Here is a 123544-nt window from a genome sequence, read left to right as displayed (position 1 = left end):
AAATATAAGATACCAACAGGTGCCCCAGATATCGCAACATGAGCTTCCCTGTATAATTTTTTTTTACCATTTAATATGTGTTTAGGGAATCTACAGTATTTTGTCGATACCCCAAGATGTCGCCTACCCTTTCTTGTGATTCAGGTATAGCGAGACCACCACATGCCCCAAATTTTTGATCAAAATTTAAGTTGTTCCGTTCACCTCATGCCTCATCAAAAATTGAGCCACCTTTTTCAGGTTTTCAACTCAAATCCCCTTTGGTCTCAAGGCGCCTTTTTACGGGTTTTCACCTTGGCCTCTCCTTTTTTTCCTTTTTTTTTCAAGTGAAATATTTCTTGACTGAGTCTGAGTTCACAAGATTTGGCAGGCTTTTACCATCCATCTCGCTCAAGATTAAAGCTCCTCCTAAAAAGGCCTTTTTTACCAGATATGGACCTTTCCAATTTGACATCCATTTTCCTCTAAAATCCTTTTGTAGAGGAAGAATCTTTTTCAACTCCAAGTCCCTCTCGTAAAATTCTCTGGGACGAACTTTTTTATTATAGGCTCGCATCATTCGTTTCTGATACATCTGACCATGACGAATAGCTTTTAACCTCTTTTCTTCTACCAAGTTCAGCTAGTCATATCGAGATTGAATCCATTTAGCCTTCCAACTTTAGTTCAGCTAATACTCGAAGAGAAGGAATTTCAACTTCTATGGGTAAAACTGCCTCCATCCCATAGACTAAAGAAAACGGCGTTGCCCCTGTAGAGGTCCTAACAGAGGTACGATATGCCAGAAGGGCAAAAGGTAATTTCTCGTGCCAATCTTTGTAGGTTTCAGTCATTTTCCCTACAATTTTCTTGATATTTTTGTTAGCTGCTTCTACGGCACCATTCATTTTTGGACGGTACAGTGACGAATTGTGGTGTCTGATCTTGAAATGACTACAAACTTTCGCTATTGAGTTGTTGTTCAAGTTCAGTGCATTATCGGATATGATCTTTTCAGGCATCCCGTATCGACATATGATCTCTTTCTTCAGAAACTTGGTAATTGCTGACTTCGTGACATTTGCATACGAAGCAGCCTCCACCCATTTAGTGAAGTAATCAATAACCACAAAGATAAAGCGATGCCCATTAGAAGCTTTCGGAGATATGGGCCCGATAACATCCATTCCCCACATAGAGAAAGGCTATGGAGAAACCATAACATGAAGAGGTGATGGTGGTGCGTGCATTTTGTCACCATAGATTTGACATTTATGGCACTTTTTGGCATAATTAATGTAATCCCCTTCCATGGTGGACCAATAGTACCCAAACCTCATAATTTGTCTGGCCATCGTGAAGCCATTGGCATGCGTTCCACAGATACCTTCATGCACTTCTTCCAAAATTTTCTTAGCTTCGACAGCGTCCACACATCTCAACAATACTTGATCTTTTCCTCTTTTATACAGGATATCCCCATCTAGGACATAATCAATGGCTAATCTCCTCAATGTCTTCTTATTATTTTCTGTCGCCTAATCAGGGTACTCACGACTCTTCACATATCGCAATATGTCATGGTACCAAGGGTGATCATCCTTTTCTCCTTTATTGTCAATGTTGCAACAATGGGCTGGAGCCTCATAAATGCTGATCTGGATAGGCTTCATATCCTCTAGCCTGTTTACTTTGAACATAGAAGCCAGGGTAGCCAAAGCATCTGCCATCTGATTCTCATCTCGTGGGAGATAATTAAAGGTGACACTATGAAATTCCTCAATCAATTCCATAACCAATTTTCGATAGCGGACTAACTTGGGGTCTCTTGTTTCCCATTCCCCTTTGAGCTGGTAAATTACTAATGCAGAGTCCCCGTAAATCTCTAGCACCTTAATTTTTCGCTCTATGGCTGCTCGGATGCCCATAATGCAAGCTTCATACTCAGCCATGTTATTTGTACAATCAAAATCCAATTTGCTAGTAAAAGGGTAATAATCTCCGCTAGGGGACACGAGTACTGCCCCGATTCCGTTGCCTATAGCATTTGAAGCTCCATCAAAATTTAACTTCCAATGACCACCTTCTTGGAAATCTTTTTCTGTGGTTGCAACATACATCAAATCTTCATTTGGGAAATCAAAGTTCAAGGGTTCATAATCCTCCAGCGCTCTACTTGCCAGGAAGTCCGCTATCGCACTCCTTTTTACAGCCTTCTGGTTCACATAGACTATGTCAAATACAGATAGGAGAATTTGCCATCGGGCCATTCTTCCGTTCAAAGCGATTGATTCCATCAAGTATTTTAGAGGGTCCAATTTAGAAATTAACCAGGTTGTATGGTATAACATGTACTGTCTCAGTCTCCAAGTTGTCCAGATCAGGGCACAACATAACTTCTCGATTGGCGAATATCATGTTTCGCATTCGGTGAACTTCTTACTGAGATAGTAGATTGCTCTTTCTTTTCGTCCTGTCTCATCATGTTGACCAAGCACGCATCCCATAGAATTTTCAAATACTGCCAAATATAGTATGAGCGGTTTGTTTGGGCAAGGTGGCATCAGCACTGGGGCGTTGGATATGTAATGTTTAACTTTTTCAAAAGTTTTTTTGGCACTCCTCATCCCATACACCTGGATTATGTTTCTTAAGGAGACGGAATATGGGGTCACATTTCTCGGTTAATTGTGAAATAAACCGAGTGATGTAGTTCAGTCTTTCTAGAAAACCTCGAACCTCTTTTTGAGTACGCGGCGGAAGTAATTCTTGTATTGCTCTTACTTTGTCAGGATCAATCTTGATTCCTCTCTCACTGACTACGAATCCCAGTAATTTTCCTGATCTGACCCCAAATGTGCATTTCACTGGATTTAGCTTTAGCTGAAACTTTCTCAACCTCACAAATAATTTCTTAAGGACCTACACATGTTCCTCTTCTGTTTTAGATTTCGCAATCATGTCATCAACATAGACTTCTAACTCCTTATGCATCATATCATGAAACAGTGTTACCATGGCCCTCTGATACGTTGCCCCTATATTTTTCAACGCAAATGGCATCACTTTATAGCAAAAGGTTCCCCATAGGGTTATGAATGTAGTTTTCTTCATATCCTTAGGATGCATCTTAATTTGGTTATATCCATAGAAACCATCCATGAAAGAAAACAGTGAATGCCCCGCTGTGCTGTCTACCAAGGTGTCGATGTGCGGCAAGGGAAAGTTATCTTTTGGGCTACCCTTATTTAAATCTCTATAATCCACACACATTCGTACCTTCGCATCTTTCTTAGGGGCAGGAACGATATTGGCCACCCACTCGGAGTATTTGACCACTTGCAGGAATCCTGCGTCAAATTGCTTTTGCACCTCCTCTTTTATTTTTAATACAACATCTGGCCTCATTCTTCGAAGTTTTTGCTGAACTGGTTTGCAATTTTCCTTTATAGGAAGTCGGTGAACTACAATGTCAGTACTTAGCCCCGGCATATCTTGATATGACCATGTGAAGACATCTTTGAATTCTCGAAGCAACTCAATGAGGTCTTGTTTTACTTCTTTAGCTATGCATGTGCCAATCTTCACCACCTTTCCCTCTTCCAGAGTCACTGTCTCTACTGTCTCCTTGTGAGGTAGGATTTGTTTCTCTTCTTGCTCTACCATCCTCAACAAGTTCGGAGATAGGTTGCAATCTATGTTATCTTCAAAATCTTGAGATTCCTCTAAACACATACCTCGTTCGAAAGGATTTTCTAAGTCCATAGTAGGGTCACTCATGTTATTGATGTCTTGGGACCTGTTATAAATACCGAAAAATGTACAGGGAATGTATGAATTTAAGGATTCTTATTTAATATGGTCATGAATGAATGAAAGAATGATCTGGAATGAAGGCATCCAAGATGACTATTCATGTGAAAGAATGAAAAGAATTTTAAAAGAATATATACTCAAAATGCAAAAATATATTTCATTGAAATCACAATGTTCAAATATAAGCCCATTTCATTTCACAAAAAGTTTCATTTTCTCTAGGCTTAGAACAATTAGCATGTTTTGAATATTACTCTGAAAAAGCTCTAAAAACTTCAGGCATTTCTTCTGCAGTCCAATTGTTTAAAACACTCCCAGGTTCAACGAGATAGATGTCTGATGTACTTCCTTCTTCAGATTTTTCTTACGATATGGAATTGATGTTCAAGTTTCCTAGCATTTCCTCTGTGATCTCCCTTCTTGGAGTCCTCAGTCCAGAATACATGATTCCTCCCGATACAAAGGTCTTGGATATGTGGGGGAAAGCCATCGGTTCCCAATCAACTTCTTTTCCGTTCACACGCGCCTTCCTCTTCTCTTGTCTTTTCTCCAACTCTTTTCTTCTTTGCTTAGCATTTGGTTTAAATCCTAAACCAAAACGGTCTTGCTTGTCCTTCAGCACTGGTGCTTCTATCCTTCCTTGAAGGCATCTTCCCAGTCCTCTTCCGAGCGTAGCTCCTTTCCCAACTGTCATTTGTAGTCCCATCCTCGTGGCTCTAGATATGCTGGGCATCGGGATCTTCTTTCCCTCAATGACAGAGGTTGCATTTACGAACTCTAAGGATCGAAAGGAACATTCAACCGTCTCATCATCTATTCCCAAATATGGTGCGTCACTGGTTACCGATGCAATGATATTTTCCTCAGCGTCAATCGTAATTAACCGGCCTTCTGTTACCAATTTCAACTTCTGGTGTAATGATGAAGGCACCGCTCCTGCTGAATGAATCCAGGGTCTTCCCAACAAGCAATTATACGAAGGCTTGATATCCATCACTAAAAAAATCCACCTCGTATATATTCGGGCCAATTAAGAGGGGTATTTCTATTCTTCCCATCACCTTCCTTTCAGTACCATCAAATGCTCTCACTATATTCTGGCATGATTTCATGTGAGAGCTATCCATCGGTAACCTATTTAAGGTGGATAGGGGTAAAATATTCAAGGCTGACCCATTATCAATTAGCACTCCTGCTAACGCATACTCCCCGTAACGAGCAGTGATATGTAATGCTTTGGTGGCTCCTCTTTCCCCCGGCGGTATTTCATCATCATTAAAGAAAATGAAATTGTCGGCACTGATATTGTTAACCAAGCGGTCCAACTTATTCACTGAGATATCGTGAGCGACATAAGTTTCATTTAGCACCTTAATCAACGCATTACGATGTATCTCTGAACTTATAAGCAATTCAAGCACCGAGATACGAGCTGGTTGTTTATGCAATTGCTCTACCACGCTGTACTCGCTATGTTTCAAGAATTTTAGAAATTCTCTAGCCTCATTTTCAGTTACCGGCTGATTGACACGCGGTTCAATTTTGTTTGTTTTTGCTTTTCCCAACTCAACTGCTAAGGCTTTTCCTTTTCCAGATTCCACTCTCGCGTTTGCTGGATCATAGCATTTTCCACTTCGTGTATAGAATCCTTCGTCCTCTCTTGAAGCGTTTACCAAGCTCTCTTTCCCTGGAATTGTCACATTGCAGTCGTAATTCCAAGGAACTTTTTTGCTATCCTCGTAAGGAAAGGATACAGGTTTTTGAATTATGACCTTTAGCGTTATTTGAATTCCAGATTCTCTGCTCATTGGTTTTGAAATAATTACCACTAGGTGACTAGCCTTTTGGGCTTTCCCCATGGATCCTTCTTCTGTAGCATAAACTTCTCCTTCTTCTAGTCCATTAATCTCTTCATAAAATTCCAACTCTTTGTTATCCATTACGTTTTACACCATGGTTCTGAATTCGGTACATTTTTGGATGTCGTGGCCTTCTTCTGCGTGGAACTCACAAAACTTACTTGCTCCTTCAGGCCTTTCTATTGAATCTTGCTTGATGCGTCCTCCTTTCACCATTTGTTTCCAAACCCATTCAAGGGGGGTCCTTATCTCTGCCACATTGGCTTTGACTCTCCTTCCTCCATTCTCAATTATCGCGTTCACCCCTTCATCATGATTGGGCAATGGACTTTCCGTGTTGGGTGAGTCACCAAATTTGACAACGCCCAATTTGATAAGTTCTTCCACTACCTTCTTGAAAGCAGTACAATTTTCTATCGAGTGTCCTGAAATTTCGGTATGATAATCACACTGAGCGTTTGTGTCATACCATTTTGGATATGGGGGTTGTAGAGGACTCAAGTAACGAGGAGCGACAACATACGCATTAAATAAATTCTGGTACAGCTCCTTATATGTCATTGGAATGGGAGTGAACTGGGGCTTCTCAGTATTTTGCCTCATTCCCGACTCTTGTTTCGATGAGCCCTGTTGATTAATGACCGCTTTCCTTGGTTGACTCACAGTAATTGATTTACTGTAGGCACTCACATTATTCACTTCATTTTCTCTTTTCCTCGGGGCTGTCCTTTTATTGTTCTCCCCTCCGTCTATTCTTCCACTTTTAATAACATGCTCGATCATTTCGCTGTTCATGATTATATCCGAGAAATTCTTTGAAGCACTTCCCAACATGTGAGTGATGAATGGGGATTTCAATGTGTTAATAAAAAGCGTCGTCATTTCTTTTTCCAAAAGAAGTGGTTGCATCTGCACTGCCACTTCTCTCCACCTCTGTGCATATTGTCTGAAGCTTTCGTTCCATTTCTTCTCCAAATTCTGCAGAGTTATCCTGTCAGGCATCATTTCTGAGACATGATTATATTGTCTCATGAATGCCTGTGCCAAATCTCTCCAAGTAGCAATTTTGGTTCGGCTTAGCTGATTGTACCATTTTAACGCCGCACCTGTAAGACTATCCTAGAAGCAGTGTATTAATAATTGATCATTATTAATATACCCCGTCATTCTCCTGCAGAACATAGTGATATGGGCTTCTGGGCAACTAGTCCCATTATATTTCTCAAATTCCGGCATCTTAAATTTGTAAGAAAGCACCAAATCCAGAACTAAGCTCAGATCTTTCGCATCTATTCCACGATAGCTGTCGCTACTTTCTATCGCCCTAAACTTCTCTTCAATCCATTTCTATTTCTCCTCAAACTGCTTTGGTAACTCTTCCTTTACCTTGTCTTTCTCAGCTACTTCATCGAAATCCAGGACAACAAAATTAACCAGATTATCGCCAGGACTAGAACCAGATCCGACCTGAAAGTTCTTTGGTATTGAAGCATCACCTTGAAGATGCTGGGGCCTAATCAATACAGAAGGTCTTCGTGGATGTGGTTCAGTCTGAACTTGCGCATGCAGAGGTGTAAATCCTGGAGGAAAAAATGGTTCATCATTGTTTTTTTCTTCATCGCAAATCACAGGACCTTTCCCTGTATCCACTCCCTTGGTTATTAATTGCGTCAATTTAGTCATTAGGTCATCCTGAGACTCCTTCATCTTTTGTACCATGTCTTTTTGGATCTTTTCCACATGTTCTTTCATTTGCACCTGCCACTGGTCTTGCATTTCCTTTTGAAGTCGTTCTAGTTTTTCCAACCTTTGTTCCATAATTTTTGACTTAGCCTGAGTGCCGTAACAGTGTCGATTTTCTAGGTTAGCTGAAATAATTTTATTCAATCAGGGTCCTTTAATGGTTGTTAATGCATATAATGTGATGCAGTGCATGAAATGAATGCAAAAAGGGACGTTGATTCTAATTCAATTTCATTCTAAAAACTTTACTAGAAAACAAACTTCTTTACATAAGGTGGATTACAGATACGACTTAGCCCTAATACTCAAAACTCTAATTTTCTTAAGTAACGAGGCTAACTCTTGTCCTCGACTTGACTCTAATTCGTACTTTTCGCTTAACACATCAGCTTGTATTGCTAACGTCTGCAAATGGTCAGCCACCTCTCGGATTTGAAGCACGACTTCTCCCATAATGTGATCCCTATCTCTTACTTGGTTCTGAAAGTAGTGCAACTGCTCGGCTTGACGATCTTCATTAGATTCCAAGTACTTAATCCGAATCTCACAATTTCGTAATGCTGCTTCTAACTCTTCAATTCTTTCTTTCATTTCTTCAATTCTATTTAAGCTTGCCCTTAATTCCATCACAGAATTTCGATTTCGATGCCGATGAAGAGATCCTTCTAATTCAGTTACTCTGTTCTCCAGCTCCCCTTTCTCTTTCTGATTCTCCGATAAACTCCTCTTTAAAGTCTCGTTCTGTGCTTGAATTTCTTGGAACCTCCTCTCCCATTCATCAGCCCTATTCTTTTCTTCTTGAATCTCCTTGCGCCACTGTTCAGAAGACTTTCCCAACCCGGCAGTCCTCATTGATAATCGCAGCTTCTTGTAATCTGTTTTTAAACTATCAAGCTCTTCTTCAGCCCTAGCTTTCCCTTTTCTTAGTCGCTCCGCCTCAAGCTTCTGAACATCTGCATCCAGTCTTAAATTCATTTTTTCTTCCTCTATTCGCTCTATCTGCTTTTCCAACTCTGCATTTCTTGTTTCAAAATCCTATTTTAAAATTTCCAGTTCAGAAGGGACGACCCTTAAATGCTCTTCTAATGACTGGCTGCCTTCATAACTCGATTTGGGAATATTGTCATTGATTCTTCTGGCCCTCCATTCGTCGTACTCAGGAGTCGTCATTGGTCCTACAGCCAATCTCTTCATTCGTCGAGTTTGGTTCCACGCATTGGATATCTCTCGAATCCTCTTTTTGTAACCATCACTCCCGTATGCGAATTCACACCCGGCTAGTCCCTGGGTTGCGGGTATAAACTATCTTAACCTGTATTGTCTGAGCACTAACAACGGGGCATATCCAATAGCTCCCCAGATTCCAAGTAGAGGGACCCAATCAAAATCACCACACCGATACAAAATTTCGTCTGGAAGTCACCACGGAGCTCTCCATTCAATGTCCTCTTCTTGAAGGCTCTGAAGAATTGCCATCCATTTTTCCATCGAAATGTCATCTCTTCTCGATGTACCTACTATCTCCTTTAGTGGCGAATAGTTTTCAGAGAAGACCCGATATGACACCTTATCCACTTTCCAAAAATGACTGTGGAACCACGCAAGTAATAACTGAACACATCCGACGAATCTGCCTTCACCCGCTCGTCGACAGGTATTCAATGATCTGAATGTTTCCGCTAGAATTGTTGGAACTGGAGTAACTCCCTTGTCGAGACGGTCGAATAGATCAGTGACTGCCTCATCAATATGCCCCAAAGCTCTGGGAAAGATAACTAAGCCGTATAGGCACAAAGCGAAGACATCTACCCTCTTTTTTACATCTGGATGCACTAGGACCACATCTTTCAAATTCCTCCAAGAAATGCACTTGTTATCCCCTTTTTGTTTGATTCGGGCTGTAACCCACTGCTCACTCATACCTGTTATGTTCATCAATCTTCTCAAAAAAGGTGCATTTGCAGCTCTTGAGTAGATTCTATCGACTTGACTCTTTGAACACCGAAGTAAAGCCGTATATTCTTCTATCGTAGGTACCAAGTCGACTTTTCCGAATGTAAAACAACTGTAGGCGGGGTTTCAAAATTGTGCGAGAGCCCGAAACAGGTGCTTGTCTACCTTCATATCTAGCAGGTACGGCAAATCCCCATAATCGGAATAGAACAATCGTCTGTCCTCCTCGTTCAACTGGCTCCAAATTTCTTTCAATTCTTGCAAATTGTTCTGGGTTACTCTAATACGGGTGAAGTCTCACAACTCAGATTCATATCCTTCAGCCAAACTATCCCCTTTCTCTCGTTGTGTCGTTTCTGACCAAATTCGCACCGCCGCATAATCTTCCACCTTATCAAGAAATCCCCTTTCCATGATAAGCTTTCTTTCTAGAAACCGAATATGAACCAACGCCTTTTATAGTGAAATGCCATGCTGTTGAAATGTCATGCATCCAAAATAAAACAACAAACGTTAGTATCAGGTATAAACATACAATCCACGACAATTCAGAAAGAATAAAAGCATATATCAGGGTATCTACTAGGGTTTGGAGTGGCTCTATCTAGGCTAAGTTCCTAAGTCCACTATATGAGGTTTGGCTCTAAAGATAAGGTACCCGAACCAGCAGATTCCTCGATCTTCACCCATTATAGGCTCATACAGACCGAGTTCGGTTCAGAGGGATACATTTCCCTATGTCTACACGGAGATGAAAATCTCACGAAGACATAGGTACGGATGTATCCCGAAAGCGATCCACTATCCTGCACGGAGGTGAAAACCTCACGAAGGAGTAGCTTCTCACTCCCACTTAAAAGGGTGTGACCAAAGGTCATGCAATGCAATGCAAAAGATACCAAAATTTAGACAAACAGAGCCATTATAAATCACAATGATGAAAATTATAATGAAGAATGAAATGCCATGAAAGGATCGTAAATTTAAACCAAATTTTCAATTTTCGACAAAAAGACAAAAAGTAATCAACTCGTGGCTCGACTCACTTATTTTGAAAAATTCCCCAGTGGAGTCGCCAAGCTGTTGACACCATTTTTTGGATTGAAAACGGGGTCGACTTGGGTTTTGAAAAAATGAAACGGGAGTCGCCACCAATCCTTTTTTATGAGGTGTGATTGGATCACTTCGAAAAGTGGGGGGACTACTCTGAAAATTCATAAAACATGGAGGGACCAGTAAAGGAAATTTCCCTTCCATTAAAATGACGTAGTTCGGGTAAGGATTAAATTGAAAACGCAAAAAATTTCCGGGTAAAATTCAAAAGATTAAAAGAACCTAATTTTAAAAGCATTAAAAAGAGGAAGGGCTAAACGTGCAATTAGTCCTTCCGTCAAAAACACGCGGATCCCCCTGGAGCGGGTCGGGTCGGTCAACGGGTCAGGTCAAAACGGCGCCGTTTTGGTGCCTAAGAAGGCTGCCCAAAACGACGTCGTTTTAGAAGCCTATTTAAACTAATTTTTTTTCAAAATTTTCATTCTTCCCTTCTTCTCGAAAAAAAAACAAAAAATTTCTCTCAAGTCTCTCTCCCTTCCTCCGACCAGAGCCCAGAAACCGGCGAACAGGGCTGACACCATTTTTTGGATTGAAAACGGGGTCGACTTGGGTTTTGAAATAATGAAACGGGAGTCGCCACCAATCCTTTTTTTTATGAGGTGTGATTGGATCACCTCGAAAAGTGGTTGTTTTTAATAAAGGGTTTGATTTTATTAAAACAACAAGTTTGGTCCATGAAATTCAGAAAAAAAGGTTCGGGAGTCGGTTACGCACGAGGAAGGATTAACACCCTCGATACGCCCAAAATTGGCACCTAGTTGATTACTTAATGTCTTAATGTCGAAAATTGAGAACTTTGGAGAATTTTAAAAATATGATCATTTTATTAAAACGTTGAAAATTTTCAAGAAAAAGGGGATATTTCACGTTATTCGAGAAAGAAAATCATATCTTGTAAGTTAAGACACAATGTCTCGAATTCCCGATACGCGAATGAAAAATGTTTATTTTAAAAAAAATTAGCCCTCTCGGATTTAAAAACGAGATCACGACCAGTAAGTTAGGACGCTATTTTTTAATCCCGAGATCATTTAAAAATTGAGTTTAAAAAGATTCATGCATTTAGATTTATCGTGAAAATCGAAACCCAGTAAGTTAGGGTACGATCCTCTCGAATCTAAACACGAAATATTATTTATTCAAAACAAATTTTGTTAAATCGAGTATAATAAAAACACGAAAACCATAACAAAAATACGAAAGCTAATTACATTTTTTATGCATGGTAAAACCATAATGGATATGAAAGTATAAAAACGATATGAAATGCGATAACGACATAAAATAAATAAAAGTCGGCCTTACAACATACAAACAATAAAATATACAAACAAACAAAATTAAATCTATCATTTAAAATACTAATGAAAATGAAATAAATAAATATTGAATATAATTGCAAATGTAAAGAGATGTATATGGACATGAATTTAAAATATGTGTGTATGCATAAATTATAAAATATATATATAAAGTATATTAAAAAAAGGAAAAAAATTATATATATATAAATATGTACATATATATACGTAGGTGTATAAAATTATAGAATATGAAAATAATGAAATACATATGAAAAATAGGTGCATACATACATTGTAAAATGAAAGAAAATATGTATATACAACTTATAAAATATAGAAAAATGATTTTAAGATATATACAAAAAAGATATAAATATATGTATGTTCATGAAAATAAAATGTGTAATCAAATATATATACATATATAATATGCAAGTATATATGTATATGCAGGTTAAGAAATACGCATGAATGTATATATACAAATACGTATTCTAGAAACATAGGCATATAGATATATAAAAAAAACTAAGGTAAATGTAAACACATACACATATATATTAAAAAGATAATAAAATGATATATATATTATTAAATATCATCATGCATATACATACATATATATATAGCAAGATTTGAAAAATAAAAAAAAAGCATGAAAAGCACAGTATCGCATTTTAAATGATAAAATAACAAGATAATAAAAAGGGATTAAAATACAATTTAAACTAAATAGGCGGGATAAATTTTTTAAAAAAAGGAAAACAACGTAAGGACTAATTTCAAAAGCGAAAAAGGAAAGGGGGATCAGTAGGGAAAATATCCCACACCAGCTAAACGACGCCGTTCAAGTGCAATCCCAACCCATAGCTATGGACCAAATTGAAACAAAAGAGAAATTTATGGTCGAAATCGCAAGTATGCGGAAAACTGCCCTGAAAGCGCTACAAAATCAAAGGGACCAATGGCGCAATTAGTCTATTTAGCGAAAACGCGCGGATCCTCCCCCAGGGTCGGGTCACCACGCGGGTCAGAGAAGGCTTAAACGGCGTCGTTTTATACTGCTATTTAAACAGAAAGTTTTTTACAAAAATTCATTTTTTACAGTTAAAATAAAAAAAAACTCAAAATCATTCTCTTTTCTCTTTGTTTCTTAAACAAACGATTCCCCTCCCCTTTGAATCCGACCACACCGTCGAGGAGCTCGCGCAAAGGCTTCGCCGTGGCCTCATCGCGGCTTCGCCTTGCCGAAAAATGAAAGGAAAAGGGGAGGGGCTGCTCCTTTTTGCTCGTCTCTCCTCTGGCGCGGCCTAAACGAAACCCCAGAGGATTTCTACGGCTCCGGCGCAGAAGGGATCACCGACGGGGGCGTGCCGCAAGTGAAAGGTATCGCCTTTCACCCTTTTCTTGACCTTTTTAGAGAGATAAATTCAAATAAAACTTAATATAAAAGAAGACAGAGGATTCAAGAGGCTTAGATCACCTTGAAACTGTTTATTGTTGTTTTTTTCTTTTTTGGTTACTCTCTGTTTTTGCGTTACATAGATCGCTAGAAAAAAAACAAAGTTACATTTTGCTGGCTTTTATAGCCGATCTTCTATTGCCTGCGTTCTTTGTTTGCTTGTTCTCTTTTTTGCAGGCGACGGCGCAAGTGGGGCGGCGACGTAACCAGGGCGGTGGCGACGTGACGTTGGCGGCGGCGGCAGCAGACCAAAGGTCAATAGGTGCGGCGCTAGGGTTTCAGAAAATCTGAAACCCTAGTCTGACTTTGACACTTGGGCTTGGGTCTGTTGGGCTAAATTGGGTTGCTGATTTGGGCTTTGGTAGGTTTAGGGTTAATTGGGCTTTAATTTAGGTCTGTTTAATTTTGGGTCATTAGGTTTGAATTGGGCCCGGGTTTGTATTGGGCCATTCGAGTTTGGGTTGATGGGTAAGGTCTAGGTGGTTTTGGGTATTGGGTAATGGCCTCGGTTAAGTTTAGGAGAGTTAATTGATTTTGGGTTCTTGGGCCCAGGTCTGGGCAAAATTGGGTTGTACAATGGGTGTTAGAAAGTTTATTTTTGGGGCTCCGTTTTCGTAAATTAGACTCGTAAATATTTGTTAGAAATATTTACGAAGTTAGTTGTGTAGTTAATTAGGTTTTGGTTAAGTGAATTTGCATGAATTAAAAGTAATTAGGTAAAAGGACTAAATTGCATAAAGTGTGAAAGTTGGATTATAAATTAAAAAAAAATTAAAGGGACTAAAGAAGAAATTATGCCAATTTTTTAAATGAGGGGGCATAAGGAGAAATTATTATAAAATTTAAAGTTAAAATATATATTCTAATATATTTACCTTAATGTTTAAGTACATATATTATATTATAATAAAATGAGTAATAAAAAAATAAAGATAGAAAGATAGAAACGAAACAGAAAGAAGAAAGAAAGAAAAAGAAAAAGGGAAAGAAAGAAAGAAAGAAAGGAGAAACACAAGGCTAGGGGTTTCAAAGTTTCTAAGTTTAATTGGTTAGTCAATTTAGTCATTTTTCTTGTATTTTTTATGTTTTTGGAATCTCGATTTTAAATACTACCCGACCCATACCGAAATTTTAGAAATTATAAAGTTTTTAAGTGTTGTTAATGTTGAATAATTTTAGTATTAGAGATTAAATTGATAGATTTTTAAGTTAGAAATAAAAAAGGATTGAATTGTAGAATAAATTGTAAATTTTGAATAAAATGGACTAAATTGTGAAAAATTTGAAATTTATGAATTTAAGTGAAAATAGGGAGTTAAATTTAGTTTAAAGTGAAATTTTTATGAAAATATAAGATTAATTGTGAAGAAATAAAATGAGTCTCGGTTTAGGGACTAAATTTGAATTTAGGCAAATATTGAGTAAAAATTAAAATTTTCAATATGAAATTAAATTGTGTTGTATTGATGAATTTTAATTGTTTTAATTCCGTAGCTAACGTCGTACCGGGATCCTCGACTAAAAAGGGGAAATATAAAGTTGGCGAGGAATAGCTTAGAATTTTTGGTTTGTATTTCTATAATCCGAACTTAGTTACTAATTGTTGTATTTTTGATTTAATGTATATGGTAAGTGTTGAGGTGAGTATTTGACACTTTGTCATTGAATTGAATTTAAGTTGATTGAATGGATTGAATTGGTATATATATTGAATATATTAATTATTTGAATTGAAATGAATATTGGTTCTATTTGAAAAGTGAATAGAAACCCTATTAACTGTATCGGGCTGAGTCAGATATAGATGGCATGCCATAGGATTGGAAGAGTTCAGGGATTTCTTCGACTTCGAGTTGATGAGACACTGGGTGCCAAATTACTTCGGTTTAACCGATGAGACACTTGGTGTCAATTTACTATTTCGAATTATCCGATGAGGCACTGGGTGCCAAACTGGTGTGTTTGGTTGGATTCATGTATCTGTCTGAGTCGTGTTAATAGGGGTAATTAATTGAAATGACACTATGATTGATATTAGATGATATTGTATGTGAAATGAAAATGGGACAGTGAATTGAAATATGGATTGAGACACATGGATTGTGTATTCATGAATTGGATGTGGAATGAACAATATTGTTGTTTAAATGATATGTGTATCATATTGTGAAAAGCTATTATATAGCAAATGATGAGAATTGAGTATGGTTTGAATGATGTATTTATGAATTGAATATTGAATGACTAATGTCATTGTATGAATAAACGTGGTTTTTAATATTCAATTGTGATTATAATTAAAATGTGCATATTATATTATCTTGTCTTTAAATATTCAAATTATAGAAATACCACTGAGTTTTACTCAGCGTACGGTTTTGTTTTCCGTACGCAGGTTAGGTACTTAATTTTGATCGCACATTCAGCATCCAACAACGATCCCGAACTCAAATATGGTGATGTTTATCCTTTTGTGTCGGCATGTACCTAGGATGTCCAATTAATAGTTATTTTGTGAATTGTTTGTAAATGAGGTTATAAATATAATGTTAGTTTGGTATATATATATAAACATGTGAAATTAAGTTAATGTTTAAGTGTTCATGAATTAGACAAAATAAATTGAATTAAGCATGATTTAAAATGATGATATAATTGTGGTACCTATGAGGGTACATTGGTTAGGCACCTAGGATGTTTGTTTGATATGATTTGGATGTGTTTGATTGTGTTTTGAATTGGTTAAATGAATGATTTTTGAGTTGCTTATTGTCCGAGCTTGCAGGGAATGGTAAACTTGTTGTTTAAGGTACATTTTGAGTCCACACGGCCAGACACACGAGCGTGTGACTGGGCCGTGTGAGACACACAGCTAGCACACGAGCGTGCAAGGCCATTTCGAAAGGGCACACAGTTTGACACACAGTTTGGCACACGGGCGTGTGGCTCGGTCGTGTGACCCAAGTCAGAGAGTTACACAGATACAGACAAGGGTTGGGACACGACCGTGTGTCCCTACTTTGGATGCCCATACGGTCTAAGACACGGGCATGTTCTGCCTGACCACACAGCCGTGTGAACTCTACAGCTTCGAAAATTTTTAATATTTTTTGAAAAATTCTCTGAGTTTCCGAATTAGTCCCAATTTGTTTATAACGTGTATTTTGGGCCTCGAGGACTTGAACAAAGGGCAATATGTATGAGTTTAATTGGCTTTTGACCTGAATATAATATGATAAGAAATGTTTGTAATTTATGTCTGTTTGATCAATAAGCTTCGGTAATGCTTCGAAACCTTATTCTGGCGACGGATGTGGGTTAGGGGTGTTACAAAATCCTAATAATACATAAAGACAATAGGTTAAACTATGCTTAATGACTCTATATTATTTGCATATTTAGAATTTAATATTTTTATTTTTATTTTAAAGAATTTAATTTATTTATATTTTAAATTTAAAATTGCAAGTATAAGAGAGTGACCTGTGACCGCATGGAGGAAAAGAGGAAGACGACAGTCTATAACGATGCATGAGGCGTTTGGCAGGACTAGAAGTGGGATGAGACTTTTATTGTTTTTAGTTCCTCAATTTATTTGCCTTTTTCCCCACATCTGTTACTTTGAAATTATTTGCAATTAAAAAAAGAAAATCTTAGAACTGAATTTTTTATTTTTATTTTTTCCTTTTGATATCTTGTGATTTAGATTGTAATTTTGAATATGGGGGTCGGTTTCGTACCATGACCATTGTGCATTGCCTTTTTTATATTAGTGAAAATTTTGATTTGCAGTATCAACTTCTTCTATCTAATTCCATTTAGAAATATGTACATAAATAATATCAAAAATATAAAAATTCATACTTTTTACTATTATGATAATAAATAATAAAATTTTAGCTTTAAGAGTTAAAAGCTTAAAGTTAATTGTAACAAATGTAACTTTAAAGTTAGTCTATTTTTCAACATTCTTTAAATTTAAAATATATAAACTAAAAAGATAATAGAAGTAACCTTTTCAAAACATTTGATATGTATGTATGTATGTTTTTTTTTTCATTTTTTTAGGTGGTGGGGATAATAAGATAAAAAATCATATGTAGTTTCGTTTAAATAACAAGGCATAAAAAAATAAATTATTTTACTTCTACATTTAATTTTTCATCTCTTTTAGTTTTAAAATTTGTACTGTTTGTCAAATTATCACAAAATGGATGAAAAAGTTAACGTCTGCTAGCTTTGCTGATATGGTATCCATGTGACAGTCTACGTTTATGCCATGTTAGCAATTAATTAATTTTTATATATATATTTCTAATAATTTTTATATTGATATTTTTATTTTTAATAAATTTTTGAATTTGTTAAATTTTTAAAAAATAATTTACTGCTGATGTGGCTGCCACATGGTAATCCATGTGTATATCACATCAACAAAGTTAACATACGTTAACTTCTTTTATCAATTTTTGGGTGATTTGACAAACAACGTAAGTTTAAAGGCTAAAAAAGACGAAAAATTAAATAAATGACTGTTGAGTATGACTCCTATTTCAGTCAACTTTGAAAAATGAACTCTGTTTATTTGTTTCAATCAAATTCTGATTAGTCTAGATTATTTTATTATTATTTGACCAATGAATTTAGCCTATAAATAGACTCTTTTACAACCTTAGAAAATATACCAATTAGAGATTAGAACTCATAACGCTTTTGGAGAATTTTTGTGTTTACGTTTTGAGGGTTCTTTGTTTTCAGGTTTTTGGGGTTTAGTTTTTTTATCTCGATCTTTTGTACTCTTCGTTCTTTTGCCATTATAGTAAAATTATCTTTACCCGTGGTTTTTTATCCTCTTTGGAGGAGTTTTTCCACGTTAAATTTATGTGTTCAATTTTTTAATTTCTTCTGCTATTTTTACTTGTTCGTTATTTAATCGAGTCGATCCCCAACAAGTGGTATCAGAGCTAGTTTAATTTTGTAGATCAGCCCGTCCAGAGATGGTAGCAATAAGGTTTGAAATTGAGAAGTTCGATGGTGTCACAAATTTCAATATGTGACAAGTTTGGATGATGGCAATTCTAGTTCAAACCGGTCTGAAAAAAAGTTATTACTAGGAAAAAGGCTGAGAATTTAAATCAAATAGAATGAGAAGAGCTTGATGAAAAGGCCTTATCTGCAATCCGATTGTGCCTCACGAATATAGTATTGTAGGAGGTATTGATAGAGAAGACCTTATCCGCTTTGTGAAATATATTAGAAACTCTTTATGCGACTAAGTCTCTGGCTAACCGTTTAGTGTTGAAACAACGTCTATTTATGTTTCACATGAATGAAGATGAGCTTATTAGAGATCACATCAATCAATTCATAACTCTTTTAAATGTTTTAAAGAACGTTGAAGTTCAGATTGAAGATGAAGATCAGACTATGCTATTATTGTGCTCTTTAACCCATTCATACAAGTCTTTTTGGGAGACCGTGATTTATGGCAGAGATAAACTCTCGTTTAAAAATGTGGAGGGTCATTTGTTGAGTAGAGAAAAACTCAACAACGAGTTTGGTTCGGATAGCAAGGCAGATAGGCAAGCTTTTGTTTTGGTAGCATCAAAGAAGCAAGACAAAAGGTGTCGCTATTGTAAAAGGTTAGGTCACGTCAAAGCAGATTGTCATAACCTACAAAATAAAAGAGTTGCTGAGAGTAACGAGGAAGATGTAGCTGGTGCTAATTTGGCTGATGAAAGCGGTGATGGTTTCTTGTTAGTGTCAACAAGCGATAACTCCAAGCTCACGTCCGAGTGGATCCTAGATTCGAGATGTTCTTTCCACATGTGTTCCAATAGAGAATTGTACCACCCCTAACCCGTATCTGTCGCTAGAACAGGTTATAGAATATTACCGAAGATTACAAATCAAATGGACAGAAATTACAAACATTTCATAACATATTAACAATCACATTAGAACCAATCAAAATTATATATATTGTCCCTTATACGAGCCCTTGAGGCCCTAAATACACATTAGAAACAAGTCAGGACTAAATAAAAAACTCAGAGAATTTTTGGAAAAACATTGAAAAATTTCAAAGCTGCAGGGGTCACATGGCCAATGACACGTTTGTGTCTCAGGCCGTGTGGACATTCGAAATAAGGACACACAGTTGTGTCCCAGCCCGTGTCTGTGCCCGTGCCACTCACTGACTTGGGCCACACGGCCAAGCCACATGCTCGTGTGCTAGGCCGTGTACCCTTTGAAGTAATCTTACACGTTCGTGCGCCAGGCTGTGTGCTAGGCCGTGTAACAGCCTGACTTGAAACCCTTTGATAAGTATAGGGGACATACAGCCGTGTGTGACACACGGTTGAGACACACGCCCGTGTCTCTGCCCGTGTGGACGAAAATAGGCCATTTTACAAGCCATATTTCTCACCCAATTTGGTTTAAACCTACACCAAAAAATGCACATATACACAAGTTATAATAAGGCATCCAAAACAAGCATAATCAAACCTTATACAAATAGTATGATCACATACAACCAATATGCCCTTAGGCACCTCAAATGACAACTTATAAACATGACTAATCATGTGTTCAATATAACCAATTGTTCAACTAACATACATAAATATTTACACCAAAACTTATCATGTAGACCATTTAACAAAACATACCATTTGGTACCAAAACTCCATTCTAAAACTAGCATCAAATGACCATATAAATCATTTCCACCAAAACACCAATTTACCACAATTACATCCTATCACAAAGCACATATTCAATATGTATATTCATACCACAATTTTCATCTTCCATAATTCAACCATACCAAGTTATCCATCAACCTTTAAAGAGCAATTATTTACATACCATATACTAGACTTATACTATCCTCAAAGTGCCAAAACACTAGCCAAACAAATGGGTAAATTATCATCCATTTCATGTTTCAATATATCATGTAACATCATTTCCATATCTCATGTATATACCTATAATAATTTGTATCGAACTCAATCATCTCGTAACAGAACATTTCCCGTTGAACCATTTAGAATATCGTTGGATACTCGAGATAGCTCACACATAGTGTGCTAAACTATAATCTGTCAATTCTTGTACATGTATGCTTATACAAGCTATGAATTAGTATGCTCTCACGAGCTGTAAAATGGTAAGCTCATATGAGCTGAGAATCGATAAGCTCTTACGAGTTGCAATCGGTAAGCTCATACGAGCTGAGAATAGGTAATCCTTAATGACATGTCATTTGTATCCTACGAATTTCTAAGGTTTAAACGGGACTCGGTAATCGTCGCACGTCGTCGAATATGCAATCGGTATTTATACATGGCAATTATACAGATAACATACATATAATTCAATTAAAACATATAAATACACAATTTAATTTCACGTGCTTACCTCGACAAGTATATGTAGATACGGAGGCGATTAATCTGAGACTTTCTTTTTGCCCCGATCTAATTCTGTACGAGGTCTAACTGGATCTATGTGGATAAATTTAACTTAATTTAATATATTTCTCATTCAAACTAGTCCAAAATGTATTTTTGGCAAAATTACCATTTTACCCCAATACTTTTAATTTCTTTACAATTTAGTCCCTAGGCTCGAAAAGTAAAATTCATGCAATTTAACCTTTACCCAAGCCTAGCTGATTTTTATACATATTAGTAGCAGCCCATATATTTCATAAATTCACAATTTCACCACACAATATTTTCTATTTTTCAATTTAGCCCATAATTGATAATTTCATCTAAAATTCCTTTACAAAAGTTGTTTATCTAACAACAACCATTCATTTTCTATAATCAAACTTCAAAACTCATATATATTCATCAATGGTAAAACCCTAATAGTTAAAAAGTTTCACAAATTAATCCCCGAGATAGCTAGATTAAGCTACAACGATCCCAAAAACATAGAAATAGTTAAAAACATATTAAAAATACATACCTAATTGAAGAAATTAGGGTTGGCGAAAGTTAAGCTTTAAAAATGGCTTCTCGCCTTCTAAATTCGGTTGAAAAAAATTAAAAGATGATGGATTTTTCATTTGTTTTATTTATTATAACATATAATTACTAATTTCCAAAATTAACCTTATTAATTAAACCAAATTTCAAAATTGTCAAGCCAACATCTTCCACTAACTTATAAATGGTCTAATTACCATATAAGGACTTCCACTTAAAATATCTATAGCTATTTAATACCTTTAACTATAAGAACTCAACTTTTGTACTTTACGCGATTTAGTTCTTTTTATCAAATTAAGCATGTAAATAGTAAAATTTCTTAACAAAATTTTTATTCGGTATTTCTATCATGTTGTAGATCATAAAATAATAATAAAATAAAATTTTTGACTTCAAATTTGTGGTCTCGTAACTACTATTCTGATTTCACTGAAAATGGGCTATTACAAGAGTGATTCTCCACATACAGTTCGATTGAAGGTGGAGTTGTGCACATGGGAAATGATTCATCTAGTACAGTAATTGGTATTGGTACTGTTAAAATTAAGATGCACGATGGGATGATTAGGACACTCTCAGATGTTAGGTATGCACCTGATTTACGAAAGAACCTCATCTTCTTGAGTATTTTAGACTTGAAAGGATGTAGAATCAACATCGAGTCGAGTGACATTAATGTATCTCGTGGAGCTCTTGTTTTGTTAAAAGGTAAAAGGACCGACAATCTTTATATTCTGGAAGGCTCTACAGTGACCACGAAATCGGACGTCTCTCATCCATTATGGAGTCGAAGTCAACTCGTTTGGAGCGGAGGCAACTTGGTCATAAGAGGGAAAAATGTACGACTATTTCGTTGAAGAGAGGTTCTCTTTTGGTTGCATGTTTTGAAAAGTTAAGGCACTGTGTTCATGAAAATCAGGCTCGAGTTAGTATTGATTTGGCAGTGTATAAGTTGAAGGCTAGAAGTCTTTCAGTTTCTAACCACAGATTCGACTTAGTTAATTCCCTGCATAGTTCAAGATAGACCTATGGCGGGCTTTGGCAAAAATTGTGTTGTGGAAATATGAGTCAAGGTGGAGATTTATTGAGTATGACTCCTATTTCAGTCAAATTTGAGAAATAATCTTCTAGTTAAACTCTGTTTATTTGTTTCAATCAAACTCTGGTTAGTCTAGATTATTTTATTATTATTTGACCTATGAATTTAGCCGATAAATAGGCTCTTTTACAACCTTAGAAAATACACCCAATAGAGATTAGAACTCATAACGCTTTTGGAGAATTTTTGTGTTTACGTTTTGAGAGTTCTTTGTTTTCGGGTTTTAGTTTTTTTTATCTCCATCTTTTATACTATTTGTTCTTTTTCCATTATAGTAAAATTATCTTTACCCGTAGTTTTTTATCCTCTTTGGAGGAGTTTTTTCACGTTAAATTTGTGTGTTCAATTTCTCAAATTTTTCTGCTATTTTTACTTGTTCATTGTTTAATCAGGTCGATTCTTAACGATTACTAAAATGTTTTTTTTGTAAAGTCAGAGGGTCAAATAAATCATTATGCCTAGTAAAAGAGGATTTAAAACTTTGATAGCGTATTACATCATATGAGATACGACTCCATATACTAGGGAGAGACTGCTGAAACACTCGAAGTTGAGAAGGTCCACCATTGACATGCTTTGCAACGAGATCAGAAATACCATTACATTCTCTAGGTACATAGTCAACCTGGATTTTCCATCACTTTTGTAACATCTTTCCAATGTTTCAGAGTGTTGAGCATGCTTGGCTGTTCCTCTTCTCTGTTTGTACCAGTTGAACCGCCTATTTACTATCCGACTCTAATACTACTTGAGATAATTGGAAGCCTAGTTCTAACAACATTGAATCTGCTGCGAAGAGTTGCAATCGATTGACTGGAAGATGCTAAGATTGCGTTGCTTCCAAATCTGAACAGTGTATCCCATACAATTTTGTTGGCCCCTAGAGCCACTCAATTCTCCAATAATCAAGTTTGGAGAGACGTTGAGAAGAACTGAGATTGAGGCTGTTCTTCAACCAAGCACACCACACTAATCTTGGGAGAAGACACTCTTAGAGAATGCAGCACTGAAACAACCGGGTTTCCACAGAGACAACATGATGGCAGCTCCGACATGCCTTGGCTATACCTACGCTCATTCTCCACATCACCAGTCGTAGAAAATGTCTCACTCGGTTAGGCACATTCGAACTCCAAATAACCTTCCATATTGGTCCCGTGGATTCTAGCTGATTTGATAAAACAATTTGTACTAGTTGGATATTTGAATGATACATGAATGACTCCCTTTCCAGCTAATAGCGTCCCCCTGTAAGTGAGCGTTAGAGGGGATCGCTTGGTTAATGTTGGACAGTATTTCATGATCAAAAAGCCCTTCAAGTTTGTATAGCTTCCACTCCCCATGTGGCGTTGCCATGGCTGAAATTGGCACAACTTCAGCATTATTAACAGGCCTTTGGAGATAGTGCTCCAGCGGCTCCAATTCCGGGATCCAGTTTTCTTCCCAAAAGCTGAGTAATGATGAATTTTTATTTATGAATGTTTTATATAATTGATAATTTTTTTCTATATATTTTAAATATTTGTTAAAAAAATATCAAAAAATTTGAAATGACACATTGAAACATATTAATATCGATTTGTATAAATTTTAATTGAAAAATAATGCGCCACCAGATCAATATTAACTACGTGATATATATTATTATTTTGAAATATTCATACTTAATATATGTTCAACTCATTATATTAAAATGGGATTTTGAAGTTTTGTCTTTCATCCTTTACAAGAATTCTTTAATGTTGCCCCTTGTGTTTGACTTGAAAGATTAACAAGGCAATGGTACAATAATTTTTTGGGCAAGGTAAAAATATTATGGAGACTTTTGTATTAAGAATTAGTTTGTAATTTTATTTTTTTATTAAAAAGATAAATAAATTAGTTTTTGTACGTTAGATTAAAGACAAGTTAGTCATACTGTTAAAAATTTTATCCACTTTTATTATTAAAAATTCATTCTTGTATATCAACATAAGATGCAGGTAATTATCTAGTTATTCCGTTTATCACACCAGTTTTTACTAATAGAAATAGATGGAAATTTTCATAAAAATGATCAATTTATTTTTTAATTTAATATATAAAATTTAATTTATCTATATTTTTAATAAATAAAATAAAATACAATATTTCTAATACATAATTTTCATCATACTTTTACCTTTAATAAAATAAAAAACTAAAAAAACCGAATGTAGGCAAAGACTCTTGATTGATTTGATGGGATGAACCCCCCAAATTCCCAATATTAATCTAAATGGAAAATGATTAATTGTTAGTGGAATGGCTACAGGGGTTTTCTTATACCTTTTAGGCAGTTGATTTCGGCAACCCATTGATGATTTGAGGGTCCAAGGCATCAAGTTCAGTAACTGAATAGTCGATTATGTGATCGCCTCTGGGTTCCAGGCTCTTGTTTGCTAGATGATGGAGTATGTTGAAAGTTCATCACTCTTTCTTTCTTTATTATAATGTGCCAACTTTCTAGATTCATTCAACAATGGCAGCTGCGTCTTGGAATTCAATCCCAATGCAAACGCCAATCTTACCAAGTTAACCTTCATTTTTTGGGGTTCATTAGCTGGTTTTTTCTTTATTAGTGTCAATATGGACTTTTTTATGTTGAAATGTCCAACAATTTTATAAATTCTGTAGATTGATCTGTTACTTTGGTTTAAGTCTCAATATCTAGAAATCTTTTTCACTTGAAAAGTCCAATCGTAATTCAATATAAAAAACAAAAAGCATTAGATTCTTCCAACAAGTTTCAAAATTTTAACTTGTATGAATACGTTAGCCATTTTGAATTTTTATCAAAATATTCACTTCTCCAATCATACAAGCTTTTGTAATTAGTGATTTTTTTTTAGTAAAATCAAATATACACTTGAAAAGAATTTAATTAATCAACAAGGAAAGTCCTATGTTTGAAAATCTTACAACAAGACTTACAAGGTTTTATTAATATAACATATCAATCTTGTATTGTCATTGTTGGTACCACATATTTCTTTCCCCTCTTTTATCTGAGTTTTTTGGAAATCTCTTAATAGGAATTTGTTTAAGCTCAATATTGATGGGTTGTCTCTTAGTAATTCGGGGAAGGCGAGAGCCCATGCTCTCATTTGGGACCATCAAGGGAATTGGGTAACTGGCTCCTATAGACATATCCCTTGTGTTAGTAGTATCCAAATTTAATCATGGGCACTAAGAAATGGGCTCCAACTAGCTAGATTAATTTCAATGACCTAAAGATTGAAGTTGATGCCTCCATTGTTATTTTTCTAATGACTAATAATAATTTTACTAATTTGATTCTCTTCCGATTGGTTGATGAGTACAGGATGCTCCAACAATCTTTGACTATTAAACCTCTGCGGCATGTCTTTCGAGAAGGGAAAATGTGCATCGATGCTCTTGCTCGTTTAGTGAGTAACTTACAATGTAATTCTCCTTCAAATAGTGTCTTGTCTTCTGCTTTCTTTACCGTTTGTAATGATCCTCCTAAATGTTTGGAGAATCGACTACTTGTTGAGAAGAATGGTTGTTTTATGTATCAAGCTTGACTCTTTTAATATTTTATTAATTAATTTCCCTTTTCGAAAAAAAAAATTGTATTGAGAATTTGTTGGAGTTGATTATGATATATATACATATATATGGTATATATGGTGATATATGTATAGATATATCGATATTTGTGAGGTATCCATTTAATAGGAAATTTAGAAAATTTTTGAACAAAACATATAACAGCAAATCTAATCATTTCTCTATTGACTAAATTGGTTCTTCTCTATTTCGAACTATTTTATGCAGTCAACTTTGGTACCTGATGTTTGTAAAGAGTTTAAAAAATAGCATAAAATTTTACTTGCAGTTCTAGAAATGATTTCGGAAAAACATCTCTGATTAATTGGAATTCTTTTTCCTAACCAATGGAGAAAGGAGGTATAGGGTTACAAATTTTAAGTATGCATAATAAAAATTTTTGGTTTGCAATTTAATTGCTAATGAAAAGGCTCTTAGGATTAAAGTCTTGAAGAGTAAATACAAAATACGGTTAAAGTCTTATTCCTATGTTTGGTGATTTTTATTTAAAGAAATAAGCTATTATAATAATGAACTCAAAAAATACAACACTTAATTTGACCTCAAAAAATAATTTTGACTTCACCCCTGATTGAGTGACCAGAACATGTTAATTTTTATGAATCCTAATAAAAGATGGGTATCTCACTAGAGAGAAGTCATAGAGAGGTGGGGCATATGGTTGCTATCAAAAGATGAATTTGCACACTATAAGGGATTGTTAAGCCAAACTTATTTCGGAGGAAGTGTAAGATAAGTTCTTTTCAGCAACTCTAAGTTGTTGATTAATTGATGATTTTGATAACTTATTACAGTTTAATTATGATGATATAAAATGGACTACAAATTTTGATATTGCTTGAATGTGATAACGTTGTTGTAGTTGGATTGTTAAATTCTAGAAGAGCATGTGATAGCAACATAAGCCTTGTTAAAAGCATTAGAGACTTATGTAATACACATTGCTGAGTTTGAAGTGAAGATGGAACCAATCATGCATTTGTTCGACAAGCCACACCAACAAGGATTTGAAATTTGCTTTCAAGTGATGTATTAGGTATTAATTACCTAGGGAGGCAATTGTAACACATTATACCTGGTTCGGTCACTTGACCTGAGCTATAAGGTATTACAACTATTAAACATTAATATCATTCAATATTTCAACATAAATAATAAACTAATCCATAATACAATATAAATGCAATTATTCAATGATATTTAATCAAAACCAAACCTTAATGAGCTTACGAAGCTCTTAAAATAACCCGGGAACAAATCAGGACTAATCTGATACTTTTATGAAAAGATAGGTAAAAAGTGAAAATATGGGTCACACGACCATATGACAAGGCTGAGGTTGTGTGGTTCTATAACATGGTCATGTTGCCTAATGTGTCACAGACTGATGCTGTGTAGGCTAGAGTCATACAATCATATCGCCAGGTCGTGTAACAGACTGTGGCCATGTGGTTCAACAGGCCTGCACCTAAATTTAATAGACTACATGGCCATGCCCTGCACCTGTGTGTGACACACAACCGTGTGGAAAACTATGTTACAGGCCATGTGCACCTAAGCATACCTTCTAAACCAAGCAATTTCACCTATAATCACTTATGCTACGAGTCATGTAATACCATCCATTAAATGTGGCACCCCAAACCTAGTTTGGATAGTTCGACCCGAATTTTAAACGTCACATTAGCCACCAAAGAGACTCTCCATTAAAACCACCACAAAGCACACCAACCACCAACCACACCTCACACAATTATTCACGGAATATTTGATAACTTAAAGTCATGTTTCCATTGCGCAACTCTAGTCATCAAGTCATTAGCATAATTCGTAAATTGAATTTTAACAAGCAAATATCTAAAAGCTTCAATTGAACATTCATGCAGGTGATAGGGTATTTAAAAGGTTATATATGAAAGGATTTTAGAAACTATTTATTTAAAAACAAATGATTAAATCTAAATTGTAATGTAGTAAAATGTTGGAAAATACCATTTTATAAGGTTGAAAATAGTATAGTAGAGTAATATGTATAAATCTTGTTTAGGAAGATTCATTAAAACATCATGCATCTCTACATAAAAATCATCATCATTTATTTACTTTACAAGCCATCTACTATTTACGTAATTTGTCCAATTATATATTTCATGCATACTAAACTCATGATTAATTTCCAAATCACACATAAAACATATAAGACTTACCTTAATAACCAACAGCTCTTCAGCCTGCACTTACAAGTTAATCGAGCAATTACTCATACCATTCATCAAGCATTCATAATCTACCATTAAATCATCTATCTGAAGTAGTAGTAAAAGCTCCAAATCAAACCAATTAAAGAGTCCACAATGTCCAATAACAAACCATTAACAGTTCAAAGTCTAAAACCCTCTAGATTAGTCCCACATTGCCTTCTTTATTACGTTGGAAACACATCAAACATACTCAAGGTAATTGCCTTGCTTTGGATCACTTGGTAGCTCACTTCTCCTCCTCGTTTAAGATATATCATTGTATTGTTAAACATAAAAGAATGTGAGATTTTTCAAGCTCAGTGAGTGCTCAAAGATTACCAGAAGTAGTCACAGTATCTAAAGTTAAAAGAAAGCATACTATCACAATTAATCATGGTAAGCAATCAAGCATAACTCATGACATTCACATTGATATGGTTGCACAATGTGATCACAAAGCATATATACAAAATATATTACATTGGATAATTGAATTTCCAAATACGACCAATATAATGTGTAGCATAAAGCTATCACCCACCAAACACAACCAATCTACCCTCCAAACACAACCATAATCACCCTCCGAACACAACCATATATATAACCTCCGAACACAACCAAGAATACCCTCCAAACACAACCAATATACCTTTCAACATATCCACTTAAACATGTATACTTACTATTTTATACACATTTTCACATGTCACACAACTCATGTTCATATCACATATTCTAGTCTCATACCATGCACTTACAAGTGCTCACATTATGCTCAAATAGCCACAACATATAGATCTCATATAGTGTACATAAAATCAACAAGACTCATATCATATTTAGTCATAAACACATAACATTTTCATTATCATCTTAATGTACATCACATAACATACCACATTTAAGCATCATTTGCATATCATCATTAGTTTACGTAGAAACACTTACTCATGGAACTTAATGTAGGTGATTAGGCTACCTAAACTCCCCTTTAACACTTTGATTTGTGCATAATTGTAGCACACCAAACCATTCACCTTGCAACCTTGACTTTAATGGAAAAAGCTCAAATAAGCTTTTGTTTACCTTTGTCCTTACTTGTAGAGCCTCCAAACGAGTCTGACACTTTTCATTCACATTAAATACATTACAAATACGTTATAAAAAACCTTAAACACATTTAAATCATATAAAAAAATGCAGACCACAACTCATATATCTTACTTATCAAAAACTAGCTAGTTTTGCTGACAATGCGATTTTACCACTCAAATCTAGCTTCTAAACCTTAATTTCGATTCCAAACATCCTAAATATCATCCAATTACATATTTAAATCATCAATTTTACCCAATTACACCGATCTAATTTTTTTTCCAAAAAATCAAGCTTATGTGATCTTTAAAAAGGAGAAAACATTCAATTTGCTTAAATTCATTAAGGATTTGTTAAATTAAGATCAAATACCTTTTAATTATATCAAAATGAGTTAGAAATCACTTTAAAACCAAAGCTTAGATAAGATATACGAGATCTACCATTTTCAAGCCAAAAATCAACTTAAAATCAAATGATATATTGAGATATTGATTAAATCATTTAAATCTCGAATTAAAATAACAAATCACTTAGTTTAATTATAAAAAGTTAGAATCTCACCTCAATTTTGCAAAATCGATGAGCTATGGAGCTAATTCGAGCTAAAACATGTGAAGATCTAATTTTAAGGATGAAAACATGAGTGTTCTTCAAAATTGAAAAGAGATTTTGTGTTTAGAGAGCTTAGGAATAAAAAAAGATGAACTAATTTCGGAAGAAAAACTTTGATTTGGTGTTTGACAAATTTTTGAAGAAGATAAAGAATTAGAGGGAAAGAGACATTGGTGTTCTTAAAGAGGCAACCCATTTTTAAAAATTGGGTCATTGCCTATTTAACCACCTCCAATTTCTCCCATTTTTCAAATAGTTCATTTTTAAATTAAAACCAATTTCAAAATTATTTTCAAATCCAATCTCATTTTTAAAATCTATTTTAACCAAATTAATTCCCAGACACCTAATTTTAATTTCTTAACCTAATTTTTTTAATTCTAATTTTTTAATATTTTATTTAATTAATTCTTAATTATTTTAATCATCTAACCCAATTATGATTTTCAATTCACTAACCTCCGATTTACTATCCCGATTCTACTAGCCCAATTTTTGGAATGTGACATTAAACCTATACAAAGAGCATCAATTACCAACCAAAATTTACCATATAACATCTTACCTAAGTGTCAAACCAATATGCCACAATTAGCACCATAATTTAAACATTAACCATTAGCATTTAATACCATTCATACCATAAAATCAATACCCAATCAATCACATAGCATCATTGGTTCCATTGTTAACTTAATACAAAACAAATTTCACCAAGTTACCTAAAACATATATATCAATTCAACAATAAAAAATGCATTAGATACCAAAACATGCCTATACCATTACACACCACAAACAACCAAAATAACCATAAAAGATTTACATCGAAATACATGTTTCATATCCTAAATGGTACAAAACATAACCAAAGTGCTTATAAACATACATAGCCAAAACTCTATTTACATGCCACTTATAACTGAGCCAAAATAAATAAATAGCTGCCAAAAGAGTTGACGAATAGTGTGATCTCCAAAAATGATCTAATCGGTAGCTCGAATTCGATAATCTATAAGAAAGAAAGTGAAACAGGATAAGCTTACTTAAATCTTAGTAAGTTCGTAGAAATTAAACATCATATACCTGTCATTTTAAGCATACAATTTGAATTTAACATAAACTAGAATTCCATGCCTTGTTTCACATTTCCTAACATACCAAATGGTTAGACATATACATATAGCATTAACAAGATCTCAAAGATACATATTTCACATACCAATTCACAACCAATAAGTATATAACCATTCATGCCATGAATTCTATTTCTAGACATTTTATTAACCGTTTTTCCCGAAGAACTATAGTAAATTAACTTTGGATACGTGGGGAAATAATGCTCACACAAGCTGACAATTGGGACATTAACCATTACACGATGCTGCTCACACAAGCTAACGAGAATCTACAACAAATGTTAGATTCCAACCATCAGTATGGTATCCACCACCAGTACATGGTACCTAAAAATATATCACTTGCACAGAATGCCTGAAAACTGTAACACTGGTACATAATACTTGAAAACTGTAATCACCAGCACCTAGTGCTTGGAACACCCTAATGACATGTCATTTGTAAACTAATCATTCATTAACTCACATGGGCCTTAACTCGTATTCCATAAAATTTTCATGTTTATAACCTTATACCATGATCAACTTGATTACATACATTCCATAGAATAACACAAATCGGTTTAAACATGTACAATTGCCATACATTACATAAGTCCCATATTTTCCACTTTCAATACTTACCTTAATTAATCATGCTAACTATACACATATGAAATTTGAATTCAAATCATTAATAAGCATAATAAGTTTAATACAAACTTACCTAAACGAATCAACTACCAACACCACAATGAGGACTACTCGATAACTTTTCTTTTCCCGCGGGTTTTGACTAGTTAATTAGTTTCTTGATCTATATATAATAATTTAGCTCAATTAACCAATTCGACACCTTAAAATATCTAAATTCATGTATTTGACCCTTTAATGACATTTTACATTATTACCCTAAACTTTTACCTCTTATTTAATTTAATCACTAAAAATGAAACTTTCATATTTATCACAATTAAACCAAAACCATGCTAGCCGAATTCTCTCCTACACATATATAGCCCATAATTATTGAAATTTTTCAAGAATCTCATGCTAAATTTATGAATTCTCATTTTTGAGCTTCCATATACTATTTGTCCATAAATTTTTTCTTGAATGTTTCTAGGAAGAAATCCCAAGTCATCCGGTTTATAGTGGTCCCTTGCTTCATAGTGTTCCACCAGCGATGGGCTTCGCCAATGAGTAAGGACACAATGCATCCCAAATTTTTCTCTTCAGTACAAGCCATCTACTCAAGGATTTTCTCAACACCCTCGAGTTGATAATCAATCTTGGTAGGATCAATTCCTTTAACTCCACTAAATCTTTACCACCTAATTCTAGTAGTGCGTACTAATTACTCGATGGAGAGGTTAGCTGAGTTGTATGTGGTGAATATAGTTTGACTTCATGGTGTACCAATTTTGGTCATTTCTGATAGAGATCCGTGATTTACCTTGAGATTTTAGAAGAGTCTTTAGGGAGTTTTGGTTATGACTTATCATCCCCAGATAGATGGTTAGTTAGAACGGGTAATTAGATACTCAAGGACATGTTGCACAGTTATGTCATCGATTTTGGTGGTAGTTGGGAGTGATATCTGCCTTTAGTGGAATTTGCTTACAACAACAGCTGCTAGTCAAGTATTCAGGTGGCACTGTTCAATGCACTATATGGTAGGAGGTGTAGGACTCCTCTGTGTTGGTCTGAGCTAGATAAAGGACGTGTTGTGGGTCTGGATTGGATTCGGGAGACTAAAGTGAAGGTGAAATTGATTAGTGATAGACTGAAAGCAGCTTCTGATAGGTAAAAGTCTTACGTAGATTTGAAATGTTGTGATATCGAGTTTCAGGTTGGTGATCAAGTGTTCCTTAAGGTTTCACCTTGGAAGAAGGTTTTAAGATTCAAACGAAAAGGAAAGTTGAGTCTGAGATTTATTAGACCCTATAAGGTTATTGAGAAGATTGGACCGGTAGTGTATCGACTCAGGTTACCGACTGAACTTGAGCGTATACACGATGTGTTCCACGTGTCCATGTTGCAGAAGTACCAATCCGACTTGTCGCATATTGTTTCGAAAGAGGAGACTTAGGTTCGACCTGATCTTACCTATAAAGAGGAACTGATCGAGATCCTAGCTTGTGAGGTTAATGTGTTGCATAAAAAGACCATACCTTTAGTAAAGTTTTTATGGCACAATCACAAGACTGAAGAGGCTACTTGAGAAATCGAGGATGTGATAAGATGTCGATATACTTATTTATTTGATTTAGGTAAATTTCGAGGATAAAATTCTTGTTAGAAGGGGAGAGTTGTCACATCCCGAAAATCGGGTTGGTAGAATTGGTATTATGTTGTGGGCTCGAGAGAAAAATCGGGTTTAATATCATAGAAATTAAAATAGGATAAAATAAGTAATTAAATAATAATTGTAATAATAAAATATTAAAATAATTATTGGGTCTAAAATTAGGTGGTGAAAATTAGGATTAGGTGATCGGTTATTAAATAACTTAAAACGAACTTTAAAAATAAAATCGAGTTTGAAAATAATTAAGGAAAAATGTGTTTTAATTAAATTAAGGATTTATTTGAAAAATAAGGGAAAATTGAGAGTTTTTAAAAGGTAATTTTTCCTTTTTAAAAAAAAAACTGCTCATCTTCTTCCTTTAAAAACCCCTACGTCCCTTCCCTCCTATTTAGCTTCTCATTCAAAAAACTTTCTCAAATTCAAGTATGATATTTTTTCTCAAAATTAACTAATCTTTGGTGATTTCTTAGCTATCCAAACACCTCAACACCTTCCAATTTTAAAGAAAAATCATTAATCCTCATCAAATTCGTCATTATTCTTCTCACGTTCAACTTCAAATCAGCTCAAAAAATTTTTTGTTTTATTCAAATTGCAATAGTGTCTTGACTTATTATGATTAGATTAAGGTTTTTGTTTTTCTAATTTGGAATTTAACCGTGTGTTGAGAGTTTTTAAGATTTAAAGCTTTTTAATCAAATTTCAGTTCAACAATGATGAAATCCAAAATAATGAGTAAACATACTATTTTTGATTGATTTCTAATCTATTTTTAACTAAATAGAATGTATTTGAACTCAATTTGATAGTTCAATATCCAATTTTAATGAATTTTGAATTTCCCCCTTTTGCATGTTCATACAAGTTTGATTTTCCAGAAATTTTAAATTCATGAAATTAGGTAAAATTAAAGGTTTATATTAGTAATAATAGGTTAAATAAGATATTTGGAAACTTAATTAAGGTTTAACAACAAAAATCGAGTGAGGGAACCTCATATTTCGGCAAAATGAGTCAATTTTCGGTATGAGAAAAGTGAGCTTAGAGTGGTGATTTTGCTTCTATTTTTTTTAGTTTAAGGCTGTTAATAATGTGTTTTTAATGTATTTAATGTGAATGAAAAGTGTCAGACTCGTCAGGAGCTTGTACGAGTAAGGCGAATGAGAAAGAAAAGCTTGTTTGAGATTGTTGTGCGCAAGGCATCGACTAGGTGAGTGATCGGAATTGTGGCTCTTAGGCACGATTCCTAAGTTTGAATAGGAGCTTAGGTTTGTTTAAAAACCTAATCTAAGCTTCGAGAGTAAGTATTCTTACTTGATTTACGTACTATTAAATTCGATGCTTGTTTATCATGATATGTGAATCATGTGAAATATTAAGCAAGTGTTATGTGTAAATGACAACGATTGATAAGTGCTTTTTGTTTTTATGTGCACCTAAATAATTTAATATAATTATGGCTCTTTTGAGCAATTGTGTTAGCATTTGAGAGTGCATTAAAAATGTTAAGAAAGTGATTGAGAAAGTAACGTTATCAAGTGAAAGTTTATATAAAACGGTGAGTGAATATGTGTATAAGTAGATATTCTGGAACCATTGGATATCATTGGCATGTCATAGGATTGTGAGTACTTACCATTTTTATTATGTGTTAGGGCATTACGGCCCGGAGATAGTGTTGGAGAGATAAAAGAATGTCGAGCATAGCTCCATTCACCGTAGATAGCGTGGTGTGTTTGGAGAGTGTGAGGATTCGTGCTACACTTACATGGAGATAACTTATGACTTTATGAGTCATGAGGAGTGTTTGGAGAACTGCTTATCTAATGCACTACCGATTATATATATGTTCTATGCCACATTATGCCAATATATCATTGTGTTTGCTTTGTGCTATGTTTGATGCTATGCTATGGTTGCATGATTTAGCATGTTTTCTTTCAACTACAGATTTTATGTCTAAGTGTGGCAATTCTTTGTGCACTCACTGAGCTTTACCAAGCTCACACTCCTTACTTTACCTTACAGATAAATAGTTTGCGGGCTAGCGAGGAGGGTGGTAAATCAGTGATCCATCGCAAGGTATTTTTTTTAGTGTATGTGTGTTGAGCTTTTAAACTCCAAAGTGAAGGGAATGTGGGTCGTTCCAAGGGTTTAGTACTAGAATTAGACTTAGACTTTTTAAATAAAATTTTCAATGGGTTGTAAATGAACATTTCAAACTATTTAGCTTTTTTGGGGGATTTTGAACGTTTTAATTGTTTGTTTGATTGTTTGTCTGGATGGATGGTTTTATTACTAGTTTAATGTGATGATAATCAAATGAACTAACGATTTTTTTTTTAGTCAAGGGAGACCGTCAAGTATTAAGGTACGCCCTATACCTTCTAATTGTGTGAATGAAAAAATTAATTTAGAAAAGCACTTAAGACTAATTCCTATATGAAATATTATGCAAATGTGTGGCATGTATGGTTGGTTGGTGTGGTTGATAAAGTTTTGATCAATCCTGAATAAAATGACAACGTTTAAGTACATTAACTAAAATAATAATAAAAAATTAAGAGTATTATATAAAAAAATAAATTCACATAATATTACATATTTGTCCCATTAAAATGATTGATTACCATCATTGGGGTGTATTAATTATATTTGTACTCATAATTTCATTTTTTATGGGAAATTCAAAATGTCATTTCATATGGTCTTGGGTTGAGAAAACATGTGGAGATTAGGTTGCAAAATCTTGAGTACATAGTCCCAATTCCATTGGTTTGGAAACGTATATGGCATTTGGTGGAGAATCATATTATATACATATGCAGGCACGTCAATTGAGATTTGCCATTAATCTATGTCCACCACTACTAATATTTATATGTCAAAAAAACATTATTTTCTTACATTCTATTAATTAATTATAAATGATCATAATTAGAAATTTAAAGCTGAAATATATCCATATAGAAATAAAAGCTATATTGGTATTAATTTGATGAAATTTCCAGGAAACCGAGGAGGAGGCGCAGTCACACATTCACCCACCCATTTCCTTTACGAAAACCACTAAATCTTTGAAAATTCTTTTATAGTAATTCTATTTAATTTAAATAATATATATAACTTTTAAATTTTATTTTTATTTCACTACACTAAAAATATATATTATATATGAAATTTAGTTGAGTGATGTGTTTCATTTCCCCCCTATGATGATGACGGAGCCGCCCCAGTTTTTCCACCTTACTTTCTACTAATCAATTAGCTAATGGACTTGTAATTTTCCTTTACTTTTGAAAAATAAAATTAATTATGAATTTCATAATTTAGTTAATCTTTTGAAATTTAAAAAAAATGACTTTTTTTTCACTTTAATTTATCATAATTTTGTTCTCATATTTTATAAAAATTGATAATATAGCCTAATTTATAAATGCAAAAATTTAAACTATTGATTTTTACTATTTTTACTAATTTATTACATAGAAATCGATAATTTCCTTATTTTTGTTAATTTCATACTTATAATTTGTCAAGCTGCTAATTTTCGGACAATAATTTTATAAAAATATCAAAAATTTAAATGTGTGAACCAACCGATTAAACTTTGTTAATTTTTGTAAAGTAAAAAATAGAGTGTAATTTAAAATGGGAATAAGTTATATTAAAATCATCCTAAAAATTTTAATCAAATAACAAAGTTTGATAATTCAAAATTTTAATTAAAATTAAATTAATATAGAGGATATATTATTTGTATTTGTATGTTTAGGGTTAAAATTAAATATTTTAGAATATTGTAATTTAAGAAATTGAAATTAGAGAAGAATAAAAGAAAAGCAATCGTAGCGTCCACGAAACCTTTAACCCTATAAATATGCCCTTGGATTACTTTCAGCTTCTTTTACTGAGCTTTCTGAGTTTTATGAATTTGTACATATCTATTTAGCCTTCCAGTCCGCCGCCTCTTTTTTTGCATTAAACTTTCTTTGATCTTCTTCTTCTTCTTCTTTAATTATATATGGAGAACTATCAAATGTTTCTTCCCGTCTCTTTACCATCGAACATGGCGCTTAATTCTCAAGTTTTTGACAATTTTCATGGGGACACCTCAAATGGGATGTTGTCGTCGGATATGAAGACAGACAAGTTGATCCAAGCAGCACAAGTTAAAGAGGTAGTTGAAAATGGGGGATTTGTTGGTTCTGAAACAGAGATAAAATCAGGTGGTGATTGTAATAAAAAGAAGGAAAAGAAGACAAGGAAGCCTAGGTATGCTTTTCAAACAAGGAGTCAGGTTGATATACTTGATGATGGATATCGTTGGAGGAAATATGGGCAAAAAGCTGTTAAGAACAACAAATTCCCAAGGTTTGGTTTGCTTTCCTTTTTGTTTCTTAATTTCTTCCATTGCATCTGCATGGCATGCGTTTCCCCACTATTCTAATGGATTAGTGATAAATGATCATTTTTTACTCTCTTGGTGCCGCCTTTGTTAAAAATCTTATGCCCACAAAAGCACGATTTTGACCATAATGTTGCATGCACAGAAGCTACTATCGATGCACACATCAAGGATGCAATGTAAAGAAGCAAGTCCAACGTCTAACCAAAGATGAAACTCTGGTCCTTACCACTTACGAGGGGGTTCACACTCATCCCATCGACAACCCAACTGACAATTTTCATCATATCTTGAGTCAAATGCAAATTTACACACCCTTTTAATATATATGAAACGATGGATTCATGCCTTGGTAAAGCTAGCCATACCAATCTTCACTTTCATCCTTACATGTGAAATATTATACTAAAGTACTTTGTAATCTTTGGAAATTTTTTTTTAAATTTGTTAGGAGATGGGGTATATGAAAATGCAAAGCACTTTTGGAGTTATTTAGAGGTAAGTCAATGTGTTAAAAAAGAATTAATTATCTTCAATACGTTTACCATTTAGTTTATTGCATCTCAAACTTAAATACTATGTTTGATGTAAAAGTTTAAGATATTATATTTTGTAAACTAAAATTTAATATTGAATAATATAATTTATCAGATCATTAGAATATAATTTTCATAACAATAAACTCAGTACTTGATGCGGAATTAAAATTAATTATTAAAATCATCATCTCGGTAAATTAATTTTTTTCCTCACAATTTTTCTTTTGAGACAACCTTTAATTAATAATGGGTTATAATTTTCTATTTTATTTTTAATGTATGTAACCTTGGTATAAGTGTCAATTTGTTACAAGTTCAGGTAACCATGGTTGGTTGTGACGGTAAAAGAATAATGAAATGGAGAAAGAAAACCAATGAAAAGTTGTTACTTATTATTATTATTATTATTATTATTATTATAGCTCTTCTTTACATGAGGGAAATTTTTTTTTTCCTTTAGAGGTTACAAAATTATTAGATGAAAATATAAATATTTGGGTAGTAATTTTTTTTATAAAGAATTTTAATTTCTTAAATATATTTGACTAGTAAAATGTAATTACATTATAATTTTTTATGTCATGTTTAGTGGTATAAATTGGAATTATACAACTACATAATTTTAAATTCTTAACAAATTATTAAATATTATAAAAACCGTCAATAGTGCTTAACAAAAAAAATCTATAAATAAATAACAAAATCTAAAATCAAATCACTATATATTTAATATGTTAGTCCAAGAAAATGTTCAAGATTACTAATAAAATTAACAAGAAAAATAAACATTCAAACAATTTTATTAAATTACTTAGTATTTCATAGTTGTTGAGTTATTTTCTCTCTAACATTAAACATATACCTCTTGTTACCATTGAATGGTTATTAACCAAGTAAAAAATTAAATAAAAAATATAATGTAATTTAATTTAATTTAGTATAAGTTATTTAAAATAAATACTATATAATTTAATTAATTATTTAGTAATAAATTATCTTTCATCAATAAAATATTTAATATATTTAAAGGAAATTAGTAAACTAAATATAATTCAAAATAAATTATATGTACTGAAATTAAAATATATATTTTTTAAATATCAACATGTTTATAAACTGTAATTGAATGTAATTATTTGTAATCCTAAGTAATTACTCCGATCCACATCTCTTCCCTGTAATTGGAGTGCTTCAGTTACTTACAATTTAGTAGACTCATTAATTAAAGTAATTATTCAAACATGCCACGTATGTTTAATTAAACAGTTAGAAAACACATCCTAAGCAACTAATCTCGGATAGAACCCCGACGGCATTGGCCATCAATAGGTCAATGACCCCTATAGGCAATCGTTATAAATGCATAATTCTCCATTAAAAAAACAAAAAACTCCTCTTTGCAAATTGATGCCACTAGAGAGATAATTGGTCTCAACCAACTAGTAACTAATTAACAATAACTATCTTGTTATACAATTATAATAAAATATGTAATAATTTGATTTGGGATCCAACTCAACATACTTGTAATTTAAATAATCTCAGGCACTTTGTTTGAGGGGGACTCTCACTCTATTTTTTGAAGGAGAAGACCATCCCTTCCATCTTGACCTCTATTGATACTGTGTATCAACATAACTCTAACAAATTCTAAATAATTCAGTTGAATTATATTTCTATCATTCACCTACTTCTTTTCTCTACCCTTCCATTTTTGTGTTCTTTTCTACTTCTTTTATCTTTTGTTTCTCTTCCAATTTCTTTCGTACGTAGAAAGCTAGGTATTAAGCTACTAGCTTTCCCTCTTCTATTCAACATATACCTTTTGTCATGGTTTCTTTTTTCTTTCATCTATCTTTCTCTTTTCCTTTCAGTTTCTTTTCTTGAAAGCTAGGCTGTTAAGCTATAAGCTTTTCATAGCTAATCTATTAAGCAATTAACTTTTCACCAACATAACTAAGTTCGTTAGAGTTAGAACAAAAAACATGGAAGCTAGACTGTTAGAATACTAGCTTTTCACACACAACAATACCAACTAACTCTAGTAAAGACCTCTCGATAACATTAGCAATTTTGCTTTCACCTTACATAACTAAGTTCATTGACCAATATACCATATATAAGATGATCCAGAAATTGATCCACCTTACATATTCGAACTTGTGACATTAATTAGATGATGAAACATGATCGTGCAATGTAGCACCACATGAAGTATGAAGTAGTGGATCCTAATGAACACATTCTCCTTGAAGATCATCCATTGAGATCTCAAATACACAGTGCGTGTGAATCCTTCTAAAGAAATCTTGGTACCTTGAATTACAATAAGCTCCAAAGAAACAAACTATCAAGCAGATAGAGAGCAATAGAAAATAATTCAAGAGCTACTCTGATCCAAGACAGTAGATTCCACAGCAGATCGAATCCATTTACCAAACTGAATTTACTCAAGAGCATCAATAATTAACAGATCAAGCTATTTTACCAATCCACGAGCAACAAAGAAATAACTAACCACTTTCACATCACCTCAAACTAAGATTAACAGAGTTAATGTATTGAAACTAGTAGCAAAAAAGAACAGATTGAAATTCATTCATCAGACTAGATCATCAAAGTGCACCAACTAGACCCAATAACGGTCAAGAATAATAGAAATAGATGAAAATCCTCCAAACAGAGCATAAAAAGCACAGAAAATTATCAACTACAGATGTCACTAGATTTAGCAAAAACCTTCAAATGAAGATAGACAGACCTGCACCAAGAAGAGATGACAAGTACAGCTAGTGACAAGAGAAGAAAAAATCAAAACTAGAAGTTGAATTAACAGTGCACACCTCGTGACTGATCTCCTCAGGAGCTAGTGATCATTCAACAAGAAACAACCTTATCCCCAGTGACCAACAACTTTGACTGGTACCATTTTAGAAATTCAAGTAATGAGATGGAGAAAGAAAACTAGAGAAAAGTTTTTATTATTTCAGCACTTCTTTTAAACGAATACAAGAAATGTATTTATAGCTAAACATTGGAGAGATAACTGCTCTTAACAACCCTGTAACAAATAATAACCAACTGCAACAAATTCCAATGGTAAAATTAATTATTTCTATCTCAAATTTTAATCATTTTGCACATGTAACTTTTTTGCTGTTAATCTCTGTTTAAAGAAAGTGATTGAAATTATCAATTTCACACGTGAAATTAGGTTCCTAGGTTGTCCAAAACGCATGAAATGCCATGCACGCATGCATGCACGGCCATTCATCTTTCCACTGTTTTCTCTTCTATTCGGGCAATCATCCGTATTAATTTGCTTTCGAAGAAGCTTCCCAAACATAACAGCTCCGTCAAATCAGTAGCTCATCATGTCAGATTTCTTACAATTTTTTATTAATATAATTTTTTTTCATTAGTACACTTAATTTATTTTCCAGGTCAACCATTTATTTCCTTAAAGTTATTATTACATATTACATGCGCATAATTTATTTTTTGGCGAATTATAATAATAGGGTAAAGCTTGAACAAGAAAAATAACTACTCAAATCCCTTAACCATCAAACCATTACATGAGATTCTCATATGTGCATAATTTAATATATCAAAGAACCAATTTATACATTTTCTTGCACTACACCAAAACAGGTTTTTAGCGGTGTTTATTTAGGCCTTTAGCGGCGCTTTTTAGCACCACTAACGGTATTTGCGGCGCTGCCGCTATCGACAACGTCGCTAACGTTTGCAGCATTTACAGAAATAAACGCCGCTAAAGGTCATGTTCTTTAGTAGCGCTTCAAAATAAACGTCGCTAAAGGTCATGTTCTTTAGTGGCGCTTCAAAAAAAACGCCGCTAAAGGTCATGTTCTTTAGCAGCGCTTTCTCAGAAATGCCGCTAAAGGTAATGTTCTTTAGCGGCGATTCTATGACAAACGCCGCTAAAGAACATGACCTCTATCGACGCATACCAACAAACGCCGCTAAAGCTCATGTTCTTTTAGCGGCGCCTTTTCCACAAACGCCGCTACAAGTAATGTTCTTTAGCGGCGTTTTTTTCAACAAACGCCGCTATGGTCATGCTCTTTAGCTTTTAATTATATATACTCTATTTTTAAGTGAATATATAAATGATTAATATATATATGTAAATAACACAATTAAGTAATTTGTTTCATCATATATAACATATAAATATGCCATTCGTCAATTAGTAAACTAATCATTTGTGTCACTTAGAACTCTAGTATCATAATAATAATTAAAAAACAATACGTATTTGTCATTTTTTTGAATTTGGTACCAAAAAAGTCCCTAAACCCTAAAACTCATAACAATAAACCCTAAATCGCACAAACCCTAAATCGCACAAACCCTAAAACCATACATTGTAAACCTTAAATTATAAACTGCAAACCGTTAACCACAAGCATCAAGCCCTAAAACACTAATTAACCTCTTAACATGACTAAAGCGACCTAAACCCCAAACCCTAAACCCCAAACCTTAAACCCCAAACTCTAAAACCTTAAACCCTAAACCTAAACCTACATCATAAACCCTAAACTCAAAACTCTAATATTCACAAAATAATAAACATTATATAATGATTAACCCTAAAACCCTAAACTATATACGATAAACTTTTTAACTTATAATAATCACTGAACCTTAATCACCAAACTCTCAACCTTAAACCGAAAACACTAAACCTACATCGTAAACCCTAAACTCTAAACTCTAATCCAAAAATAATAAACATTATATAATGAACCCTAATACCCTAAACCTAAACCATATATGATAAACTAAATATATAATAACCTACATTATATAATGCATCTATAGGTCAAGCCGGAACGATGCGTTTTGGTCAAAATTTCAATAAAAGCTGATATATAGCGGCGTTTTCTGGTAGCCACCGCTAATCGCTCTATAGCTCAAGACGAAACGCTGCGTTTCGGTTTAAAATTTTTCGGCATTTTTTAGTTAAGCGCTGCTAATTGCGGGAAATAGCAGCGTTTTCTACAACCGCCGCTATTGGCTCTATAAATCAAGACCAAACACTTTGTTTTGGTTAAGATATTTTGCGACATTTTTCACAAAGCGCCGCTAATACTGTGATTTAGCGGCGTTTTTCATAAGCGCCACTAATTCTAATATACCTCAAGACCAAACACTGTGTTTTGGTTAAGATATTTTACGGTGTTTTGTATAATGCGCTGCTAATACTGTGCTTTAGCGGTGTTTTTCCATAAGCGCCACTAATTCTAATATACCTCAAGACCAAACGCTGCGTTTTGATTAAGATATTTTGCGGCGCTTTTTATAATACACCGCTAATACTGTGCTTTAGCGGCGTTTTTGCATAAGCGCCACTAATTCTAATATACCTCAAGACCAAATGTTGCGTTTTGGTTAAGATATTTTGCGGCGTTTTTTACAATGTGCCCCTAATGCTGTGCTTTAGCGGCATTTTTGCATAAGCGCCACTTAGGGGTGTTCATTCGGTTAACTGACCGGTTAACCGACCCGAAATTACTATAACCGAATTAACCGACCTTCCAAAAATTTTAACCGTTAACCGAACCGATTTTTTTTTTAAAAATTTAACCGAACCGAAATTTTTTCGGTTAATAAGGTCGGTTAACCGAATTAACCGAAAATTATGTATTTTTTATTTTTGGTTAAAAATTACCCGAATTACCCGAATTACCCGAATTACCCGAATTAACCGAATTAACCGAATTAACCGAATTACCGAAAAATACCCGAATTTTTTTTTATTTTTTATTTTTAAAATTTAAAAAATTTATAAATTATTAAAGTAAATTGGGTTTTAGACTTTAGTAAATTGGGTTGTCTTTTAGTTTTAGTTTTATTGGATTGGGTAATTGGGTAAACTTTAGTTTTAGTTTTATTGGGTTGGGTAATTGAGTTTGGGTTGGGTTGGATAATTTTATTTATTAATTTTTTCGGTTAACCGACCGGTTTCGAACCGAATTAACCGTTAACCGAAAAATCATAAAAAAATTAATCGACCCCCGACCGAAAAAATTTGGTTAACCGACCGATTAACCGAATTCGATCGGTTAACCGAATTTTTTCGGTTTTACCCGAATTATGCACACCCCTAGCGCCACTAATTCTAATATACCTCAAGACCTAACGCTGCGTTTTGGTTAAGATATTTTGCAGCGCTTGCAAATAAATGCCACTAATTGTGCTATATAATGGCGTTTTTATAGTGCGCCGCTACTGCCGCTATTTCTGAAGATTAAACGATGCGTTTTGTCAGCATTTTTATGGCGTTTTTGTTTTAAAACACCACTAATGATGTTCTTTTACGGCGTTTGTTCAGAAAACGCCACTGAAGGTCTGACTTTTTACGACTTTTTATAGAGAGCGCCGCTAATGCTAGATATTTAGCGGTGTTTTATGCTTTGCACCGCTAATGCTCGATTTTTAGCGGTGTTTGTTGTCCAAACGCCACAAAAGATGCCGCTAAAAGCCTGTTTTGGTGTAGTGTTAATAAAAAAATATACTTATTTAAATTAAAAGTGATACCAAATAACTGGATAACAGGATAAGGTAAGAAGGGAAAAGAGGATTAAAAGTAACACAATACTTAGCTGTAGATGAGAAGTATTTAAGATCCTTTGAGGAATATATATACACTATACCAAAACAGGTTTTTAGCGGTGTTTTTTTAAGCCTTTAGTGGCGCCTTTTAACACCACTAAAGTACTTGCAGCGCTTTTGGAAGTGCCGCAAAAAATGCCGCTATTGACAACACCGCTAACATTTGTGGCGTTTATAGAAATAAACGCCGCTAAAGGTCATGTTCTTTAGTTTTTCTTAATAAATAAATCACATAGTTAGGAACGCCATATATATTAAAAAAATGCAATATAAGTTACAAGCAATGAATTAAACCATTAGAAAATAAACACTATAAATAACAAAAACAAGTTATATCGTATTAAGTAAACGTACCATAATTTCTGCAGCTTCAGGAGTCATAGAAGATCCATCTTTCTTCCTATGTGTAATCTCAAAAAGTTGAATGTGTCTAATTTTTTGACTGGACGACAGTTCCTACAATATAGTCGTAAAAATATTATTTAATGGAAAGTAATACATATTTGACAGTATTAAAAAATTAAAAATACCTCGGCCTCAGCTACACATGCAAAACTTTTCGACCCGGCTGTGTGAGTGAATTTTTGTTTCTGCCTGCTGTTTTTTCCAACTCTTTCACGATCCTACGTTATGAAATTATTAGTATGTAAATAGTAAAATCTATAAACCAAAATAATTACAAGAGTTTGGAAGTACATCATACCTCGCCTTTCTTCGAATGCCAAAATCTAACCGCATCTTCCCATTGGTACCTCAGCATACCCGGCGGGACATTTTGCAATTTCTCATCGAGGGTTGTTTTTGTCTTATAATAATCTTTCTTTAAAGTACTTTTATGGTCTCTCCATCCTTTTCCCAATGCCTTCTTTACATAAGTATCTGAGACCTCTAAAGCAAACATCGCCTATAAAAAACACAAGTTAAGAAAGTAAATATAAATAAAACTAATTCCCAAGTATTACAGATGACATTAACATTTTGTTACCTTAATATTATCGAGGGCTTGGTTTTTGTTACTATCGGGCATTTGATGCCATGACTCGTAGTTGATAGGCAACATATTCGCATTTCGTGCTAAAATGCCCAAGTATCCTGCTAAAAGTCGAGTTTCTGTTCCAACAGACTGACCAAAACTGTTTCTGCATACTTTTACACGCTCGACTGGATCTAACTTGTATAAATCTCTGAGTAGCGTACATCCTCGACCTCTGCGCGTCCCACCATTTTCAGCTGAAAAATAGTATATTATAATATAAGAATTTGAAAAATAAATCAATTAGAAGTCAACACGCATGTAAATTAAATATAAAATTACTTTGAACTTCTGTAGGATCCTCAGGTGCAATCGCTGTATGTTGTTCACTATTTGTTTCTGTCGAGTTTGGAGCATTTTGAACAATGCTTACATTTTGCATTTTTCTTCTAGGCATTTTATCTGCAATACACATAAAAATTGAAAACTTAGTAACTACTTACAATAATAACAACACATATAAAATAGTTGAAATATATAATAAGACCAAGATTTAAATTATGATATTACATATAATTAAACAATCGTAAAATCTTACTAAATCATAATTCGTAAATATCTTCATCCGTATCATGGCGAACCCATTGAAATTGTGTACTAGTACTAGGGATATTTTCGTTTAAGTTTTGTTCTGGAAAGGGCAAAGTTTCTAATCTGTCGTCGATGTTATCTCTACTTCCATTGCCCATGTCAAACAAGTCTCTAGGGATGTTACGAAGTACAACGTACCAACCCTCATCAGTTGGATCTTTTGAGTAAAAAACTTGTTTGACTTGAGATGAGAATACATACGGCTCATCTATCAGTTGTTGTCCTGTGCGAATCAATCGAGCGAAGTTCACCATTATAAAACCAAATTGATCTTGCTTAATTCCACGAGTAGTATTAACATCGGCCCAATCTCCTCGAAATAAGACAACTTTCCATTTTCCGTAGTAATCCAACTCAATTATTTCAGTAAGAAATCTGAAATATTCCACATTTCCCTCAACAGGATTATTGTCCCTAGCACTAGCATAACTTGTAATGGAGGAATTAACAACTATTCCACAATTTTGTGTTCTCCTCAATCTCTCGCGATATTTTGTATGAAATCTGAATCCGTTGATGAGGAATACACTATATCTTTTAACCACTCGATTTGGACCTTGGGAAAGCCATTTAACTTCGTCATTGACGTTCTTCCCACTCCAAACCTATTGAATGGAAAGTAAACTGAGTAATTAAAAATGTTATGAGAAAACATTATTATTTGTCAATGAAAGCTCCAATTGCATACCGTTTGGCTTAACCATTCATGAAAAGATTCTGTGAACAACTTATTGATATCTCGATGTTGTGTTCTTCAGGAGCGTGAACGAGATCTCAGTATTTGTTTGTACTCACTATGTTAAAAAAATGTTCACTTTGTTAGAAGATAAACAATTTTGGATTAATGAATATTTATCAAATTTCTACAACTTACTTCCGTAATGGTTCCATTGATTCGTGGTGAAACTATTCATATCGATGTGCTTGTACCCACGATAAATCATCTAATTCTGCAATATCAACTTTGTCGATTGGTTCTCCAAAACTTTGGAACAAATAAGTATCAGCAAAGTTATGATCCGTGAGTCCAGCATTTCTACTTGGTCTGTTCAACCTTGTTTCAACACCCTCCAAATATCTTGAATAGAAGGTCATACATTCCTCTGCCAAGTAGCCTTCAGCAATCGATCCTTCTGGATAACACTTGTTGCATCAATAAGACTTTAATTTGGATAGGAACCTAAAAACGATATATAAATTATCAAAAGTTGTAACTAAAACAACAATAGGTGAATGAAGAAAAATTTTAAAAATAAATTAACACCTTTTTATGGGATACATCCATCGATAGAAAACGGGTCCATCGGGAATTACTTCATGCGGGAGATAGATTATCAAGTGAACCATAATAGTGAAGAAGGAAGGTGGGAAGATTTTCTCCAAGTTGCATAAAGTCAAAGCAGCTCGATCTTGTACCTTCTGAAGTTCTTGAACATCCAAAACTTTGCCACAAATGGCTTTCATTATATTAGATAGTTCAATTATACAAGAGGTTACCTTCTTTAACATACAACATCGTAGAACAACTGGCGGTAAATCTTGCATCAAGATGTGATAGTCATGTGATTTTAGCGAATATAGTCTTCGATCTTTAACACTAACACATCAAGATATATTTGATGCATGCGCATCTGGAACCTTTATATCCTTCAACACCATGCAGAACACTTCTTTCTCCATCTTCGACATTGAAAAAATAGAAGGCGGCAACTGATATTTCCTATTCGGAAATGGATTGGGATGAAGATCAGACCGAATTCCCATGTGGACTAAATCAAGTTGACTCTAAAGATTGTCTTTTGATTTTCAGTCGACATTCAAAATTATATCGACAATGTTCTCGCAGACATTTTTCTCAATGTGCATAACATCGAGATTGTGTCGTAAAAGGTGATGCTCCCAATAAGACAACTCAAAAAAAATACTTCTTTTTTTCCACAAGTCCGCCTCATTAGGATCATCCTCTTCATCAGAGTCATCTTCAGCTTCATCATTTGATCTTCTATTTCTTTGCGTGTTTGGCGGTTGGTTCATATTCCCATAACTAAAATTCATATCTTCCAACATGAACAAGATTTCAGATCCATTGGTCTGCAAAGGAACTTCTTTGAACTCTTCGATACCATCAAATACAGAACTCTGAAATCTAAATCTATGATTTTTCGGTAACCACCGACGATGCCCCATGTAAGAGAACTTCTACCCATTGTATAACTATTGCGAACATGTTTGTGCAGCACAACAAAGGTACGCATAACGACCCTTGGTACTCCAACCGGATAAATTGGCATAAGCGGGGAAGTTATTAATGGTCCACATCAAAGCTGCACATAAATTAAAATTCTCTTTTCTGAGCACATCGTATGTCTCAACACCAGCCCATAATTGTTTTAACTCTTCAATAAGTGGCTGTAAATAAATGTCGATATAATTCCCGGGCCCTTTCTCTCCAAGGATAATCATAGATAAGATAAGGGAAGATTGCTTCATGCAAATCCACAGAGGCAGATTGTAAGGAACAAGCACTACTGGCCAAGTACTGTACGCAGTGCTCATGATCTTGTAAGGATTAAATCCATCAGATGCTAGCCCAAGCCTCACACTCCTAAGATCGCTTGCAAAGCTTGGAAATTTATTGTCAAATGATTTCCAAGCTAAAGAATCTACCGGATGCTTTAGTAATCCATCATCGGTTCGTCCATCATGGTGCCACGTCATAGACTCCGCTGTCTTCGACGACATAAAAGCCTTTGAAGCCTTGGTATCAGCGGAAAATACCGTAAAATCTTGACTGGATTCTTTCTTGACTGTGTATCATTTTCATCGTCATTCCCATCTTCTGTGTTTCTATTTATCCAACGGGATTGGCCGCATACATGACAGCACTGTTGGTTTCTCCGATCGCCCCAATACAACATGCAGTCATTCGGGCAACTATGGATTTTGGTGTACCCAAGACCTAAAAATTTTATCATTTTCTTCATATATTTGCATGATTGAGGGATTTTTGCAAACAGAAACATCTCGCTCAAAAACTCTAACAGCATTGTCAAAGAATTCTCGGTCCACCCTCCCAAACATTTTAACTGAAAAAGACGAATACAGAAAGACAATTTTGAGAATTTTGATCCCTCATACAGTTCCTCATTAATGTCATTAAGTAGCGCGTAGAACTTCGCCGCTTCTCTATTCGGCTCTTCATGATGTACACTTCTTCCCGGTTCGGTAAAAGCATCTCTACCGAGATTACAATCATTAGATGCCACAAAGTCGGCTGGGAACAACTGCAAACCATGATTGTGCATATTAAATGCATCCTGCAACATCCCTTCCATGTCATCCCCTCTAACAGACTGATGGTAAGCAGTACTATCATAAGATACATCCATCCTTGAAGAGGAAGTACTAGGCGGGAATTCTCCATGAAAAAGCCATTATTTATAACCCCGAACAAACCCATCAACAATTAGATGCTCGTATACAACTTCACGATAATGTTAGTTTATGTTGACACACTTCTTACACGGGTAAAGAATCATGTTCTCTTTGCTTGCATATTGAAATGCAAAATTTAGAAAAGTCTGTACTCCATTTCGATAACCGTCGCTTACCCTTGACAAATTCATCCAAGACTGGTCCATTTCTTATTTCTTGAAGTCTGATTTTCACCAGAAATTACAAGGGTAAGTTGTTCAGTGATAAGTATAAATGAGTTATGTAAGTATATCATATGATATATATTTATGTATTAAGTAAATTATGTAAGTTATGTACGTTTATAAGTTATGTAAGTTATGTATTAAGTAAGCTATGTAAGTTGTGTATTATGTAAGTTATGTAAGTTATCAAAGTAATGTATGTTATGTAAGTTGTGTAGAATGTAAGCTGTGTAAGTTATGTAAGTTATGTAAAGGGTGCATAATGTAATTAAGTTATGTAAGTTATGAGTTATGTAAGTTATGTATAATGTATGTTATGTATAATATTAAAAAAATTATGTAAGTTATGTATAATGTAAGTTATGTAAGTAATGTCTTATGTAAGTTGTGTATATGTTAGTTATCAGAGTTATGTATTATGTAAGTTATGTAAGTAATGTAATATATACTTAAATTTTAGTAAGTAATGTATTTAAGTAATAAATTTAACCAAATTTTAGTAAGTGATGTATTTAAGTAATTTATTTAAGTAATATATTCAAGTAATATATTAAAGTAAATTTTAGTAAAAAATATGTTTTAGTAAGTAATGTAAGATATAAATTTTAAAAAATTATATATTAACAATATATATTAGTAATAAGTTAAATTAAATTTTAAAAATATATTAAAAATATAATAAATATTGAAAATATATATTAACTTTAATATATATATTAATAAGTTATTTATGTTAAACATGCAATCAATTAATAATTCATTGACAATTCATTATATAATCAATTTATTAAACATTCAATCAATTAACTTACAAAAATTGATAATTCATTGACATTCAATCAATTAATCGATCAATTTATTGAATAATCATAGATTATGAAACATTAACATTCAATCAATTACATGAGAACTAACGTCGATAATTTATTCATTGACATAAAATTGAAAATCGATAATTTGTTCACTTTAAACCGAATCAACTATTCGCCCATAATTTATTCAATTACTCAAATATATAAAGTGATTTAAAAATTTTAATCATTTGCGCAATTGTTTTTGCTTGGGTAAAAAATACGTACAAGAATTACAATCATAATTTATACCTTGCAATTATGGAAAATTTTTGCAAAGTAACATGCAAATTGAGCTAGCAACATATAAATAAAAAATGATGATTATTTATACGTTACCCACAGCTTAAAAAAAATCTTAATTAAAACTCCCTTTTAAAACTCAAAAATAATAATTAAAGTATAAAGCTAAAATATAACAAAATCCAAAATTTAAACATTTGGAGGTGTTTTTTTAAGAAAACTAAGGTGGGAAACATAGGAATAAATACCTCAATTTCCTCGACTTCGAAGCAAACTACTGCAAAAAAAAAAGGAAAACATAAGTAAATTAGTACCAAATAAACAGGAAAAAAATAAAACAAGGAAATAAAAGAGTATTTAACTAAATTACAATTTCTTAAAACAACTCTAAATTCATCTCCCTCAACTTAATTATTCGCTATGGATTCATTTCATTCAACCCCAACACCTTCAACCCTTGTGATAATTGTTTCTCCATTACTGCTAATCTTTCTTTTCTTTTTCCTATGGATATCAAAATCTAACCCGCTAAATATAAACAATGGGAATCTAGCAGCAGAAGCGGGTGGAGCATGGCCTATTATTGGCCATCTCCACCTCCTAAGAGGGCCACAACCATCTCACATAATGTTCGGGTATTGACAAAAAACAAAGAGCAAATAAGCGAAGAAATGTAGAGAAGATAAGCAAAGAAATGCAAGCAAAAAAATGAAGATGAAACTAAAAAATGAATATTCTGATCATTATTTCAAATTTTCATTAACTTAAAAACATATAGGTTACAAAGTTGTTACCTAATATCTATTCCCACTAATTACTGCAGTAAAAGAAAGGTAAAAATGCAAAACAAATGTAGTTGACAGAACAAATGCAACATCACATTCAAAATCAGTCAAATCCTAAACTAATCTTAGTAACTTTAAATACAAATTAAAAAACAGAAGTTTATATTCATAAACAGTGGCAACCAAACAAAGTAGAAAACAGAACAGCATTTACTATATTCATTAAGAAAATTCATTCAAAAAATTCATTTAGAAAATCTCACAAAATCCCTCATACAAAAATCTATTCACAAAATTCATTCGGGCAACTGCTAAATAAACAATTTATACCTAAATCCCTCATACACTGTAACCAAAATTCAGGGCAACTGCTAAATAAACAAATTATACCTAAATCCCTCACACACTGTAACCAAAATTCACAAAATTCACTGTAACCAAACAAAATCCCTCATACAATATTAACAAGTTTAACATTGCAGGGTTAGCATTCGGGCAACTGCAAAATAAACAATTTATACCTAAATAAACAATTCTATTTAAACTGCTAAATAAACAATTCCCAAGTTCCCCAAATTCCCAAACAAGATTGGTGATTTAACCTATACCAAAACCCCAAAATCCCAAATTTGTTTTCTAAACCCCAAATTCGTAAAACACAATACAGCCAAAACTTTAAATCAAGACGATGTGCTTCGAAAGGATTAAACGCTTACCTTTTAACCATAAATTCCGCAGCTACTCTAAATCCCGTCAAGATTGACGCAATCGTTGCTTCCTCTTTGATGATTTCTGAGTTCTCCTCCCCCTTCTTGCTTAGATTTTTTTCTTAGGTTTTTTTCCCTTCCGATTCGGCCTCTGCAATTGCTTATGTTTCTGTTTTTGTCGAGTGAGTAAATGATAAGTTAAAAAACGTCCGGAGAAACGGCGTCGTTCAGCAAAAATTCTAATACACATTTGCGGTGATTCTCGAACAAACGCCATACTTATTCCACATTTCTGGCGTTTTCAGACAAAACGCCACAATAGATTAAACTTGTAAACAGAAACGGCGCTTTTCTGTTAGTCTAAAATTACATTTTTTGTGGCGTTTAATGTAAAAACGCCACTAACACTTAATTTACTTTAAGTCAAACGGTGACGTTTTAAATAAATAATTCTAAAATTTTTCTAAGTTAAAAATCGTTTACGGAAACGGCGTCGTTTAGGCATTACTTTAATACCCTTTTGCTGCATTTTCAGTACAAACGCCGTTATTGCTTACACATTTCTGGCGTTTTCCTAAAAACGCCACTATATATTAAAGTTGTAAAGAGGAACGACGCCGTTTTGTCAGTCTCTAATTGCATTTTTTCTGGCGTTTTACGTAAAAACGCCACTAATACTTGATTTCTAAAATTTTTCTAAGTTAAAAATCGTACACAGAAACGGCACCGTTTACCCATTACTCTAATACCCTTTTGCGGCATTTACTATAAAAACGCCACTATTGATTCCACATTTTCGGCGTTTTCCTAAAAATGCCACTAAATATTAAAGTTGTAAAGGGAAACGGCGCCGTTTTGTTAGTCTCAAATTGCATTATTTCTAGTGTTTTATGTAAAAACGTCATTAATACTTAATTTACTTTAACCCAAACGGTGATGTTTTAAATAAATAATTCTAAAATTTCTTTAAGTTAAAAATCGTGTACAGAAACGGTGCCGTTTAGACATTATTTTAATACCCTTTTGCGGCGTTTACTGTACAAACGCCGCTATTGCTTCCAAGCACAAATATTTAAAGTCGTAAACAGAAACGGCGCCGTTTTGTTACTCTCAAATTGCATTGTTTCTGGCGTTTTATGTTAAAACGCCACTAATACTTAACGTACTTTAAGCCAAACGGTGACGTTTTAAGTAAATAATTCTAAACTTTTTATAAGTTAAAAATCGTGGAGAGAAACGGCGTCGTTTACTCAAAATTTTAAGACACTTTTGCGGCGTTTCTTGTAAAAACGCCACTAATGCATCCAATATTTGCGGCGATTTCAAAAAAAACGCCACTAAAAGTTTAACTATTCATTCAGAAACGGCGCCGTTTGTAACAATTATATTAATTTTGTAAATTTTAGGTTTTTTTTTCTTTTTTGTTTGTTTTTTTTATTTCATTTCTTATGTATTTGGTCCTATATATATATTTCCAAAATAAATAATTATACCTAAATATATATCCATCCATATAATATATATCAATAATTTTTTTAACTTATTTATTAATTCTATTTAAACTAATATTTAAATATATCAATTGGTACTTTAGATTAAATTTTTAAAATATTATTTAAACAAATTAATCTAAATTAACCCAAAACCCTGATTTGACCCTTGAATTCCTAAACCCTAAATCATTAATCCCTTAACCCCTAACCCTTAAATCCTAAACCCTTAACCCCTAACTCCTAACCCTTATATCCCAAACCCTAAATCCATACCCCTAATCCTTAAAATAGCACGGCCATCCAAAAAAAATCCCTAAATCTTTAATAATCATAAAATAGTTAAAATTGATTAAACAATAATTAATAGTAAAATTTTTTGTATAAAGTAGCAATAAACAATATTAACTTTATAATATTTTTTTTTGTATAAAGTTTGAAATTTATAATATTTTATTTTATTGATAAATGAATAAATTTATCTAATTAACTAATTTATTATATTCGTTCTCAAATAGATAAATTAATGAAAACAAACAAGGAGTAACAAGCATATGAGATTTTTTTTATTGAAGTGATCAAAATAGGAATGATACCGACTCAGGTATATGCATATTTTTGAATGATTTCAATTCAAATTCACAAATTTATTTAAGTATTTAAGTGTTATTCATGAATTATTTGAGCATTACTATTCAAATTCGAATTTAAATTAATAATATACCGAAACCAAAAAACCCTAAACAAATTTATTATTACCTCTTTTACAATTATATAAGAACATATTTAAAATATAAATTGAAAAAACTAATTAATCTAAACCCAATACCCTAATCTGACCCCTAAATCCCTAGCTAAACCCTAAATCCTTAACTCCTAACCCCTAACGTCTAACCCCTAAATCCCTAGCTAAACCCTAAATCCTTAACTCCTAACCCCTAACGTCTAACCCCGACCCTAACCCCTAAACATTAAATCTCAGCCCTTAAACCATAATCCCTAAATCCATATATAGTAGCCCAGGTGTCAACTCTTGGTTGTTAACTTGTCAAGATTTAATGATTTTTATTTTTATTTTTAATAATCAACCATGGAATTAATATTTAAACATCCAATTAATATCTAAGCTTTGTACAATTTAACTAAATGAATTAAAAGATTATGTTTAATGCTTAATACCTGAGTTTTTGACATTTTGATATATGAAGATAATAATATTAACCTTTTAGTGTTTGAGAATTTTTTTTGATGAAAATTCACTATTAGCTAATAATGTTAACAATTAACTTTCATCAAATTAACTCTAAAACCGAAATTAAATTATATCCATCAGATTATATTTGATAAATTAAACACAAAATTAAACAAATTCACAATTAACACTAATGTTATTCTATTAACAAAATCATGAAAAATTCAAACTTAATACTATTAACAATTAACTTTCATCAAATCAACTTGAAATTCGAATTAAATGCTAAAAAGTAAACACTGTTAACTTTAGTAAAATATATAACATTGTGACCTTTAAAAATGCAAGGCAAGGCCTAAGTCATAACCGAAGTAGGTGAAGGCTTTGACCCACTATTGGCCAGGTTTATTAAATCAATTGATTCGAAATAAAGAGTTGACAATTAATCGGGGCTAAAGTACAAATTTATCCCTAAAATTTTTAGCTCCTTATAATTTTATTCCAACTATTAGTACAAATTTCTTACTTCGCACTTACATAAATGATATCCAAATACACATGGGGTCTCTAAGGGTGTTAGCAGGTGCCTCAATCTCCCCTAAAATAGAAAATTTTCTATTTAGGTTTTTTAAAATTTTTAAAATTTTAAAATAATAAAAAAATTACATTTTGACCCCCTTCAAAATTATAAAAATATAAGTTATTTAAATAATGAAATTATATTTTTACAATTGTAAAAATTACAATTTAATTTCAACTCCACCGCGGTACCTAATGTAGTATAGGATTTAAGAAACGCTAGAATTAGAACAGCATTAAGCCTTTCCAGAATTGAAGCATTGAATGAAAATAATGGGAATATAGAAGAAAGATAAAAGAAGACAGAATTGTTGTGACATTTACAGGCTAATTCAACCAGATTGATGGCATGAAGATCAGATGAACAATGAACAATGAACATGAGTATGAATGAAATTCAAAAAGAAGACAAATATATATATTTGTGTGTGTGACAGAGAGAGATTGATATTGGCACGGCTCAATCAGATTAAAGGACTCAGCCCACTGAGAGATTTGATCGGATTGAACCGTGCCAACATCCATCGTACACCACCTTTGAAACTGTACCATCATCCCATGCAGCACTCACCATTGAGGAATATATATGTATATATAAGAAACCAGGAACTGTGAGATATATAGAATGGTTGGGATGTTGGTTTATATAGGAAAATAAAATAGTACTGAGCTGGCATTTTGTGTGTTAAAGAAATTTCATAATTTGATGCATTTAGTATGCGCAAAGACAAGTTTGATTTCTTCTTTTTACACCTAATTTGTCAATAGATATGGGTACATTAAAGAACGTAGCTAGCTGGAGGACCCTCATTTTGCATTAATTTATTACTTATAATTTGCTTTCTCATCAAACCATGCATCATCATCGCTCACCATCTTTGCCTAATTTACCAACAAAAGCTATTTTTTCACCTTCCCATTTTAAGCCAGAAATTTAGCTTCTCCTTTACCTATATTATATATATATATATATTCATCATTCAACCACATCCATATCTAAAGTTCGACTTATTATAACATCCCTTTACAGCTTCTACTTTTTCTCCCTCCTTACCGATATTCATAGTTGATATTTGCGAAAATTAGCCATGAGAGCTGCTTCTTGGAAAGGGTCTGCTCAAGACAAGCTAAACACATGATAAGAATATATCTGTTCTAACTTCTAACTCTACATGTTCTTCATTTTCCGATAATGTATATATACACATAAATATTAAAATGAATGGATCATGAGTCTGGGTTTTACCATAAACTTCATTCTAATTCTCTCGTCTTCTTTTATTTTTTTGCGGTGATAATAGGGATTTAGAAAGCAATAGGATATGATTAGAAATATGGGAATACTTGATGCAGGATAGAGTTTTATGCACAGTTGGTGAATTAGAAGATTACATGTAATTAAAAGTGAAGTTAAATGAGTTTTAATATTTTTATGATCTGTGACGTTACATATAAAAAAAATTATATATTATTTACTATCATAAAAATTATTTTAAATTAAAACTGATTTAATATGATTAAGATTTAAATCAAGTACGTGTCCAATATATATCAATACTAATTTTTAATTTCTAATGGATAATTAGTTAACTAAAAATTAAGGTTTCACATTAAGGTTATGGTATGGTATCTCATCTTCATGAAAGAGAAATTAACTTTCTCTAAAATAAGTGTATATTGATTTAAAAGATCAAAACCAAAATAATTAAATATTTCAACACATCATCTAAGTTTTATTCTTAATAATCTAATATTAATTTATTAATTTTTATATTAAAATTTTAGGAGAAATCAAATACTAACTTTTAAAATATCTCATTGCATTGGCATTTTAAAGACAATTGTTTCTGATTATGGTGCCATTATGCCCTTCAGAAAATCCTTTGAAATAATTATTCTATAGAAGCTAGAACTCCAAACTAAAGTAGTGTGCAGTAATTCCAGTTTTACCGACCGCTGTGTAAAATGAATACTTTAATCCTCTTTTTCGCAGTAATGAAAATTTTGACTTGGTTTCATTGAATTTTAATTGCATTGCCTAATACATGAATATAAGATTAACTTTTTTTACCATTTATAGTAATAAATTAAAAAAAAACTTAAAACCGTAATTATTAAAGTTAACTTTAACCAAGTAAAGTTTCTAACTTTAAACTTTAAACTTTAAAATGGAAATACTAATAAATAACTTAATAACAAATGAAAGAGAGGAAAATGAAAAGCAAAATCCTTCAAAGCTTGAGCTTTATTTCAACCCGATTTAATGTCAGTCATAAATAATAAATATCGATAAATTTGAAAAAATTACCCCAAAATAAGGATTCAAGCTTTGCCTTTTGTGTTATTACAAATACATAATTTAAATAAAAAATGGTGCATCCACCTATAGTACTAAACTTCCAAGCTTTCAAGCTTTGCCTTTTGTGTTATTGAACTATTTTGCCATATCGTTGGTGCTTAAAGTCTTGTATTACGGGCTGCACAAAAGAGCCGATAATTAAGGTATAATTTAATAATTTATTTTGTTTACTTAAAATCATTTGGCCCAATAGGACTGACGCAATACTTAGAGAAACTGAAAGTCCGTCTACTTAACTTAATGAATATGTAAATATTTTAGTAATTTGTATTTTACCAGAGTAAATATTTCGTAATATTAGAAGATCTTGTAAATTCCTTAAGAATTTCAACTTATAAATTGCCTTTAATCTCAATCATTTATGTTTTTTAAACTAGATTGTTAGATCATAGAGAGCTCAACTATAAATATAATCATTCCCCTCATTTGTAACCACTTAGTTGTAATTCTTCAAGGTAATACAAATACTTTGAGAGCATTTACTTAAAATAGTTGGTGTGCTTAATTTTCTTGTGGTTTTTTTGTTCGTTTTTTGCTTATTCACTTGAGAGTTTGCTTACGCTTTATTTTGATACCTTAGAGAATTTCCATTGAGAATTCTCTTCTTTTCGAGAAATAGACTAACTTAGGCGGATCTGAAGTAAAGAAATCGCCTAAGGCTACGTGGTTTACTAAATTAAAGTTCTAACCCCGTGACACTTGAACCTACATTGCCAGGTAAAATTGTGTATGTAGAGCCCATAAAATCAATCTGCTTTTAAGTTGGGTAATATTGTTGGTCTAATTAAATATTGGAGTTCTTTTTTTAACTTAGGCAAACTACACTAGTACTCACCCAGCTATTAATATATTTTTAATCACTCAACTATGAAAAATTATAAAATGATCACATAACCATTCAATTTTATCTTTTCTAGTCACCAATAAGCTAACAAGCAACTTTTATAATTGGCATAATAATAATTTTATCTCTCAACATTTACACATTGTGTAATTTAATATTTCTTTTGCAATTTGAGGGTTAATTTTAATATAATGAGAAAAAAATATTATATTGGACTTTTTTCTATTTCTATTTTTGTATATTTTCAATCAAAATTAGCTAATAAATTTATTTTTGAGGGTAAAGTACAAAAATGGTCATTAAACTATTGACTTCGTTCTATTTCGATCTTCTCAACTATTAATTTTTTTTAATTTAGTCACTGAACTTTTCAAAATTAAATATTTTAGTCACTTTCCCATTAATTGTCATTAAAAGAATGACAAAAAGTTAATTTGAACTTTTTTTTATTGATTTAATAACAAATTTAACCTTATAGTGTTTACACATTGTATAAATTCGATCTTAAATATAAAAAATTCAACAAATTTAACCTTTAATGTTTACAAAATTTATCATTTAAATTCAAATTCTAAAAAAAATAACTCTTACTATTTAGAATATGACAATTTTTTTAAAAAAAATTGTTGCTATAATAATTTTTTTATAAAAGTTTTCAATTTTTTTTAAACAGTTCATAAATTACATTATAATGAAGAGAGGCAAAGAAATTGATGTTATGAATCTGGCGGATTGTTTGATGTTACTTCGAGAGAGTTAGCCAAACCAACCCAGGTTGGTCATCATGTCTTTGCATGCAAGATGTGTTCCAAGCATTTGGAGCGTTTGAAACATTTTTAAATATTTATAATGTTCCAATAATTATAAATAAATAAGTGTAATTAATCAAAAGATAAATCTTTTGGTTATTGATCAAGAGTTATATCACTTGATTTAAAGAATTATAACTATTCAAACAATATTACTTGAATAGTTATAATATTAAATGAATAATTATGTGTCTTTTTAAAGACATTGTTATTCAAAAAAGACACCTATTGAAATATGTCTCTATGAAGAGACATGAAAATTCCTACAAATAGGAATGAGATTTCATTTGGAAATCATACCAACAAGTTCTAATATTCTTTTTATCCTTCCTCTATTCTTTTAATATTATTAGATTATTCTATAAAGAATTACTGCAGAAATTCTTTGGAGAAATCAAGTTTCTTGCTATAAATTGCTTTGTGCCTAGTGGACAATTCTCGTCGGTGCACAACACAAATAGTCATTGGTCTCATTGTATTCTCAAGGTTAATTTGCTTGAAACTCTTTTGTACACGGAATATAGGTGGGAGCGAATATAACCTTAAAGATAGTGATTTAATACACGCCTTGGAGCCTAGTCTTATTTCTTCATTTTCTGTTCAAGTTTCGTTCGAATGCTCGAGATTTTTCCTCATCGGAGTTTTATACCAACATGGAGGTCATAGGGTGAGTCATAAGAAGTCAAAGCTAATAGGAAGAGACAATGAAGAGGTCAAGTCAAAAGGCCTACGAGTGTTTGATATGTGGCCTAGAAAAAACCCTAGCTACTACTTAACAGAAAGAGCAGTTTGGAAAAGAGTTCAACATCAATCTAAATTTGAACTTGTTGACCGGTGAAGTAAACAAGATGAAGATGATAGTGGTAGAACAAAGAAAAAGGAAGTGAAGGTTGGTAAGGGTTTCAACTTTTGAAAGGGATAGGAGATGAGAAAGAGAGAGTGTTTACGTGAGTGTCTGTGAGCTATTTGCATAGCCCTTTACGGTAGGAGACAAGTGTAGATACGTGTCCTAAGGTCACTGATGTGGAAGTCTAACTTGGTTCACTTGGTAGTAACGGTGATGTAACGTCCTAGGATAAGATGCCTTAGGGTGACTGGTAACCAATTATTCTGCTCTTCATGTGGTCCCTACATAGTCTTAGTGCAGACACCTTGTTCTGAAGGTTCACAAACTAGCTCTAAGGTTCACGGACTAACTCTGGGTCTATGGTAGAGACATGTGTCAAGCTCATCTACAGGTATGTTGAGGGTCACTACTCGGGGTATAACATAACTAAAATTATTAAGAAGCAAAATTTGTCATTTTGTAAATATTGAAAGCTAAATTTATTGATTTTTTTAGAATTTAAACTAAAATGACAAATTTTGTAAACATTGAAGGCTAAATTTGTTTATCTTTTTATATTTAGGATCAAATTTATAGAATATGTAAACATTCGAGTGCTAAATTTGTTATTAGACCAATATAAAAAGCCCATCTACAGGTATGTTGAGGGTCACTACTCGGGGTATAACATAACTAAAATTATTAAGAAGCAAAATTTGTCATTTTGTAAATATTGAAAGCTAAATTTATTGATTTTTTTAGAATTTAAACTAAAATGACAAATTTTGTAAACATTGAAGGCTAAATTTGTTTATCTTTTTATATTTAGGATCAAATTTATAGAATATGTAAACATTCGAGTGCTAAATTTGTTATTAGACCAATATAAAAAGCCCATGTTAGATTTTTGCCACTCATGTAACGATAACTAATGGGAGAGTGGTTAAAATATTTAATTTCGAAAAGTTTAGTAACTAAATAAAAAATTTAATAGTTGAGTGACCAAAATAGAACGAAATCAATAGTTTAGTGACAATTTTTGTACTTTACCATTGTTTCTTTTTTTTTTTAGTTTTTTAGTGTTGGAACAATAAAAACCTCACATATATAATAGACCTGCTCATGGGTGGGGCCACCTGGCTCGAAGGTTCATACGAAAAATGGGAGGGTTTTGATAAAAATATAGGCCCGAAAAATAGGCTTGGGCAAAAAAATAAGGTTTGTTTAAAAAACTAACCGGGCCTCGAGTAAAAATTTTTAGTCCAGACCTGGCCCGAATATGCAAAAAAAAAACTATTTTTTTACTATTTTTAATTGAATACTTCAGTTAAATTATGTTTCTCAAAACCACAATACCAATCCTTTATTAATTAGTAACGCTTGGTATTTTTTATTCATCAGAATATGGAAAGATTACTAATTAGTTTTGGAAGTGCATTCGCATGATTTTTTTTATATATAAATAAAGTCGTTTTATTTTTTAACACTATATAGTTTGGTTTATGGAAAATTTTCTATTCATCAATTTATTATTTATACATGTTGGATATTTTAATGTAATTCTAAATAAATTATGTTTTATAAATATCAGTCATGGCATCGTAATGATGGAATTATTTAATCGTTAAAAGGAATTGTTTTCGTTCTATGACTAATTTATCATTATTATTTTTAATTAAATTAGTCAAAAAAGTAAGGTTTTCGGTTCTGATGGTGACATTAACACAACCTTATTTTGGGTTATTTTGGAAACCATAGAGCAATAAAAAATTATTTTTGATCTTTATGGAAATTTTAAATTTGAATTTTGGTATATTTAAAATAACTAAATTGAAATAATAAGTTCCCAAAGTGACCTTTGATATTGAAATTATTATTTTTTAAATATAAAAGGTTGGGTGCATGTAACTTAAGCTACGTTAATATTGATCGGCCCAAAGGAAGGTTATATATTTAACAAAATTACATGTGCAGTTGTGGTAATAAACATGTAATGATTATTCGGTTTTACATGTAAGCAATAAATCGACCCAACAGAAGATTTATTGTTTGAAATGTTTTTATTGTCAGTCTTTGATTACTACATTAAGATATTACTTACAAGTTAATATTTTTGTCCAAAGATGAAATATTACTGGAGTGTCTAATATCTTGAGATGAGATTTACCTTTATTCTACTTATTTTTGTTTAAATTTGAAATATTTTAAAACAAATAAATTCAGATTTTAGCTTTGGGGTTTAATTAATGATGTCTAATATTTTAAATAGATTAGTTGAAACAGAATGCCACCAAAGTTACCTCTTTTGCGTAGATTAGTTTACTTAAAATATCAAGATGATTATATATTTTTGTGATTCATGTGTTTATTAATTGACTCAAAGGTAAGTTAATATTTGATAGAATTTTAATGACATTTGTGATGATAAATGTGTAACAATTATAAGGTACTTTATGTGAACAATGAGTTAGTCCAAAGATTGATTCATTGTTTGACATAATTTATTGCCAATGTTTGATTGCTACAATAAGAGTATCGCTTACTACTAATATTACTATCCAAAGACTTGATATTAATATTCTGTTTGGTATCTTGAAATGAGATTAGCCACTGTTTTGAATTTATTGTTTACTTATAAATATTGATGTGAGCTTGGTTTTATCTATTTTGTTTTATATTTAGTTAGTTCATCTTCTACTGCCACAATATCTGCTAATATAAATTTTATACTCATGCTTAATGGGACTAATTTTAAGGAATGGAAAAGACACTTACTTATAGTGTTTGGTTGTATGGACATAGACCTTGCACTAAGGGAAGAACAACCTACACCTCTCACTGCGGCAAGCACCCTTGATGCTAAAAGGGATTTTGAGAGGAAGGATGGTTCAAACCACATGAGTCTAATGATCATGAGTACAACATTCCAGAAGCCTTTAGGGAAACAGAACCTGAAGAGATTACTCAAGCCAAGAGTTTTCTTGACGAAATTGAGATTTTTTTTGCCAAAAATGATAAGGTTGATATGACATCACTTCTAACTTTTATGACGTCTATGAAGTATAAGGGTCAAGGAAACGTAAGGGAGTACATTATGGAGATGTTCCATGTTTCTTCAAGACTTAAGGTGCTTAAAATCAAGCTTTTTGAGGAATTGCTTGTTCTTATGGTTTTGGTATTGCTTCCAACAATATCAACTTATAAGATTTTGAGCTCAATCACATATATAACCTCAAATGTTCTCATTTTCATTTCAAACCAACTTATACATTTTATTCAACTCATATACATAACTTAACCAACAATCAATGGCGTAAAATCACTTTTTTATTCACAATATTACCCAATGAAACTTCATAAAAAAACTTCGTATATAGGTTAAAATAGTAGTGTCTGGTTACTCGTTAGGTTTGAACCTACATGATAAATAGCCTGGTTTGGGCTTAATATTCTTATATTCTCAAGTCCGCAACATATGCAGGAGCTCAGAACCTAAACCTGTATTCTCGAGTCCGCAACACTTACTGGAGCTCGGAACCTATTCTTGTATTCTCAAGTTTGCAACAAATGCTAGACCTCGGAACCTGTGGGCAATAACATGTAACCTCGTATACGAGACTTTTACTAATTTCATTGGGATTTAACCTCACATTTTACCATTTCGCAACAATCTATTTCAATTTGATTCAATTCTCAATTTAAGAACTAATTCGTAGCCAATTCAAGTTACAAATTAAATTAATGAATATACAGATAAAACTCAACAGTAAATTAAACATATTTATACCTTATGAACTTACCTGATAAAACAATAACGCTTTGGATACCATGGACTATTCGACAGTTTTCTATTTTTCGCCCAAGTCAACAACTTGATCTATATAATAGTTAAGATTCAAAATATCAATATCAATCTCATAATAATACTCAAATTCATGCTTATAATCTTTTAATTTACATGATTTATTTGAACTTTTATATTTTATTCAATTTAGTCCCTAAAACCAAAACAAGTATAACTTTCACAATTGAGCTTCATTTTTCATTCCAATTTCAATAATATCCTTCTACATCCCTCAAAAATCCAAATTTACAAAAAATTAAAGTCACTTTTGACATATTCAAAATTTAGTCCTTAAATGCAAAAATTAACAAAATTTTCTTTATCAAATAATCATTAAACATTTTATAGCTTCCAAATCTACCATAAACATTCAAAAACCTCAAATAACATCAATGGAAACTTTTTAAATTTTTAACAATTTTGAAAACAAAGAAACGGGTTAGCTAAACCTAATTACAATGATCTCAAAAATATAAGAATTACAAACATTCTAAATTTGATGCATTTACCCATTTAAATTTTCTTTTACTCACAGTTTAAATTATTTTTTCTATTTTAATTTCAAACATATTGCATATGTGTTGTTATTATTTTTTTTCAAATTTATGTTTTATTATTTATTATATATTATTTTTAAACACGCATTTGTGTTTTAAATAAGTGGTTTCCACACGCTTGTGTCACGAGGCTAGATTTTTAGTATTGCGATCCATACAGCCTTAGGCAATTCCTTAGCTTCAAATCTACCTAAGTCAACCTTACTCTCCAATAGTGAGAATTCTCCAAGGAAATTCTCCAATGCTTTGAAAATATAGTGAAAATAACTCAAAGACAAAGAAGCAACGAGAGAATAAAATAAAGCCACAAGAAAGCAATAGCACGCCAAGTGTTTGAGTAAATGCTCCTAAAAGTATTCTATTACTTTGGATGAGGTGATTAAAATTAGGGGGAAGACCTCTATTTATAATTGACCTCTTCCAAATCCAACGGTAAAATTTAATTTACATCAATAGTCGAGATCGAAGCCAATCTAAAATTGAGATTCTTAAGGGATTTACACAATCCTCTAACATTACGAAATCAAATCTTCTAATATTACAAATCTTCTAAGATTAGTTTCCATATTGACCATGACAACCCTAGTTTTCCTTAAGTGTTTCACTAGGCCACAGGACTTTAAGTAGATGGGCTTCTCCACATGTTCCATGAATCGAGTCAGTTCAAGTGGGTCGAATGAGCTCCATTTAATCAATTGATCTCCATGGGACGTACTATGTGCATTCGTCACGGGCTTTAATCCGCGACCCTTGATATAAGCACGTGTGGTAAAACTATTGGATTTGGTGCCCTAAGTGTAGTATTTTTGTCTAAGTACACTTGTAAATTTTTCGAACAGATTGGTTAATAAAAATTTATTGATTACGATTAATATACTTTGTATTATTGTCAACACATGGTTTTTGCACGCAAAGAAAATTAGAAGCAAATGTTGTTCATTGGTTATCTAAATGTTTAACTAATACTAAGCGTTATTATGTGGTCGGGTCATGATACAAAAAGATAACTTGTATTAGAAGACGAACATAAATATGTCCTTAGTCTAATCAGAAATGAGCAAAACGATTGAAAGACTAATTTGTCGTTTATCAAGTTCGATTAGGGAGATGCCTTGTCTTGGGTATCCAAGCAGATGACTCCCAGAAGATAAAGATGATGTGGCTGACTGGACTAACAGTACATCGGATAGGACCCAAGCAAAATAGATCCTGAATCCGTTTATGGATTTATTCACTTGTGATGTTCATAGCGTGACATACCTAAATCATAAGTGGATGACAGATTATGTATACGTGACTCATACACTTTGATGTAAGTAAAAGCCTGAGTTCAAATAAATAAGGAACCGAAAGTAGGTGTGTTGGGTGTATGACTTCTCTAGCATGTAATGTCATTCACAACAGTGGAATTCATAGCCCAAAACATAGGTAAATGATATCCTCTTATTGGCATTATAGGGTTGATGAAAAGTAAATGTGGTCACAGGTCGTCTATATTTATGATGGATGACTTGATCACTATTTGATAGTGATTGAATTTTCATGAAGAAAGATGTAATGGTTACCATGAGATAAAATATGATCATATTGGGAGAATGAATATTATCTCAAAGAGACCAATGATATCCTATGAGGGTAACACACTTATGGCAAGGTCATTGGACGAGGACTAAGTAGTTGTTTTCGTAATGGTATGTCATTGAGGAGAGCTCAGTCACGATACTATAGTGAAATTGACTTCGTGACTAAATGAGTTTATAATTAATAGGTGAAAAGCCGAAACTTAATTATAAATAATTTGAGCATCAACTTCATATGTCCAATTGGTCTCTTTGCTAGCTCATTGAAACTAGAAATGAATTGCGTGTTTGAATACAAATGAACAGAATGAATAAAAAAAAGAAATGGGAAACTTACATGAATGATTATGGTTTTCTGAGCCTTTTTGACCTAGTACTCTGTAATGTGATCTAACTCGATTTAGTTTTTCTATTTCTTAAAATAAATTTTAATATTTACATATTAAATAATTTTCTATTGTTGAGAAAATTATTTAATATGTAAATATTAAAATTTATTTTAAGAAATAGAAAAACTAAATCGAGTTAGATCACATTACAGAGTACTAGGTCAAAAAGGCTCAGAAGTACTCGTAATTGGACATAATCAGAGAAAGGCCCAAAACTCCTCATATAAAACCCTAATAGAAATACAAGAGTGAGTCGTTCACCCCTCTCCTACTCTAAGTAGGGTGTTGTTTTTCTATTTAAAATAAATCTCTACAACTCTACAAGGGTTCTACCTTCTCTTTTTATAAATAGATGGCGATGGTAGAGCTATTAACACAACTTTTGAGAGATTGTTATTCTACTGAAAAATAAAAAGAATTTATTCTCAATTTATAAATATATTTTTCAGAATAAAAATTTTACCAGTTTCTATTATAGAAGAGAGATTTTTCGTTTTAACCCCAAAAGGAGAGAACTTTTTCTAATTCTATATTTCGATCCAATTAGTTTGAACCCACACTCGAAACAGTTTGTGGTACGAGAATAGCGGAGAAGATCATTTGGTTGAAAGCCAAAAAACATCAAGGATCCGCTAACTTAGAATTGATAAACTACGCCTCCTTAATCTGATTAAGCAACACGGGCTTAAGTTTCAACTCAACCAATAGGCTGTCATTTTCGCATATACTAGGCAAAGTAAACATTGCTCTCAATTCAATCGCATACTTTCGACTTAAAACATCGGCAACAACATTTGTTTTTTGCTGAATGGTATTCAATTTTGCAATCATAAAATTTCAACAATTCGATCCAACAATGTTGTCTTAGGTTTAACTCTTTTTGGGAGAGAAGATATTTAATACTTTTGTGATTCGTATAACTATGACAAAGTCAATTGGTTAAAGACAAAAGAATGGTTGTTTCCTTGTTTTCCAAGTATTATATATTGTATCTTGATTATTTTGATTAATAAAATTGCTCTAAAAGAGTTTTTTTCTTATAAAAAAAGGTTTCTTCTTATTTTTTTTATAGACTTTTTGTTTCAATATTTAAGAATTGTTGATGAGGTTTATCATAACTTCAACTTGTCTAATTAAAGTCAATTGGAAGGGTCGCCCAAAAGCCATTATATATCTTTATTGGTGTTGGTTCATCAAAGGAAGCTAAGTTACTTATTCATCTATCTTGCCACCATTTGCCTATCATCTTCCATCTTCAATTTCATCTTTTTATTATTCCATCTTTGTTATTTATTTATTTATTTCTTTAATTCTGGAAATTCTTGATCGATTCTTAATTTATTTAATTGAATTTTAAATTTCTTAGAAGGTTTAAAAGTTCTTGTTGTCGTGGCTTTCTTCTTTTTCAAGAAAGCTTATTGTACATCCAATTTACTTCAAGTTGATTGTTCGAGCTTCTAAAATTCATCTCCAGCTTTTGCATCATTTTCTCAAAATAATGCAGAAATTCATAATCAATAATAAAACCCAAATAAACAACTCGAAGTAACTAAAAGGAAAGTTTATTGGAGCAAGTAAGGATGAATTTGGTAAAGGAAGCTTTTCTAATGAATAAAATTTGAAAATTAAGAATAAGAATTAAAGCCAATAAATTTCATAATTTAAGAAAATTAAACAATAAACAAAAATTAGAAGAATTTGTGGGAAGATGAAACCGATGGATACTGAATGGTGCAAAGGTATACAGAATTTTTTATACGAAATTTAAGAAAATCTTCTTATCTCCAGTGGTCCTCTTCATTCACAGCCACCATTAACTCAAAACACATTTCTATCATCTTCCCTTTTCTGCAGTTTGAAATTTCTTCTCATCTCTCTTGGCTCTAATTTGAAAAAAGAAACACATTAGTTTCGAAAATCTGCAAAATTTTCAACTTTTATAACATAAAAACTTTTCAGATATAGCACCATTGTTAGTAAGGGTTAAGCCAGAAATTTTTGTTAGGGATCGAAATGGAATTTTAATTTTTAATAGTCTATATCTTCATATTTTTTAAAAGATTAAATTTAATTTTTATAATTTTAGGGAGGCAAAGTGTAATTTTACCTTTACTAATTTAAATTTTTAAAATTTTCTAAAGGGTCAAAGCAATAATTTTCCATTTTAGGATGTAAGGGCCCCTGCCAGCCCCTGGATTCTCCTTTGGATGTAAGATGATTTCTTTTTCATTTGTCACTCACCAGCAATGTTACTTCAAACTCATTTTAGTCACCCAATTTTAATAAATTTTTATTTTGACCAATAATTTTGTTTGTAGAATTAATTTTATTTTTTTTCTAAAAAGGAGAAAAACTTGAGTTTTTGGTATTGAGTTCTTCACTATAATTCTATAACTCAAGTAATTCCTTGTAAAACCCTAAATTTTTCTAAAAAAACTAAAGCTGATTCTAAAAAATTTAAATGAAATTAAAAATAAAAAATGGTTTTTCTTGTGAAAATGAAAGTTTTCTCCGTAAAAATATCATTGTTATGTTATCTTTTTTACTAAAAATTATAATTAATTTTTAAAAGAGGGAAAATAAAAAATTAAAATGATAAAATATAGAAATAAGTGATAAAAAATTATTAAAATTGGATAACTAAAATAAGTGTATAATAACATTATGGTTAGTCAAATTAACGGCGCATGATTAAAACTAGAAAACTAATTGACTCAAACGAAACAAAATAAAAATCTAACAGCATGCTAAATTTGAAAAATGAAATTGTGACCAAAATGAAAACAGAGGAAAATTGGGTGACTAATTGTGTAGTTTACCCTTGTGAAGAAAAAATAATAAATAGGGTATTTGAGTAATTGAGTCCAGATAATAATTTGTCAAATTTTGTCTGTGGATATCAGCTTGGTTAGTCCTTATATAATAGATCCACAGATCTTAACAAAAATAGTAAATTTCCTCCAAAGACCAAAGCAAAACCAGGAAAGGGAAAAATGGACGCAATTGATTCAGTTTTCGATCCGCTAAGAGAGTTCGCTAAGGATAGTGTTCGTCTTGTCAAGAGATGCCACAAGCCCGATCGAAAAGGTTACTTATTTCTCTCTGCTTTTCCTATTATATTTGATTTTGTTGATTTATCAGAATTCTGATTAAATGATCCGGGTTTTTTTTTTCTTTTATTTTTTTAGAATTTACGAAGGTGGCGTTTCGTACAGCGATCGGATTCGTGGTTATGGGATTCGTAGGGTTTTTCGTCAAGCTCATCTTCATCCCCATTAACAACATTATTGTTGGATCTGGTTAGGTACTGTTCTATTCCTAAATATTTCTATTTTATTTTCCATTTTACTTTGTTGGTTTATTGTATTTATTGTTTTCTATCTGTTGCTGGTGTAATATTGATCTGAATTTATTTGATTTAAAAAAAATTTTGAAGCACTGAAAATCTAAATCTCTGAATTTCTGAAAATCTAGTTTTTGGTTCCTCTAAGAGAATGAAAATTGTAGATTTTTTACTGGTGAAGATCCGGGAAATTGAATTAGCTTGCTAAATCGGAATTATTATTTTATTGATGAATCCTTGTTTGGCATCTCAGGGGCTATTATTGTGTAGAAATTAGAATGTAACTGTTTTATTGCTTAATCTTCTCTTTGTAGGTGTTTTTTGTCTTCTTAGAGGGATATTGAACTGAACTGATTAATGCAATTGTTTCATTCTATGTTCCTGGACTTTGATATGCGTCGGATAGAATATCTGTTTGACATGGGTATATTATTAAATTTTTTCCCTAAATTTTCATGTATTTAGGGTCTTATTCCTGTATCCATGTCGGACTCGGATGTCGTACATAGGGAATCTCAGAAAAATTAAGAGTTTGAGGCAGCATAGGCTTCATAGATTTTTGTGTTCCCATTGTAAAGATTAAATGATCAAGTTGCATTTCAAATTAATGGATTATGTGAGGTTAGGTTTGGAGTATGTTGGATGAGGTTGATTTTGAATCATATATATAGCTGAATGACATCCTAAAAATGGCAGCTTAAAAAAATGATGTAGACATTAATTTTCTCTACTTTGAATACAACTAACATAATTCATAAGCACCCTCATCTATGAACTATAGTACATTGGTTTATATTTCGCCTTATTTCATCTTTTCTCATGTTTAATTGTCCATGGGGCTGGCTGGCTCGCAGGAAGCATGAGAATCAGTACCAAGTTTCAGACTGTCGGCAAAAGATAGAAGTTAGAAGTGGATGCAATTGACTGAGAGGTACATCATCTGATTTCATGAACTAATTCAAACTTAGACATGGAAATTTCTAGTTTTCTTTATATTCAATATGTTTGAGATTATTTTTGTTTTAGCATTGTAATAGAATCTTGTTGAAATAAACACAATCATTCTGACCTCATTTCTTGGATATATTGATGGATTGTCAGAAAGCAAAAAGATCTTCCTATTTTATTTCATTGTTAAGACACTTGTAAAATGCGTATATTATCCTCTTCAGAATGTAGGCAACCGAAGGTGTGATTGGTTGAACAGAAAAGTAGAAAGAGGAGGGAAGGAGAGCGTAGAGTTGAAAGTTGAAAAGAAAATAAATTTGGCTTGTTCTTGTTAGGAAAGGAAAAAGAACAAGAGAATTTGATCATTTTCTGCAATCATTTCAAATTGGAAATATAAGATAAGGGACGAAAGTTACTTCAAAATTTTGTTGTTTTTTTTTCAACTCGATTAAGCAATCGATGGAAAAAAATTACTTTTATAATTTTTATGTTTGTTTTATAGTTTCCAATTTCCTTTCTGCCACAACGTAGACAGTAGGCTTCCTAAAGTTATGTTTCAATTCTTAAATTTGGATACATGGCCATCACATGTAATCTTCCAACAAACCTCCAAATACATATAATTACTTTGAATAACTGACCACACTTGAAAACATGAGTCCAGGTTAAAAGAGGATCGATGTACTTCCCTGGAAGCAGGAAATTCCAACCAAGTTTTACAGTACGAAACTAATTGTAGTTAAATCAATATCATCTAAATCTCTACTCATTTCTGTACTTGCTGTCTTATTCTCCAATTATTTCCTCAATTAAGGAAAAAAAGCAGTGTGGAAATATTGCAAAATGCCCTGTGGATATTCATTAAAAAGAAAAGTTAAACAATTAGACGGTAGTAAAAGTTTATATAACCTATTTTATAAATTTATGGAGAGGGAGACATTAGAAAGTAAAAAGATACAATACAAAAGCCAAAACCGAACAAACAAACTAAACTAGACTAAACCCTAAAAGTCTTCATCCATCTTGAACTCATGGGTGCCACCATTACCATTCAAACTCGACATGACCGCCGCCTTTTGATACTCTCCAACCCTTTTCTCGAAGAAATTGGTTTTCCCTTGCAACGATATCAGTTCCATCCAATCAAATGGGTTGACCACATTGTACATCTTTCCGTACCCTAACGCTCCCAGCAGCCGATCCGCTACGAACTCGATGTACCGACTCATTAACTCGCCGTTCATCCCAACCAACGCGCAGGGGAGAGCATCGCATACGAACTCCCTCTCTATGTCCACCGCGTCCCTTACTATCCCCCTCACGCGCTCTTCACTCAGCTTTGACCGGAGGAGAGAGTACAGCAAGCAAGCGAAATCGCAGTGGAGACCTTCATCTCGTGAGATTAACTCGTTTGAGAAAGTTAATCCGGGCATTAACCCCCTCTTTTTTAACCAAAATATGGCACAGAAACTTCCGGAGAAAAAGATCCCTTCTACGCAAGCAAAAGCGATTAACCGTTCGGCGAAAGTTTCTCCGCCGTCGATCCATTTCATAGCCCACTCGGCTTTTTTAGCCACACACGGCACCGTCTCGATGGCGCGGAAAAGACGGTTCTTTTCATCGGAATCTTTTATGTAAGTCTCGAGAAGGAGACTGTACATCTCGGAGTGGATATTTTCGATAGCGATTTGGAAACCATAAAAAGCACGCGCCTCGGAGATCTGGACCTCTTTCATGAACCGAACAGCAAGGTTCTCAAGGACTATGCCATCGGAGGCGGCGAAAAAGGCGAGAACGTGACTAATGAAGTGATGCTCATCGGCGGTGAGAGTTTCCCAGTGACGAAGATCGGAAGACAGATCGACTTCCTCTGCGGTCCAAAACGACGCTTCGGCTTTCTTGTACATTTCCCATACTTCTGGGTATTGGATCGGAAACATACAGAATCGGTCTGGGTTCGCGGCCAGCAGTGGCTCTTCTGGAATTGAAGGCATTTTGGAAAGGTGATTTAGGAAACTAGGGTTCTTGAAAAATGATTTTCTGATGAATAATTTGGGGAAAGAGAGAAAGGGTATTAATAGGCGAAAAGTAGCGCGGGATTTTGAAAATATTTTTGGAAGAAGCTTGCCGGGAATAAATCGTGGAGAAGGGATAATTAAGGTATTTCGAGTAAATATTTTTGATTGGGAGTTGACAATAAGAAATTTGAAATTTTGATGGAGCGGATAACGGTCGAGCGTACAAGGGAAGCTTTTTGTTATGAAAATATTTCTATTTTGAAGCTTGGAGGGAAATAGTATTGGCGCCGTTCAAGAATTTGATTTGGTTTTTTAATTCTTTCTTTTTGGAGTTTGAAACCAATGAGTTGGCAAAAAGTTGGGTGAAAATTCCAAATTTACAAACAAGTGGGATGGGGCCGTTGGTTAAAGTCATGTCATCTCGCACGTTTTACATGGTTTAGCACGTGTCAAGCGTGTCTCTTTCCTTTTTCCCTTTTTTTTTATTATAATTTTAATTTTTCGTTAAATGTAGTTATGCCGATTACACATGAATTTTAATCTGATAAAAAAATTTTGAATTGATGTAAAATCAAACAATTTTAAGATTTAATCATGAGTGATTCGAAATTTTTTCCAAAATTAATATTTTTAATTGTTTTAATTTTTAAATACGTTTGATAATTTATAATAAAAATTACTTAATAGAAATTTATTATAAAAAAAATGTAGAGAATGATAAGTACATAAAAAAAAATTATTCATATATTATATTTTTAAAAAATTTGTATAAAAAATAATATCAAAAAATAATACGGGCTAGTTGGGCCAGAATCGGGTTTTAGTATTTTTATATAGGTTGAGTTTGGGCGAAATATTAAGTATATTTTTGTGTCGAATCTAACAAACAAATCTAAAATTTTTGTTAGGCTTAACCCGGTCCATTAACACCTCTAATCTAAATTTAGGAGATGTTTGTGTTTCAAAACGAATAGTTTTCGGTAGGTAGTTAGTTATGAGAGGTTGAGCATTTGAGGACATCCCGATAGACCAGAGGTGGAAAACTATCTTCAGGCATGCACCTAATACTTTCTGAAGTGACACGTATTTAGCCCAGGTGGTGGCTTAAAAATTGTCTCCCTAGGTTACATTCTTGCTCGTGAGTTGCTCGGGAGGTAGAACAACCGGGATGTGCATCACGAGTGGTTCAGCATGTTGATGGGCGTGAAAGGTTGCTTGAAGGCTTCTAGAATATTCACAATAAATGCCGGACTAAACTGACTGCGCCTGGGAGTAAGAGCAATGATGAGCAGCAGGTTGCAAGAAGACTCTATATGTGTCACTTTTTCTGTTACAACTTTTGAAGTTTTTCTGTGTTCTAAGTCTGTATCACCATTTGCAATCGTCGAGTTCTCTATTTTATGGACCTTTGTTCAATTTGCTTGCTCCAAAGCATTTTTGTTTGAGCTTTTTTTTATGACGACCTGATTTTTTCGGTGTTGAAAAAATCAGTTTCGGGACCGAATATGAAAAGTTAAGATAGCTAAAAGGTTGAATGGGGTGAATATGAGATTGAGAAATCACATTAGCCAGTAATTAAATTATAATAAAAGTATAAAGACTAAATGGTATAGTGGAGTGAGAATTGAATTAGGAAATTTAGCAAGTCCTTATTGGGTGAATATCCAAGTTCTTGAAATTTAATTAACCATTACCAAAATAAACTGGATTTTAAATTATTAACTGAAAACATTTTATAATTGATAAAGGAAAGATAAAAGATGAAACCATTTTACATCTTCTTCATTCGGCTAAACAAAGAAAGAAATATTGCTTCAGACTTCCAACCTTTTCCGTGAGCTATACATGAAAATTTGGTAAGCTTTTCTTTTAATTTTTGTTAGATTTTTTATAAGAAAAAAAGGTTAGATAATGGTAACCCATACTTTAGATTTTAAATTTTATGAAATTTTAATTGAGTTCTGTTGTTGGAAATTTTAGACAACATAACTATTAAGTATTTAATCCATGCATGTTTTAAAATAATAATTGAAATTATAGAAGAATATGTTAAGAATATGGTAGGAAACTTAGAATTAAGCTTTAATTGGATTAAATGACTAGATTTAATTATGGATTGTTAGGAACCCAATTGAATAAAGTGAAAATTGTTAGAAAATATTGTCATGAAATGGAAGCTAGAAGTCCCTGGTAAAGAAATATGAAATCGGTTCTAGACTCGATTAAAAATTTGAAAGTTATTTCAAACATTAGGAGTTCGAAGAATTAAATTATAATAAATGCATTCATATTTAAATTATCATAAATCATGTTTGAATAGTGTAATTAATGAATTTTTGTATTCGAGTTTAATTTCATAGCTAAAGATGACATAAAATCATCTCAAGACAAAAAGGAAATCCAAAGTTATTGATAAATAGTCGTTTTTGACTGTGCTTCTATAATTCATTTTTAATTTCTAATTGTATTATCTAGCTAGTTGGTATTATGAACCTCGTAATATATATCAAAGCAACCTTATCTCACCTTAATGCTTGAGATTATGAATTTGATATTGCACTTAATCAAATTATGTTATATATGTTTGACTTAGAAAGATATATATATGTTTGATGATAGATATCGGATCTTGATACTTAATTGTGACGACATGTATTGTGATGATGATTATCTGTGATAAAGTCCCGTTAAACGGTGTTAGACATAATTCAAGTAGAGTTGCCATGTCATAGGGTCACCGATATAGTGATTTACTAGTCAGCGTCATCGGGTAACCCGGGATGGTAGAACAAACAAATACTAAAAGCAATTGTTGTCGGGCAACCGGGTGTGGCAAAATAAAACAGTCTCAATTCTCAAAGGGTCATGGGCTTATTCGTTATACATGTTCAAGTATTCAACCTAATGTTTATCGTTGGTTAATAGGAGCCAAAATGAATAAGTATTGAAAACGGTATTGAATGACAATGAATTGTTGAGTACATTATGATATATTGAAATAGATGTTAAATGAGAAAGTTTTATGTGATTATTGATCTGGTGATGTATTTATGTGTTAAATTTCATTTTACTCACAATTTTATGTATTTTTTTATTTTAATATTGTACATATTTTAAGTTTTATTATTAATTAGTTTCAAGGCATACTTTCATCATTTATCATATATTATTTTTAAACCCACCTCTATGTTCTAAATATGTAATTTTCACTCATACGCGTTATAGGATTTATGGTATTAATTATTATACACCTACTCTAGCAATGACACGTCGTAAAATATGGGACCACTTGGCAACGACCTTTTGTTGGACGCGACTCTTGAGCAACCTTTCATTAGACACCCTTTGTGGTGTCCTTCCATCCAAAACCATCTGCAACCAACCTCAATGAATCCACTTAAACCATTTTAAGACTATCATGGAGACCATCCGCTACGAACCCTCTATGGCGACCATTAAGGCATAATAACCTCGTACAACCTCAACGAGAAGAATATCAGAGCAAGACCACATAGTACTGCACGTGGTAACAACTAACCTGTAACAACCCTGACACCTAGCCCACCATATGGGTAGGCCTATCTTTCATGTTGTCAATTACATGGCATTACTAGAAAAAAGGTATCGTCCTATATATACACCAGAGTATGAAATACAATGGATCATTTCCTCCCCAAGAAAAACCTAAGTGTCCTACCAACAATATCCTTCTTCCTTTCCTCCTTCAACCTTTAACCCTCCACTTGTTAAAGGTGAACCTTCAAGTCACCCACCACCTTGTCCTACTTGTTGAATACTTGTATCAACATTAATAATATTATTGATTAAATTGGTGTCACAAACTAACTCGACACCAGCTTAGGATTGATGACAACACCACAATAAATAATTGTAGTACATTTAGTATTCTTAATGTGATGTATTTAAGTGTTTAAATCTCATTTTACTTGCAATTTAATGTATATATTTTTCATTTTAATATTATACATATTTCATATGTTATTATTCAAATCACACGTTTCATTATTTTTTGTATGTTATTTCTAAACACATATTTGTTCTAAATATGTAATTTAACACGCATACGCATATGAAACAATTTTTAATACGTAATAATAACCCTTAATAAATTTTGCTTGATATATTTTATTATTTAACCTTAATTGAATACCAATATCATCCAGACTAAAATACAAAGTACCAAACATTAACCGATATCAAGTACCAAATAGATATTTAAACCTTACTATAACCTCTAACTTGCAACAAATGCAGGAGACTAATCTAAGCTACCATGAGAATTTGTAATAAGAGAACTAACACAGAAGTTGTAAACTCAACTGTGCCTTTGAAGAAAAAGTAACAGTTTCATACAAAAAATAACTATGTTTTTCTTTTACTTATTTTATCAACAAGGCAAAAGAAAGTAATAACTAAGATAACCATATAATTTCAATTATTCTCCCATTATCCCAACTCAACAGTTTTGAATCCTGTTTGAATCTCCCCTCACAGGCATGTGGAGTTGACATATAGGGACATTGCAAAGTATCCCTCAACTTATCCCGATGGTGGTGGGGGTGGTGGCATTTGAGATTTAGCAAACCCGACCCAAACAACAATGCCAATAGCAAGGACTATCCATCCAACTCTGTCATATTTGAGATCATAGCTTTTCTTACCCTTTTTAGCATCCTGAAAGAAGGTAAAGACAATAAATCCCAAAGCACTTTTCTTCTAACCTACTCTAATCATATAATTATTTGATTAACACTTTGCTTAAGTGGTAAACTTCCTCTTACTATAGCTCTTTCCTTGTGCTCAAATCTCTAAAAAGAAAAAAAGAAAAACAATATACAAGCTTGTGGTTTTTGACACCATCAAACTAAGCTATATAAAATTCACCGCTTTGACCAACAAATCCATAATACAAATAATACAACAGAGAAACCATAAGTTGGATCCTCTCTTAGGGGCTTACACATGATGCATGTTATGCATGGATGTGTCAGTGCATGTCCTTTAAATAACCACAGTAAATCTGCAATGCATCGAACATTTTATGTTGTTTCACTGAAGCCGTGAACAAGTTTAAATGTAGATCAATAGAAAACAACGAGGAAATGAAAACTAACATTTTATACTTTAGAATTCCAAATGCCAATGTAGATAGCGCAAAAAATGGGAATTAATTAGGTAGCGTATGACAACATAAGCCATAGTAATAGGATAAGATAGGAAGTGAACGTGCATATAGGATAAAGAGAAACATGATTATGAGGATTACCTTTGCTGAACTAGAAGAAGTAGCAGCAGAAGGTCCAACCCCAACTATTTGTTGATCTAAACCATGCTTAAGGATTTCACGGTGTAATTCAGGAGCCTGAGGAACAAACAATGTAGGTCAGTTTGAACTTGACACCTCCTCCTAGACTCTTGGCTTTAAGAGTGAAATCTTTAACGTATTGACTTTACCAGCCAAAGTAGAAATTATATCCCTTTTTTATTTCTTTATCTTTATTATGGATGTATGCCTTTGGAATGCTTCTATTATGACAATTCTTTAACTTTATTAATTCTGACTTTAAGCAGTTTGTAAGAGATGAAAAACAAAATCTAAATCGTCATTATTCTATGATAAAATGAGAATACCTAGTTACATTCGTACACATCAATTTCATAGCATTGAGGAGTAAAACCAACCACTGACAGCAATTACTACATGAAATCGCTATACTATCTTACTCAGATTCATATGTGAGTTGTCAGATATGACTATATTTTCATATTTTTCAAGTATTCAGAAAGTCTTTAGAAGGTAATATCCTCTTACCCATGTCTAAAAACATGTTGGTCACAGGTACTTCAAGGAAGCAACATGCAATAGCCCGATTTTCAATAGTATTGGAAAAGATAGTTTTAGAATCCCACTTCCGTAACCCGAGTTTATAAATATTAAATATGAATATTTACAAAGTAGGTATAAAAGTATATTAAATTTTGGTCCAGTAGTTTTGTTGAATTAATAGTTAATTTGGGTACAGGGACTAAATTGTAAAAATCCAATCGTTATAGGTATTTAATTTGCCAAATACTTAAGAACTTAAATTGCAATTAGCCAAAGGTTCACAAATGATAATTCAACTCTCTTTTAACAAAGTGTTAGTGGATAGTGATGACTTATGTATTAAAACATGATTAGTAAGTTGATTAAGGTTAGTTAAAATTAATCAAATTTTAATAATGGTAAAAAAAGAAATTTCGATGGAAGGAAAGAGAATTGAAAGAAAAATAAGAAAGCTTCCAAGGGTTTTAAGCATTTGGTCCTTAATTTGTAACTGATTTCGAGTCATTTTCTTATAATTTTTATATTTTTGATGTAATGAAAGCTTGATTTAGTTAGCCCATGCTCCAAATTGTAAAAATGTTAAAGTTTATTGAAGTTTTCGTTGTTGAAAAAGAACTAGATTGTAACATTTAATTGTTAGTTTTGTACATAATGACTAAAATGAATAAAATATAAAGTTATTGTGAAATTTTGGTATAAATAGAGAATAGAGGGTCCCTAATAAATGTAATTGAAGTCCATTTTTAAACTGAGGCTCAAATTGAAAGTTTTGGTCATTTCGAATTTAGGGACTAAATTGAATAAAATGTAAAAATTTAGAGATATTGAAAATTGAGATTATATAGGTTCATACATTTCATGGCATAATGTGTAAATATTTGATATTGATGGATTGTATGGAATAATTGTATAGATCAAGAATTTGATCAAACTGAAGAAAATTGAAGAAAAGTCAAAATTCTTGATTAGTTGGAATTAACTTGTTTGGTGTTTTGACAAGGTAAGTTCATATAGTGTTTACTTACTTAGGTTGTTATGTATTTGATTTATATAAATATATATGTGTGTGTTTGGTTGTGAATAAATCGGTTGTGGATTGGTATAAAAGGTGATAATTGAACTAACTCAAAAAGTGGTGTTTATATGTGTAATAGATGCTCGTATGAACTTAGTAAAGGTTAGGATATGATTGACACGCCAATAGAGTCTTGTGTGCACTTGTATGAGATTGATTACATATGTTATCGAGGTCCAACAGTTATTTCAAATTTTAAAATATATGCGACACATGTTTAGCTCGAACAAGTAACCTAATGTGTTGTTATAAAGGTTTAGCCTGGACGGGTTTAGCTCGGATGAGCAACTGGTGTGGTGTAGATAATTATCTATCTAGGCTCATTTACTAGAGTTCATCAGACGAAACAATTAAGTTGAAAATGAGAAATTGAAATGGGATGAAATGAATTTGTTGTTCAAAAGAAAATTGTTGAATTCAGCGTGAACAATGCATTGGAATAATGTCTTCGACATGTATCTGATTATATTATCCCTTGATGGAATGAATTTGAAATTAGTTATACAAAATGGCATGAATTGACATTATAATTAATTGTGGTATCATATGGTTTGATTATAAGATAATGTTTACCCTGTTTATGTTTTGATTTGTCATGTCTAGCAAGTAATGTCAAATAATGGTAACTTATAGTATCTAGATAAAAAGATAAGTGTTGAATTGTACATATGAACTTACTAAGTATCTAATATGTTTACCTTGTTTGTTTTCCCTTTTCCTTATAGACTGTCACATTGTGGAGCTCATTAAGTTAGATCGTCTCGAAATTCACACTATCTTTGAATTGGTAGCTATGAGATCATTTTGAATCTAGGGTTGTGGCAAGTAGATAATTTTTGGTGTAAATTCTTAATGTGTAAAAGTCTTGATGAGTTGAAAATGATAATGAATTTGGTATATTATGATTTTGATTGTTGATCATAACATGTGATTTTGGTTAATGCATGTTTTGGTCATGTTTGATGCTTTTTGGAAGTTGTCTTATGAACCTATTTTAACTTGGTATGTTTATGTGATAAGATAAGTAAAAGAACTAATTTAGTGCCAAGTTGAAAATGGTATATTTGATTGACATGGTTGAGAAATGTGACTAGCTCTTAAGATAAGCCATAGATGTACATAATGTGTCTAAATGTATACAATTGAAGTGAAATAGCATGATTCATTGTAATATGGTATAAGTAAGAGTTAGTATTTGAATGGTTAATTGTTATATCATAATTTCATTTAAGTTTTTTGAGTTTAGTTGATGAATAAATGTTGAATGCTTGTTAAGAGGTTGAATTGAGTACTTAAGCTTGTTTAACATGGTTTGGTAAGCTTTGAATCAAGTAAAAGTTGTGATTTGTTGAACATGTTGAATGGTTGTAGTTGGAAACTATGAAATAGGTACTAAATTGTACATTTTAACCAAAAACATGGGTCACATCATGACCTCGAACTTTTGACGTTGCAACGTCGCCATTACAGTGACTGATGTCATGACAAGCTTAGACTTGTCATCTTGGCGTGACATACTATAATGGCCACGTCGTGGCGAGAACCTGTTGAAGTTGCGGCTTCAATTCACACTTTTTTAAAATCTTTACAATTTGGTCTTAATTTGTGCTCAGGTTGACAAAAGAGCTTTCGTAAGCTCGATTAAGACTTAAGAATTGATTGTTTAACATGAATTGATTGTGGTTGACACTTAATTGCATGTGTGAATGATTATTTACTGTGTATTTAACTGTAGTTGCTCTGGCAACGAATGTGGAACTCCATAACTCAGACCCAACGATCAGGTTGGGTGAGGGGTGTTACACAACATATCCTCTACTAACCTCAACATGTAAGGAAATAAAAAACAACCCATACTTGAATTCTCAGAAACAACCCATTGCAAATACATCAAATGCTGATAAGATGAATAAAAAACTCCCATCAAAATCAAACAACGTCCAGTTTATACTTTCACAACTAAAAATAATATGTTGTAATAAGCTATTCAAAGTTACAAATTGTGAACCGGTAAGATTAACAATGGAAGAGGGAAGGAAGTGTGGTTTGGATAGTAGTTCACCTTCGAGTAAGGCAGAGAGCCACTAACTATAGGTTTTAATTCTGATGAAAAAGTCTAAGAAAAAGAAGAGAGATGGAAATGGGTCTCAAGAGAGCTTGGTTGAAGAGAGACAGACAGACAGAGACAGAGAGCCCATTTTTCCATTTGTCTTTGGGAGTGTATTGAAAGGAGGCCTTTGATGGAACCCATGTAATGATACATTATTATTAGTATACGGTTATGTGGATAAGATGAAAACAAACATGTGTGATGGTGATAGACATGTGTAACATAGATCACATGAAAGATAAGCATTACCTAAGAATAAACCAATATAAAGTAATGAGACCAAAGTACCTTAGAAGATATTTCGAGTGATTTGAGGTAAACTTCATTGGTCGGATCCTACAAATACACATTAACAAATTTTCCTTGTAAAACAATGAGCATCAAGCAATAACAAGCGTGTATAGATAGACACATCCAAACCTGTCGCAAATTTTAAATTACCTCATCAACTGCTTGCAGGAAGTATTTAGCAGCTTGTTTGAAATAAGGCCTTGCTTCATCCTCCGTTTTAGTCAGAAATGCTAAAGAAGTCTGAGCATTTCCCAAGCACCATAAAGTTTCATGCTTTCTTGGGTTAATAGACAATGCCTGCTCTAACTTCACAATAGCATCTAATTTAAAAAATAATAATTAATATATAAAAAACCTAAATTCAATTCTCAATAGTAAAAAAGTACAGGCATTTCAATTGATGCTTCAATTAATTTAAAAAAGTATGAATATATATATGAGAACCTTGAATCATTTTCAGGGAATCTTGAGGACATTGACACTGAGACAATTCCAGTAAAGATTCGGCCCATCTGGTCAAGTTCTGCCAACAAAAAGATGAAAGAAAAACTAGCCAAAAACACATTTTAATTGAAAATAAAAATAAAAATAGATCCAAGAAAGGAGAAAGCAAACATCGGCATCGTTAGGATCGGAAGTGTAATTGGCTTCAGAAATTTTACGAGCTTGCTCAAAAAAGAGCAGTTTATCAAGTTTGTTAGACACTTCCATGGCTGCTCTTTTGATCTTCTTCTTTTGCTGGATCAATCTTTTTTCCTATAGGTATCCGTTACGGAGAAACAAATTTAGGAACAACAAATTGGAATCAATGCATTTCAGAAAAAGAAGTAGAAGAGCGAAAGATCGACTCTGGCTTTCTAGTAGCGACCTCATTAGCAGCCATGAAGTTAGGAATTGCAATTTTTAGTTTTTCTAAAAAAGAAAAACTAGAATTGGGTGTTCCAATTTTCTTTTATTTTTAAAAATGCAATCTAAGCTCAAATATATCACATTTTTTGCCCCAATATGGTTATGGTCATGGTCAGCTAGTGTGGAATCCTATCTATATTACATATTTATAATATTTATATGCATTGGAGTACGTGGATTCGAGTACGCTGAAGTTTATTATCTTCGTACTTATGAGTTGGGAAGAGACTTTAGGTGGTTCTAGGTATTATCTAACAAAAAGAACAAATATGATCAGAAGTTATAATGAGATTATTAAAAAATATATATTTATATGCATTAAAACTAATAATACACATAAATAATAAAACATATAATTTGAAATTAATAGTAACACATACAAAAAATTAAATAAAAAAATTAAATAGTTAAATGCATAATATTTAAAAAGGGATAATATAATTTTTGACTATTGAACTTGGCAACTAGGTTCACTTTGGTATTTGTATTTTTTTGTCAACTTTGATATTTGAGTTTGGCAACTAGATCCATTTTAGTTTTTGAATTGGTACAGGAACAAGACCAAATTGGACAGATCGGAAATTGATCAGCATAGCGATTCAAAAAAAAGGGTTGAATCAATTGACTCGAAAACTACTTAAAATTGGTAAAAAAAAACCAAGACAAAAACCAACAATTGAATAGGTTGAACCGGTTCAATAATTTATTTATTTAAAAAATTTTATGAATTTTTAATTAATTATTAATTATTGTTGGTCCAGAAGTCGAACCAATCGAAATGGTTAAATCTGGAACTGATGGCCTAACTTCTTCAACCACTGGTTCTATTATTCAAACACTAGATGTGAGATTTTGAGATTTGACTACATCATCACCTGAAAAAATTATATTATTTTTTTATTCCAAGTGATGATGTGGCAACCTCAAAGTGCCACATCATCAAAATTTTATATCTTTCAAGTTCAAAGACTAAAATGGACCTAGTTGTTAAGTTCAAGTGTCAAATTGGACAAAAATAATTATAGGTGCTAAACTGAACCTAGCTGTCAAGTTCAGAGACCAAATGTTATATTCTCCCTATTAAAAATAATAAATGCACCCAATCGTTTATCATGCTATTATTTTTTTTATAACACATCAAAAAAATTATCAAATGAAAATTCAATATTAAAATTCAGATTATGATACATTCACGGCTTGTGTGAAAAACAAAATTATGTAATATATATTTGTAAAAGTTTATATAAATAATGAATGAGCTTTTAGTTGGATGATAAAGTATAAATGTGAACAAGAGATATTAGTTTAAATACTATTATGTGTGCAATTTTCTATTTTCATATAAAATGATAAAAATAACCTCACACATAGCAGATTGTATTGCAATAAGTCTAGATAAGCAATCTAGAAAATAAATGCTATTATGTGTGTGTAAATTTCTATTTTTTATATAAAATCATAAAAATATCCTCAAAATGATATAATTTACTTCCTAAAATGAGGATATTTTTATTTTTTTCTCAACTGAATTGGTATCTAATTAACTCATCACATTAACATAATAATAAATATTATAATAAATATAGATGGACTTGACTTTCTAGTTATTAATCTTCATTTACCACTGTTTTAAATGATATAAATTAAGGTTTTGTTTAATATTGCTTTAGCTTAATTAAAAAAATGTTCTTATTTTTCCAAAGTGATAATTAACCTATTTTTTTTATCAAATGTACTTAAATTTAATTATTCTTACCTGCTTAACCCCAAAAATTAATTCTGTTAGGAAAATAATTGCCCTAATTAAGGGCTTCCACATCAACATTAATGTTTTAATTTTTTTTTGAAAGGAAAAAATTTATCCCTTCCCTCCCCAAGGCTCGAAACTACTCGAGTTGTCGCGATATGCTCTTCTGGGTATCATGACACCAACATCGGAAACGGGATAAAATTGGACAAAAAGGGTAATCTTTGTCCACCCGATCTACCAATCACCCAAGACCTGTGTAGGGGCAATTTTGGCAATGAAAATCCATCAAAATGCAGCTTAAAACAGCCAAATTTGGCTGAGAAAGAGAGCGACACACATTAGTTTAATTTTAACCTTAGTTTTCTCTAGGTTTTCTCTTAGTTTTTTTTCACTTTTCTAGGGTTTATATATTTCTCTTATTCTTTCTTAGTTTTAGAGTTTTATTTTCTACATTTACTTCTTGTTCTTAATGTTCTTAGTGTTAGTTAAGTCAGTTATCACTGTAGCTTAGGTTTATTTACACTTTCAATCATTATACCTTGGTTGTAAGACATTTTTAGATTTAGATTAATGTATTTCAATTTCTTTTTCTTTCAATCCACTAAAGTTTGTTATTTTTATGTTTATTGCTTTAGATTTTCTTGTTGAATGCTTTTAGTTTCATCTTCTTTAAGTTTTGTTGCATAAACATCCAAACTTTTATATTTTTCTTAAGTTTTACTTTAATGACTTCTTTTCTTTTTATTTCCATGGTCATTCTTTTTATTTTCAGCATCAAATGCTAAACCTAAAAGGGGGTTGGTTGATGGAGATATGGGTAAGCTGATTTTTGGACAAAGGTCTAAATCATAATAAATTAGACTAAATCGAATGGACTTAAAACCTTAGGAATTGACTCCCTTAAGGGAATATGTAGGAAAGCGATTTAAGTCCCTTTGTTCGAGGGCTGATGAACCACATCGAAATCAACCAACCACCATTAGTAATTTATTTTTTTAATTTCTTAGTTTTGTACTCTTTGCAATTTAGTCCCTAGATTAGCATATTTAGTTTTCTTGCAAAATTTTATTGGTATGATTTGTCGTACTATAAAATCATATCAGTAGCCGCTTAAACTCTAAAGTTTACGCTATCTATCATTCAACCGTCATCTCATTTGGGTTCGATCCTTGGAATATTATGATGTTTTATTGTAACAATACAAATATTACAACTGACCTGTACGTTTGCAATAAAGTTGCGGTTATAAAATTGTTTTATAAGTTTTTTGTTTTTATGCGCACGTACGAATGTAATCACCTATTTTTTTGGGGCTAGGCTGATGTTGCTAGGGATACTTAAAGTGGCATTGGTTTGCAACACTTGGCGTCAAGCCTCGAAATAAATAAGGTTAGATGAAATGATTAATCAAGAAATAAGTCTTAGGCTTGATGGTTAAGTGTAGTGCATTCTACTTAGAGGTCTTAGGTTCGAACACCTCATTCCCCTTCCTTTTTCCTTTTAATTTCGCCCCTAAGGTTTCAAACCCTAGCTATTTTATCATTCTTTTCCTATTTGGATTAGGATTGCCTTTTTTTAAATTCTAGTAAAATTTCTCTTCATCTTCTATTTCTTTTCTTTTCCTCTTCTATACCATATTTTTATCTTATTGTTGTTGATTATTTTACTTTCCCGTATCAAATCATCCCCCGTTTAATCATTTTCTATCGATATTGCAATTACTATCAATAGCATCGATATCTTTTCCAAGAAATAGTAAGTACACCTTATTTCGATGATTAGATCCTATATTTTCATAATACTACTACCTGACGCTAATCTTTTATTTGAATAATTAATCTTTTACGGATCTTGCCAAATATTTAATAATATTGTGAAATTCTTGATACTGAATTTTAATCAGTGCATATTTGTCATTGAAAGAACGGATTTAGGTGAATCGAATCAAATTTGATCGTGGGAAGCATCAAACAAACTTGTGGTGAAAGGTGTACGTATTTTCCAAGTGAACTAGTGGTGATCGTGTGTAGATTTAGGGCCACATTGTGCCCCTCATGGGCGTGTGGACCACGTGGCTGCCATACGACCATGTACACCAGTAAAATTTAGGGACTTCATAAACCACACAACATCAGGCTATTACACGGTCTGGCCACACGGTCGTGTGACCCCTGTTTAAAAGTTTTGCCTAGAAATTTATGATATGTTCAGTTTAGTCCTTATATATCCCCTGAAGTGTTTTTAAAGTTTTAACTTGCTCAACTTAGTCCCTGATATTGTGTTTATTCTAGAATTTGTGATTTAATGACTAAATTGCTACTGTTATATTGTATAAGATGTGAATGTCACAAGCTTTTCGTCAATGTGATATTGATAAATTGTTAGTGATAATATTATTACCGCCCTACTGAGTACATGTTAAGCATGTCTACTATTTCTGCACTGTTTTGTTACAAAGCATGTCATATTGCATTGCATGGGGTGGGACGATATGAACGAAGGAATAGTGGCAGTTAAATAATCTACAAACAGCGGTGGTTCGTCCACAACCTAGTGGCAGTTTATCTGTAATTTTTTATCTAGAAATACTTGTGATTTACCCGTAATTTTTTTCACTAACAATTTATCTACAAATCAATGGTGGTTTATCCACAACACGGTGTGCAACAAATGGATGAGTTTTTGGGAACTCTTACTGTGGTGTGCAACGGAGTTGGGTAGGATCTTTTCTGATAAATCGAAATTGCATTGTCATTAATAAGCATGTACATTCAAAACTGTAAATTCTTAGTTTTAAAACCCCTCATTTTTGGAAAATTTTATCTTTTAGTGAAAATGAGATAAGATGCTTAGTTTTTCTTAAAAAATAAACAAATGTTTTTAAACAACTATTTTATAAACTTCGATAGTTCTATTAAGCCATTTCGAAGGCCAATGTAATCTTCAGAATTAAATCGTAATGTCTAGGCAGATTTTGGGTTGTTACACTTGGAGGATTTGCTCGAGTTGACCTTGCATTTAGCACATATTTGCTTGCACAGAATGCTTCCCATCTTTGAGTTTGCTAACTCTAACAGGTATACAAGGTCACTATTAAAGTCGGGCTTCCGTTCGACTTCGGATGGCCTATAAGTTTACGGAGGTTGATTGTAATTGTAATTGTGTACCACTTGGTTAGAGGGTCCCTCTTGGTTCCTTCCGTACATAAGGTTGGGGTGATGGCACCACTCTGGGTTGTAGGTGTTGGAATAGGGATTGTTTCCCCTATTCCCTATGTAGTTTACCTCGATATAGGCCTCCTCATGGTGGTTTCCCCAGCTTGTACCTTTATTCTGATGACTTTTATTGACACCTGTTAGATGAGGCTGGATGAGGGCTTGCGATCCAAAGAAGCTAAGTTCGAGGTGATTAAGCCTTATGAGGATTTGCTTAAATTTATCCTCACCACCAACCGCATTCTTGATTGGCGGTTTAGCGCGACATGTGAACCGCTCAGTCGGCCACATATAGGAGTTCATTGTCATATCTTTAATGAGTTGACAACCCTCAGCATATGTCTTAGACATGAACTCCCCCACAGACGTTCCGTCTAGGCTAGATCATAAGTTCCCATTAAACCTACTATAAAAAGTTTGTAATTGAAGCCAATCTTGTAAGCCATGGTAAGGGCATTTACATAGCATGAGTTTGAAGTGCTCCTGCACTTCATATAGTGACTCCCCTTCTAGTTGTCAAAAGTTGGTGATGTCCATCCGCAACTTCATCGTTTTTCTCGAGGAAAAGTACTTGGTTAGGAATTGGTTGGCAAACTCGTCTCACGTATTGATTGAAACCATCAGCTGTGAATTCTAAATAGCATTACTAAAAATTCATAATGACCGTATCGAGTTCTAAATGTAGTCTTCATCACATCACAATATTTCACCCGCATTTGATAATACCCTGATCTGAGATCTATTGTAGAAAACACGATTGCACATTTTAATTGATCAAACAGGTCATCAATACGAGGCAATGAATATTTGTTCTTTATTGTCACTTTGTTCAATTGTCGGTAGTCTATACACAATCTCAATGTACTATCTTTCTTTTTAAAAATAGTATTGGTACGCCTCAAGAAGACACACTCGGGCAGATGAAACATCTGTCTAATAATTCTTGCAACTGTGCTTTAAGTTCTTTCAACTCAGTCAATGCCATTATATACGGTGGGATCGATATCAGCGCAGTCTCAGGTATCAAATCAATAGCAAATTCAACTTCACGTTCTAGTGGCAAACCTGACAATTCTTCAGGAAATATGTCTATAAATTCATTAACAACATATACCTTATCCAACTTCAATCTAAAATCCCGAGTATCTAGTATATAAGCCAAAAATACTTCACAACGCCTAGAAATCATTTTCTGTGTAGATATCACTGAAACAACTCTGGTAACACTATTTAACTTACCAGACTTAACTAAAATTAGTTCACATATCAGGCATCTCAAATTGATCCGTTTCTGTCTATAGTTAATCGTTGTATCATGTAACGATAACCAGTCCGTACCAAGTATTACATCAAATTCATAGAAAGGCAATAACATTAGATCAGTGGCAAACTCACAGCCCTGGACTTTCAGTGGATATTTACGACAAATTAAATTAACTGTTACACTGTGACCTAGTGAATTTGTGACTTGAATATTAAATCTAGTTGACTCGACAGGTAAATTTTTATCAGTGGCTAATGCAGTGCAAATATATGAATGAATTGATCCAGGATTAATCAAAGCATATACAGTAACACCAAAAAGATAAAATCTACCCGTAACAATGTTAGGCGCGGTAGCCTCCTCTCTGGCCCATATAGCATAAGTCAAAGTTGGTGCTCTAACCTCGAGTCTAGCGGTGGTATTTCTGGTATTAGTATGATTCATCCATGTATTATTGCTCTGACTAGGGTGTCTATCTATTTGTGGTGTAGTCGAGGGTTTTACACTTCGATCATTTTTTTATCCCGGCAATTTCGAATAATTTCATACGAAATTATCAATTGCTCCACATCTGATACATGTGCCTACTTTATATTTGCATTCGCTAGTATGGGGTTTACCATAAAAGTCACACAACGGTCTCGGGGCATTTTGAACACTAGACATATTATCAACAAGTCAGTTTTGAAATTTTGAATCAGGTTATTTTGGTCTGCTTCTACTCAAAAATTCTGATGATGCTGTAACATGATTATCTTCTTCTCTTGCTTTCTTTGGTGGTGGCAGAGAAAACGTTCTAGGTAAGTTTCTTTTATTGAAGTCTCACGCCTATCTTTCTCTCTGTCTCTTCTGATTAAGAATTTCCTCTATTTTCTGGGCCCGGTCAGACTAGCACAAATTATCGTATTTTGTGCCACCTATCATTATTTTAATTTAATCATTTAACCCATCTTTAAAACGAGTACACATTTCTTCTTTCATCGACACAATCTCCCAAGCATACTTGCTGAGGTATGCAAACTCCCTTTCGTACTCAACCTTTGATTTATTTCCCTGTTTCAGTTACAGAAATTCTTTCTTTTTCTTATCCAGATATATTTTACTGATGTACTTTTTAAATTCAGATTTAAAGAAATCCCAGTGAATATAATTTTCGGGACTACTGCAGTTATTGTCAACCACCAGCTGTAAGCTTCCTCTCTTAACAGTGATACAACACGCCTAAGATAATCATCAGGAGAACAGGCCATTTCATTAAAAACTCGTTGAATAGTTTCAAGCAAGTACTCAATTTTTGCAGGATCATCTTCAGATCTACTCTAAAGTTTTTCAGCCCCAAACTTTCTGACTTTATCAACCGGGACTTATCGATTCAATACAACTATCGGAAGAGCAGGTGGCATCACAGGGGGTATAGTAGGAGGTACTACATGAGGTGCCGTAGAAGGAGAAACAAGTGGTACAATAGGTGGTGCAGGAGAAGGCGGTGGTCGTGGAGTCACTAGGTTATTCTGCATAAATTCAGAGATCCACTATTCCATCAGTCCGAAGAACATATTTTTAACTCCATTTTCAGACATCGACAACATCGATATATTGTCACTTGTACCAGTATCAGTAGTTGGGACATTACTATCCACATTATTAGTTTCTTCACATTCAGTATCTGATGTCATCTTTTAAAATCTATAAGAAAAAAAGAGGTTAGACCGGATCAATTCATATCACACTATCATAGGTTATATGGCATGTACTTTCTAAGTTTTAAACACATTACACTCAGTTTGAGAATCGACTAAATCGTAGTTCTGATACCACTAAATGTAACACCCATATCCTATTATTGTTGCGGGAATAAAATACTAGATGTTACCAGTCAAGTTGGAATAGTTTAAAACAAATTACAGTCAATAATCAATTCAATTCCATGATTACAAGCAATATTTAATATGAAAGAGATTATCCAATTTTGAGCCTTAAAATCGAGCTTTTGAAACTCTAAAAGCAAGTTTTGAACATTAAGGGACCAATTCAAAACAAATCAAAACATTTAAGAAATGATTAAAAATTTTCAAGTCAGGGGTCACACGGCCATGTGACTAGGCTGTGTGACAAAGCCCAACCCGTGTGTCTCCAACATGGTCGTATGGCTATCCTACACGCTAGTGTGAGACCACACATACTCGTGTGCATGGACCGTGTAAATTTCTTATTTTTATCACATGACTGTGTGGTAGGTCGTGTGCCAGCCCATGTAACATTCAAAATACTCTCACATGGTCGTGTCGCAGGTCGTGTGCTTGCCCGTGGGGAAACTGCACCTATACTATTTTAAAACACACCCTGGGCACATGCCCGTGTGGGTTGCCTGTGTGCTTCACACAGTCGTGTGACAGCTCGTGTCTCAGGCTGTGTGAGCCAAAAAATACCTAATTTCAAGCTCACTTTTCACTCATTTGCTTAGGTACCTAAACACGTTCAATTACACAATTACATAAGCCAAAACCAACTTCAAACACACTCAAACATGTCACTATACTCAACCTATATATCAAACCAATATGTCATCATTGACACCTCAATACATTTCATCACATTTCACTTCCACCTTTGCAAATACAATTACATTATATAGGCATACCATAATAACTATTTCATTACAAGCTTTGAGTTATCACATAGCATAGCATCTTATACTTTTAACCATTAAATCCCTTTTTGGTAATATGTAGATTCTCACAAGTCATTCAAGAACACATCATAAACATAGCATATTACTCAAGACTAAGTAATTGACATAACTTATACATAGGGGGTCCTAATACATGCCATATATACCCAAACCGAGAAACAAAATCTACCAAGGTTCCTGGATAGTGTGATTTTTTATGTTGACCCAATCTTCTAAGCCTTCAACACGTAGTCTACAAAATGAACCAACACAGGTAAACTAGAATAAAGCTTAGTAAGTTTGTTTTATAATTTGATCAGTCTTTCCAATTAAACATAGAAATCAATTAATATTAAATGTTGAGATTTCTATAATATGCAAGCTATATTAGCAATTAACAACTAGTACAGTAGTTTAATATATTCAATAGATAATGCTCGATTGAGCTTTATTCAGTATATCAGTAGATATCGCTCAGTTGAGCTTTATTTAGTATATCCGTAGATTTCGCTCAATTCAGATTTATTCAGTATATCTATAGATTTTGCTCAGTTGAGCTTTATTCACTATATCTGTAGATTTGGCTCACTTAAGCTTTTCAGTATATTACTAGATTTTGCTCGTTTGAGCTTCATTCAGCATACAACACCACATTTAACAGCATTGTATCAACAAGGAATTTAAAGATAGTTTGAAACATAATAAATGTACGAACTTACCGAATTACTTTGTAGAAATTTTGAAGTACAGGGACTATTTTGTAATTTTTTTCCTTTTCGCGATTATCGACATGTTCTTGATCTAAAATAATAGCTTCATCCAATTAATTAGAAATAAAACAAAATTTGGTAATTTCATACAATTAGATTTTTGGCAAATTTACATAATTACCCCTCAAGTTTTCATCATTATTCAATTTAGTCTCTAGGCACTAATCATGCAAATTACCTATTTTTCCTTAACACCATGTTAGCCAAAAGTTATAGAACTTCATACCATCCCCTATTTGCAATAATTTTACCTCAAGTACAACCAATGTATCATTTAATCAATTTAGTCCCTAAATGTTAAAACCCTCAAAAATCACTTTTCAAAATAACCTAATCTATTAATAAAATTTCATATTTCATCAAAAACTTTAAGAGATAACTCCATTCATCAATTACAACATTTATAATATTTAACAGTTTCACAAATTGGTCATCGATCAAGCTATTACAAACCCAAAAACATAAAAATTACTGAAAACGAGCATCAAAACACTTACCAATTGAAGCTTTAAAGTAAAAGCATGAAAACCCTAATTTTTCTTTTCTATTGCCGTGAAGAAGATGGCCAAATTGAAATAGAATTTTTACTTTTGTTTTATTTGGTTTAATAATATATATACTTTGGTTTTTGTAATTATTTAGACTTGCTTAATTAACACTTAATAAATCACCATTAACCTTAATTAAACTTAATCATTTATACATAACATCATCTAATTACACTAACTAATTCCCTATAGGTTAAACTATCCATTTAACCCCTTTAATTTAAATACTTAACCTTTGCAATTTTGACTATTTAGTCCTTTTTACTTATTAAACTATCTAAACGATAAAATTTCTCAACAAATTTAATATGACTCTAAAGACCTCGTTAATATTTTAACTAAATAATATTTACGAATTATTATGTCAGAATTATGGTCTCGAAACCACTGTTTCTGACACCACTGAAAATCGAGCTGTTACAAATATCATGATGTATTTCATTCATACGTGATTAGGTGCATTCAGATTAGTTGAGCAATCCTAACCAGACGACGGCTAGTAGACGCATAATTGAAAAGTGCAATGCTCAATTTAGATCATTAAACCCGACAAAGTTGAGGTTAATAATATCTTTAGTTAGCTCTATTATCTTGCATAGTTTTTATGTTTATGTAATTAAAATGTTGCAAACGTAAATGTCTCTGTGACCTTACATAAATGCTAAGAAACCCTTAGTCTAATATGATCAGTAAAATGCATATTTCACTAAGTAAAAGATTCCGAGAGGACTTAATTTGGTTTCCAAACTCATGAAAGATTAAGTTGCCATGGAAGTATTTTCGAACATTGTTAAGCATGATGAAGTAAATTGAATTGATTAATATAATTATCCTAGCCCAATTAATGTTGATTGTTTTTGTTGCTAAAGCCATTCATTCATCAGTTTAGGTAAATTGCATCTAGATTAAAATTGTATTAGAGATCACTCTTTGCATCTAGGTAATTTAATCATCACTATCCATAATTATTGTGTTTTTTTTATATCAAATTGTGAATTTATAATTTTGCAATTAATTAGTTAAGCTTATACAGTCCTTATGGTGACGATAACTCATTCTTACTTAGTTATTACTTGAACGACTGTGTACACTTGATCATACAAAAATCGTTACACCCACACAACCCAAATGGGCAGCTAGTGTAGCCCACACGGCCTGGCACACGACCTCACACACGCCCGTGTGGCACACACGCCCGTGTGGCCCACACGGCCCAAATAGCCCAGACTGTGTGTCACACATGGCCGTGTGGCATCGACAATATACTTTTTTGGCTTTCGCTGATTGATGTTTTTCACATTTTTCGTTACACACCTGGGTAATTTTCGATGCGAATATAAAGACGAACACTCTGGTACCTATAACGACCGTCCAAACGAATTATCTAATTTCCACTGAATCCAAACGCTAAAACATAATCCAACATCGACACTTAAAATTCAATATCGAAAATACGACTATAACAACAACAAATTTAGCCACTTACCTTTAAGCACAACAACCCACTGCAACTAAATCGTTGGGGGGACACTATCTGCCTCACAAATCTCCCCTAATCGATCATTAACAATGAACAAGAACATAGTAAAAAAAACTCTTCACTTATAAAGAATAAAGAAACCCCAACCTACCCACCAAAATAAAAAATAAAACTTCCCCTACCCCAAAAACTTACCGAAATAGAACATCAAGGATGGAATTGAAAGTAACGATTTAGGAATATAGCCTATATAAAGGCTTTTTCATTATTTATTAAGGAGACAATTGTTTTCATTAATAAAGTTTTCAACTCTGGAGTTTGTTTCTCTGTGCAAGATTTCTTTCTTATGATTTTTAGAAGTAGTTTTCTTCTCGATTTTGTTTGTGAGAATTCATTGCTCACCCTTCAATTTGCCAATGACTATTTCTTAGGAGGGTTGATTAGAGCCATTAATTGAGTTTGTTGGGATTTATATCTCAACAGGTTTAATTGAATGTTTATCCTTCTATCCATTATATCCCTCGGTTTACTCGTTCCATCATCCACTTTTAAATTTCATTTATTTATTTATTATTTTAAATATTTATTCTTAGTTCTTAAATTTCTTCTTTTGTGCTTTTTTTCTCTAATTTTTAAATTTGTTTATTTCTTCTTTCAGGTCATATCCAAATTTTTCTTTTTCGAGTCGAACAACTTGAATTCGATCCTTCTTTTGCTTCCTCTGCTTCAATTCTCTATCACTACATAACCATATCGCCTTTATTAAGCATCAATAACTACTAAAACTATAAAATAACACGAAAGATGCTAAAAATGACTTAAAAACACAAATCTACCTCCTAAACATCTAAAACACGATTAGACACTAAAACAACTCGGTTTTACTCAAAACACCCTAAAATAACTGCAAAAAGACCTTAATTGTATATATATCAAATAATGCTTTGTCATAGATCCCTTCCCATATATAATGTTTGTATATATATATATATATGAGATCAGGCATGGTAACTTCATCATTATAAAGTATAACAATTTATTGACAATATTGAAACATTATGCATGAAAGATGAAAATGAAAAAAAATATTAATTAAATAATTAAATTTATAACAACTTTCCTATTTTATAACTTAGTAATTAAATTAACAAAATTTTCAATCTCATTCATTTTTCATCTACCATAACAAGTAAAGCGTAAAGTAGTTATTAGCATTTCATTTCTTTGTAATTTCGCCATCATCATCGTCATCCAAAACAAGTTGTATCACCAACCAACACCAACCAACACAAAAAAGTTTCTCACACTATAAATCAACCATCATTTAACTATTTTAATCATATATACCAATGACCATTATCCTAATCTAATCCTCATTTAATACTCTATCTATATTATATCATAATAAACATTTATTTTATGATTAAGTTTAGCTTCACAACAAAATTTATATAAATATAGTTAAATAATAGTAATTGTTTAATTAAAATTTAAATTTCTAAGTGAAGGGTTTTTATTTTATTTCTATTAATATAAAATTATTGATTCATCACCAACTTAATTTGAAAAATATTGGATTTTTTTAAAGTTGATAAATATTTTAAAGGTGATTATACAAGTTTTTATATAATATATTTAAATAAAATAACTTAAACCACTTTTTTAAGAAAAAAAACTCTCTCTCAAATAAATCTCACTTAAAGAACTATTTTCTTAGGGTGTATTTTGGTGTAAAATTTGTTAGGGGAAATTCTTTTTCATCGTGTTTAGATGAAGAATTTTAATTTTTTTGATATTTTTAAAATGCTAGCATTTTGAAATTATAAATTTCCAAATGTTAAGATTTGTAATTGCTTTGTTTGGATATATAATTAATTTAGAAAAAAATAAATTAATGAAATTTTACAAATTAAAAAAATAAGAATAATTATATTAAAAATAAATAATATAAAAAATATTCAATATGAACATTGTTATATTTGTAAAAAACTATAAATAGTTCTAATAAATAAAATTTTAAAAAATATATATTATAATTATATAACACCATGATACTCAACTCGATCGTTAGATCCGAGTTATAATGTGTCACATTTGTTGCCGAAGCAACTATAGTTGAATTACATACATTTTCAAATCGATAAACATCCAAAGGCAACACAAAACATGCGTATAATATGATACATCATCATTTCCAGGTTTTATATGGGCTTACAAAATCCCTTTTTGCTAACCCGAAGTCGTAAAAGGACCTAATTGTAAGGATTCTAAAATTTTGAGTTGACGTCGTGACACCGGAGATTCCTCGTGGCAACGCAACTTACTTTTTTTGTGCTTATCGCGACATTGCAACAATGATTTTGCCACAAAAATCTTGTCAAAAGTTCGTTGTCATGACATGACAATCTATTTCTTCCAAAATCAACATGTTTACAAGTTAAAAGGGACGATGTATTGTATTCGATTCTCAAATAATATTTTTTAGTTACTTGGTTTGAAAATTATATAAAAGTACGAAAATAGTAAAATAACCTTATAATAATATTAATTACCTTTTAAAGTAAGGGTATTTCAATAATTTCGTAATTAAATTAATATCGAATTGATTTGTGACACCAATTCAATTAATTATTATTTTATATATTAAATTTAAAATAAAAAATATTTTAATAATTTTAAAACTAAATTGATGTAACGGAATTCAATGAGCTAGTAAGGATAATATAGATATAGAATACTCAATTCAAAGATTTTTAAAATAAAAAATCAAATAAGTTAAATATTAACGGAATTGATAACCATTATTTTAAAAAATAATGTTCCAGAATTTGGATAAGCATGAGCCCAAGGAAACAAAAAAATCTTTAAAAAAATACGGATGGGACCAACCGAAGCTAATCTCTCTCCTCCTTTGTTTCTTATCATATACATAATACATCATCCTTTTCACTTTCAGTGCACCAAACACCGACCCAACCCAACCCCCACTCCAAAACCAACCGTCCCTTCCATCGCTTGCTCCCTCTCTTTCTCTTTTTACCTTTTGCTTCTCTCTCTCTCTCTCTCTCTCTCTCTATTCACCCATTTTTTCTTTTTTTGTAGAAAATCAATTCGAGCCTTTGATCATGATCAGGTAACAAAAGGAGGTTATTTTTCCTTTTCTCTTTTTAATTTTATTTATTTTTGTAATTAATTTCTGCTTGTTGTCGACTTTCCCTTTCTCCCTGAAAAGGAACGTTATCGGAAGAAAATTTACAAAGTTTCAGGCTTGATCATGTCGTTAAAGGCGATGCCTGCCTGTGATTCTATTTCTGGGAGCTTCATATCGTATTATTCTTTTGGATCATTTTGTTAGATTATAGTTTTAAGAACCTTCGGCTTACTTCATTTTCGAGACTAAAATATAACATTGATTTTTTCCCGCATAAAGATTTTGCTGAAATTTTGTTTATATTGGAGTATGTAGTTTGACCTTCATAGTTCTTTGCTCTATATAATCTTATTTATTTATTTAAAGTACCTATCTCTTTATTTATTCATTCATTTTTTGTTTCTAATTATATTTTCTGCTCCTTTTTTTAGTATTATATGATATTTTTGTGTTTTGATTACTTCTTTTACCTGAAGCTAAAGCTTGGAGTGTAGGGATTTTAGATAGAAAATTGTGAAAAATAGAAAATATTTTAATTTTACAATACAAGCTTTACTTAGAAATATGAAAAAGAAATAGTCCAACTTTTAATTTTTTTGAAAAAAATGGTTTAGAAAAAGACGGTTTTTGTAATTTAATCAAACTCATTGTAGTTCCATCTAAAAGTTATAAAAATCATTTATTTGGCTGCTAACATCTTCTATATGATTTTCAAACTTCATTTTCTCGTGTTTAAATTGGTTTTCCTGTTGTCCAACCAATAGAATTTTTTTGGTCTCATACATGCTGTGTTCCAATGGTGGTTATGAATTGTTATATGCCTGGACATTTCTTTTCCTATTGATGATCATCTCAGCTGAATACTTGTTCTTCTGCTTTCTTTCATATTTGTAGGATGAAGTGAAGTGAAGTGAATGCTTCTGTATTTGGCAATTGAATGGATAGTGTCATGCTGCAGTTTTTATGAGATATATTGATCACTAGGTATTTCTTCAATGGGGGCTGCTTGTTCTAGGAAAAGAGACCAACTGGACAATGTAGATGGTTTCGACAGAGGGGTTTCGGGAAGATATTGCAAAAGTGGGAGTTCGAAGTGGTTAGCAACAACTCTTTCTAGACCTATTCTAGAAATTCAAAGGGAGAAAAAGAAATGTCCATCACTTTTGGAATTATGCACCCATAAAATTCGGGAGGTATTCATTTTATTTATAGCTTGTTTTGAATCCTTACTTCCTGTACCTGGACTGATATTCTAAGATTGGTTCTTGAGCAGGATATAGATAATTATGTTTCATTTTCTACTCTTCCAAGAGATCTAAGTCAGCAGATCTTCAATGAACTAGTGAAGTCACAACGTCTGACTGATGTTTCTCTTGAAGCTTTTCGAGACTGTGCTCTTCAGGTAACAAGTTAAAACATCGGGCATGCTGGATTTCAAAATCATTGTCAAATATTTATTCAATTGTTGATCAGTCTAGTTGAACCATGATGTCTTATCTTCTTTGCAATAGGACCTTTACCTGGGAGACTACCCCGGGGTTAATGAGAATTGGATGGATGTCATCTCTTCACAAGGCTCATCCTTGCTTTCACTAGACCTCTCTGGTTCTGATGTTTCGGATCCTGGATTGATATATCTCAAAGATTGCGTGAACCTTCAAGATTTAAATTTAAATTACTGTGACCAGATTTCTGACCGTGGGCTAAAACACATCAGTGGTAACCTTTTAATGCTCTACGATTCTGATCTATCAAATGCCAAAATTCCATAATAGGAAAAAAATATTTAATAACAAATATTTTGATTGCGACCTGTGGTGCAACATAACCAGGCAAATCTGAATTCTGGCCTAAGGTTTTGACAAATTGAATTCTATCTTTCAAAGTTGCTTCTCTGTTTATATTTTGCCTCCCCCCCCCCCCAAATCAGTGATTACTCTTCTCCTATTTCCTTCTTGGTCTGGTTTCTTTCTTTTCTTCCTTTCAGCTACTTCATTAACTTGATACTAGATTACCTTATGACGCATATTTTGGTGACGAAAACACTTATGTTTCGCACTTGCAACGCTTAAAAAAAGATAAATATACATAGAACTTTTTTTAATTGTTGATGCTTTTTTTTTTTGGTGAAAGTACTGTTCTTACAGGAGGTGGGTAGTTCATAGTTGTTTTTGTATATAGTAATTTTTAAAAATAAATGGTTATTTTTTTTTCAAAGATATTGTATTAAAAATATTAAAAGACATAGTCACCCTTATTATAATATTTTTGAAAATACTGGTTCTTTTGATATTTTCTTAATTGAGTTGGTGTTGAATTAACTTGTGATCCTATCTCTGTTTATATTTTGCCTCCCCCCCCCCAAATCAGTGATTACTCTTCTCCTATTTCCTTCTTGGTCTGGTTTCTTTCTTTTCTTCCTTTCAGCTACTTCATTAACTTGATACTAGATTACCTTATGACGCATATTTTGGTGACGAAAACACTTATGTTTCGCACTTGCAACGCTTAAAAAAAGATAAATATACATAGAACTTTTTTAATTGTTGGTGCTTTTTTTTTTGGTGAAAGTACTGTTCTTACAGGAGGTGGGTAGTTCATAGTTGTTTTTGTATATAGTAATTTTTAAAAATAAATGGTTATTTTTTTTCAAAGATATTGTATTAAAAATATTAAATGACATAGTCACCCTTATTATAATATTTTTGAAAATACTGGTTCTTTTGATATTTTCTTAATTGAGTTGGTGTTGAATTAACTTGTGATCCTATCTCAGTTAAGAGTTAAAATTTTAGTATAGATTCAACAATTTTGCATATCTTGGTAATTTTCTATGTTTGCATGTGACATAAAATCTTTTAGGTCTGTCAAACTTGAGGAGTCTCACTTTTCGGAGAAACAGTGCAATCACTGCACAAGGAATGGCCGCCTTATCTGGCCTAGTAAACCTGATGAAGCTGGACCTGGAAAAATGTCCTGGGATTCATGGGGGGCTTATTCACATCAAAGGTAGTTTTCTACTTGTATGATTGTCTTGTCTCTACTTTTTGGTTTCTTAACAAGGATTTTCACTGTTCCTGAGGCTGCAAGCACTCCTGAGGAACATATTTTGGAAGAGTAGCATTATGGGCCGTCTGAACCTCTTTTGCCCTTCCCTCTTTCTCTGCTTTTAGGGTGCATGATAGTTAGTTCAACGTCAGCGGATTTGAGTTGTTAGTTCTTAAAGTTTTCTTTACACTAGTGGAAATGTTTGAATGACAGAATATATAAGGAGATGATTTCATGATGGATTTCGCCTTTCCCTTGACTAGTTAGCATATACTGAAATGCACTTCTTTGGGGTGTTATGTCTGCATATTAGTTATGGATGTTGTGTTGGCATTATTTTATATTTGGCTGATGAGCTCTGTTTATCAATCTACAGGTTTGACAATGTTAGAGTCTCTTAGTATTAAATGGTGTAATTGCATAACAGATGCTGATATGAAGCCTCTTTCAGGTGATTCTTACATTGTGTTTGCTACTGCCATTTGGTAGATTTTTCCTGAACATTATATTCTCCAGTTAACTCTCTTCTCATTTTCTATCTCCCACATAAATATAGTTGTGTTTTTACCTTCCTTCTGAAGAAACTTGTCTTGCCTTGACTTGAACTTGGCTTATATTTAGAAAATTTCCGCTCCGCTCTCTCGACCTCCAGTTGGCTATATATATATATTTCCCAATGACTCAACTGTGCTACCTTTGTCACAGGATTTAACAGTTGAAATTTCTCTTTTTCTAGCATTCCAATAGGCCATCATTACTTGTTGGAATCATATTTGTCTCTTTTCAATTGTTCTTGATCCTTTTCTTTGTCTGGCCACTTGATCGCATGAAGGTTAAGGACACTTTTAAATGGACTCATTTTTTCCCTCTTTTACTTCTGCTATTGCTTTAATTTGCTGAGTAATACTAATATGAATTACTCAATTCATTTATGTATCTGCACTAACTTCTTTTATCATGTTTTAGGGCTTACAAACTTGAAAAGCTTACAGATTTCCTGTAGTAAGGTTACAGATTTTGGCATCACTTATTTAAAAGGTACTTCATGACAATTTCATTTGCTGCGATACTTGACCTTATGGTATTAAGATGAATATGATAAATTGGCAGATAGTTTCTTCTGTTGGGCTGCCCAGATTTGGGTGGATTTTTATGAGTCTACAACCCCCCTTCCCCCCAAACACACACACATAAAGGCTTTAATCTAAACTAAGGTGGCTGATATTAGAAGGTTTGTTTGCTATATGCATGCCTAATTTCATCAAAAGAAAGTCATTTTAAACCTTTGGACCAGAATGAATCAATTAGTTTTTTAAATTTCCTGCTTATGTCTCCTTTACTCGAATTCTTGATTTACTTGCTATTAATATCTTAGATTTTTGTGCTAGTTGTGGTATACAATTTTGCCTTGTGGAAACCGGATTTTTGTTTTAGTTCATTTAACTCGAGAGTTAATGCTCGAGCGTTTTCTACTTATAGAAGGTTATAGGAATTCTGTAGTTGGCTGCTACTGATTTCTGAATTCTTATTTCCCTGAATTTTTTTTTTATTTCTAATCTGTTCCAGGTCTGCAAAATCTTTCTGTTTTGAACTTGGAGGGCTGCCCAGTTACAGCTTCGTGCTTTGATACTCTTTCAGGTATATATCTTTTCATCCATACTGCTAACCATTTTGAGCCAGATGGAATCTGGAACCGCAAATTGCAGCTCTATTTCTGCTGTTAAAACGTGATGTTTCATTTAAATCATCCATTCCCTTCCCTTTTCCAGTTCGGTATTTTGGTGCTCGTGACAGTAACTGCTTTTGGGTTTTATAAATCTGTATGGGAACTCCTGATTGTGTTTCTTACTGATTTCTCTTAATTTCAACATTTTTTCATGTTATTGTGAGAAAATTTCAAATTGATCGATCTATTGTATAAAATTTAATTACTTAGTGCTTAGGGTAATTCGATATAAACATGATATTCTTGACATTTTTCTTTTTCTTTCCGTAGTGCTTGTATCTCTGTTATATTTGAATCTTAGCAGATGCAATTTATCCGATGATGGATGTGAGAAGCTTTCAAGTAAGTTTCATATTTACCCATTCCATGTTTGTAGAGTTAAAAAGGTTCTGAGATGGCCTTTGGCTTATGGGTATTTTCTTTTGACAGAGCTTGGTAATCTGAAAGTATTGAACTTGGGTTTCAATGACATCAGTGATGCATGTTTGATACACCTAAAAGGTGCTCTCTCGCGTTGTTAGATAGCATAATAAACTATGTATTTTTGTTTAATATATGTCGACTCTACTATTTTGAAGATCTGATAATGAAGAGGATATTGGTAGAACTGAAATTATTTATCTACATAATGAGATTATTCTTTGTGGAACATGTTATAAAGTGTCTTGTGATATATGTATTTTTTGTGAAATTTCTTAAATTACTTTCATGGGACCTACAGTCCATTTCTTTTTTAATACTTATTCAGGTTTGACAAATTTGGAGAGCTTGAACTTGGATTCATGTAGAATTGGTGATAATGGGCTGGTTCACTTGCCAGGTTATTTGTTGCAACTACAGTAACATTCATTAATATTTCCTTATTGTTTGATTTGGGGCAATATGGATCATATAAACATTCAGATATGTGCATATTTAAAGGGAAGGAAACAACTCTTCCAAAAAAGAGAAAAAAATGGGAAGAACTCAAGAGATAGAGCAAAAAGTTGTAGTTGCCCTCACAAGAAATTGAAAATTATTCCGTAGTTAGTGGAATAAGTTTATTAGTTTATTTTCTCTTGCCAGTGGAAATTATTTTCTCTAGCAAAAAGTTGGTTGGGGTTGCCCTTGCAATATATTAGAAAGCCTTTTCTCTAGCTAGTGGAATAAGAATGAACTCGGGAGATTGAGCATAAGGTTGTTTGGAGTTTCTCTTACAAGATATTGGAAATTATTCTCTCTAGCTAGTAGAAAAAGTTTATAAGTTTTCTAAGGAATAAAATGGTATAATGAGTTTATCGGAATAATAATATTTGCTTTTTGGATTTCTTTGCAAGAGACTGCCTTGTAAGTAATGTTACCGTTGCCTTTGATATATTCGGTGAGGGTATTGCCAATTATAGTTGAGTATTGCCATTGGAAGCCTAATTAAACCTTAGTCTATGTTTGTGAAGGAAATAAATGTTTTGAGATTCGAAATTGCTTCACTTTTCAAGTATACATAATTTAACTAACTGTTCCCTGCCTTTGCTTGTTTTCATTTGTTAGTTCATTTGTTTACTACACTCATTTCATTAACATAGTTTAATAGTCCGCCTCTTAAAAAAGCTGTTGTTTGAACACCCCAAAGAAGTGCTGATGTTTGCATGTAATTACTTTTGTCTGTTTAGGTCTTCAAAATTTGAAATGTTTGGAGTTGTCTGATACTGAAGTTGGAAGCAATGGTCTTCGCTATCTTTCTGGTTAGCTATCCACCTTTCTCTTTGTTTGACATCATTTATGGTTCAGTTTTGTTGGTAAAATGCTTTTAAATTCTCTGGTCTTGCCATCTGTTTAGTTGATTCCTTTTTGCAATTTGCTCTGTGCTCCCATTTAATATCCTGATTTTGTAGCTTTCTTGAAGCTCAGGAGATTTTCCTTTCTGATATAGGTTTATCTGCTGTAGGGAGCTTTTGCTGTTAGGATCCCCCCCTCCCCCGACTTAACTGAAGAGTAAATGAGGGAGTAATACTTAGATGTGTCAAATACACCCAAATCCGATCAACTCAAATCAGTGTCCAAACCAACTCGTTTTAACCTTTAAAAACTCAACAACCCAAACTCGAACCTGCTTAACCTGAAGCCAAATGATCCAAACCTATAATAATTCAAATTCAGAATGAGCGCAATCCAAAATGACCTGAATCTATAATGAGCCTAGCCTAAAATGGTCCAAAGTATGATTAAAAAATAATTTTATTAAAATAATACATATGATGTAACTTATTAATTTGTTCTAACTTCTAATATATAACTTGTTAATTGTGATTGTCATTTTGGATTCTGATGGGTATGCAAAAATAATTTGATATATACAAATTGATCATGCTTTCATATTTGTTCTCTTATTTAAATGTATAAATAAATGTGTAATGTTTTACATTTAGCAATCAAATTATTATATATCTGTACGGTCTATGATTATATTGTTATGATGATTTTTAGTATAGGATTAATTTAAAAAATATATTGAAAAGTAATAACTATTTAGTCAGTTAAAAATATTTTTCAGTGGTTCACTATATTATGGATTAATTAATTTAAATTTGAAATAAATTTTAATATATTCAATTCTAAATTTTTTAATTATTATTAAATTTATAATAAATTTAACTCACAATTATATAATTTGTTTAACTGACAAAGCACTGAAGCTTTTGGAATAGAGCATTGAAGTGTTGGAAGAATATAGCGACAGACTAGAGTAGTGGAGTGCTAGAGCATTGGAATGCAGTAATGGAGCATTGCAGTAGTGTAGTGTTGGAATGCTGGAGAATTGTAGAGTACTGAAGTACTGGAAGTATGGAGAGTTCAAGGGAGTGCTATTATCGGTGAGCACTTTCAGTAGTGTAGTCTGCATTACTGCAGGCGATTTGTTATCAGGGAGTACTGTCAGTGTTGCCAAAAGAGCTGTTGCTGGAGAGCATTGCCTAATCAAGTTGTGCTTGTATGACATAATGCTAAAAACAAACAGCTAGTATATGTCTTCATGCTTGAGATAAAACCTAGGGGAAGCAGATTAATGAAGACAATTTTAAGTTGTGAGAGAGCGGTCACCTTGTTTGTCTAGTCTAGAGAACTAAATCATTCAATATGCTTATTGAGAATGATACGTACTTGAACAATCTAGTAGTTCTTATACTTGATCATTCAATTTTTATTGTTTTACTTGTAGGTTTGTGTAAGCTGGAGAGTATAAACCTGTCATTCACTGTTGTTTCTGATGGTGGATTAAGAGAGCTGTCTGGACTAACGTCTCTTAAATCACTTAATCTGGATGCTCGTCAAATCACAGATGCTGGACTTGCAGCTCTTACAAGTAAGACTATACAAAGCAGTTGTCAAGGACAATTCTCTAAAGCTTTTCATGCTTCTTTCAATTTTTTGAGTAGGCACTTGTATCTGTAAACTATGATTTGATTATGAGATATGTTCACGTTTCTGCCAACAAGCTAATTGTCAGAAAACCAGTCAACAAGAAACACATGTTTCATGTTAAAGCTCTAAAAGGCAACTAAGGATATACATCAACTGTTCTTTGGCTTTGGCTAGCAACTTAGGATGCTTTACTTTTGGATCATGTGCATATAGTCAGTACACTCAGTTTTCTAGGTTTATTGTATTGCTCTTATTTTCTTCTCTTCTTGAGGCAGGTTTGACTGGGCTGACTCATCTTGATCTTTTTGGAGCCCGTATCACAGATTCTGGGACAAGTCACTTACGAAGTATGATTAGCACTTAATTTTGAATTCCATTTCGTAAAGAAAATTATTATACTTACTCGTCTTTTTGGATGGCCAACCATATTCATAGTTTTGGAACTATGTTATGTGGACTCAGGATTGGGTGTTAGATATCTACTTAAGTATTGTATACAGTAAGTTTTCTAAATTATTTCTGCTGCTCTTGTAATACCCATATGTGCCAGTGCAAGGTTAAGAGTCCATATAACATAGTTTAGGAACTCCTCTATTTGCCTATAACAGATGCATCTCTGCCTTTGATGTTAATATTTACTTTTCCCATCGGGGAAAGGGTGTTGTATTAACAACCTCTTATATTACCAATGTACCACGAGTCTTTTGATCTAAAAGTACACTGGATATTTTACTTTTTGAGAATGGATCATCTGCTTACAGATTTGAAGAACTTGCGCTCCTTGGAAATCTGTGGTGGAGGATTGACCGATGCTGGTGTGAAGAATATTAAAGATCTTTCATCCCTGTCGCTGCTAAATTTGTCACAGAACTGTAACCTGACAGATAAAACTTTGGAGATGATCTCCGGTATTGATGTGACTCTATACTTTGTTATTTTCCTATGTCGAAGGGAGGTGGTTGAGAATGATAAAATGTAGCTCATGTAGCTCGTGTATTATTGTAGACGGTAGAGTAATAGTAACCAAAGCGTTGGATCTGACACATGTAGTGCACTACCATTAATGCATTGCAGGGTTGACAGGATTGATCTCTTTGAACGTTTCAAATTCCCGTGTGACAAGTGCAGGATTGAGACATCTAAAGCCCCTGAAGAACTTAAGATCTCTGACCTTGGAGGCTTGCAAGGTCACAGCAAATGACATAAGGAGGCTTCAGTCAGCTGGTCTCCCTAATCTGGTAAACTTCCGCCCCGAGTAGTAATTATGTTTATGGTGGCGTTGATATGTTCTGTAGATAGCTTTTATTGGGGAGGGGAACACTGCTATCTGTATATGTGAAAAAGTTGAGCAGATGTTGGGACATATTTGTACATATGGGGTGATTGAAAGGTAGTTAAGGAAGCAGCTTAATTTACTTTAGTAAATTTAAAGGGAGGGGCTGAAATGGTCACTTTCTTTAAGGGCCGCGGTTTTTAGATGAAAGAAGAATAATCAAATTTCTGTAAATATGCTTTGAATGATTTATCAGCGGTGTGTGCTGTACTGTGTGAACTTGTGTACAGTTGTACGTACCGGCCCATTATCATGAATTTTATTTAGTTTGAATTATGCTTGAACTTTTCATACTCCTTATCTTTATTTTTATTTTCAAGAATTAGTCTTACTTTTTAAGATTCTTAATGGTACTTTTGTTTTGGTTAAATTTAGTTTCATCGTAACATCATGTTATTTTTTAATTTAAAATATTACACTTAACGAATTTAATAAAGAAATGTCGATGGTGGTGATGAAGTTTTTTCAAAATACAAGTGGAAAGATTATTTTTAAATGGAAATTGAATTCTTTTCTACCATCAGTACCATATTTCGTCACTAATTGCGATCAAGGCTGCTTTGTGTTGCATTGAATCAAATATATCCATTGATTGGGATCATAGGAAGCTGTTAGTATAGGTTATTATGGCAGGATAAAATATTATGCCCTGATTTTGGGTCCAAAAAAGCAATCTTGAATTTAATGGTGGTGATCCCTGTTAGGACAAATGCATATGTTTGTCATTCATGTTCAACCTATATACAATGAGCTTGAAGGACGATCTCCTCAACAAGGTAGGAAGGATCGTAACTTTTGTGGAAGCACACCGAAACCGATGTTTTGACGAATTTCGATAAGCATCTCGGGATTAAATTCAGCACGGGCTTGAATTTTATCGTTCTAGTTGGCTGCAGTTTTCATTTAGTCCATGTTTTCCCTGTTATACATTTTTCCCTGCAAAAAACTGTGGACACCTTGGTTTTTCATGGATTAGCTCCTTTGATACTGAGTGGGAAAAGGTCATTGGCATTAACATTGGTGTTGCTGGCTCTTATCTACTTGGGTCTACAATGATCCCAAATATATGGACACCTTTCAAGTTTACAGGGGCAACGACAGCTGTTTCATTAGGTTTTACATTCCCAGTTTGATTGCATTGACGACAGGGAAACAAGACAAGGGTTTGAGGTCGAGCAGGGTGCAGAGATTTTTGTCGTGGTTGATGTTAATATTGGCTATAACAATTGGGAATATTTATACTATTAGTGAGAAAATGTGATTGATTCTCCCCTTCTTAAGGTTTACCCAAGGTTTAGGTCCAACTCTAGATCATGTTTATTTGTTGTTAGTACACAGTCAAATGGTTATGGTTGATTCTTCATGTGCCTGCCATTATGCTAGCATATCCCATATTGTTGTTCAATTTGTACCTATGTTTTTTGTAGTTATGTTTTGAAATGTACAGTTCAGACTTAAAAATAAAATCTAAAGGTTTTTCTTTGGAATTATAAATATTCATATATTGTATATAGGTAGTTTTTGTATGATAAAATCAGATTTTTTTTTCTTCATTTAGAATTTTTCTTAGTGTTAAAAAAAAATACTTTTGACTAGTGTTACAAACAATTGATTAAAGCTCGTGGTGATGATTGCGCAAAAAGTGTCTCATGAAGTTCAATTCATTAAATGAGGCTCATTCGAATTATATGAACTGACCTGATTTGTAGAATATGTGGAGAAGTCTGTCTACTTGAAGCTTTGATAGTTTAGTGAAGCACTTGTGAAAAAATAGAACTACCTTGGTAAATATGAAAAATAATATTAGAAGATTTGTGATCTAATAAGATATGATTTTGCAATCTTAAAGGATTGACAATCCTTTTAGAATCTCAGTTGTAGATAAGTTTTAATACCGACCGTTAATGTAAATTAATTTATACCATTGATTTTGGGAGTTCAACTATAAATAGAGACTTTCCCTTCTTTGTATTCTTTCTGGAGTAATAAAATAATTTAAGAGCATTTACTCAAACACTTGGCATGCTTTTCCTCATGTTATTTTTTGTTCTTCGTTGCTCATTTGTTTTGAGTTAGATTAATTTAGATAAACTTAAAATAAAAAAATTTGTCTAAAACCATACGAATTGCGAGACTAAAATGACACTGGAATGAAGTTGAAATCATGTTTTTTTAAAGCTAATTGCTTATGAATGAATATTCTTATTAAAGAAAACGTCAAACATGTACAATTATGTTTTATATTTGTTTAAGGAAAGTATTTGGCTATTCATGACCCTTTAATTAATTTATTATCTCGATGTGTTTATTATTGGGTTCTTAAAAAAGTTTATTTTTAAAATATTATTTAAATTTAATTTTAATAGTAAATGTCTCTTAGGATATTATTACGGGATATTATATATTTTTTCATATATTGTATACTTCCTATTCCTACGTGATTACTGCAGTATACTCTTGAGGTCAATGAAGATTGAAATGGATTACTCTATTCTTGTCATGGTATCAAGAGCCTAAGTTCCCCTTTTATTTATTTTTTTCTCCAAGTCAATGACAGGTGGCGATTATACTTCACCATCACCATTACCACCACCGCCTAAAATTGAACCTAACTCTCCGTTTTTCTTATTACTCCTATTCGATTAAAGCTCGACAATTTCGATGATTGAGCTTATGCTATTTGTGTTGCACTATCTTTGTGTCTTTTGAATGCACTAGATGATGAATTGGTTAGTATGAATTATCCAAGGACTACTGAAGAAGTGGTAGTTCCAGGAAGGGTAAAGGATGCAATGAGGAATCAGTGTGTGTTTCAGATTACCCTTTGATTTGGTCATCTGTTTTTGTTGTTTTCTTGCTCCATTTAAGTAAAAGGGCCGAGGTGATAAATACGTTTTCTTGGTTTTTGGCTGAGGCCGAGTATAGGTATATGGCTTCTATCACTTGTGAGCTCAAGTGGCTGAAGACCTTGCTATTGGGCTTAGGTGTTCATCATCCTAAAGCTATTTCTTTTTTGATTGTCAATCTGCGTTGCATATTGCAATTGAAGTGGATTGTTACTTGGTTAAGGATGCAATTTAGGATGGGTTGATTGCACCTTCTTATGTTTCGAGCGTCGTTTAGTTGGTTGACATTTTTACAAAGGTGGATATTATCTTTTAGGGATATCTAAATATATTGTATATCTTTTAGACATATATTTAAGAATATATTATATATCTTTCCATATATTTAAGAATATATTATATATCTTTTCTATTCTTACGTGACTATTGCAGTATAAATATTATATATACTCTTGAGGTCTATGAAAAAAATTGAAAGAAATTACCCTATTCTTGTCACTCTAAAATACTAACATATTTTTTAGACGGATAAAGATTGAACATATATTGGATAGACTTAGAATTAGACCTAAGTCTTTAATGGCTTTGCAAGAGGAAAGTGAGCTGTAATAGCGTTGAAGCTTGTGCTTCACATTGTTCTTCAATGCTTAAATAATGATGAATTTAAGAGAAAATAAAATTGGAGATTTAGGAATAGTAAGAGCTGAAAAATGGAGAAGAAGAGAATAGAGGAATACCTCACTTTTATACCTTGAAGGTGAATGTCCTTCATTCCATAGGTGTGTGTTGATGGCTAGCATGCCGTTAGTTTTCTTGCCAATGTCTATAAGCCTCACAGATGATGTAATTCTTGCATTTGTTATGAATTGGTATAAGAAACTTGTTGCTCAAATTAGTATTGTAATTGTAGTTTTAGTATTAAACTACAACTCTTTGTTTATGAATGATTTGGATTAATCATTTGCTTTGCTTTGGGATTTGCATTATCTCATAGTCCAAAAAGTGGGCTCTTGTCCTTCTTACTCGAAATATAACTATTCAGTTTATTTACATAATATTTCATTAAAAGAAATCGAATATTAGCATTTACAACAATTTCTCTAGGATACCCTTTATAATCTCAAAAAGTAAAAAAATTGGGTCACAAATTCTGTCTTTATCTTTGCTAGAAAAGAAAAAGGCACAGCAATCAACCATGTAAATTACCTTCACAACCATCTTCATAGAAGCACAGGAACAAATTTTATAACTAAACTATGAGTTGGAATGCAATAATAATAAGTTCAACTGTAATAAATGCAAGTATATCTCTTTAATTAATATATGAAAAATTTTAATCGTAGTTAAGATGGTACATTACATCCCTCTGAATAAAACCACCAAATATATGAGCACTAAGCTCAATGAACTATTTTACTTGATATAGGCTCAAAAGTGCAGCAAAATTTGCAGCTAATGTGAGGGACTGCTTAGAGAGCAAAATTCGTGGAGCAAACCGATATAAAACAGGCATATCACCACTTTCATTCTGGCAAGTGAGTACTTCAGATTTTCAGTGATCCGAAGCCCGAGGAAGACGAAATGAACCAGAAGCATATAGCATCTGATAAACTGGCCGTATTCTAATTGTTAAAATCAAGCTCAAGAAGCTACCTAGACCACAGAGGCCGGCTAAAACAAAGAAAGTGAGCCTGAAGCATTCAGGTCCCAGGCAGGTGGAACTTCCTTGCTTAGCAGCTTCAGCATCATAAACATAACCAGCAAGCAGACCTGAGAAAAGAAGTGCACCTACAGGATTTCCTAGCAGCATAAAGCTGTAAATGATACCAAAATGTTCCAAGCCAAAAAGTTCAGATGCTGTAGGAACCATGAGATTATATTGAAATCCATAGCAGATACCAAGCAAAGCAGTTGAAACATAGAGGGTACCACTGAAAGCTAATGCATACAGAACAAATGCTATGACCATAACTATTAGCGTGCAGGCCATCCACAATGTTCGAGGAATGGTTCTCGTCCTGCAAGAACACAAATCACTTAGAATAATGACTTGTAAACAAGGGAAACTTTTAATATAAACTACTAAGTCTAAAGTCCATGACTGGAACAAAGTTTGGATAGAAGTACTAGGAACATTTCCAAATCTTCAACTCAACCACCAACCTAAGACACTGTTCCTTTCAAAAAAAATGTGCATGGACAAGGAATCATGACAACAAAAAATAAGAGAATTTAGTAGTTCTCGCTCTGGTGTTGAATGATTACAGAAAAGGGAAACAAGATATTTAGTGAATCAAAATTTTATAATGAGAAATGACCTGACAAAGTGATCTGAAAGAGCACCCGAGCCAAGACGACCAACAAAATTGCAGAAGCTAAAAAGAGAGAGCAATATTGTTGTATTCTCTACTCCAAATGCAAGTCCGATTTGAGCCAAGTTATTGAGAACAGTAACACCAGAACCAACTCCAAGAAAATATACAATCCAAAGAAGCCAAAAATCAGCCTTGATAAAAGCTTCACGAAACTTGAAGTCCTCCCCCCTCCTGGGTCTTCTTTTCTTCTTCACTGCCCCCTCTCCCTCAGCAAGAAGAGTTTCCACATCCGAGGCGTATTCACTTTCAAAGAAACTTCCAAGATTTGAGGTTGATGAAGATGGAGACAACAAAGGAACTGACTGACTAGGAGCACCTTCTTCCTCAGCCAAATGCTCTGTTGAACCTGCCAAGGGTGTAATTGTCTCTGCATTGGCTCGAAAAAGTGTCATCTTGATTGGAATTCCAAGAGGAGAAAGCAAGAAGAGAAGTACAATAGCAAGTAGTACATATGAAACAGCATCACTTAGAGAAACCTTGTCATATATAATTGTTACTGTGAGAAGATAGATAGCAAGCAAGACACTAGCGGCTTGGGTAAAAACAAAGTGGACATGAACTGAAGAGTCTTCTCCAGAAGGAGGAGTGCAAGGGCGAACAAAGTACATCATGGCCAAACATATAACTGGAATTCCAAGAGTAAGGAACAGCAGCAGTTTCGAAGCAGATTGTTCAAGCAGCAAGCTGTATAATACAGTATATACAGCAGCACTGATCCCAGAATAACCTTTGAGGATGCCAGCAACAGTACCCCTACTGAGGGGGAAATTTCTCATGTTAGTTACTAGCACTGCTGTGCTAAACCATGCATTACTATTAGAGGCAACCACAAGTGCGATCCATAACTGCCATGGCATGGAACATGGGTCAAGTAAGTATATAAAACATAAAAAGAGAATGAGAATGAGAGAAACCAATAACTGTAAGCCATACTTTTCAAAACCATCTGGTGGGAGACGCTAACAAAAACAAAACTTTAATGTTACTTTGATATTTTCTTAGGGGTATCCATCAACAGCCACACATCTCTTCACATTCCAAACGAGACTGGGAATAAATAAGGAACATAAAATCCCATTTGAGAAAATGACCTATGAGATGCTTACTAGCAGCAACAGAGCTACTATTTTAACTTTCTGCTACATCAAAGTATGAAGAGCAAGAATAAATAGGTAGTGAAATAATTTACTAATTACAGGTTTGGAAATGCTCCAGTGAAGACCTAGGAATATCAGTAAATTGCTTGTAGAAAACACAAAATGAAACTGATCAACCAACAGTTAATACCAACATAACCAGACAAGAGAAGTGCCAGATTGGCATGAGTTTAAGATCAAAACTTAAACAAGGTTAATTTCCTCCATCACTTATCTTCTTCTAAATCAACCCGTACTTCTTATTGTTTGGATGGTACGAGTGATCCAAAATGCTCTCGGTAATCTCCAAGGAGAACAGTTTGAAGTAGAAAATCTGGAAAGATTTTCCACTGAAGAAAGCAGGAAACACGGAAAATGGAGGTGGGGGAAAGAAAACACTTTTGTACAAGAAATGCATACCTTCAGAAATGAAAAATAGAAACCAAAATCAGAGGATTGTAATACCAATTTATGTGACTTAAAACAATATGATCATCATATCATTAGCACTCATTAACACTTAGGTGTGCTTGGTAGAAAATAAAATTTGAGCGTGCTTGATAGGAAAAAAAGAAAGAAAAGAAGAGAAAACAAAATAAGAGAAATGATCCTAGTGTGTAAAAACAAATCATTTCAATTTGAAATGATGAGAGAAAATGAGATAGAGATATACATTTTTCAAAGGTTTCTTTTTTTTTTTTCCTTCTCATTTTTCAACTCTATCAGCTATAGATGAAAAAAAATACGACAAAATATATTGTTCTTTCTATTTCTAGTCTTTCAATTTTCCACCTTTCCAATTTTCTTTTCATTATACCAAACAAAGCCTAAGATTAGAACTACACAAGTTGCTTGATTCTGATTGCTAATAATCTTCTCAAGAGACTCATAAAACTATAAGCTCGTAATCATAATTCTGCTCTCCAAGATTTACTGAAGCCTGTAAGTACCTTTGTCCCTCCACTCCCACCCAACACATACAAAAAGTTTTTGAATGATTTCTCCTTTGTTAGTGGATGAACAAAAAAAAAAAAAAAACACTTTTTGAGGCCATGAGATAAGAAGAATACCAACCAATCTAAATGTTTAAAAGAAAACAATTAAGAACTTGGTGATATTTCAGGAGGCTTTCAGAAGAGAATTTATCTACCATTAATAAAGTATTCATTCCTCACCAACAACCAATATTGTAAACCATGAGGAAGAAAACAACATTGACACTTAAAAATGCATAATACAGAATCAGAAACCATAAATCCAATACTGCAAACTGGTAAGAATCTCTAGGCTGCTTTTTCAGGCAGGTATAAAGGAGGGCCTACTTATAGATAAGCTTCAGGCTTAAAGCATCAAGACACAAAGATATAATTGATCTGCATATTGCAAGACAGACTGGATATAATTTTGCTTGAAGTCATTATTACATAAGTTGATGAGCTTGGTATCAGGAACAATAGCACCAAATCATATTACTACTCAAGTATTCAAGTGCAGGTCATAAAACTCTTTTTCTCCCAACTTTATGAAGCAATTCTTCTGGTGGAGGACAGTGGACAGATTCATGGTCTTCCGTGAGCTATTAAGATTAGATATATTTGTTGTCATTCATGGGGCATCACAGTGTTTGAACAAGCTCCAAAGGAAACATATAAAGCAGATGATTTTCCTATATCATAGCAATCCCATCTCACTTTAGCTGGTTCTATCACACCATATACAAACTAAACTAAGATTTCCAATAATAGTAATAATAATAAAATAATGGAATATCATGATTAAACAGTCCTCATGAAAACCTTATGGAGAAACAACCAAAAAGCAATTTGTAAAACCAATCCAATTAAGAAGAATTCACATAATTAGACAATAATTTCAAATAGATAGACAACTGATAATAGAACAAATTTTAGACAACTGATAATAGAACAAATTTCAGTATAACTAATAATAAATAATAAAATAAAAACCAACGGCTAATGTCATATAAAACTAAATTTAAAACTTAAACCCATAGAATTGAAACCATGAAACATGTGATGTGAAGACTTACCACCCAGTAAGGCAGAGGATGAATAGTTTGGCTAACATCAAGCCAGATAACACCATATCCCAAGAAACAGGCAAAGACCCCAACAAGCAGCACAGTCCAAGGAGGGAAACGATTACAGGCAATACCAGGGAGGAGTCCAACACTTTCTCCAATATCATTTGCTACTCCCAAGAACGTGAGCTGTTGCTGACTGAACCCCGACACCGATTTCAGAGCAGAAGAATAGAGTGTGAAGTTGGTGGCGTTCCCAGCTGATATCTGAACCCAAAAAGCAGCTGCCAACCCAACCCATGGTGGTCTGCTCCCCGCTTTCAGCTTCAATTTTGCCATTTGCTAATCGCTATTGTTGAAGAGCTACTTTTTCTTGGTTGAACTTGTTTGCTGATGTTGTAAGTGGCGACGATCGCATATATAAAAGATTAAAGAAACAGAGCTGTTTTCAGAATTTATTACTACCACCAACTTTTTCCTTTTAAAACAAAAATAATTACTAGACTAGTAGTATTTTTTTTTAAGATTTTCAGAGATTTTCAATATAAATTTACACATGGATTGAAAAGTCCTTCGATTAAAATAACTCAATCATTCCCTTTGTCTTGTTCTTACTTTCTTTTCTTATCTACCTACACGTTCAGACGTTGTTGTAGCTTGAGATAAAGGAGACAATAAGATAATTAAAGGCATTTGTGATTAGGCAAGGTGGGTTATTATTCCTCTAAATCCAAATTTCTCTGTGAAATTTACGAGGGTTTAATTTATATTTGAAATTTAATATTTCTATTTTTATTTTTTTAGAGAATTTTATTTTTGTATTTTTGGATTTTAAAATGTTAATCCAATAATTAATATTATTAATTTTGTTATTAAATCGAAGTTCATTAAAACATTAATTTTTTTGTTATATGATTATCAAGTGATTTTTTTTTAAAATTTTATAATGTCATACTAATGAATTTAATAGAAGAATTTTAACTATGTTAATAATTTGACATAAATTTTAACATTTAAAAAGTTAAAGGGGCTAAATTCTTAAAAATAAAAATAAAAGAACTAAATTTCAAATGTAGAAAGAGTATAAGAACTTGAACATATTTTAACCCAAAAAATTATAGTGACCAAAATAAATTTGAAAAAAAAGATGTTAAGATTGAACTCGAATTTTAGACATGTTTTTTAATTATTTAATTTAATATTTAATTTTAATTTATTTGTACATAATTTAAATTATATAAAAATTAAATATATAGTACTATGTAATGTTATAATGTCAACATTAAATAAAAATGTTTTAAATTGAAAGTTGCATGCGAACAACGTAACTATTTGATTGAAAAATATGTTGAAAATATTTCTAAATTAAAAATATGGTTGGGATCTTTGAAATTTTACATTACACACCAAAAAAAAAAAAAGAGGAAAAAGTTATGGACTAAAACTCGTGTTGGGTTTAAGTATTGGGTTATATTTGATTGGGCTGAATCGTAGGTATGGGAGAGTTGAGTAAAACGGTGCGTAGAGCAAGGTTTAATGAAACGCATCGTTTGGTTATAATTTTAGTTTGCAATTTTATTTCTTTTCATCCCTTTAAAATCAGTGTAATAGCAGTGTCAGTTATGGAATGAAAACTGTTATTCACACTAATTTCTCTCTCAATTTCTCTCTTCTCCAAGTTCTGTTTCCTTCCTATTTTTCGATTACGATCATAACAAGGTATCAAAGCTCCAACGTTCCTATGGCTGGGGATGGTGTTACCACACGAGGGCAGAAGGATGTGCCTGTTTTGTAGCAGGATTTGGTGAAGGTTCAGGGTGAGTTGTATCAACTAGATGCTAAGTGGGGGACTAAGCTGGAAGCTAGATTACAAGGATTCTAGAAGGATATGCGACAGGAAATGCGCTCTCTGTTTGAGTAGTTTTTGGGCAACTTTTCCTCCCCAAGTGCAATGGCTGCTGCTAAAGGGAAGGGAGTCTTGGGAGGGCCAGAATGTGACAAGGTATGGACTGTTATGCTGTATCGAAGAGTCGAACACTGGACTGGTATCACTTCTATGCACAGAAGCCTGGAGATCCGCACCTGCTAGATTGGACATGCTACGCTCACAGCTTGAAGGAGCGTTTTTGATCTAGTATCTTCAAGGATTCAATGGCTGAGCTGGTCACCTTGAAGCAGCAAGGTTCTGTTGAGCATTACCATGACCAGTTTGTAAGTATCCTAACACAATTGTAGTTGCCTGAATCATATGCCTTCAGTATATTCGTTAACAATTTGAAGTTGGAGATACACCGATACCTGCAGCTTTTTAGACCAATATGTTGGAAAATCGAGTTTGAAAAATGCAACCTAAAATAGGTTTAAGGAAAAACTAAAGTTTTAATTTTTTTTCCCAAAACTAGAACTTGGTTGTGATAAGTAAAGTTATAAACAGTTAATTAAAATTGTACATTTTTTAATCGTCTAAGACGAACGCTTCGATTGATTAGTCTTCTCCGTTATCCTCAAGCTCAGGTCTGTAATGTGGGTTTACTTTGAATCAAAAAATTTTCCACAAAATTATTAATGGGGTAATTTTGCAATTTCTTTAAACTTCTATGTCAAGTTTTAAATAAGAAAAATATTTCTTGAAATCTTCTTAAATAATTTTTTCGAAGAATTTTCTCTCTACAATTTTCTCTTAAATTCAAGTGTACGTAAAATAATGACACATAATTCTCTTTATATAAGGAGAGTTTAAAGAGTTCAACAATAATTAAACTTAATCACTTTAATATTAAATTAATAAAATACTATTAAGATAAATATTAAATTAAATTTAATATTAAAACTATTAAAATAATATTATTTTTAGAATAATTAATCTGAAATCAAATTATCTGATAAAGTTCCAGTAAGAGTGTAATTCTTCCATTACTCAACCATTGAAGAACCACCGCCAGCCACCAAAATGTTGTTGTCGCCACCTCCAACACGTCGTGTCCGGTGGTGCCATCATAGGTGCGACACCCTCACGGCACCTTGAGTAGGTTCGGCTGTTGCCGGTTCGGCCCGGGCCCAGTGACGACCCAAATGGTCTAGTCTTGCCACCGGTTGGACCATCGGTTCGACCAATTTTTAGGTCTTGGTCTCGATTTTGGGTTCAAGAGCTCAATTTTCGATCTCAGGTCCAATTTTCAAGTTCAATTGCCCATTTAGTCAATTGTCTGACTTGAAAATTAATTTCTAAAAATATCATATTAATTTTAATTAATTTGATTAATTTATTTTTACTTATCAAAATTAATTTTCCCAAAAATCATTTAGATTTTCCAAATTAATTTTTCGACAAAATTTTTTAATCAAATTTGCTAGTTAAATAATTATCACGACCGCCTAATTTAATTCCACATCAAATAAATCGACTCAATTAAATTATTTTTAAAGTCGTAGAATTTTTTTTGATTCAAATGCAATCCGGTCGAACTTTTTTTAAGCTAGTGGAGGGACCAATCAGATATATATAATTAGGCTTGAGTAATTACAATTATGTCTAGAAGTATCGTTTCGATAATTCAAAATTTACTTAATCATGGAGTCAGTCCACAAGAAGTACCATGATTGAAAATTCCTTATTGTATACTCTTTACGAAAGCAATTCATCCAACTGCTTTATCCAATGACCTCGTAATGTGTGTGTTATCCTCATATGGTATTCTTAATTCCTTTGAGTTAAATTCGTTCACTCAATATAATCTTATTTTATCTTATTGTCACCATTGTGTCTTTTTAATGATAAATATGATCACTGTCAACAAATGGCTATGATAAATCGCTCATTCGAGAACAAGCAACACATGACCACGTTCCATATTTATTAATCCATACAATGTCAATGAGAGGATATCGTTAAGTCTTTAATCGGGCTATGAGTTCCATTGTTTCTAGTTAAGTCATGTCATACACAAGTCATGTACCCAACATATCGACTATTGGCTCGATCATCTTTAGAGCATAAGCCTCCACTTATATCAAAGCACATGAGTTACATACACATGGTCAGTGACTAACTTAGGATTTAGGTAAATCACACAATGAACGTCACAAGTGGATTAATTCAAAAACGGATTCAAAATTAATTCATCTTGGGTACAATCTAATGAATCATTCTTCCCGATGAATACATCTATGTCTTTACCCGTGGAGTCAACTGCTCCGATAGCCAAGACTAGTCATCTCTCCAATTGGAATTGTAAACGACATAATAATCCTTCTAAGTATTTGAATCAAATACTCATTTTGATTCTTTTATGGAATTATAGACTCATTTAGATTATCTACTGAAGTAAGTTATCTTTCTCGCAATGTAAACGTTCTTACAATGCCAGTTATCATTAGTTTGAACTTAGACAATCAATGAGCTAAAATTTTCTTATCACAATTTCTCTATGCACGCAAAACATGAAAGATAGAAACACAAAAGACATAATAGTGAAATGTGAAATTAAATTTATTTATTTATTCACCGTTCAAATACAGAGAAAATAATTGCATGTTTACTACAATATGAACACATTTTCTAACACAAGATCTTTGGTAGAAGCTTTCTGTATTGCTATATAGGTGGAAGGAATTTTAAAAACTACTCCTAAGAAGGGATTTCTAGTTGACACTAGTTCACTGTCTATATTTAACTCACCACCACCCTCTTATGTTGCTACCAGACCCCTTAGTTATTCTTACTAGAGCTCATTTGATCAATCAACTTAGTCATCATCTACAGGGTTAATGGCTTCAAAGGGATCCACCAAAAAGCTTAAGTCTAGCCTTGATGGCCGAAAGTAGAGTGAGCAAAATTCTATTCAATTCGAAAAAATTGAAAAAAAAATTCAAGTTTCGAGTTCAAGTCGAGTTGAATTTCACAATTCGAATAATTCGAATAACAGATTGGTGTAACTACCATTTTGGTCCCTATCAATTTTTAAAATAAGCATCTTGGTCTCTCTCAACAAAAATTACAAAAAAAATTAAGATAATTTTTAAAATTAAAATTATGTATAAAAATTTCAAATTTTATATTTTAAAAAATTATAAAATTTTTAAAAAATACTAAAAATATATATAAAAAAGTTAAATTTTTAAAAATTTTCTAAAATAATAATTTTGGGGACCTAATTAATGATTTAAGTTTATCATACTCCAGTATCTTATTATTATTATTATTATTATTATTATTATTATTATTTTGCTTTGAATTTTTTTTAAATATATATGGTTTCAAATTTATGTGCTCCAACATGGAATTAGTCATAATATAACAATATCTTCATTTGACATGTTTATTTTTTTAATTTAACTCGAACAATTTCACTTGATTTGACTTGACTCAAATTTTATTTCATTCAACTCGATTCGAAAAAATTTCAAATTGAGTTAGGATGATAAAATAGGGCTCATGAACTTGATTAACTCAAAATGTTTTCACTCGATTCAACTCGATTCGATCGAATGCTCACCCTAGCTGAAAGGAAACAATGGACTTTATTTTTAGTGTGGTGTCAATGATCACACTAGTCACAAGAGTTAGTTGTATTATATGTTGTTAGAGTCACTAGGTGAGGAGGAGTTTCAGGAGTGTTCAAAGCAATTGAAGAACCCTGCTAGTGAAGGGGATAAAAAAAAGCTTGTTTTGTCTCTCCATGCAATCAAAGAATCTCAAGGCCCTCATACAATGAGATTTGAGGCAAAATTGGGATTAGTCAAAGCTATTTTTTTTGTGGACTCTAAGAGCACACACAATTTCTTGGATACCGGGCTAGTTACCAAGTTGGTGCTACCAGTAGGACAGCAACATCAATTAAAGGTCATTATGGCTGATGGTAGGCAATTACTTTTGAAGCGATGTGGTGCAGTACTTGGCATCTAATGGCTCTGTTTAGAAGTTGTGAGACCCAAATTCTTGTTAAAATAAATACAAGTGACAAGATATGGGATCTATGAAGGTGAAGGTTGTACCCCATCGTAGATCCCCAATAAGCAAAATATTGGATCGAGGGCATAACTAAGGGTGGCCCCCGCGGTACGATACATACTGCACAAGTGGAATCCATATAGAAGTTTACTTCCTATATTTGATGTTGATTAGAAAAATGTGTTTTAACTTTACTGCATTACTTCTATTTGACTTTGATTAGAATAAGCTTTTAAACCTATAAATAGACGTAATCGTCTCTCCTCTTGTATCATTCGAATTCGACATAGTGAATTTTCTTTTCATTTTTCTTATGATTTTTTTCCCGAAAGGGTTTCCACGTAAAAATTCTATGTGTTCTATTTTTCTTTTCTTTTCTTTGAGATGCATTGCCATTATCGACATTCTATTTTTCACAGGCTCCTTTCTCTAGGATCCATAACTTGGAATTTTTGTTCCATGGTGATGCATTTCTCTAGTAAGGGTATTCCTTGCACAATTCAAGGCATTTTACTATGAAACATAAAGTTAATAAGTGAGAGATAGGTTACAAAGTGCCTTTCAATTATCACTGCTGAAATAGATCATTATGTTCTGCTAATGACTAGTGTTGACCAAGTAGTCCTATTTTTCTCTTTTCCTAGGAACCTACCAGAGGAGTTTTAGTTACTAATACATGAGTTTATGGACATTTTTATGGTTCCTGCTAGTTTTCCACATAAGAGACTCCAAGACATAAAATTCCTTTCAATGATGAAGGAACAGTGGTTAAAGTCAGGCCCTACAGATATCCAGTGATGCAGAAGGCTGAGCTACATAGATTGATTAAGGAAATGTTCCAAGACAGTTGCAATCCTTTTGATTCTCCAGTAGTGATGGTCAAGAAAAAAGATGGCACGTGGAGGCTTTGTGTGGATTGTAACACCCTATACCCGACCTGGTCACTAAGCCCGGATACGGGATGCCACATTACAGTCTCGTCTCATGTACATCGAATAGGAAGCTAGATTTAAGCAAACCAGTCATCTTTTGATAACCTGT

At 32.8% G+C, this 123544-nt stretch overlaps 7 protein-coding genes across 10 annotated transcripts; 3 read left to right on the top strand and 4 right to left on the bottom strand.

Annotated features, from left to right (window-relative positions):
* Positions 1-7676: 7676 nt before the first annotated feature.
* On the bottom strand, positions 7677-8372 carry LOC121222018 (golgin subfamily A member 5-like). The gene has a single exon (XM_041101902.1). The coding sequence runs from the start codon at positions 8370-8372 to the stop codon at positions 7677-7679; it is 696 nt and encodes a 231-aa protein (XP_040957836.1).
* A 28908-nt stretch (positions 8373-37280) lies between these two features.
* On the top strand, positions 37281-38236 carry LOC107916055 (probable WRKY transcription factor 75). Its single transcript, XM_016845224.2, has 2 exons — positions 37281-37705; positions 37885-38236. The coding sequence occupies exons 1-2, from the start codon at positions 37356-37358 to the stop codon at positions 38060-38062; spliced, it is 528 nt and encodes a 175-aa protein (XP_016700713.1). The 5' UTR covers positions 37281-37355; the 3' UTR covers positions 38063-38236.
* Positions 38237-70127: 31891 nt separating this feature from the next.
* Positions 70128-71677, top strand: LOC107914144 (protein transport protein Sec61 subunit gamma). Its single transcript, XM_016842935.2, has 3 exons — positions 70128-70348; positions 70450-70565; positions 71459-71677. Exons 1-2 carry the CDS (start codon positions 70255-70257, stop codon positions 70563-70565), a joined length of 210 nt encoding a protein of 69 aa, XP_016698424.1. The 5' UTR covers positions 70128-70254; the 3' UTR covers positions 71459-71677.
* A 768-nt stretch (positions 71678-72445) lies between these two features.
* On the bottom strand, positions 72446-73851 carry LOC107914143 (ribonucleoside-diphosphate reductase small chain). Its single transcript, XM_016842934.2, has one exon. The coding sequence runs from the start codon at positions 73544-73546 to the stop codon at positions 72557-72559; it is 990 nt and encodes a 329-aa protein (XP_016698423.1). The 5' UTR covers positions 73547-73851; the 3' UTR covers positions 72446-72556.
* A 4047-nt stretch (positions 73852-77898) lies between these two features.
* LOC107916234 (mitochondrial import receptor subunit TOM20) lies at positions 77899-83807 on the bottom strand. The gene is made up of 6 exons (XM_041103063.1): positions 83510-83807; positions 83339-83417; positions 83045-83214; positions 82892-82939; positions 78858-78953; positions 77899-78265 (listed from the first exon to the last, which is right to left on the bottom strand). The coding sequence occupies exons 1-6, from the start codon at positions 83603-83605 to the stop codon at positions 78131-78133; spliced, it is 624 nt and encodes a 207-aa protein (XP_040958997.1). The 5' UTR covers positions 83606-83807; the 3' UTR covers positions 77899-78130.
* Positions 83808-98310: 14503 nt separating this feature from the next.
* On the top strand, positions 98311-108446 carry LOC107914145 (F-box/LRR-repeat protein 14). 3 transcript variants are annotated; one of them, XM_016842936.2, is made up of 16 exons: positions 98311-98634; positions 99547-99845; positions 99926-100054; positions 100164-100371; positions 101515-101661; positions 102077-102151; positions 102667-102738; positions 103267-103338; positions 103697-103768; positions 103856-103927; positions 104175-104246; positions 105076-105147; positions 106620-106763; positions 107098-107169; positions 107584-107730; positions 107897-108446. In XM_016842936.2, the coding sequence occupies exons 2-16, from the start codon at positions 99648-99650 to the stop codon at positions 108079-108081; spliced, it is 1737 nt and encodes a 578-aa protein (XP_016698425.2). In that variant the 5' UTR covers positions 98311-98634; positions 99547-99647; the 3' UTR covers positions 108082-108446. The 3 variants fall into 3 exon arrangements, with proteins under 3 accessions (XP_016698425.2, XP_040958995.1, XP_040958994.1); XM_041103060.1 differs by lacking the exon at positions 98311-98634 and adding an exon at positions 98739-98828; XM_041103061.1 differs by lacking the exon at positions 104175-104246 and having other exon boundaries at positions 98444-98634.
* Positions 108447-112294: 3848 nt separating this feature from the next.
* On the bottom strand, positions 112295-117194 carry LOC107914146 (protein NUCLEAR FUSION DEFECTIVE 4). Of its 2 annotated transcripts, none has more exons than XM_016842937.2 (3): positions 116563-117194; positions 113320-114221; positions 112295-113019 (listed from the first exon to the last, which is right to left on the bottom strand). In XM_016842937.2, the coding sequence occupies exons 1-3, from the start codon at positions 116890-116892 to the stop codon at positions 112554-112556; spliced, it is 1698 nt and encodes a 565-aa protein (XP_016698426.2). In that variant the 5' UTR covers positions 116893-117194; the 3' UTR covers positions 112295-112553. The 2 variants fall into 2 exon arrangements, with proteins under 2 accessions (XP_016698426.2, XP_040958993.1); XM_041103059.1 differs by having other exon boundaries at positions 113320-114132; positions 116563-117151.
* Positions 117195-123544: the final 6350 nt, after the last annotated feature.

Source organism: Gossypium hirsutum, chromosome D10, assembly GCF_007990345.1.
Source record: "Gossypium hirsutum isolate 1008001.06 chromosome D10, Gossypium_hirsutum_v2.1, whole genome shotgun sequence".
Taxonomy (NCBI): Eukaryota; Viridiplantae; Streptophyta; class Magnoliopsida; order Malvales; family Malvaceae; genus Gossypium; species Gossypium hirsutum.
Note: the sequence above shows the minus strand (reverse complement) of the source record. Positions and strands in the feature narration are given on the sequence as shown.

What these genes read in the sequence shown, in the direction of transcription:
- LOC107916055 (XM_016845224.2), top strand. Translation starts at nt 37,356, where the DNA reads ATGGAGAACTATCAAATGTTTCTTCCCGTCTCTTTACCATCGAACATG. An exon ending in AAGAACAACAAATTCCCAAG is followed by an intron (nt 37,706 to 37,884) that starts GTTTGGTTTGCT and finishes TTGCATGCACAG; the next exon opens with AAGCTACTATCGATGCACAC.
- LOC107914145 (XM_016842936.2), top strand. Translation starts at nt 99,648, where the DNA reads ATGGGGGCTGCTTGTTCTAGGAAAAGAGACCAACTGGACAATGTAGAT. An exon ending in TTCGAGACTGTGCTCTTCAG is followed by an intron (nt 100,055 to 100,163) that starts GTAACAAGTTAA and finishes TCTTTGCAATAG; the next exon opens with GACCTTTACCTGGGAGACTA. An exon ending in TGGGCTAAAACACATCAGTG is followed by an intron (nt 100,372 to 101,514) that starts GTAACCTTTTAA and finishes AAAATCTTTTAG; the next exon opens with GTCTGTCAAACTTGAGGAGT.
- LOC107916234 (XM_041103063.1), bottom strand. Translation starts at nt 83,605, where the DNA reads ATGGAAGTGTCTAACAAACTTGATAAACTGCTCTTTTTTGAGCAAGCT. An exon ending in CACTCGAAATATCTTCTAAG is followed by an intron (nt 78,954 to 82,891) that starts GTACTTTGGTCT and finishes TTTGTTCCTCAG; the next exon opens with GCTCCTGAATTACACCGTGA. An exon ending in CTTCTTCTAGTTCAGCAAAG is followed by an intron (nt 78,266 to 78,857) that starts GTAATCCTCATA and finishes ACCTTCTTTCAG; the next exon opens with GATGCTAAAAAGGGTAAGAA.
- LOC121222018 (XM_041101902.1), bottom strand. Translation starts at nt 8,372, where the DNA reads ATGAATTTAAGACTGGATGCAGATGTTCAGAAGCTTGAGGCGGAGCGA.
- LOC107914143 (XM_016842934.2), bottom strand. Translation starts at nt 73,546, where the DNA reads ATGCCTTCAATTCCAGAAGAGCCACTGCTGGCCGCGAACCCAGACCGA.
- LOC107914146 (XM_016842937.2), bottom strand. Translation starts at nt 116,892, where the DNA reads ATGGCAAAATTGAAGCTGAAAGCGGGGAGCAGACCACCATGGGTTGGG. An exon ending in ATCCTCTGCCTTACTGGGTG is followed by an intron (nt 114,222 to 116,562) that starts GTAAGTCTTCAC and finishes ATGCCATGGCAG; the next exon opens with TTATGGATCGCACTTGTGGT. An exon ending in CTTTCAGATCACTTTGTCAG is followed by an intron (nt 113,020 to 113,319) that starts GTCATTTCTCAT and finishes GTGTTCTTGCAG; the next exon opens with GACGAGAACCATTCCTCGAA.
- LOC107914144 (XM_016842935.2), top strand. Translation starts at nt 70,255, where the DNA reads ATGGACGCAATTGATTCAGTTTTCGATCCGCTAAGAGAGTTCGCTAAG. An exon ending in CCACAAGCCCGATCGAAAAG is followed by an intron (nt 70,349 to 70,449) that starts GTTACTTATTTC and finishes TTATTTTTTTAG; the next exon opens with AATTTACGAAGGTGGCGTTT.